Genomic DNA, 144179 nt, shown 5'->3' on the forward strand with positions numbered 1-144179 from the left:
TTCTGAGAAAATGGTGCAGCTTGGATGATTCTCATGCAATGGGTTTGAGTGAAGAGGTCAATAGTTTGGTGCTCTCTGCTGGAGAGAGTACCTTTCTGACTGTGGTAGTTGTGATCATCTGAGTGCTGGCACTAACAGTGCCCACTTTTTATTGGAAGGGGACAGGTAACAAGCTGTCTCTTTGGAAGTAGCTTCCTGCCTTAGTTCACCAGAGCCTACACTGAGTTTACTCCAGGATGAACTACATTCACATGTTCTATAAGGGTTGGGAGAGAGGCCACATGGGTTGAGAAGACTTCTCTTTCTGTGTCTGATGATTAAGGTCAATTGGATGTGTTTTGGCTTTATTGTATGTGATGTACCGAGAGCTTTAACATAGGTGCAGATGGCAAAGTCTAAAATAAGTAGAACACTGGGCAAACTCACAAAAATGATGCAAGTGAAAGAATCTGAAGAAAGCTTTACAAAATGGATCCTTTTATCAAGATTTGAGGAATATTGAAAGGCACATTTCACTACTGTTGAATTACAATGGAATTCCTGGACATACATGCAATATCCACATTCTTAAAAGCAGTTCATAACAATGGCACATTTTGAAATGCATATATTCCATTTCAGTTAATAACAGTGATTATTTGGTTAATACTTTTGGAGAACACACCACACCAACTATAGCCCAGCACCTGCAGAAAACAAGTTGTAAACACAGAATTAATTTAATCAGTGGACGCACTCCGGCTTCTCTGAGCTCATCATTTAGCATGAGAGAACTGCAGAAAGCAGCTGAGTGGTTTTATGCATCCCAGGCTAGAAGACAGCCTTGATTCAGTTTTGCCGAGAGGTGCAGATTCATGTTCATTCAGGGCCTGCATCTGCTCCCCTGGATATCAATGGCTTCCGTGATGTCAGGATCAGGCCTTAAGCACTATTAAATCATTCTGTTTGTACTCTAAATGAACACGCTGAAAAGTCTTTATTTGGCAAACACTCTAAAGTTCCAAGTGCAAGAAGCATTCTTGGAATGTAGCAATAAATGCCGCCTGTACAACAGAGGGACAGGCAGAAGCATCCAATTAATGGCATTTACAAGGCAGTAATTCCAGCCCCACATGTATTTCCCCTGTAAGTAAGAAGGCAGTACAGATTATATGTGAAGGGAAACAGCAAATTAATAGGGAGACAGGAAACTGCCAACATTCTGGAAATAATGTCTTTAGCATCCTAGGTCAGTTGGTTTATAACTTCGCTAATTCACGTCTGTCAATTTTAATAGTAGGCCAAGCAGCATTACATGTGTACGGGACCGAAGGTGACAGATCCATAATGTGTCCACATTATCCATTGCAAATGGACAACTGAGATACAGATCTCCACTGTTAGACAAGTGTGGCCATTTGTTCAATAACATACAGTCAAAACGTTCACCTGCATTCCTTTTTTCTGGCTATATCGAACTAGTGGGGCCGGGATGCTAATTATCTTTATTCATTCAGGTCATGGCTAAGTTCTGTATCTCTAGCTAATAATCAAATATGTTTTTAATTTTTTGTTATTGTAAATCAGTCTTATGCACAGCAGGGATTTTACAGAAAAGCCCTCTAACCTACTCAGCCTCTGCACAGAGATGGATTTAAAACAAAGATATATTAATTTCACTTAAAAAAACCCTCATCAAATGGAAGAAAATATATTATCCAAAGGCATCTTGCCCTTTGCAAAGTTTCTGCTCTGGATTGTCCCCTCCAGATGTTAGGAAATATATGCAATTGATTTTATGCTGTCAATCAAGACAAATTAATGTAGAAGGAAACTAGAAATGCCACTTCTTTCACCACAATTGATCTTTTTGTTGTTGAACTGACCCTGGTTTGAATGGTTTTGGTGTGTTAATGCAGGTGTTCAAAAGAACATCTAAAAGGTCTCTTGCCCTTTCCAGCCTTCCATGTGACTCCTCTCCAAAGATAACCCTTGGACTGGGAAGGGGAAAGCAGCAAGTGTGCAATTTCCCATGGACACTCTTTAGTTTTGAGCTAGCAGCCCCTTTTTGTAGGCAAACAGCCCAACGGCAGCCACTGAAGTGAAGAAAGTGGAAAATCCAACGAGCTTCAGCAGTCCTGGTACAGACGGCAAGTTTCTCTCCCAAAAGGTAGTAGTGATTGGCTGGGCTGGGACATCCTAGAGGAGCAAACATTCAGTATTAGTGTAGGGTCACCTCTGCCATGAGAGGGGAGTACAGAGCTCACAGATGTATTATATACAGCATAGGCTTCTCTTTCTTTCTAACCAAATGGGGGGTCCCAATATACCTTCTGTTGTAATTTGGTCACAATATGGAAAAGGCTGAGAACCACTGATGTAAATCAGACAACAGGCTAGGCAAGAAGGGTGGTCTTGTGGTTAAGGATCTGGACTGGGAGTCAGCAGAATCAGGTTCATTTCCTGGCTATTCCAAGACTCCCAGTAATACCCTGGGCAATTAAATCATTCTCTGTGGGCCTTAGTTATCCATGTGCAAAATAGTGAACAATATTTTCCTCCCTCACAGGGGTATTAGGAAGATGAATTCATTCATAGTGTTAGGTGATCCGAAGCACTCATATGGCTATCAGAACTTAGCTAGGGCTAGCAACCAGAATACTGTGTTTAGCTATTGCTCTACAAATACATAGGCGATAAAGCTTGCCTCGGACTCTGGTTCAGGCATCCAGATTTCATCCTTTGAGATCTTTCCCATCTTGAACAATATCTGGAAGAAAAATGAGACCACATGAACATTCATGTTTTGCTTAATAAGCACAGGCTGGTAACATTAAGTAACATGAAGAAAATGAAAGGTCAGAGAGACTTGTGCAGCTTTCCCACTTGAGAGAGTTGTCATAGGTTTCATCCCACCAGGCACAGGCGAAAAGGTTCCCTGACAATCTATTACCCAGGCTGAGGAATATTAAAGTAAGTTTAATCTTGCGTCACTCAGGAGATTGAAAATCTATTGGCAGTGATGCTGGCTGGATTGCCGATCACAGGGACAGGGTGTAAATTTGTACCTCTGAAGGTTCTCGATTGTGGAGTTATCCCTTGGCTTTTGGGGGAATATAAAAATCAGTGTTTTTAAAACAAACAAAAAAACAAAAGTGCTGTAACAAGGGCAGAGGTTTGCAAGGGCATAAAGTGTCTGCAGCACAAATAGGTAAATGTCTTTGTAGCCACCACTGTTAAGGTGTGTAGCGGGAAAGAGAAGGAGGGGTGATCTGAAACACTTATGATTATTAAAATAATATACTAACACATCAAATGGAAGCCATGGACCCGATTCTCAGTCCCACTACGCCTCCTTTACACTGCTCTGCCAGAGTAAAGGAACAGTGCGGATAAAATATAATCTGTGCCCACTTTCAGGTCCTTTTATCCTGGGTATGTCCACACTGCTGCTGTAAGCCAGCCTTCCAGTCTGGGGAGACAGACTCATGCTAACTCTGCTCTAGCTATCACACTAAAAATAGCAGTGAGGATGTTGCGACAAGGATGGTGGCTTGGGCTCGCTAGCTGAGTCCAGACCCAGGGGGTCAGGCGGACTGGGGACTCGAGTGGCTAGTCCATGCTGCCACCCATGCTGCAGGGTCCACACTGCTATTGTTAGTGTGTTAGCTCAAGCAGAGTTAGTGGGAGTCCGTCTATCTGGGCTGGGAGGCTTGCTCCCAGCTGCCGTGCAGACATACCCGGTCTGACTGAGAAGCAAGCCCTGGATGTGCTATTTGTTTGCTTGGTTTTTTTTTTTTTTTTTTTTAAACAGACTGTTCGTTGCCCAGGATGGATCAACAGAACTTAGCTAAGTGTTCCCTGTCAGAGAGAAGCAGAAGGGAGTGATCACTTGTACTAAAAAAGGTCAGATTTTAAGGGTCTATACCTGGAAATAATAGCTAGTGCAACAAATACATAATGAGCTAAACCAAATAATGGACTCTGCTGGAAGTTGCATGGGTATATCTGAGGGCAGAGTTTGGCTTGAGGTATTTATTTTTAGGCAGAAGATAGATTGCACAGGCTTGGATTTAATACTTCAGTGATGAATTTGGTAACATTCTGATTTGTCTGAGACTTCAACTTGTAATGCCTCAAAGGATTTCATAATATACAGAATATAGTTAAACTTTGGCTCATGGTGTTTTGGAATCTTGCCACTGTTCATTCTAGGAGCTCTCTTTCATTAGTACAGTTACCGTAGGTAACGCTCCCAGGGTATGTCTACACTTTGAGCTGGGCATATGATTCCCAACTCAAGGAGACCCACTTGTGCTAGCTCTCAGTGAGGGAGTAGGCTAAAAACCAAAAGTAGCTGCAGCAGCGTGGGAGGGGCTGCTAGCCCTGAGTACGTACCTAGGGTCTCTGACAGGCATGTACTTGGGGCGGCCCTGTCACTCACGCCAGGACAGTTACACTCTATTTTTAGTGCATTAGGCTCATGATGGCTAGCGTGGATATGTCTCCTCCAGCTGGGAATCTCAGCCCCAGCTCCAAATGCAGACATACTCCAAGTCCGATATTAAGATTGAAACGTCCATGAAACATCTGGCCTCTTTTGGTCTTCAATAGCCACGACCAAGGAAAAGTGGCTATCCGTACCTCTCTTGCTGCTCTCTCTCCCGCCTGCACAGCCCCCTCCATGTACCCGCTCCATTGAGTAGCGGTCTCCGTGCCAGCAAAGTAGATCCTGCCGAGGGGCTGGCGAATGGTCCTTTAAAACAAATGTAAAATGTCAAAGGCCACTAACAGAAGGCTGACAATCATTCTAAAAGCAATTATTGCTCTTGACACTAGAGCTTGTCAAGTTTCTCAAGAATTCCTAAAGGGCTGGTATGGAGAGGGAAAGAAATACATTAGGTTTTCCCTTAGAATAGCATCTTACCTGCTGCTATGTACAACATGTTACCATTAGTCAAGATAGAGCAAATCCAAGACATAAACTGATCTCTCAGAAGATGTCTCCTTTTAGTGCTTGAATAGAGAACAATCCTAAGAGGCTCCAGAAATGCACCGTGGTTAAATGGATTTATTTCCCCTATATGGCTGCTTTGCTTTTATTCTTCCATAACAACTGGGTATGAATGATGCCTTTGCAGGGATGGGTTGCTCTTACATTTTGAGATTCAGCAGAACTTTCCCATTTGTAGGGCTGCATGCTAAAGGGGGAGAGAGCGAGAGAGAGAGATGCCTCTGTATGCAGAAGGGAAAGCTGCATCTCCCCCTTCAGGACCCTGCGCTGCTATAGTTCAGATGCTAGCTGCACAAACTCCATAAGCTTTTTGGGCAACACAGCCACAGGAATTGCACTCCCTTTTCATAGAGAGAGAGTCTCTAGTGGTCACAGAGAAAACACTGGGTTAGACTTTAAACAGCTGCCGGAGACTAGCTCAGACTGTGGGAAACCTCCCCCATCACTCCACGGCATTCAGGCTAATAAAATATAGCACCCACATGCTCAGGGGATCCCCAGCACCCTGAAATATGGACAGGGTATTCCCCAGACGACTGGCAGCCAGTTTGAGAAAAATCTTACAAGGGCCACAGAGTGCCCCTGCCAAGGATGTATGGGTTGGGTTGTTCCCATTATGTGCAGGAAGGAGTATCATGTTCGCAGCAAGTACTTCAGTAATAGAACTAGACTTTTAATCAATAGTAGCTGAAGTGGACCATATGGAACAAAGCAATTTTCCTGTGCTCCTAGTTAGGTGTAAGGACTGTATGTCGTCGTTTGTGGGGTCATATATAAGAATTTTACTTATATCCCTATTTATTTCTTCCCTGTGACTAATTGAATTAGCTCTGCCTGCGCCTGACCTTGCAGATATTGAGTTAATGGCAACTTTCCCATTGATTTCAGTGGTCACAGCATCACTCTTTTAGAAAGAACTGAAGGAACATATTAAACATTTTAAGCAGCAAAAACTGGGCAGTGACCTAGTGAGAAGAGCTCTTGTATTGCTGACATAGGTCCATTAGCCTGTGTGTTCTGTTTCACTGAAGATTGTGGGTGAAATCCTGCTTCCACTGTTGTCAACAGCAAAATTCACGTTGACTTCAGTGGGGCCAGGATTTCACCCATATGCTGTATGTTCAATGTGTTCTGTATGGAAAGAATATTGTAACAATTACAAAGAAGTTACCAAAACAAAAACAAACAAACAAACAAAAAGCACAATGTTATCTGGTTTACCTTCCATATTGAGACATGATGCCTGGTGGGAAGTAGGCTGTATAACATCCCCCTGAATACTGTTCTTCACTCCAGTTCTTTTCTTCATAATGCACTGGCTGTAATAGTTAACAAGACATGAAAGAAAGAACAAGCCCTTGGCTAGGATATTGGAAATAAAATAAATAAATATTTGGCATTTAGGAAACAAAACTAGAATTATTATTTTTTTACAATACTGATACAGGACTGACACCGCATTCTGTTAATACTATCCAACAGCACAAAATGAGCAGGTTTCTACTTCTCTGGAGCATTGCTCTCCCATATAATATAGACAACTTTGACAATTCTTATCCTCTTTTCTGGTATAGAGAAAGAGTTCTTGTCTCTCTCTAGTGTTTGGGGTTCACCAGCAGCTGGGGAAGTGGGTATCATATGGCATAACCTGCATTACTTTTGAGAACTAAAATGTAAATGTTGTCCTTGCTTCACCATTCAGAAGAAACAAGTAGTACTACCACCATGTAAATAAAAGAACAGGCAGTGGTTTCTCACATGTAAAGCCTCTTCTGAGCCCATCACTTTGGCATACAGTTCACAGATTTTTCTCTTCCTAAACACAAATATAAACAGTGATCAGAAAACAAGTGAAAGAACCTCATTCTTTGCTGCTGTTTTTAACATTAAAATCGGTTTCAATACACGTTAAAGTTATTTTTGTATGTGCAACAGATTCCAAGTTCATACTCTTAGGCCAAATTTTCAAACACCGATGCCTAAGTGTTAAATCCTGATATCACATTTGGGAGGCTCATGCTGGACTGCATGCCATTAAATGAATGTTTGTACAGTTATCTGAGGATGCAGAGTCAAATTATACTCAGGTTCACTGGTATAAGTCTGGAATAGCTCCAATGAAGTCAATGGAATCACTCCAGATTTACAACAGGGTAGCTGAGAGCAGATTTTGACCTGTAAAATACTCAATGGTATTTTATTTATTATGAATAACAAAATAGGCTTCAAACTGGACTCTTCTTTCATATATGGTTGTGGAAACAGTACTGTTGTAGACACAGATGTTTATACATGTATGTAAATAATAATAAATGTTAGAATATTTCTGTCTGGCATGTAGGGGAAGGACACCAAAGGTTATGTACCTCAGCACTCCCTTCATTTCACTAATGGACCAGCTATGTGAAAATGGTCAGGATGGAAGGAAGCATTTTGGAATCTTTGCAGTAACCAGCAGTTGTCACAGACAAAAACAGTGCCCCAAGACTATCTATGAAAGATAATGTGCTAGTGATAACATGAAAAAACAGATAGCATGTGGACACTTCAAAATATCCTTAAACTGGATTCACTGGGGGCTGTGCCTGCTTACGCAAGCTGAGTTTGGACCTCGGAGTTTGGGGAATACTATTATCTGTAGTTACTCTATGTGTATATAAAATTACTCGGTGAAGCATCCTAAAGAACAACTCTTTGAAATTTGTAAGTTCTTACCTCTCTTCTTTGCTGACCTTTGCAAGTCTATAGGCCTTTCTTGTAAGGATAAAACTAAAGAAAAAGAGGGCATAAATATTGTGCAGTGTCAATACACAGACTGATTTACAAAGCATGGGCATAAAGTCTTTGCTTAAAAAGACTTTAAAATGAGTGAGACAAACATACTACTGGTAAGTCTAATTCTTTTATCATATAAAAAGCGTAATTATCACAGAATACATTTATCCATATTCAATAGCTTCTTGCATTATATCCGGAAACGATCAGCTTGTACAGAGAGCGCAGGAGTAAAGTGCTCCTTGCAGGAAGCTAACAAAACTGATTACCACGTGCTGTGCTAGCTGAAGCTTCCTAATGAGTTGTAGGTGTAACCCCAGGTACAGCACAGTACAACAACTCAATCTTAAGGTGATGGAGGCATGGACTACTGCCGAGGGAAAGTCTGGGGGAGATCTCAGAAAGGGGCCAAGCCCTTTAAAAGCAACTTCATCTACCCCTGTTAGGAACTGGTATCAAAGAGCGCTCACAGTTCTAGAAGAATCAATAGACACCCCTGTGGTGGAATTTTCACAATTGCTTTGCATTGGCCGAATTCTCCTCCCACTGCAGTGAGCAGGACAATGCCCATTGACTTCAGTGGGAACGGAATTAGGCAACACCCTGATCTTCATCCAGTGTGAGGAGAGAATCAACCAACACAACACGTGCAGCCTCTCTTTCCATATCGAGATCTAAATTGGCTAAGATCGAGACCCGAGTTTCCTTGAACTGGGCTTTAGTTTTCTTGTCCCTCTAAATTCCCAGGTAGCTGCCCCTCACACAAAGCCAATATAATTTATTTTATTAAAAGATCCATGATTAGGTCAGCTACAGGGCAATTGCAGGGGAGTGAGGCTACAGTATACACAACATATATTTTATGACAAGCAGTTTAGAAGGCTACAGTCACATTCCTATCAGTAATTGCTCTAAGATGTTTTCAGCTAGAGTCAAAATTGATTCCTGGAATAATTCCATTGACTTCCATGGAGAGGCTCCTGGAATCCTTTATATAGTTGTGCATACTAGCAAAGAGATGATCCCAACATTGATTTTAGTAGTAAGAAAAAATATTTACATTCCTGTTGTTGCCAGTAACTTGAGAGGAATGTTAGGGAGTTTCATAGTGTCCAGAACAAGGACATTTTAAAACTTTGTGTCCATAATGTTACACAATTCAAGAGGAGTGTTAGGCTCTCCCTGTATGGTACTGTACAAACAATTATTTGGTGTATATATACACAAGTGTTTTTTCAGCTTGTTTGGAAGGTTCGCCTTGGATTTAAAATGGAAACATTTTGTAAAGTTTTTTTTTAATTTATATTCACTTAATTCACTCTTTTCAAAAGCCACTAAATGCTGTTACACATTTTCCAGCTCTCCTTCCAAAATGAAATGCTAAATATTTGGCAGTTTCTCCAGAATTCTAAATCTGTCACTGAACAGCTGTGCTTTGACCGAATTACAAGATGCTGTGAGGAACAATTCTTCATCTCTTCAATGCATTGCAGATTCAAAACAAACAATGGCTTGTCAACTGCATTTTCAGTATTCAGCATGGCCAAAAGAGAAGGCCCAGTATAGCTGGAATAAGATGGTTGGTAAATCTGAGTAAGAGAGGTTTAATTTCTATGGGCCCAATTCTGCAAAACCCTTAAATGTGTGCTTAACTTCAACCATGGGAATAGGCACATTGGACAATGTATCTCCCTTCCCACCAGCCTCCTCGGCACTGGCCTACTTACAGCTGGTGCAAAGCCTTGCTCCAAAGAATGCAGAGGCTTGAAGGGGCTGCCTAACTACTTTATCCCACACAAGAGGATGCCCAAAGACTGCAGCTGGCCCAGAGTGCCTTGCATGCATCCTCATAATGGGTGAATATCACCTATAGTGATTTGCATGCTTCCCGATCCCCTCTGCAAGTCCTTTCACAAGCATCTATAAATCTAGGAACATGGACTAGGGGTGCCTTACCCTATAATGGCAGGCACAGATCCATCCGGTTTAGAATCATCTAAGGTTATTGAAATTGGAGCTTCTTCGTCCTCAATAAGCATGCAGGCACAGTAATCTGCCAGGAGAAAGGAAACGGATATAACAACTGCTGAGTGCTATTTACTAGTAGTAATGAAAAAACTTCAATAAAAAGTAAATGCATAGCTGTTCTTCATTCACTGATAATACCTAGAGATCTGGAACCTTCTTCTAGAATTCTCTCTCTCCCTGTCAGTACAGTTTCCCAAACTGCGTATAGACACACATCCTAATTTGTTTTTAAATGGGGACTTTGTTGCTTTGTATGAATTTATTTGTGACTTACAGAAAGTTATGGAGACTTACTCTTATCAAATAACAGAAACGGCAAAACAAAACAAAAAAAATTCAGACTCTAATAAAAAAGTAGCTTGCCCAAAACAACACCAGAACCCTATTCTTGGCAAGTCTACTCAGTGGAGACTCAATCTTGTACTCCTTGTGGAATTCTCAATGGGGATTACACAGAAGTAGGGTAGAAACAGAAGGGTAGGACATAACATAGGAATTGCCATAGTGGATTGGACCCCTGGTCCACCCCAGTCTAGTATCTTGCCTCTGACAGTGATCAGATGCTTCAGAGGTAGGTGCAAGAAACCCTGTGGTGGACAATGGTGGAATGACTTAGTGGCTAGTTGAAGAGAGATAAATCCTCATAACATTAAAAAAATCCACCTGTTTAATGCAACAGTGGCTGTTCTGATGTTGGAAATGAAGCATCCTCACACACAAAGTTTAGGAAACAATTTTTTTTGCCCATTCTCCAACACTTAAAGATGATAAACCCACGACTTTGAAGTTAGTGTAGCACTAAACTCCCAAGTTCTTCATTTCCCCCCCGTAGTTGATACCCACGTACCCATCTTCTTCCAGAAGGCCTCTTTATAGTACATCATACATTTAATGACAGAACCCATAGGAAGACGATGAATTAACTGGTTTCTCTCTGATGGTAGTTCTGGGTTGAAATGGATCTTTGTAGTCAGGCCTGGGGGGATGGCACTAATCACATAACTGCCCTGAAACATAAGGCACTGATATATAACACACACAACTGCAATCTTAGGTATGAACAGAAATATTATTTTCCTTTATTTAAGATGACCTTTGTGGGTGCTATAATATAAAATAACACAATAAAACAAAGCAGAGAGAAGGTAGACTAATGTCAGGAGCCAATTAACAATATACTAATATGAGACCCAGTCATAAATAGATCAGTAAAGTAGATTCAAAGACTTTCAGGGGAATTGGAGAAGCACAGACACACAAATGTGTGTTGCTGATTACATTTGGCTAAGAGCTGCAGTGGACATCCCCCCCCCCCCACACACACACACACTAAATGCAAACTACTATTATTTTTATTGAATTACCTCATATATCTCATGGTTTAGAGTCTCCACGATGACATTATCACCTGACTGATCAATGCGAACTACAGGACTCTCCAGTTTAACTCTGCCTTCGAGGATGTCCTTTATCCTTTCTGTAATCTGACCGGAACCCCCAACAAACTTCCGCTCCTGGAAACAAAAAACCCCACCAAGGAATCATCATTAGAGTAGAGTCTATAATAAATTCTGTTAACACATGAGAAGATCAGGGTCAGATTTTCAAGTGCACAGAGCCCACAAAAAAGGCCAGATTTTCAAGAGTTGTTTTGAGTTAACTAATCAAGTTATCCAAGTACACTTTTCACTACGCTTATATTTAGTTTGAAGTACACTTGCTTTGTATGCTTGAAAGACGCTCATACATTCAATGAGAAATGACCATGGAAACCAAAATGGCAGATATTACAACAGCAGCAAAAAAAAAGAACTATGTTGAAGAGATGTGGGGAGGGAAGTTAAATAAATTGTCCTGATTTAACTTGAGGCCTAGATTGATTAGATGCCACATTGTACAGAGCTCCCATAGATGATAATTTGACACTTCCAAACACATATTGAACTCTTGCACTGTGTAAACTGATTATTCATCTTTTCATTAACTGCAGAGAATGTGTTAAGTTTGTGCAATGGAAAGGGAACACCACACTTGTTCATTATGGTCTCAAGAAAGGAAACATGTATGACATTCTGTACCTGCCCCCCATTGGTTACGGAAAATATCCTAGTTGTCCCCCCACACAGCTTCAAGTACCACAGGAACCAGAGAGCAGAGACCTCATGTGGCTCAGAGGTAACATTGATGTTCACAAAGAGAGTAGCAAACTCTCTGGCAGTTCTGTATGCAAAATAAAAGCAAAGACAACAGGGTTAGGAAGTAGATATTAGAGCTGGGTAAAAGTTTTTGGATAATTAGTACATTCACCAAAAATGCATTTTTCAGGACCCTGAACCAAATCACAAATTCAGGTTGAACTTAATAGTTTCAGCTGAAAAAAAAAAACGATTTTTTTTTGCAAATGTCAAAATGTTTTGGTTTTGACGTTTTGTTTTGGAACTACACTTTCAAAATGAAATATGATTTCAAAACAATATTTAAAATATTTAATTGCACCTGAACAAAATGTCTGCGTTTTTTTTTGTTTTGGTGAGAAAAACCATAACAATTCGATTTTGGTTCAAAACAGGTTTTGTTGTTGTTGTTAGCCATTGAACTTAAATTCAATTATTCACTAAACTCTAATACATATTACTTTGCTGTTGGCTATTAGTTTTTCATTATTATCTTTAAACAAGGTTATTACCCAAAAGCGCACAGATCATTTTTGCTCAGTTCAATTTTTGGCCTGTAGAAAGGACTATTTGAATACGTTTATATGAACCTCCCTACCATTTACCCATTCTTATTTACCCTGCTTCTTAACTAGTTTCCCAGTTGCCACTATTGCCACAAAACAAATATTTTTCTCAACAGGAGATGCATTTGATAGCCAGTTAGTGGAGGTCTTCTGCCTTTCTCCTCCATGGGGAGCTCATCAAGTACTCCACTCCCATGGTTTGATACGTCCCTGGTAGTTTAAGGAGTACATTTCCAAGGCCACTCCTTACTTTCTCACGTCACTGCAATAAATTTTATTGCCTAGTCAAATTTAAGTTCGGCAACGTACAGCAACGGCAGCAATCATAGTAAATATATAAACACAGGGACAAATTCCCTGCTGGTGTAACACCACTGAACACAACATTCACCTGTATTTCACTTGTGATTTGTTAATTAGTATATACTAAGTTAGATCATTTATGAAAGATAATGAAACTTTATCTGGAAGCACTTTGACTAACAGAGAGAATCTCTATTGATTTGCTGAGGTAACCAACTTAGCAAGCTATCTCTGATGGAATATGTAACTTTTGAACTTTTACAGCCTTTTCTTCCTTTGGTTCTGAGGGTAGATTTATTTTCTTAGGCATGCACTTTACTTGCCTTTACAAGTTATTGGTGTGGATCTGAAAGCACCCAGCATGCAGAAAGATCAGTTTCCTACTTATAATACTACCATTCTGAACAGCAGCTAGGAAACTTTGATTGGTTTGAAGGGAATAAAGCAGAGAAAGTTTTGAGTTTTTGAACATATCTCAGCTCAACATCCCTATTAAGATTACAAGAATCAGCAATAGAATCCGTTTTGTTCACATTGCACAGAAGCACCGTAGCATACAGATTATTATAAATCTAGTACTGCTTATACATCTGTGAGTTATTGACTTAGAAGCAAGTCCATTTGGTGTAGAAAGGGTTGCTCAGAATTACTTGTATAGACTATAACAGTGGTTCTCAACCCATTATGGGCTGCATAAGCAGCTCTCTGTGGGTTATGTGGGCCACATCCACGTGTGTGTGTGTGTGTGTGTATACACACACACACACACACAACCTGTATGGCCCTGGGGATATCACATGAGCCGCAGCTGTGTGCTGATTGGGCTGCAGGTTGAGAACCACTGGACGACATGGATGGGCAGACAAGTGGCTTATAAAATTAACTGTATGGAAAATATCATGCAATAACGATCAGGACAGAAACCAAGTGGCCATATTCTGTAAGACTTAGAGCAGGAGAAGGATTCGGAGAAGCACAATACCTTGAGGGAGAAAGTAGTCTGAAATCCTTGATATAGTACTAAAAAGTAGTAAGAAAGAAAAGGCAAACAGTGCTGAGCTGCCTAAATAAAAGGTACTGTACTAAATATAGAGGAGGAAGCTATTCTAGTACAGTGTAAGGGAATGGCACAACAAGGTGGGATATGTTTAATAAAGTCTACCTGGTTCTGTTTGCTTTATTATAGTGAGGATTCTATGAAATGGGGAAGGAAGAGCAGACCACAACTGGAGGTGTTGACTCCACATCCATGCAGTGGTGTTTTTATTCACATAGCACCTGGAATGTGCATAGCATTTTATAGACAAGGAAAAGACAATGCCCATTCCCACAAAAGCTTACAGTCTAAGATGGTGCTGCCAGGTGCCGAACTCCCAATGGGAGTTGAGGTGCTCAGTTCTCACAGGAGACGCTCAGCTCCTTGCATGTTCAACTCTCTTAACCTGCCCTCAAAGACCATCTGCTGTAAAACCCATATATCATTTTTATTTATGATGTTTGGGCATGTTCTAATTTGTCAATTTTTGTATATACCACACCGCCAAAAACTACCCTAGTTGTGGCCTCACTAATGCTGAACAAAAAGAAACAATCATTTAACTTGTTTTACATGGGGACTTCTGTTGAGACAATCTAGTATCACATTTGCTGCCTTTGTGACAGCACAGCACTGTTAATGCGTTCAATTTATCATCCACTATACCTTTACAACCTTCCCTCTTCCTACTGTCTACCCAATTATCCTCTATTCTTTGCTTGAGCATTCAATTATTTCTTCATAGATTAGCCACCTGGCCTTTGTCCTTACTGAATCTCATTTCAGTGATTTCAGAAACTTCTAATTTGTCAGGCTCATTCTCTATTTTTAACTCTCTCCTCTTAAGTGATTACAATCCATTTTCCCTTTGTGTCATCTGCAAAACTGTAGTCTGACCTGACCCACTTGAAGTCAATAGGAGCATGATCAAGACCTCCGTAAGTGCCCTTTACACCCCATCATAGAATGGGCCAAGGAAGCTAGAGGATTTTAAAGTAAAATGTTATCTACTTGGTCCAGCAAATTTTGTCAGCCAGCTCTTTCATTGTCATTTTGTCCCATTCTGCAGCATGTGGGGCCGTCCAGGGGGCATCAGCAGGGATCTACAAATGAAGGCAAAATATTAAACTTAGTGCATAGTATATTACTACCTAGTCATATTTAGTTTGCAGCCCCAGGCCTGCTAATATAATGGGTCAAATTTGCTCCCACCTACTGGTACACTGGTGTAAACCTGGACTCTCTCTGTTTCTTCAATAGATACACTCTTGCAAACCCAGAGTATACGTGAGGGCAGAATGTGGCCTTTTATGAACACGGTAAAACTGAACAACACATTTAATGATGAACTGCTGCCTACAAGTCTCAACACAGGAATGCACTACTGTTTATTTGAATCTTGTCAAAAGAAAGGTATTAGAGATTTCTGGGAGAAAGCATGCAGTATAGGTACATCATAATGCATGTACCTGATCCTGCAAAACCTTACACGTGAGTAACTTGTCCTTGTGTTAGGAAAGTTATAGATTGGCCCCCCGTTCAGTAGTAGGGTTATGAAACAGTTGACAGATATTTGAAAGTTTGGAATCCTCTGCAGGGATTTTTTTGCACAGTGGATGGTCAAGAATTTTAAAAGTTCCATTTCTGAAGCATTTACAAATTTTGATTTTAAAAATATCACCACTGTGAACTAGCCATCTTATATACATCAATATAATCATAACAGGTATTTCTAGGGAGAGATAGTAAGCCTCCCCGCCCCTTCCTCCCGGCCCCCAACTCCTGGCATGGCCTTCCTGGACCTTCAGTAGGGGTAAGCAAGTGCTAAGCACATCCGCTGCTTTGCCCCATCCTTGAGCACGTGGGCAGAGTCTTGACTTCGCCTCTTTCCCAATACATTGGACAACACATCTGTGCCACCACAGGAGGTAGTACTCCCCTACTGGTCTGGATTAGTAACATATTGCTATTCTCCCCAAGCCAGGCAGGAATCTTACCTCTGTGACGTACAGTGCTTTTCCTGGGGCCCTGCAGCTATACCCTTTATAAAGTGTAGACTGTCTAAACACAGTCTAGTCCTCCATGGTCCAGGGTTTGACATTTTTAAAAGTCCTTTAGTAAAAGAGCACATTTCAGCCTCCAATCTTTAGCCATAAAATCACTTCTACCCTTTCAGTGTATGTGCCCTGATATTGTTCAGTGTTTGTGGTTGTTGTCTGACATGCCATATGGGAATTCTGAAAGGGTTTTTCTGAACCTATTCCCTATGACACCAAGACCGATGGTGTAATCTCATAATAGATATATATGCAGTCCACATTTATATCATACCTCTTTCCCCATTTCATTCATTGTCCTCCACAGATTGTTATAATCCAGGTAAATTATGGGATTCCATACTGGAGGGAATGCACCCCGGAATGGGTAGGACTTCCCCTGAAATGCACAAATAAAGGTAACCAACTGAGATACAACACAGAAAATGGATCAAGGCTTCGCGGCAGCACAAATTAAACAGAAATTGCAATTACCAAAGCAATATTATAATTAACTTTCAACCCAAAAATTCTTTGTAAATGAATCCTGGGCAAATTTCTGCTGTGAGAAATGCTGATCAACAAGTAGGTCAGGTGACAAACAAGAAAACCAAGTTGTCTTAATTGGATCCCAAAATTCAGTTTTTGTAGCATCTGGTTTCAGATAATAGAGCAGATTTCAGCCAGGCCTGAGGGTTTGTCTACACATAAAAATAATCTGGAATAAGGTAGGGTGTGACTTTAAAATAGATTAGCGATTCCTGATTAACTCCATGTATAGATGCTCTTACTCCAGAATAAGAATGTCTTAATGCACAAAATAGCCACACACCGGAAATAGCTATTCTGGAATAACTCCTCAGGAAGACAAGTCCTAAATGTTAAGTATTCCTTGCTGCTAAGCCTGTTACTGATGGTTGAAACTGAGACAATTTGGTGGTTCACACTGAGCAAGCAACCAAAAGTTTGGATAAACTCTAACTAAGCTTCAGAACTATCTGAATATCTTTGACTGCAGTCACCAATCATCAGTCACTAGGCTTAGAAACTTGGCCATATTCCTTTGTGATCTGATGCATCCTGAGACAACACTAGCATCAAACAAATTCTATACTAAAAACAAACCAACACAAAAAAACACCTCTAGATGTTTTTGGCTTCAGAAAATAATTCTTGTTATGAATACATACAAAAATGGATATGCCAGGAAACTGCTGCAGCTATACAGGCTACTTCAGATGACCCCGGGAAATAATTAAAACGAAAGTACATACAAGAAATGACATACATTTGAACAGCTGGTTCTCTTGACAGCTCTTATCTGGAGCTGGATCAACAGCCAACATTTTTTCCTCACCAAATCATTTTGAACCTGCTCCTGCTCCTATTGAAATCAATGGCAAAATTCCCACTGACTTTGTGTTGTATGGGTGTGCCCCCTCCTAACACCAAAACCCTACAAAAGGCCATTTCACCATCCGAGTTGGTGAGACTAGTAAAGAAGCCAAACGTCAAGATTTAGGGTCAAATTATGGCTGTCCTAGTGTAGATGTACTGAGATGGGAGGGTACAGGAGGCAGCTATAGTACTGCACAGGGAGGGTGGGGTGGGCTCTCCTGGCATACCCAGTAGCATTTTATCCCTCAATAAGGTGTAGCCATGATCCTTCTATCTCCACACAATGACTTGAGGCCAAAGGGCTGCTCTGGGATGGGATGGGGAATGTGGGCTATACCTTTGCCCCAATTGTAGCAAGAGCTGGTTAGTGAAGGGGGGGAGAGATAGCTCGGTGGTTTGAGCATTGGCCTGCTAAACCCAGGGTTGTGAGTTCAATCCTTGAGGGAGCCATTTAGGGAACTGGAGTAAAAAAAACATGCTCTCACAGCAAATCTAGGAGGTACAGTGCCAGCTCCTGGCCCAGCTAGGTATAATGCCTGGAGCCACTGTCACCTCCTCCCACTCTCAGTGCTGCTCAGGCTCCAAAAGTCCTTAAGGTTTTGATTTTTTTTCCAAATTATGTTGAGCAATTGAAACAGGGCTCACTCCCTCTGGGTACTGATATGAAACTTGTTTAGCTCAGAGTTCTTTTGTACACATTCTCAACCATCTGGGCCACAATTTCTCTCCCATCTTTTTTAGGAGCGAGTGGGGTGGGAATTGCTGCCCATAATCTCTTCTCCACATCCCTCCAATGTGGCTGCAGTATGTGCACTTGCTGCTACTAGAATAGAATGAATGCTCCCATGAACCAGCTGCAAGGTAGTTATTCGGATCAAGACAAACTGCTTCCTCCTTCTCTTTGGGCAGCAGCTCTAAAGTGGAATTTGGAAGAGAACAAGCTGTGCTGTAGGATGGAGCAGATACAAATGGATGGAAGCTGAATCATGATGTACTGGCTAGTACAGCAGAAGTCCTAGCTTGGTAAACTTATACTATTCATAATGGATAAATGCGATACGAAGTATAACCACAGTTATTTGATTTTTTTAAAATCTTTCTTACTGCTTTGTTTAAAAAAAAAAGTTATCATACTCTGCATTTGTGGAGCTTAACTATCATTAATCAGGACTCTAGATGCCTCTCACACACATACTCTCACCATAAAACAAAGTGATTGTAACTGAAAGGCAAAGGGCAAGGTCTAAGTTCACTATCTCACTACCTTAAAGATTAATTATTACTGAGGCTACAAAGCCAGGTATTGCAACGCAGAGGTCACAGCGAGGGAACGGGCAGAAATAAACTCTCCCTTCAGAATGAATGACAATATGAAAACTTCCCACAGCTCTATCTGCTGCACGAATAGAAGGTGGAACAAACCTTACCCAACTCTTAGCTACAGAAAGCCAAGATAGAGACAAGAAGGAGGTACTCTCTCTTTGAAAGAAGCTCAGTTTCTGTTTACCGTGTAATAAAGACCCCTCTTCACACAACCTGGCAATATGGGTACTGAACTTCCATTGGGAATGGATTAGCAAACATACAACACCTCACATTTTAAGCCTATTTTACTCAATCCCAGAAAGTGTGTGTTTGTTTTTTTAAGTGGTAGAGTCACTTTTGTGAAAGTAGTTTCAAAATAAGTCCCTCCCACCCCTTATTTAAACCAAGGCACTCCTTTATCAGTGTCCACTGCAAGAGCCAGATAATACTAACTCACAGTAACTCTAGTATAGGCCTTTTCCCAAAGCAGCTCTGCCAATGTTAGCTGTTGATTCAATTGAATTAGGCAGCAAAATGCTCAGATACTCCAAAAACCTCTGCTCTGATTCACTGCAGTTAACTCTGAACGTGACAGAGAGAATCTGCACGCTCTCTAGCCATACTGGCTGCGTCTACACTAGTGTTCTCCTGCACATTTCCCACGGCTGCACTAGCCCCAGTTCAGCTCCACTGGTAGGCACACTGGTGCTAGAGCTAGTGCTGACTGGCTGCCAGTATTTTAACCACCATATAATGTAAGCCTGCTCAGAGCAAGTCTAGAAATGTTTAGCGTTATTTCTGACACTCATTTCTTCTTTTATTATCTACTATTATTGGTATTGCAGGATAGTGCCTAGGAGCCGCAGTCTCAGACCAGGACCCCATTGTGCTAGGTGCTGTACAAACACAGAACAAAAGGATAGTAGTCCCTGCCTCACAGAGCTTACGATCCAAACACTGAAATTATTGTGCTTTTATTTATTTTCTGTTGCTAAACTGAGGCAATAGCACTGGCTTGATATTGAACAGCTTTTGGTAACTGATTGGAATTTTAATGGTATTTGGGGGGCCAAATCCTGGGCCCTACAAAGTCAATGACAACATTTCTATTGACATTGGTGGGCTGAGGATTAGACTTTGGGTGAGGTTTTTGATCAGCAGCTCTGAAGACTAACTTCTTCTGCGGACCTACAGCACTGAGAGCCTGAGCAGGGAGGACCAGCTACACCAGCACAACTAACACCTATGGTGTGTGTGACTTGCCTTTGAATCCAGACAGAGCTCTGGCACAGAAGGAATGCTTCCATGCCCTACCCTGGATGTGACAAACTGGCTCTCTAAAGAAAGTAGCAGAAAGGATCACTGGGGTTCTTTATTTACTTCCTTTCACCTGCTAAACTCTAGCGATTCTAATCACAGGGGCTGGATCTTTCCCTCAGAATTACTCCATTGTTCCCCACAAAGAAAGATAGAGGTGTGGCTGGGTAGGTGTGTTGCTGGTGACTTCTACAGCAATAACCTTCCTGGCCGGCCTGGACCCTGTGGAGAGACCTCAGGGAAGTCTGGGATCTGTAGATGGCGAAATGATGTGGTGTGTTCGGGGGGGGGAGGGGGGAAGAGTCAAGCGGGATGCACCTATTACTCCCCTCAAACCAATGAATTAGAACAGTGGACAATTAATACTGTGTGAGGCTGCGTTCTTCTGTGCCAGGGAAAGCAAGTTCAGGAGGAGTTAGATCCTGGAGGAAGCAGCAGCTGGGGAAGTCCTTGACTACATGGCTCCAATGGAGCCACACTGCCAGGGAGATGGTGGGGCTGGGGATTAGAGGTCCCTAAATCTGGCATGTAGACACAGGACTTCCGTGCAGATGGCCTGGGCCTACTGGAGACCTCAGGAGATCTGTGGAGCATGCGTGACCGGGGAGGAGGGAAGCTGCTACTTCAACCCAAAGGACTGATGCTAGGAAATCTCCAAGGGGGAAATCATTGATCTATCTATGCAAATGCTTATCCTGGTGCCCATCACTGTAGTTTCTGAACATCTTCCATCCCCATGCCACCTTCTTGCATGGGTGTTTCCAGGGGAAGGGGGGAATCCAGGCTAAGTGGTTATTGGCCCAAGAGTTTACATAACTGCTTTTAAAATTTGCCACATCCCAAGCAAGGCATCAGTGGAGTCTTTGTTCTTTACAGAAAGGTTCATTGCAGTGAGCAAGGGTTGAAGTTCTCATTTTTATACTAGTTATAATGTTCTGGGTGGATTACCTTGAACTACTGTTTCCTTAACTGAAAAGCAAATAACCTACTGGCTTGGCTCCCGTGCTAACAGTCTGGCTGCCTGACTAACCCACAGAGTTTATTTAATTTTTCTTTCCCTAGGGTGTTGAACACTTCCTACTGACTTTTAATCCTGCTGCCTGCTTGACTTAGTTACCTCACACCAAACAAAAGAAAACAAACAATCTGATGCTCCACAGCTCAATGCTTAACAAAAGCAATTTGGAGAGAAGGTCTCTGTTAGAGCTGCACTGTGCACATACAGGGCTAAACGGTGGCATTTAGCCCTGGGTAGAATGCACTTTGGAGCCATCTCACCCCAAGCAAAGTTCAGGGAAATGCAATCCCATCCTGAGCTTCAAGATGTGCAAGGGAAGTGCATAGCTGCACCCACCTTGAGGATGGCACGGCCTACTCCTCCTGTATGCTGATCTTGGGGGCGTGGAGGGGCGGTGGGCAGAGGTGTGTGTGTGTGTTTTGAAACCTGTCTCCTCCCCCACGCCTCCTTTGGGGCAATGTGCACCCCGGTGGTACCTAGAAGGAGCAGCCCCTATGCTCCCCTGAATGCAGGGACTGAGACTGTCCTTGGGCCTTGCACAATGCACACAGGTGGGGCTGGAGGGGTGGCTCCTTACGCCATCATGCCCTTCTTCCCAAGTGCTCATGCATAAGGGACAAGGACATTCAGATTTAGAATGTCTGTCGTTCCCCTTATTGGATCTGATTCTGCAGTTCACAAATCTCTACACAGACTTGCTCACACCCTCACCGGCTGCACTTTCATCTTTTATTAGGATACATCCACACTGGTAGCATGCTTCCCCGTGTATGGAAACAGACATGCTGGTTCTGCTTGAGCTAGTGCACTAAAAAGTAGCTAGGGGCAGTTTGGGCCGCGATTTGGGCTAGCTACCAAAGGATGTACCCAAAAGGTCTGGGAGGGTTTGTATTCAGGCAGCGAGCCTGAGCTGCCACCCATGCTACCCCCAGCTACACCACTATTTTTAATGTGCTAGCTTGAGCAGAGCTAGTGTGTGTCTGCGTACCCGAGTTGGGAAGCATGCTCCCAGCTGCAGTATAGACGTATCCTTAGTTTGGAGGAAGCAGCTCTATATAAGATACCATGCTTTACATACAATCGATTGCCATTTGCCAGAAGTTCATATGCCTTGAAAATGCTGAGTAAATGCAGCACAACCAAATTAAAAAAACAAAACAAAACAAAAACTGGTTTTGTATATCAGTGTGAATGCTGCAGACAGACACAAATAGGTTGCACATTTTGTAAGAGGAGCTTCAGTTAACACCACAGCAAGGCACCAACTGTTACAATTTCTAGAGGCTCCTGTTCTACTGACATTAAAGTGAAAATAGAGGATAATGGGACTTTCAAGGAAAGTAGCAGATATCAGACCAAAAAAAAAAAAAACCACTGTCAACCAAATCTGTGAAGGATGAAGTCCCCCTATTCCCCTTCATTCCTAAAACACTCTTAATGGCGATGGGAGACAATAAATAAAGAACAGTCTTGCTGGAAAGATAGCTTAGTAGCTAAGCAAAATCTACATACCAAAACCAAATATATTTAGTGTTTCAGGATATGAACTGGCTTTTGACTCATGTTGGTTGACATGGTAACAAGTGGTGTTCTTTCTATAGAAAAAGGGAGAACAAAAAATGGGAAAAGACAGACAGACAGCAGGTTTGGGTTTGGATTTTTCAGGTACACCGTGGCTGCAAAGGAAATCCATCTACCAGTGAAAGCTCATGGTTCTTTAAAAGTGCAATTAGTAGAATACACTTTAAAAATTCCTCCCCCAGAAAGAAGTTCACAGAATGTCTTGGAGTACTTTAAATCCCTTTAGTTGCTTCCTAGCTAAATTCCCTTGCTTCTAAATTAAATGATTCCAAGCGATATTCTAGAGCAAAGCCTCCTGACTCATGTGGGAAATTGCCGAATAAAAAAAAAAATCTCTGAATCTGTGGTGGGGCATGAATGGTTGAAACTGTCACAGCAAAGTCTAAAGCTGGCTTGGGCTTCTTGAACAATCTGTCCATTCCCCTCTCTGATCTCAGCACAGTTGGAATGTGAACTTCAGAGACAAGCACTTGGGAATGGAGCTCCCTGTTTAACCACAACTAAACAAACAGTGTGACAACCCTTAGCTGATAGAGAACCTATATTATAGTTAAAGAGAAATGTTTTCAATCTTTCCTCTGAGTGCTTTCCGTTCAAATGTGGAACTTGGTAGCAAACCCACAACTGACAATTAATTAACCTGGTAATTTACATAGCAAATATTTTCCAGATGAATAAAGGAATTTCATGCCCATAATTCTATGTATCAAATAGTCTGCTGACCAACTCTACATTTTCTGGGATTTAGATTCCGGTAGTACCTACAATGTGCTAGGTGCTGTCCACACCCATGAAGACACAGCCCCTACCCTGAGGAGCTCATAATTTAAGAAGCCAAGAAACATATGAATGGGAGGGAGAGGGAGAAAACATACAAGCAAGTGTGAAAAAACGGGACAGGGCATGGGGGTAGGGGTAATAGGAGCCTATATAAGAAAAAGACCCCCAAATCGGGACTGTCCCTATAAAACCGGGACATCTGGTCACCCTAATATATATTGCCTTGAATGCCCCTCAACCTAGTCAATATTAGGTAGCTATCTTCTTGTACGCATCACAGGAGAAATGGATTTTGAGAATGGATTCAAAGGGAGATAGTGTAGATGTCATCTGAGAATGTGATATAACACAAAATACCAAGGGAATAAAGAAAGAGAGTAATGGATATCCCAGGGGAAAAAAGCAAGCAGTTGAGGGCTGGAATTGCGGGGAGGGAGAGAGAAATAGACCAAGCTGTCAGGTTCTGTCCTAGTGTTTATGTACCTCCCACAAAGACAAGATTGATATGTCTGAGATTGATATGTCTGAGATTGATATGTCTACTCTTGGAGCTTGGGGTATGATTCCCAGCTCGAGGAGACATACTTGCACTAGCAGTCATTGAGCTAGTGCACTAAAAATAGAATGCAACCACCACAGTGCAAGTGGCAGGAGGGGCTAGCCACCCTGATTATGTGCCTGTCAGAGACTCATGGTATGTACTTGGGTAGGGTTACCATATCTCATAAATAAAAAAAGAGGACCCTCCACGGGCCCTGGCCCCGCCCATTTCCCCACCCCTATCCCCGCCCCAACCCCGCCCCTTCCCCACCCTAACTCCGCCCCCTCCTCCCTCCCACTCGCAGCCAGGGGGAAAGGGCTGCCCCAGTGCTACCGGCTTCAGGGTTTGCCAGGCAGCCCCCAGACCCTGCGCCCCCAGCTGGCGCTTCCCCAGCGCAGCTGGAGCCCGGAAGGGGAAGCGCCCAGCCGGGGGCGCAGGGTCTGGAGGCTGCCCGGCAAACCGTGAAGCCGGTAGCGCTCAGGTTTTGGGCAGCCCCTATGCCTCTGGACCCTGCGCCCCCAGCCGGGCACTTCCCCTCCCGGGCTCCGGCGGCGCAGGGTCCGGAGGCACGGGGGCTGCCCGAAGCCGGTAGCGCTCGAGCAGCCCGGCTCTTAAACAGAGCCGAAGAGTCGGGGAGGAGCAGAGACGCCATTTTCCCGGACATGTTCGGCTTTTTGGCAATTCCCCCCGGACGGGGGTTTGACTGCCGAAAAGCCGGACATGTCCTGGAAAAAGAGGACGTATGGTAACCCTATACTTGGGGTAACTAGCCCATCTTGCCACTCTCACAGCCACAGCTACATTCTATTGTTAGCATGCTAGCTCAATGAGAGCTAGCACAAATATGTCTCCTTGAGGTGGGAATTACATTCCCAGCTCCAAGTGTAGATGAACCCAAGGTTACATGAGACAACCAGTTATGGGTGGGATCTTTGTGCTACAGTGCAACGCTGAATGATGATACACTGAAGGAGGACAAGGAGGAAGGGGAACCACTGATAGAGAAAGGAAGCAGCTTCTGATTGTTTTCTCTTTCCAGCCCCTGGAATAGCAATCCTACTGGAGAAAGGGGGGCTTTATTTATTTAGCACCTAAGGCAGTCGGCATGTTAAGAACTTAATCTGCTTTCTGTTGCTCTGTTCTGAGATTTCAGGAGCCTCACATATAGAAGAAAGGTAGCTCAGCAGGATTGCAAGGCCAAATCCAGGACTAGCCCTCAGCATGTAGGGTAGTTGACAAACTTGTAATTCTGCTTCTTATTCAGGAACACACTTCTACAACAAAGAAAGCTTATGGGAGAAGCATGGCCATTAGCTAAAGCACGCTTAATGAAACCTGGGACAAAGAAATCTGGATCTACAGTGTCAAAATGGATTTAAGATATGAATTCATTTATCCTATTAGAGGCTCTTAGCACACAGAGGACAGGCAGAGCCATTTAAGAAGCAAAGGGGCCCATATTTGAGTTTAAATTAAATACAGTAGGCTAGATGGTCAAATAGTGCCATCAGCATAGCTTGATTGAAGTCAGTGGAGCTACACCAATTTACAGAGGCTGAAAATCTGGTCCAATTTGTTTTGTAAGCAGTGTAACAGAAGTGGAGCTGCTATGTAATAACCTAAGAATATTGAGATGTAATAATGCTATAAATACTGTAGGAGCTGATATGTAATAATCTAAGAATATTGAGATGACAATTTTAGGAACACTGTATGTGAGCTGCTCAGTGAGGGGAAGTTATTGTGCAATTGGGTTAAGACTTTCCTGTATGAATGTACTGAGCTAGCTTAAGTGGGGACTGGGGGGGAAAAATAAATAGGAAGAAGACAATGGCCCAGATATGGACACTCCAGCACACACTTGCAAGGCAATGGGCAAAGCTATCTACTTCAAGGACTTTGAATCCTTCTCCAACAAAGTTGCAAGCCTTTTTCTGCCAAGACTAGGAATTAATAGATCAAAGAGCTACAAACAGTTAAAAGATGACTTGGTCTCTGGGACTTGGGGTGATCACAAAGACTAAGCAGCTTTTAAAGGAGACTCTCCATGAAGCAGGGGGAAAGAAATGGATTGAGAGTTAAGGGAACAAATTATGCAAACCCTAGAAGTCTCAGGAGACCTTTAGAAAGCTTAGAAACACCAGCATCCCCTTGTGAAAGATGGTAAATGCCTGGTAGGCTAGACATATACGTAGTATGTTTTATAGTTTTTAAGATCTGTTTTTCTTAAATGCTTTGGTTCTAAATAGGTAATATTTTGCTTTAAGGAAGCTGCCTGGTCATTGTTTACTACTGTCACTGCTCCCAGAGGGACCAGAACTGCAGGGTGTGAGCCTAAGTCAGGCCTTCTGAATTAATCATGGTGGATCACTGGGGACTGCAGCTAAGGCCTGATATGAGAATGAAGGAATCACGTGATTCCACCCCAAGAGAGAGGTGATGGCTAGAGGCTTGAGACCTGAGAGGAGGTGAGCTCAAAGAGATCAGAAGGGGTCAGAAATGCAGTTAGCCTTGTGTCATAACTATAAAGGGAAGGGTAACAGCCCTCCTGTGAACAATACTATAAAATCCCTCCTGGCCAGAGACTCCAAAATCCTTTTACCTGTAAAGGGTTAAGAAGCTCAGGTAACCTGGCTGACACATGACCCAAAGGACCAATAAGGGGACAAGATACTTTCAAATCTTGGTGGGGGGAAGGCTTTTGTTTGTGCTCTTTGTTTTGGGGGGAGTTCGCTCTTGGGACTAAGAGGGACCAGACATCAATCCATGCTCTCCAAATCTTTCTGAACAAGTCTCTCATATTTCAAACTTGTAAGTACAGCCAGGCAAGGTGTGTTAGTTTTATCTTTGTTTTCTCAACTTGTAAATGTACTTTTTGCTAGGGTGTTTATCTCTGTTTGCTGTAACTTTGAACCTAAGGCTAGAGGGGGTTCCTCTGGGCTCTTTAAGTTTGATTACCCTGTAAAGTTATTTTCCATCCTGATTTTACAGAGATGATTTTTACCTTTTTCTTTAATTAAAAGCCTTCTTTTTAAGAACCTGATTGATTTTTCCTTGTTTTTAGATCCAAGGGGGTTTGATCTGGATCCACCAGGAGTTGGTGGGAGAAAGGAGGGGGAATGGTTAATTTCTCCTTGTTTTAAGATCCAAGGGGCTGGATCTGTGTTCACCAGGGAGTTGGTGGAAGAGTCTCTCAAGGCTACCCAGGGAAGGGAGTTAGCCCATTTGGGAGTGGTGGCAGCAGACCAGATCTAAGCTGGTAGTTAAGCTTAGAAGTTTTCATGCAGGCCCCCACATCTGTACCCTAAAGTTCAGAGTGGGGAAGGAGCCTTGACACTTTGTTACTGTGACAAGTATGTTATATCTGGTATTATCCTACATGTTCTTTATAGGATTTTATTTATATAACAATGTTAGGCAAATCATTTACATGTAAGTATTTTCATAAATAGCATATTTTGAGTGCCATTAGAAAAATAAAATGTGTTTTAAAAATAATTTAACACACAAAACTGTTTTTGTGCTTCCATGACTGGGTCTTCCAGGCATTTCATATCAGAAACTCTGTTTCTCAAGGCCCACTTCCAATTTTCAGCTGTTATGTGTTTTTCTTCAGCGAGGAAGAAATAACATTCCATAAAACTGCTGTTTGTTCAATGAAAATGGCCACATGCCCAAGCAGCAGGCAACTTACAGAACGGATCAGCCATTATCTTGGTGTCACTTCATTTAAAGGGAAGAATTTATGCAGAAGTTCAAGGAAATAAAAAAAGTAGGTAGTGTGGCCAAGTAGGCATGGGAACTGTCATTTTGTTTAGATGTGGACATAGCTAAACATGTAAATTGTTGTCAGAGAAGTAGCTCTTTGTTTGGCATTTACTCTTTGTAGGGCTCTTTGGGGCTCAAAACCTATATGAGCATTCCCCCCCCCCTTTACAAGGTTATAGCAGAAGATAAAAAAATTAAAGAGCAAAGAACTTTCACATAATGCTGCTTACAGATGCTATAAATGCTTCTGATTAGATTCACAAGAGTTTCTGAAAGCACGATGCAAAAGATTGGACAGCCATCCAGAAATATTGAAGCTCTATAAAGCATATTTTCAAAAATAATTAAGTACCAAATGTGTCCTGTCTTAAAATTGCAACCGTCTGACTGAATCATGGGTGCTGGAAGGACGTCAAAAGTGGAGAGGCAACATGGGGTAGAAATGCCACTCAAATTTGGCATGGCCATCCCTCTATCATGACAATAGAGGAGGGGTGCCGCCGTTACTACACCCATCTCCAGTCAGGAGCCAAAAGGGGTTGGTGGAGCCCCTGAGCCCTTGCTGAGGTCAGGTTCTCAAAAGTGTGTGTGGGAGGCATGGTTCCCCTTGTTTAAAGGGGGGAGGGTGGCAATGGCCATTTGCTCCCCCCCCAGCACCTGTGGACTGAATATATTTTACACATATTAAGAACATAATTGATCTCTCTCCTGCCATCCAGCTCCACCCTCTGACAAACAGAGACTAGGGACACCATTCCTTACCCATCTTGGCTAATAGCCATTAATGGACTTAACCTCCATGAATTTATCTAGTTCTCTTTTAAACCCTGTTATAGTCCTAGCCTTCACAACCTCCTCAGGCAAGGAGTTCCACATGTTGACTATGCGCTGCGTGAAGAAGAACTTCCTTTTATTTGTTTTAAACCTGCTGCCCATTAATTTCATTTGGTGGCCCCTAGTTCCTATATTATGGGAACAAGTAAATAACTTTTCCTTATTCACTTTCTCCACACCACTCATGTTTTTATATACCTTTATCATATCCCCCCTTAGTCTCCTGTTTTTTAAGCTGAAAAGTCCTAGCCTCTTTAATCTCTCCTCATATGGGACCCATTCCAAACCCGTAATCATTTTAGTTGTCCTTCTCTGAACCTTTTCTAATGCCAGTATAGCTTTTTTGAGATGAGGAGACCACATCTGTATGCAGTATTTAAGATGTGGGCGTACCATGGATTTATATAAGGGCATTAAGATATTCTCCGTCTTATTCTCTATCCCTTTTTTAATGATTCCTAACATCCTGTTTGCTTTTTTGACTGTCGCCGCACACTGCGTGGACATCTTTAGAGAACTATCCACGATGACTTCAAGATCTCTTTCCTGATTAGTTGTAGCTAAATTAGCCCCCATCATATTGTATGTATAGTTGGGGTTATTTTTTCCAATGTGCATTTCTTTACATTTATCCACATTAAATTTAATTTGCCATTTTGTTGCTCAATTACTTAGTTTTGTGAGTTCTTTTTGAAGTTCTTCATAGTCTGCTTTGCTCTTAACTATCTTGAACAGTTTAGTATTGTCTGCAAACTTTGCCACCTCACTGTTTACCCCTTTCTCCAGATCATTTATGAATATGTTGAATAGGATTGGTCCTAGTACTGACCCTTAGGGAAACCACTAGTTACCCCTCTCCATTCTGAAAATTTACCATTTATTCCTACCCTTTGTTCCCTGGCTTTTAACCAGTTCTCAATCCATGAAAGGATCTTCCCTCTTATCCCATGACAACTTAATTTACGTAAAAGCCTTTGGTGAGGGACCTTATTAAAGGCTTTCTGGAAATCTAAGTACACTATGTCCACTGGATCCCCCTTGTTCACATGTTTGTTGACCCCTTCAAAGAACTCTAATAGATTAGTAAGATATGGTTTCCCTTTATAGAAACCATGTTGACTTTTGCCCAACAATTTATTTTCTTCTGTGTGTCTGACAATTTTATTCTATACTATTATTTCAACGAATTTGCCTGGTACTGATGTTAGACTTACCTGTCTGTAATTGCCGGGATCACCTCTAGAGCCCTTTTAAAATATTGGCGTTACATTAGCTATCTTCCAGTCACTGGGTACCGAGGCTGATTTAAAGGACAGGTTACAAACCATAGTTAGTAGTTCCGCAATTTCACATTTGAGTTCTTTCAGAACTCTTGGGTGAATGCCATCTGGTCCCGGTGACTTGTTACTGTTAAGTTTTTCAATTAATTCCAAAACCTCCTCTAGAGACACCTCAATCTGTGACAATTCCTCAGATTTGTCACCTACAAAGGACGGCTCAGGTTTGGGAATCTTCCTAACATCCTCAGCCGTGAAGACTGAAGCAAATAATTCATTTAGATTCTCCACAATGAATTTATCATCTTTAAGTGCTCCTTTTGTATCTCGATCCTCCAGGGGCCCCACTGGGTGCTTAGCAGGCTTCCTGCTTCCGATGTACTTTTGTTATTACCTTCTGAGTTTTTGGCTAGCTGTTCTTCAAACTCCTTTTTAGCTTTTCTTATTACATTTTTACACTTAAAAAAGAAAATCTTTGTTTCAATTGCCAATAAATCAAAATGGAAAAGCAATAACTACCAAAGAGGCACTTTAGACAGGACTTTTTTTTACAAATGCCAGTACTTTTCAAAGTTCAACATTCTCATTAGCTGTGTGCAGAAAAGAAGCTTTAAATCTTACCTTCACATAATGGATAAGACGCTCTGCTACATTGACTTTATACGTCTCTATACCCAGTTCCTTGGCCAATCGGAGGATCCGGTTTTGTGTAGGTCCTATATACGCTCCACCAACGTCTACATAGTTAACTTGCTTGTTCTGTCAAAAGAAAAATGGCAAGAATTAGAAAGGCTAGAGGATAGCCTGCAACAGAAAACTCTTGGAACTGGAAGGTGGTCTTAGATATTGCAAAATCTCCTCAATGACCTCTGTCCTGCACCCACTGTGGTCAATGACAAAACTCCATTGACTCAAACAGGTACAGGATCGAGTCAACAACAGAATTCAAGAGGCCCTATTGTCTCACTGTTCATTTCCTGCCAGAGCAAAAGAAAGTTAGCGCCTGATTCTCCACTGCGGTCTACATTATGTAGTTACTTACACTTGTGCAAAGCTGGTGCAAAGTGAGTGTCAAACACTGCTAAATTAGAATTCTCCACGCCTTACCACAGTCGTGCCCAAATGTCAATGAGTAGACAAGGTGCAAAGCAGTGGAGACCCAAGCATGTAGAAAGAGTGCCCATTTGCCCTAAAACACCACCTTTGGTTCTTCCAAACATACATCTTTCTACAATATGATCCTGGCTGCGTACGGCATCTATAGCAACTCTGTATTTTCTGACATCATAACAATACCCAATGAGAACTAGCTATTATTGTATTGGCCTGGCAACTTCCTTCCACCGGCACATGTATATAAAGTAATAATGATTTGACTCTCCTCTGCAACGGACAGAAGTCTAACTTGTATGTGAAGGCGGAAGGGAATATTTTCAAATTCAGTGTCTGATATATGTTAAGCACATTGGCAACCACTGTACATGCCACGTAATCCAAATGAGATGTAGTGTTTAATAAGCAACCTTTACATTTATACCCATTTTGAAGATCCACATTATTCAGAACCTCTTCCCATCCTTAACCCATTTCTTGGCAATGGCAGAAGTGGCACTATGTGCCCACGAAATCAAGTGTTACTGCTGTCAAAAAGCACTTACCCTAACCGTGAAAGTCCGTCCTCCAACTCTGTTACGGGCCTCTAGAACCAAAACACTAAGCCCAGATTCATCCAGCAGCTTGGCTGCTGACATACCTACAGGAAAAAGAGACATCATCATTTTAAAGTATAAGACCTATACAGAGCAAGAAGAGCTTTTTAAAAATAACAAAACTGTGTGGTCAGAACTTTCCATTCGGTCTCCAGAAGCCTTGAAAAGGCCTGCAAGCTTTAGCACCCTATTAAATGTGAAATGCATTTTTACTATGGAATCATCTGGTTAACATTAACTTTGAGTGCTCTGTGTAAAAAACACTGGGAGAGATAAAATCCCAAAGACTCAAGCTTCATTCTCCAAGGTTTTAAAAACTTAAGATTTTAGACAACAAGATATCAGCTATTCAGTGCAGGTACTGTTTCCTTCTATGTGTTTGTACAGTGCCTAAAGAGATAGGCCCCCAGTGTTGGTTGTAGCCACTAGGTGCTACAAATAATATACAATAATGATATATAGAATGACATCTCAGGAAAACAGCCTTTCCTATTTCTTCTCTCTCCCATCAACTCTCTGTCTCACTTCCGGCCACTACCTCCCATCCATAGTCAGAAGTAAACAGTATATTTGATGTAGGGATTTATTTTAATGCAGCAGGTTTTGGCCCTGACAATCGAATTGGCTGAATGTGGATGCTTTGCAAGATAAATTATTTTCTCTTCCAGGTGATCTAATTATGAGAGCACATGATGGAGATCAGAGACACAGAAAAACCAATAGGACAGCAATCCTCTTTACTTTTATGAATGTGAACCAAGATTGTAAAAAACAATCACAAGTTTGTCAAACTAGATTATCCCATTGTTCCTTAGGCCAATTTGGCATAGAGCTTCTTTTTTTTGGAAATATCGGAAAGACAGTCTTAGCTTTCCAAAAAGATACCCTGCAGAAAGGAACAGTAATTTAATATTCATGCTGATCATACTCCTTAGAGATGTGATTTAAAAAACCACTGCTTTTATATATACACACACACACACACACACACCCCTACCTCAAAAGGCCAGATCTCTCTCTCTCTCTCTCTCTCTCTCTCTCTCTCTCTCCAAAAGGCCAGATCATACATCATTCTAAGGCTGTGGACAGCGTAACTGTGTGTTTGCATTTATTCTGAAGACAAAATGGAATAATCCCTATAGCCCTTGTGCAGATGATCCTTTATTACATAGGTAGGAAAAACATTCATAAGAAAAAAAACATCGATCATTCTCAGAAACTGAGAAAGTTAAAATGCCCTGTTGTTGCATATATGAAATACGGGATTACTACAATTTCTTTCTTTCATAAGAATTGTTGGATTACTAGCAGATCATAGGGTGCAGTTAATTCTTTCATTCTCTTTCTATTCAATACTTAAAGTTTTTGAATGTAAGACGTATGCTAGAGGAACAAACATCTTCCAGACCTACTTCATTTCTCTCAACATTTGATTTTTTTTTTTATAAACCACGTACAGCTTTTCTGCATGTCAGAGATTCCAAAGAACATTTTCATTTTTATTAGGAGCTCCATATTTTAAGTGCCAAAGGCTTTCTTCCTCCCCAACAGAGATACAGAAAACACAGTGTAGTGTTGGAAACAAACTGAATCTTCCTCTGTGTAAATATTTTTTGTATCAAGGGAGAAAGCTGTTCAGTTAAATAGATAATGGCTTCTGGGTTATCAGAAGTGGATTTTTTACATTCATGAAAGAGAAGAGGGAATTAACCTATACACGATGACATTAAAGAATCAAAAAAGTATCAATAATTCTTTTTTGGAGATTTATCCTGTAGTCATAGTTCTGAGAAGAAAAAAATGTGTGCTGTGTTCTTATGTTACTCTATGACATAATAGTACTCAAACACTTGGTATTCGAAGTATTGTGCACCCATCATGTACCTAGAAGTTGTAATAGTTACACATTTATGCCTACAAAGACTTGAAATATTAGGACTTTCTATGTGGTTACATGGTATGTACAGGATAAAAGCAATTGCTAGTTAGGAAGAATTATAGTTAGAGTGGGTTGGCTGCTGTAATTTTGTGGGCTAATTGCGTGACAGGTACAAATCAATGAGTACAAATATTAACCCTCTGTTCAGCAGGGAAGATGGGTAAGTGTGGCTGAGGAACTGTAACTCATTTAATCTTGTTTAATGTTACGCCTTTGCGCGACAGTCTTATATATAAGTTTCACTATTTTTAAAGCATGTGTCTATGTATATTTGAGTCCATTAGATGGTTTCATGAGGCGGTATGGACTGCCCTGCATCCATGTTTCATGGAAACGGTGACATAGATGAGAGCTAACTGGCTGAGACAAAATTCAGATAAAGCCAAGGCAATGCCGATAGGGCATGGGAAGAAGTTGGATAAACAGCAGAGTTTATAGCAGCAGCCAGGGGTTCCCCAAGAGTGGAGGAGGCCCGCGCTTGGCCCTGACCAGAGCTGGGGATTTGGCCTGGCTGCCCCTTCATCATGACAGAGCTGTAGCCAGACGGCGCTACAACCCCATGTACAAGGTCTCATAGACTCATAGACTTCAAGGTCAGAAGGGACCATTATGATCATCTAGTCTGACCCCCCGCATGATGCAGGCCACAAAAGCTGACCCAACCCCTTTCCTTTGACTCTGCTGTTGAAGTCCCCAAATTCTGTGATTTAAAGACTTCAACACCACTCATTCAGATTTGACCTGGCTGCCCCTCCAGCAGGATGGGATAAGGGGAGTAGCTGGGCCAAATTTGGGTGACACTGTGACCCCATGCACCTGCTTCCCTCCTCCCCCCAAAAAATCTTTGCAGTTCTTCCGGAGCCCATGGGTCACTGGGCATCCCCAGTCCCCAGGGACAAGCAGAGCAGGGGACACTGGGAACCCCCAGTCACAGGAGGGTGGGGTGACTAGATATGGGCTTTTGGTGCTTCATGGGGAAGCAGAAATAGGATGGGGTCTGGGGCTCCCAGAACTGCCTGGCTCCTGCTGATTCCTAGATTCAAAGGCCAGAAGGTACCATTTGGATCATCTAGCTTTATCTCCTGTATATCACAGGCCACAGAATGTCACCAAAATAATTCCTAGGGCAGATCTTAGGAATTATTGGATGAAAAACATCCAATCTTGGTGGTGGGGATAGTGCTCTTCAGCCTGACCACCTCTCTGGGTAACAGCTCCGGACTAGTTGTGGAGTAGGGACAGAAAGGAGAGCTCAGACCTGGTGCAGGGGAAGAGCATGGGGTTGGGTGTGGGATGGGGAGATCGTGGGGCTGGGCGCAATGGGGAAAGCTTGGAGCTGGGCGGGTGGCAGTGGGAGTGGGGGGGGGGGAGTGTGTGTGCAGCTGGGTGCAGAGGAGAGTGTGGGTCTGGGTGCAAAGGTAGTGTGAGCGCTCAGGACTGGATATGGGGAGCAGTAGGTGGAGAGCTCAGGGCTGAGTGTGGGGAAAGCAGCGGAGGTAGTGTGAGGCTGGGAGCATGTGGAGAATGCAGGGGAGAGAGCTTGTGGCTGAGTGCAGGACAGAGGATAGAGAGCTTTGGGCCTCCTCCTTAAGAAAATTCGGGTGGCACCCCGGTAGCAGACATGACTGCATGGGTCTATGCCCATCTTCGGTTACTGAGATTCACAAACGAGGGATTTATATTATTGGTGCTGGACTACTAGGTTGCATCCTTTCCTTTTGGGTTTGGGGAGCCCTGCCGTTGTCACCTAGAGGTGAGCGAAACACCTCTAAGGAGTTCCATACTGCTTCCTTTTTCTCTTTTTCAAGTTAGTCAGAGACAATCCCATCCCACCTTCTCCTTCCACTCCCCAGTCCTGCAGCATGCCTCAGTCAGACAGCTGGCAGAAACTGGGCAAGGGTCAGAGACCCTCTTGGTCAGGGCTGACTCACTGGCGATGGGCAGAGAGCCCACCGGTGGAACAGAGACAATGCCAAGAATTTCAAGTTTACAAATATTTAACACCTGATGAGAGAGTGAGCAGAGATGACCGATTTAAGCTCCCTCTTGAAGTTTGGGTGAAGATCCTTCATATCATGTAAACAGGGGTGCAACCCGAGGTTTCCTAAGGAGGGAATTCAGGTTACCTGCCAAGTAGCAGAAGTCACCACAAAAAGGTGTGCAGGAGGTGGACAGTGGCCCAGGGGAGCTGAGTCCCAGAAGAAAGAGAAGGCTGGGGGTGGAGAGAGACATGGGGATGCAGGGGTGAGGGGTAGGGTGCTAGGGTGCAGTGGGGGAAAACTGGGAGACAATAGGGGCAGTGTGAGGCGTCCTAGGGGAGCAGGAGGTGACTCCCCACAGAGGCTGTGCCAGTCTCACCTCCCCACAACTTGTGCCCAGTTCCTGCTACCCATGGGAGGCACCGCTATTCAGAAGTCTCTGCTGTCTAGCTCCCAGCATCACCTGACTCTGGCTCTGCCCTGGCTCCTGGTGGCTCCAAGCCCTGACCTCTCAACTGCACTGATCCACCGTCGAGCACTCCCACCCAGGCCTGGCACTTGCCAACTCAGAGGAAGTCCCTCCCGTTCAGGCCTAGCACTAGTACTGGGCACTGGCACTGGGACCCCCAGACAGCAGCCTATTGGGGAGGAGGTTGCCTTGGCCCCATCCCTTTATAGTCCCATGTTTGCCCCACTCTGGGCTTGTGCCTCAGAAGCTCAGGGAGCAAAGGGGACCCTCAGCTGCAGAGGTCAGGGTGCAAAGTGCACAGGAATACATAGTGTCTATGGCCAAGGGTGGGGGGGTCTGGGCACTCTGCCTTCCCCTCCCCCTTCATTGTGCCTTTGCATATAGCCACAGCATGGGAAATAAAGAGGAATATCCTACAACTTCAAGCAGCAGATTGGTGGATGATTGCCTTCCTGAATAGGTCAAAAATAGACACCCCCCCATTTGCACTTCTTCTCCTCTTCCGCCCATTTCTTTCTCTTCCCCCGTCCCTTGACATATACTATAGGGCTATACGTTCTCAGCTTAGGGCGCCATGTCTGTGCATGGAGGGGAAATGAATTCTCCCTCTGCAGCCTGCCCCTCTCTTCCCACACTCTACTCTATTGCAGCCCCACCACACACAGTACAATTAGAAATCAATTGGGCTTCTCTAGCTTTTTCCCAACATGCAGGGGAAAGCAGCAAAAATGAATACAGCCTCAGTGTTAATTTCAGACAGTTTAAAGAGACATGGTTTCTTTTCACAATATGCAATGGACCTGTAAAGAAAAGAAAAGAAAAACAATCCCCCTTTAAAATATAAGTCAGGGAGAAGACAGCAAAATACTAAACCCAGCTCCTTAGGTCAGCTCCTGGTGCAAATCTGGGGTGCATTAGACAAGAGTGTTATGTAATTCTGCCTTAAATATTCTGCAATATTTGGAAGCGCACTTTTTATTTATTTATGGGTATAATAATCAAAAGGGATTGAAAAATTTCCCACTATCTTTTCTGTAACTTGAATTTCTCATTTTTTTCTAATATCCTGCATTGAAAATTGGAGAGCGCATTTATTTCTATTTTATTACTCTGCATACTGAGAATGAGAGAGAGGTGTCATAAAATGAGATATTTTTCTTCCAGTGTTTCTCACTTTATCTTAAATTGTTCTATTTCTCAAACCATTCACTGAGCGTCTCACCTTCACTCATCTATTTCTCAAGGGCCAGATTCAAGCTAGGGGCTGTGCATAGGTGCATGCCTTAGAAACCACTTGAGGGATGGGGAGCAACTTTTGTGCCTTGCCTCCAACTCCCCACTTAACTGTGTGGTTCACACTCCAGAGAGCCCATTTTAGAGAAAACTCTGAAATTGGCCCTGTGTATTTTTTTTAGCCTTATGTCTCAAATGCTTCCCTGAGCTTGCCGGGGATATAGCTTTGAGTGGTGCAGCATCACACACATTGTGTTAGAGTTGTGCAGCTGTGCTGGTAGAAGACTTGAAATACTATATAGAAAAAAATTGTTAGTGAGAAGCTTGCAAAAGTGTCTAACTGTTTTGGAGGCTCACTTGGGTGTCTCCAGTTTTTCCTTTTATATTCCACTTCTCATTGTCACCACACAGTTTCTCATTACTGCTCATAATTTGGCTCATTTGAGAAAATGATGAGAAATGCTAGCCCATTAAAGAGGATACATTTGAGCAACAACAACATTTATTGCATAAGGAAAGTGGTGATATTTGAGTTAAGGAGGAGAAAGAATATTCCCTTCTGGTGCTTCCAATGTATTGTCTCTAAATATCAGCTGTGAGGTTCATTGACACATGTTGTTCCTCACTCCCCTGGTCAGTGTCAGAATTATGCCGGTTTAGCTCAGTATAACGGGAAAGAAAAAGGGGAGACCCTACATAGGTGGCAGCTGAATAAAAGGTTTCAAAGTGGTAGCCGTGTTAGTCTGTATCAGCAAAAACAACGAGGAGTCCTTGTGACGCCTTAGAGACTAACAAATTTATTTGGGCATAAGCTTTCATGGGCTAGAACCCACTTCATCAGATGCATGGAATGGAAAATATAGGAGCAGGTATAAATACATGAAAAGATGTGAGTTGCCTTACCAAGTGTGAGGTCAGTCTAACGAGACAATTCAATTGACAGCAGGATACCAAGGGAGGAAAAATAACTTTTGTAGTGGTAATGAGAGTGGCCAATTTCAGACAGTTGACAAGAAGGTGTGAGTAACAGTAGGAGGAAATTAGTCCCCAATACTGTTGTTGTTTTAGCTGAATAAAAGGTATCATAGAGCTAAAGTGTGCCTTTAATGCACAGCTCTGCAATGGAGGCAGCACAGAGACACTGACTGCCTCACAGGGAGCACTAAGAAAGGGATCTCAGAGATACAGATGTCTCCTTGATCAGCCTGGAGTATGCCTACTGCTAATACCCCTTAACCTGGCATAGCACACTCTGCACTAGACACCTTTGGGGTGCTGTGCTTGGCCCTGTATGTAAATTGTGTGTAATCTGGCCCATAATGAAAATCCAACAAGACTGGGTGCAGAATAGGGAAATGGAACACACTGTTTCCGAGTCTGATTCTCCAAGCCTTACTCATGCTGAGTAGCACCTTCCTTGCACACAAACAGCCTCATAGACTTCAGTGGAAGCACTCCTGTGACTAAGGTACTAGTCTTGCTTCCTTTTGCGCCCTGTAGTGGCTGGAGGCCAGCACAGGGAGGAGCACATGCTGCACCTTTTCCAGGAGAATAGTAGCTGCTGCATCAGTGTGTTCCCCCACCACCCTTGCAGGGATTCTCTCTACTTCTCTCTGCCACAAACAGAACGCCTCCAGCAGCTGGTGCTGGAGCAGTGCACCACTGCATCCTCTACCCCCACTAAACACAGCTGAGAGTATAAAAGCCACCACAGAGACCATAATTTGGACCATATTTTTCTATATGCCACTTTTTGGGGGGTGCAAAGTTTAGAAATTAGCGGTGCATTAGCTGGTCTAATGAGCCTGCCAAGAATATGCCTTGTTTATTGTCTCAAGCTGTAGAAGTCCACTTGTTATTAAATCAGGATAAACAAGGCAAGACAATTTGTACAGCCTCCACAGGGGTTTCTATGGCAACCTGAAATCAAGCTCCATCCATTTGAAGACACTACAAGACAACTGTATTCCAGTTGATTTTTGTAGTGCTACTGGAGGTCCTAAATGACTCCTGTTATTGCCTTCATTTCAGAAGAAATAGCAATAATATCAGCCAAAGCAGTCATCATATGTAAAACACAAGATGAACAGTGAGTACATTGTGCACTAAACAGTAAAACTAGATAAGAGGAAGAGAAATTAACATCAGACTGCAGAATACAAACCAAGTCTAATTGCCAAAAAACACAGCTGCTTAGAAAGTATACAGCTGTCAAGTAACACTGTATTTGGTTTGCAGATAGAAGTCCAGAAAAAGCTATTTGCAAGCACAATAAAATTAACCAGGCCTTTTAGCTCATAGGAAGAATGATCTAGTAGATAGGGATTAGACTCAGACTCAAGAGATCTGAGTTCAATCCTGGCTTAGTCACAGACTCCCTGTGTGAGTTTGGGCAAATTGCTTAGTGCCCTTTGTGCTTCCGCTCCCTGTCTGTAAAATGGAGATAATACTTTCCTACCTCACAGGACTGTTGTGATGATAAAAATTCATTAATGACTGCAAAGTGCTCAGATGCTATTGTGATGAGGTCCATGTAAGTAGACTATTCAGTGTAGCTCTATACGGAAGTATTCATTTGATCTGAAATTTGTATTAGACTGTCGAAATCAGTATATGTTGTGGACATTCCTTTAATACCTTCAGAGTTGCTGGTGCATCAAAGCATCAAGAGTTAACCAGAAGGAATAATTATTATTTTACATACAGACAGCACTTTTCGCCCCGAGAGACCCAAAGCACATCCCAAATGATATACACAGAGGACCACGAGAATGCAGCCACAGCAAGAACAGACAGCAGCATCCTGGTGGACTATTAGCACACAGCACACTGGAAAAGTTTGAGGAACAGTGGGGGGCAGAGGTAACTATATTTCTAGCTCTGATATCACAGCACCAGGCAAAGAATATATCTGAAACCATACTATCAGATCCAGAATTATTGGAGGAAATCCTGACCCTACTGAAATCAATAGGAGTTTTGCCATTGACATGAATGGGGCCAGAATTTCACCCAGTGTTTTCAAGGTTACTTACATCAGGAACAACTGTAAGCCTGGTGACCAGCTATCTGAAGTTAAAGACCTTTAACTTGAAAGAGCAGGTGTTGCAAGTGCCTTGCCTCATTGCTAATACGCCAGGAGTGGCCAAACTTACTGGCCTTCCGAGCCACATAGGACAATCTTCACAAGTTAGAGAGCTCGGGCACACCTGCCAGGAGCCAGGTCTTGGGGCTTCAGCCCCACTCCTGCTGGAGCCTTGAGCCCCAGCTAGTGAGTCCTGCAGGGCTGAAGCCCCGAGTCTCCCTCCTGCTGGAAAGAAGCCCCTACCCCACTACAAGGTAGAGATCCTGAGCCCTTCCTCACCCAGTCTGGTAGGTCGAGAAGGGTGGGCACTTGGGGGGCTTGCAAACTGCACTTTAATGGTAAAAGAGCCACATGTGGCTCACGAGCCACAGTTTGCCCACCCCTGTAATAGGCTGAGAAGCAAAGTCTTGTCTCAGTCATGAATCTCTTTCTTTCCAATGGCAGTGCAATAGCCTATTGCTGTACGTCCCCATGTCAGACTATTCTCAGCCTAGCTTCTCTGCAACCACTGTGACTGTGAGCTTATGTGACGTTATTGACATAAACTGGGACCGTATAGACCATTGTTGCAACCAAGGTCCTGTAGTGGCACCCAAATCTTGTATAAAGGGGGTCAAATGGGGTGTCTAGGACAAGGCTATGGTTTACTGGTTATGATTATGCTGTCTATATGTGTGTATCAGTTTTGTAGTTGAAGTTATGAATATTGGCTCTATACTGTCTGTATGGCAAACTTATGCTATGCTGCTGGGTGACATCCCAGACAAGCTGAGATTAGCTCTGCCTAGCCTGCTTGATGGCCCATTAAGGACCATCAGCTATACAATGGACCCATTGAGAGAAGGCAGATACGCCTTGTAACTCAGCAAAGTATGCAGGGACTGGCCCATGTGACTCCAGACTCCATTTTGCTGTAATTTTCCACAGTAAGAACAAAGAGGTGTTCTTACACCCGGAAAAGACTATATAAGGCTGATGCCTCATCTCCATCTTGTCTTCAATCCTGCTTCTTACCTCTGGAGGAACTTTGCTACAAGCTGAAGCTTTGAACAAAGGACTGAGGACCCATCCCAGCGGGGGATGTATTCCAGAGACTAGCTCAGTGGTTTGAGCATTGGTCTGCTAAACCCAGGGTTATGAGTTCAATCCTTGAGGGGGCCGCTTAGGGATCTGCAGCAAATCAGATTTGAACCTGCAGTTTATTCCATCGCTGCTGCAAGCCTGAACCAAGATCTTTGCCATTACTGTATGTAATTGATTCCATTTAACCAATTCTAACTCTCATCTCTATCTTTTTCCTCTTATGAATAAACCTTTAGATTTTAGATTCTGAAGGATTGGCAACAGCGTGATTTGTGGGTAGATCTGATTTGTATATTGACCTGGGTCTGGGGCTTGGTCCTTTGGGATCAGGAGAACCTTTTTCTTTTACTGGGATATTGGTTTTCATAACCATTTGTCCCCATAACGAGTGGCACTGGTGGTAATACTGGGAAACTGGAGTGTCTAAGGAGATTGCTTGTGAGACTTGCGGTTAGCCAGTGGGGTGAGACCGAAGTCCTCTTAGTCTGGCTGGTTTGGTTTGCCTTAGAGGTGGAAAAAACCCCAGCCTTGGGCTGTAACTGCCCTATTTGAGCAATTTGTCCTGAGTTGGCACTCTCAGTTGGGTTCCGCCAGAACCGCATTGTCACAGCTTACATCATTGGAAATCTTTTTTTAAATGTTAAGGCAAGGCAAGAAATTAAACTACTGTATTTGGGTGGGAAGGGGCATATGGTTATGGATGTAAATTTTCAAAGAGTACTAATGATTTTAGGTGCCAAACTTGAGGAACTTTAAACAAGTGAGGTTTTCAGAAAATGCTGAGCACCCACCCTCCCAAATCAGGCCCCTTTAAGGTTTTCCAAACTGGGCACCTAAAAATTAAGACACCCAAAATCAATAGTCACTTTTGAAAATTAAGGCTATGTTTTTGTTTTTTAAATACACCAAGATAAATTCTTTCACCTGTCAACCTCTGTCTGTTCATTTGTTTACTATAGGCAACAAAGAGACCAGCTAAAAACAAACACTGCAGGATAGTACTTCTTAAAATACTATCGCAATTCACATATTCTACTTAAAATTAGCTACTAACCCATTATAGCAGTAGCCTGGCTGAATCTGAATGAATAATAAAAGAAAAAAACAAATTCTTTAGGGGGCTGTCTCTGCAATTTTTCCTGACCTTAAGGTGTGCATATTTTTCTTTTTTTTATTCTTCTAAGACACATCAGTTAGTAGTAAAGTAAGGCAATTATCAATAAATCTTTATTACATTAAAGTTCTACTATAACAATATGCTATTGCTGTGATTACTTTTACTGCTTCAATGATGGGAAATCTAATTATTTCCACACACAATTGAGAAATTAAATCTGGCAATGGTCACCTTAAACTCAGCTCTCATTAGTCTAACAGGAATCTTTGCCAAGTAAACGTGGATGTGCCAATATGAGCTGAAACACATTTTCCACCATATCCTCAGGGAGAAACTCTTTCTTCCACTCTCCCCACCCCCATTTCCCTTTTAATGGAAATTTGTTAGGTATCACAAATATAAGTTTAAGCAGAGGCGGATTTACGGTAAAACACAGGGTGCCCTGGCACGGGGCGCCCCAACAATACGGGGCCCCAGGGCCGGGCAGCTGTGGGGGCAGAAGCTTGGTCCTGAGGGCTCCTGGGGCTCCTGCTGCAGACTCCGCCCCTACCGGCAGCCAAGATCCCTCCTCCCCCGTCTCCTCCTCAGAGCGAGTGGCGTTCCCGCCCTTCCTCCCCCCGCCCCAAGCTTGCCCCGCCGCAGCACGCTCAGGGGAGGAGGCGGAGAAGAGGTGGGGGCAGGGCCTTGGGGAAGGGGATGGAATCGGGGCACAGGGCGGAGCAAAGGCGGGGCCCTTGCACTCCCCTTACACATACCCCTCCCCAACCCCCTGCCATGAGCTGCTCAGGGCAGGGGGCTGGGAGCACCCCGATGACCCCAGTCCTGACTCCTGCACCCCCTCACACTCCCTCCAACCCCCTGCCCTCCCTGATTCCTGCACCCCCCCACATACCCACCTGCACCCCTCACAGCAAATGGGAGCCATCCCAAGTAAACGCTCCACAGTCCAACCTCCTGCCCCAACCCTGAGCCTTCTCCCGCATCCTAACTCCTGGCCAGACCCTGCACCCCAACCCCCAGCCAGCTCCTGCACCCTAACTCCCTCCCAGACCCTGTACACCCTGAGCCCTTACTCCTGCACCCCCCTCAAACGCCCCCAGCCCTCCCTGACTCCTTCACCCTCTCACACATGCCCAACCCCCGCCCTCCCTGACTCCTGCACCCCTCCACATCCCCACCCCCACCCTGAGCACCAAATGGGAGCTCCTGCACCCCTCCCCACATCCCCACCTGTACCCCTCGCACCAAACAGGAGCTGCCCCAGGTAAGCGCTCCACACCCCAACCCCCTGCCCCAGCCTTGAACCCCCTCCTGCACCCTAACTCCTGGCCAGACCCTGCACCCCCAACCCCCTCCTGCACCCAAACTCCTTCCCAGACCCTGTACCCCCAGCCCTGACTCCTGCACCCCTCTCACACACCCCTAGTCCCCTGCCTTCCCTGACTCCTGCACCCCCTCACACACTCCCAGCCATGACTCCTGCACCCCCTCACACACACCCATCCCCCTGCCCTTCCTGCCTCCTGCACCCCCCACACATACCCAGCCCCCCCCAACCATGCCCTGACTCCTGCACCCCTCCACAACCCCCAGCCTGCTCCTGCACCCTAATTTCCTCCCAGACCATGTGCCCACAGCCTTGATCCCCCTCCCGCACCCTGAGTCTTGGCCAGACCCCACACCCCAATGTTTTTTTACTTTTTTTTTTTTTTTTAAATAAAGCACTCTTATCCAAAGCACTTTACAACAGTTAGCTAACGGTACAAACAATATTTGGAAAGATCATTAAGTGGCCTGCCAAGACCCTCAGTGATTTTCAAGTGGTCTGTCGAAAAATAAGTTAGACTACAAAAACAATCAAGGTACCTCACTTTATTTTCATTTACTTCCTATTACTTATAGAAGGAGGATGAAGAAAAAAAGAATGAAAAACAGGGGTGTGTGTGTGGGGGGGGGATAAGAGAGAATGTTCTTTTTCTTGGCTGCGTCCCAAGGAGGGGCCCCAAAAATGAAGCTGAGCACAGGGCCCCACTAACTCTAAATCTGCCACTGAGTTTAAGTGTGTTGGGCCTGATGCTCTTCTCAATTACACTGCTGTAATTTGAGAGCTACTTCACACCAGTCAGGTTACATACAGGGCCGGCTCCAGGCACCAGCTTACCAAGCAGGTGCTTGGGGCGGCCACTTCGGAGAGGGGCGGCACATCCAGCTGTTCAGCAGCAATTCGGCGGATGGTCCCTCACTCCCACTCGGAGTGAAGGACCTCCCGCTGAATTGCTGCCGCAGAACGCGATCGCGGCTGCTTTTTTTGTTTGTCTGCTTGGGGCGGCCAAAACCCTGGAGCCGGCCCTGGTTACAGAGGGTATAAAAGATTGCAAATGAGAGGAGAATCAGGCCCATTTTTCTTTTCAGACTGTAAAAGGATCCATTTGAGGTCACTGGAGAAAAATAACTGAAACAAGAATGAAATGAATAAATACATTCATTTCAATCACTAACCTTTTTCACAAGACAGCAAAGAAATTTAGTAGCAAAAGAAAATAATGCTAACTACCATAACTAGGCTAAATTCATTGCCTCTTTTCAATCTCCCTTCACACAGAATGCTACTAGCTTTCTATTTGTCTAAAACTTTACTTGTTCTTCCTTAGATGCAGTGACAGTCTTTAATATTAAGGACGAGGGTTCATTCAGTTATTTTGTAATTTTAAGATCACTGGTTTCTATGTTTGCCAGTGTTAGTTTTCTTGATCAACTCATTTCTCTCAATTAAAAAACCCCACTCTCTAATTGGTTCAAGGCATACTTTTCAGAACAATGCAGAATAAGTGATCTCCATTTCAGGATGCACTTTAACTGGAGGCACTCTACTCCAATAAGTTTCAATAGCACTACTGTCTAAACCATTTAAATAGAGGAAGACCCTACTTCGAGTTGGGCAAAGACAGTTTCCCTATGGGCATCATTAGAAAAATCTCAATAGATAAAGGAAAAGGAGAATTCTATTCCTACAATGCCTTCTTTCTCACATGGTCATCCACTGACGTTTAAAGTCCAAATCACCCTACACTAAATATAGTATGTTCCCCTCAGCACAAAAACAAACAGAAATGAATAAACTGATATGAAACTTAGTATGGCAACATGGAGTTAAAATAAAAGTGTTATCAGCCAAAAAAGATATTGGATCTAACACAATGTGGCTTGTGGGATTTTCCAGGGTATTTTGTGGATTTTCTACAGACACTTGCTAAATGTCTTACTGAACATACAGAGTCAATCCTGCATATTAAATGATATCCTTCAGATGAGTATTTATCCAAAAAACTTCTATTGCAACATTAATGATTGAGATCTTAGTTGCAAAAAAATCACGTAAGTCAGAATCCAAACACCCAAAATAATGTGCCTCTGACTGTATGGATTATTCCAGGGGTCGGCAACCTTTCAGAAGTGGTGTGCCGAGCCTTCATTTATTCACTCTAATTTAAGATTTTGCATGCCAGTAATACATTTTAACGTTTTTAGAAGGTCTCTTTCTAGAAGTCTATAATATATAACTAAACTATTGTTGTATGTAAAGTAAATAAGGTTTTTAAAATGTTCAAGAAGCTTCATTTAAAATTAAATTAAAATGCAGAGTCCCCCGGACCAGTGGCCAGGACCCAGGCAGTGTGAGTGCCACTGAAAATCAGCTTGCATGCTGCCTTCAGCACACGTGCCACAGGTTGCCTACCCCTGGATTATTCTATGGTATTTGGGGAATATTTCATAAACACTGGATACTTAATGTACTGGCTGGGATAAATAATACACAGAGGATTCTTCAGATAGTTAACAGGAATATATATTCCTATGCGGAAATTTAAATAACTTTCAGCTAATACAAAGGTACAGTCCAAAATCCAGAACTCAGGGACATAACATAGGTTTGTGAAATTCTGTTAGGGACTTTGAGTCCATTAACTAATAAATCCAGCTCACCCATATGCATAACTTTCATCAATCATATGACAGATTTAATGGGTGCAATAATCTTCATTTATAAGTAATCCAAGATATTTCAAGTTACGAATGCAGGTCAGATGTATTCTCCCTTTTATGTAATTATTTTAGAACAGTGGTTCTCAACCTTTCAGGAGGCTGATTTGTCTTGAGTACCCCCAAGTTTCACCTCACTTAAAAACTACTTGCTTACAAAATCAGACATAAAAATACAAGTGTCACAGCACACTATTACTGAAAAATTGCTTACTTTCATATTTTTACCATATCATTATAAAATAAATTGATTGGAATATAAATATTGTACTTACATTTCAGTATGCTACTTGAACTTGTTTTTCACTTGTCTGAAGCCCGAGCCCCAGGTGGTGGGGCTGAAGCATTTAACTTAGCTTCGTGAGGCCACCTGTTTATGGCCCCAAGCAATTGTCCTGTTTCCACCCCCAAATGCTGGCCCTGCACTTGCGACCCCCCTCAAGCCATCCCATGACCACCCTGGAGGCTACAACCCCCAAGTTGTGAAACACTGATCTAGATGAGTTGAGTACCACGTGGAAGACCTCTGCATACCCCATGGATATACATACCCCTAGTTGAGAACCACTGTTTTAGAACACCACATGTTAGAGAACGCAATTGCATGAAAACTGCTGTATGAAGAACATTTGGAACATTTCTTTGTCTCTTGTAGGGAAAACCATATCAATGACATTTTCACCAAGGAGTGTATTTTTCTTAACTGAGAAGCATGCCACATGTCACAAAATGCTATAACCAATTTACACTAATTAAATATTATTACTGGGCTTTGCGTAATTTGTGACTACAGCAGTTCTGAATAAGATATGAAAAATGGAATCAAATATTATTAGCGCTTCTGCCCATACTGAACATGTGCAATATGTTGGATAGAGCCATTTGATTCTGCAGTTTCTGCACTGTTTTTATTTTTTCCATAATGATAATCATATTGCTAACTGAACACCATCAGAACTAATTTAGAGTGATTATCACCTCTGAACTATGGTCACTTATTTGGGTATCTAAACACAGATTTAAGTGCCTAACTTTAGGTACCTAAATTTGAAAATTTTCACCAATAACTATAAGGATCTATATTATGTTTAGTAAAGAATGATCTAGGAGCATGAGCTGAATTGAATAGCTACAGCAAAGCACATGTTAGATGGAAAAAAACCCACAGAAGTTGCATGCATCCGGTAATATGAGTTAAATATTATGGGCTAAATTCTGTGTAAATCCAGAAGTAACTCCAAAGAAGTCAGTGAAGTTAATCCACATCTGCGCAGGTGTAACCAAGAGAAGAATTTCAACCAGTAACTGTGCATTTGACATTAGCATTGACCTAAAATTCCCACCCACAGGCAGGTCTGCATACAAAGATCTGTTAAAACAGACAGACACATATACAGCATTAGTTGTGCTGCCATGATAGCATGCAGGGATACACATACAATTCCCAACTATTCAATATTTCACGCAGAGATCAAAGTTCTTGAATATGTGGTTCCATTGGAAAGTCTGGTGATCATATATATTGGAGTGGAAGCACAGTTAAGTTTCTTCTTTTCTGTAGCACATTGTGTTGAATATTAACCTAAAATATCCTTGCATGTGGGTTCATCTCTTTGATTTTTCATATTCCTTCTACAACTTCTGTCTGTATTTGTCCATCTCTGATCCATGTCCTCTGTGCAGCATGAAAATCAGCCTTTTCATAATTCTGCATACGTTCTTGTGATAGACTGGGATTCATATGTTAGATATATTTGAATTTCTGGAGAAATATGAAATTACTGAAGTGTGATACTTTTAAAGTAATGATCAAGAGAGAAACTAACTTATGGTCTAACCCTTAAGCAAGGGAAAGCATAGACTCCTAGAGAAAAGGATCATAACTATGCAAACTATCTTTAGTCTGATGTAGGTAGGCTAGCAAAGGCTGTGAATGATTAGAGGGCACCTTCACAAGTTCAAAGACCCTTTTGAAATAATAGGAGGCAGGGTTAAGTCTGTTTGTCCAGGACATCAGATACTTACTCTATGTTCGAAATTTATTGAAAATAGTATTATTCCACAATAAGAGGGCCACAATAATCTTATGGATGGTGTCAGCAATGAGTCTGTCAGAGTTGCTTACCTGCTTGGCATACAAACAAGCACAGTATTACCTTTACTTCAAAAGACTCTCAAGAATATAAAGGCTGTCACCTTGTGACCAAATGCACCTGTATATTCACACCCTACTCACCACTATAATAATCTTTGTACAAAATATGCCTTGTGAGGTATCATTTGAAAACCAGTAACTTGCTGATTGCTAATATCATGGTGAAATGTACATAGCAACACTATATGTAAAGGTATGACATAAGCTGAAATTTTGACTGAAGCGTGTAGTTAAATAAGCTTGTTTTGTTCTTTAATCATAACGAATCCAGCCTGGTGTTTAAACTGAATTGTTTGGTAACTCCAATTAAAGTATGCATCCGAAGAAGTGGGCTGTAGTCCACGAAAGCTTATGCTCTAATAAATTTGTTAGTCTCTAAGGTGCCACAAGTACTCCTGTTCTTCTTTCAATTAAAGTAGCAAACTTTTGTATATTGATCCCTTACAGGGGCAACGGGCCTCTAGTATCTGAATTGTCCAGGAGGCACTTTTGTGAAAATCCGGGACTGGGAGAGTGTTGGAGTCACCTTGCAAGAGGTAGCCAAGGCTGGTGGAAGCCAGAGTGTTGACTGGAGTGTTGCTGGCAGGCTGCAGCTGTACACAGACACTCAGGGTGTGACCTGCCTGTGGTCTGTGAAGGGCCCAGGTTGGGGCCAGACAAACAGGCAGTCAAGGCTTGCATCAGATTCATAGTGAAATCCTAACCCTATTGAAGTCGGTGGGAGTTTTGCCACTGAAATCCTGACCCCACTGAAGTCACTAAGAGGCTCGAAAGACACAATGGATCATTACGATCATCTAGTCTGACCTCCTGCATAACACAGGGTATAGAACCAATAATGGAGCACAGGGGGTGAAGAGAGGGTGGTCAAGCAAAAAACCTCAAGAGCTGATAAGAAAGGTGGAGCAAGCTGTGAATGGTCTTGCAATTAATGTACAGTTTCAATGAATGGGACATTATTAGCTCTTCTAACACCACTTTCTTATTTTGATGTTGGTTCAAAATGAAAGTAATAAGAAAGTCAATGAGAAAGTAAACACCAATTCTTATGAAATTGGCACTGCCTGAAGAACAGTTTTCATGGTCAATGAAAGTGTTCTTGTACCCACAGAGTGTCATAGTCTTATGTTTATTCATCATTTTTTTTCATTTCACTGATATGTTTTCAGAGACTATTAACATCTTGATGTTTCCTGATTAGTTCTGTTAGGCTTTAATCCTATGAATAAGCATCTTGAAGCAATTTATGATTGCTTGTTGTAGTTAAAATGACAAGGAATAATTAAAAACATTCACCACACATTTCAAAACATCTTTATAAATGGAGAAATCAGAACAGCCATGTACAAGTTGAGACCCATTTCCTATAGGGAACTAGTGCTTAGAACTATATCAACTTTATAAAGAATGTCATACCTCCAACTATACATAATAAGGTTTTTAGTTCCATCAAAGAATTCTGGAGATGAGCTAAACCTTGAGAATGATACTTGAATGGCCCATGTTACCAGAACAACAATCAGGCAGGTCAGCCCTTGTTTTTTTGAAATCTTTAGTATTTTTGTTTAAGAAATACACAAACACTTTTTTCCTCTTGGAGGACACTGTATGTAATTTCATATAACAACAACTGAATATTCCTGTGTCTGTGTAGTAACACACCATATCTGGGGTACTTGAAGGAAGCAGGATTATTTTACTACAAACAAAAATTTAATTTTCATGAACGTTTCTCAATTCTGGTTGAAATTGTTACTGTATTTGTACGAATACTGCTGTCACTCCTTCACATAATTTCCAGAATTCTCAAATATTTTCATAACAGATATCTGAAAACTCAAGGTACTTTATTCGGCATATAAGTCAGGCTTAAACGATTTATACAAAGCAAACCCAAACATTCTAAAACAGTGTTTAATTATGATCCTGTGCAGCTCTCACTAAAGTAAATGGGAGTCATGCACAGGTACATGGAGCAAGAATTTGCTTTATCGTATAAAAATATGTGTTCAGAATATTGTAGCAGGTGAAATGTGAAAAGCCCAGAATTCTGAGGAACCCAGGCTTCTAGCAAGGACATCTTTTCTCAAAGAAAAAACCCCTGTTTTAACTGTCACACTGTAATTTGGAAAAAGAACAGGAGTACTTGTGGCACCTTAGAGACTAAGTATCAGGGGGTAAGTGAGGTTTTTACTCATGAAAGCTTATGCCCAAATAAATCTGTTAGTCTTTAAGGTGCCACCAGACTCCTTGTTGTTCTTAGAGACTAACAAATTTATTAGAGCATAAGCTTTCGTGGACTACAGCCCACTTCTTCGGAAAGATCAATGTTAATCAAGAAAATATAAACTACCTCTGTGCCACAACCATTTAAAAATAGTGTTTGTGTCATGGTTGAATGACAGATTGAATTGAACCCCATCCTAAACCTTGGCCTACACATGTGAAAACAATAACATTAAACAAGAGCCATCTAGTTCACACATACACCGTTTTCTTACGGAGTAACAAAGTGCAAGAGTGAGATATGCATTAAGAAACACCTGAAATGACAATAAGGGCATCTTCTACTTCTCTTCTAACTTCTCAGATGTAAAAGACAAACTCTCCCCATGCCTACGATTCTAGTCTGTTTCAAAAACAAGAAAACCAAGCCAAAACTTTTATCTCCTGGCCCCATTCAGTTTCACTATACAATGGGATTTACACTCCATTTTATTACATTGTACCTAACTAGGGTGCTACATTGTTTACTAATATTGACACTGCTGTAACTTTACAGTTCTATGAAAAAGATTCCCAACTTAAAATCAACCGATGGCTGTGGTCAGCCTGTTGGGACATTTGATCATTGGCTCACTGAGTTGCTGCACTGAAAATGACCTCTTTCCTCAAACCAGTACCAAAGATTTCCACACGCACTGTGGCAATCTTCCAAACAGCAGCGTGATAGTGCCAATAGAGACTGTTCCGCTTCCGATGATAGGGGACAACAGGATTATTACTGGTGAGAAGGAAATGGTTGAGACTGTAAAGAAGGAAATAGGAGCCCCAAATGAGAAGTGGAGAGAAAACGTAGAAAGCATCCTGCTCAGACAATCTATTATCTGAGATACTTATTCAAAATAGGTCCCAAGGGTGCTTTACCCAACGCTCCTTATAAGATCAGTTAAGTAAAGAGAAACCTAATCTGGGCTGATTATTGCAAGAACAGACACCGATGCTATAGATCAGTATCAACACAGTTCGGTCAGGAAAACATAACTCCGGACATTGCAACCGTAATAGCTAAAGCGAGACAGCGTGCAAGTTGCAGCATGATAGAGGCAGTTACCTTGCTACCCGACCCACCGGACTGCAATGGGGCAAGGCTTTCACCCACTGCCTTGGGGGACATCACATTTCAGTTTGCACACAAAACTCAAGCCCACCCACAGTGCAGCTGCACCTTTGCTCCTCCGCTGGGCCAGGTCTGAATCAGGGTCAAGGGGCCTATGAGTCTGCGTCGGGCTTGCACTTTCTCGGGTGCTAGACAAGGGCACCCATTAGGTACACAACCCGTTACCCGCCCCGCCCTCCCAGGGCATGGAACACAGAGGCGGCGGGAGGGGTGTGTGTGTAAATACCAGCTCCAGCCTCTGTAAACGAAGAGTTACAAAGGCAGCGAGCCCCCAGCCATGACACGCCAGGGGCTGCACTGACCTGAGATGCCGCCCCCAACCACGATCACGTCGCATTTCTGGCTCATGGCGCTGCCTCGGCTCCCGCTCCCGGGCTCTGCGCGGCTGGGGCTCCCGGAGCAGCTGCCGCTCGCGTCTCCCTCGCTGCCCGCCGGAGTCTGACAGCGGCGCTCCCGGCTCCGCCCGCCGCCCCGCCAATCACGGCTCCGGGGAGCCGGGCGCCGCGGAGTTCCGCCCGCTGGAGGGGGAGCCAGCCGGAGGGGTGCGGGGAAGGAGCGCGCAGCTCTGCGTGTCAATCAGGTCCTGGGAAAAGCGGGGCGAGCCTCCCCCGCCCTCTGAAGCGCCACCCCGGCGACCAGTCTCGCTTCCTCTTCCTCCCTGCGGGTTTCTCTGCTTGCGGGGCGCGGCTCGGGTCTCCTGGGGATGAAAAGTTCCTTGCTGCATGTGCCAGGGGAGCGCGCGCCCAGGAGAGCCAGGCCAATGCCCTCCGAGCAGCAGTGCCGGTGAACGGAGCAGATCCTCGGGTGATCCCCAGACACTGCACAGCTTAAGGACTAGACGGGGTGGCCAAACTTACTGACCCTCCCCACCACATGTGACAATCTTCAGAAGTTCCAGAGCCGGGAAGCACCTGCCAGGGCTCACGTGCCCCCGCCCCAGATTTTTGCCAGGGTTTGCTGGCCCTGCTTGGTTACCCGGTGTCCCCGAGCCCCCTCCCCGCACGGCAGCTACTGGAGCGGGCAAGCTGGGAGCTGCGGCCATGGGGAGGGGCAGTGGCAAACAGCTGGGAGCTGCAGGGAGAGCCCCTGCTTTTGTTGCTGCCTCTCTGTATGCATCCGAAGAAGTGGGCTGCAGTCCACGAAAGCTTATGCTCTAATAAATTTGTTAGTCTCTAAGGTGCCACAAGTACTCCTGTTCTTTCTCCCTAGGGAGCTAATGCAGCAGCTCCTCCCTGCCTCTCCATGCAGTGCTAACACCTGGGAGCTGGAGGGAGGGGCTGCTGAGGGTAAAGGGGACCTGCCTAGGGGGTGTGATGGAAGTTGTTGGGGGGGCAGCAAACCTTTACATTTTGCACCCCCCCACATAGCAGATACCAGTTGTATCTGGCAGAAGCCCCAAGCTTCCGCTCTATCCCCCAATTTGCTAAGGGGAGGTGTTCTGCGAGCTGCACTTTAACTGTACAAGAGCCATGTGTGGCTCTGTCAAGGGTTCCTTCCCCACTCTGAACTTTAGGGTACAGATGTGGGGACTCGCATGAAGTTTATTTCTACCAGCTTAGGTTAAATTTTAATACTCTGCCACCACCAAGTGCTTTAACAAGAAACAGGGAAAGGACCACTTGGAGTTCCTCTTCTCCCAAGCGCTTACACCCCTTTTCCTGGGTAGGCTTGAGAAATATCTCCCCAAGGCCCTATACCACTTTCCCTGGGAAGGCTTGGTAATCCCCTCACCAATTAGTCCTGGTAAACACAGATCCAAACCCTTGGATCTTAAACCAATGAAAAATCAATCAGGTTCTTAAAAGAAGAATTTTATTAAAAGAAAAGGTAAACTTCATCTCTGTAAAATCAGGATGGAAAATAACTTTACAGGGTAATCAGATTCAAAGAGCCCAGAGGAACCCCCTCTAGCCTTAGGTTCAAAGTTACAGCAAACAGAGGTATACCCCCTAGCAAAAGGAACATTTACAAGTTGAGAAAACAAGGATAAAACTAACATGCCTTGCCTGGCTGTTACTTACAAGTTTGAAATATGAGAGACTTGTGCAGAAAGATTTGAAGAACATGGATTGATGTCCGGTCCTTCTTAGGCCTGATCTACACTAACCCCCCAATTCGAACTAAGGTACGCAACTTCAGCTACATGAATAACGTAGCTGAAGTCAACGTACCTTAGTTCGAACTTACCGTGGTCCAGACGCGGCAGTCAGGCTCCACCGTCGACTCCACGTACTCCTTGCGCCGAGCAGGATTACCGGAGTCGACGGGGAGCACTTCTGGGTTCGATTTATCGCGTCCAGACAAGACGCGATAAATCGAACCCAGAAGTTCGATTGCCTGCCGCCGAACCAGCGCGTAAGTATAGACAAGCCCTTAGTCCCAAGAGCGAACAACACCAAAACAATGAGCACAAACAAAAGTCCTCTCTCCGCCCCAAGATTTGAAAGTATCTTGTCCCCTTATTGGTCCTTTGGGTCAGGTGTCAGCCAAGTTACCTGAGCTTCTTAACCCTTGACAGGTAAAAGGATTTTGGTGCCTCTGGCCAGGAGGGATTTTATAGTATTGTATACAGGAGGGTTGTTACCCTTCCCTTTATAGTTATGACAGGTTCACATGCTACAGTTTGGCCTCCCTGACCTAGACTAAGAGAGACAGATACTTTGATGTCTTTTCCCGGATAGGTGGGGGTGGCAGGTTTGTAGAAATTTTGGTGGTGCCCAGAACACACAGAGCCCACCCCCCCTCAAACTCCGCCCCCCCGCCTAAGGCTCTGGGAGGGAGTTTGGGTTGGGGAGGAGGTATGGGGTGCAGGCCCCTGGGCTGGGGCAAGGCATTTGGGTGCAGGACGGGTGAGAGGTTGGGCTCTGGGAGGGAATTGGGGTGGGGGAGGGGGTCTGGGGTGCTGGCTCTGGGATGGAGTTTGGGCGCTGGGTGTAGGCTCTGGGCTGGGGCAGGGGGTAAGGGTGCAGGAGGGGATGAGGGGTGCAGGCTCTGGGAGGGAGTTTGGGCCGGGGGGGCTCTGTGTGCTGCTACCCCCAGGCACTGCCCCTGCAGCTTCCCATTGTTCGCAGGAGCACTTGGGGCGGGACACAGACCCACCCCACCCAGGGGCCACAGGGAGGGGCTGGCAGCTATGTGGAGTGAGCAAGCAGGAAGCCGCTCAGCTCCGCTGCACTGCCGGTGATGAGTGGGGGCCCCGGGCTGTTTTAAATGGCCCGGGGGATACGGGGGTGCCTGGGGCGGAAGGCAGGGCTGAGGGAGAGACCAGTTCTGGAGCCGGGCCCATGGTGCCTGGGCACCAGGAATATTCCTGGTGCCCAAGCACCACAGGAGCATAGAACTCGCTGCCCATGCTGATAGGTAACTGGGATCCTGCTGTAATAATCTACAGTTTGGGGGTAAAGATGGCTCTACCTGGATCCTGCTCACTCTTTCCTTCCCACGCCTTCCCCTCTCCCTCCCCCAACTCTAAAAAAATCTTTGTGATTTGAATGGCCTATCAAAATAGTCCAGTTTAAAAAAAAATTAGTCCCTGACATGTCCTCACAGAAATCTGGATCCAGTACTGGGAACCTACCCATATCCAGATTTTGGCTCTGATCCTCCAAATTCCACTGTCTAAAGGGAAAACCAATATGGCTACTCTGAATTTCACAATAGAAACAGGTTTCAGAGTAGCAGCCGTATTAGTCTGTATCCGCAAAAAGAAGAACAGGAGTACTTGTGGCACCTTAGAGACTAACAAATTTATTAGTCCACGAAAGCTTATGCTCTAATAAATTTGTTAATCTCTAAGGTGCCACAAGTACTCCTGTTCTTCTTTTTACAATAGAAACAAAAAATCAAGATTCCAGTTCAAAAGCACCAGAAAAACCTGGATTATCTCCAGGGCCGGCTCTGGCTTTTTTGCCACCCTAGGCAAAAAAGCCTCCCGCCGCCCCCCTCCCCCTCCCAGCGCGGCAGGGGAGGGGGCTGAGCCCGGCCGTGGGCTGCTCTCCCCAACCAGCCAGAGCGCAGGGGGGAGGGCGGCGAGCCCGCCGCGGCTCTGCTCGCCCCGGCGGCCAGAGCGCCAGGAGGAGGGCGGAGAGCCCGGCCGGGGCTCTGCTCGCCCCGGCGGCCAGAGCGCCAGGAGGAGGGCGGAGAGCCCGGCCGGGGCTCCGCTCTCCCCGGCGGCCAGAGCGCCGCGGGGAGGGCGGCGAGCCCGGTCGCGGCCCCGCTCTCCCCAGCAGCGAGCCCACTGCGGCTCTGCTCTCCCCGGCGGCGGGAGCCGGAGTGCCGCACCGCGCCGCCCCACTCCAGGTGCCGCCCCAAGCACAAGCTTGGTGGGCTGGTGCCTGGAGCCGGCCCTGATTATCTCATGGTATAAGAGAGAAAGTCCTCTCATAGATTGGTTACTGGTTAAAAAATAGGAAACAAAGTGTAGGAATAAATGGTCAGTTTTCAGAATGGAGAGAGGTAAATAGTGGTTTCCCCTAGGGCTCTGTACTAGGACCAGTCCTAATCAGCATATTCATAAATGATCTGGAAAAATGGGTAAACAGCAAAGTGGCAAAATCTGCAGATGATACAAAACTACTCAAGATAGTTAAGTCCCAGGCAGACTGCAAACAGCTACAAAAGGATCTCACAAAACGGAGTGACTGGGCAACAAAATGGCAGATGAAATTCAGTGTTGATAAATGCAATTAATGGACATTGGAAAACATAATCCCAACTATACCTATAAAATGATGGGTTCTAAATTAGCTGTTACCACTCAAGAAAGAGATCGTGGAGTCATTGTGGATAGTTCTCTGAAAAAGTCCACTCAATGTGCAGCAGCAGTCAAAAAAGCAAACTGAATGTTGGGCATCATTAAAAAAGGGATAGATAATAAGACAGAAAATATATTGCCTCTCTATAAATCCATGGTACACCCACATCTTGAATAGTGCATGCACATGTGGTTGCCCCCTATCAAAAAAGATATATTGGAATTGGAAAAGGTTCAGAAAAGGACAACAAAATGATTAAGGGTATGGAACGGCTTCCGTCTGAGAAGAGATTAGTAAGACTGGGACTTTTCAGCTTAGAAAAGAGACTAAGGCGGGATATGATAGAGGTCTATAAAATCATGACTGGTGTGGAGAAAGTAAATAAGGAAGTGTTATTTACTCCTTCTCATAACACACGAACTAGGGGTCATCAAATGAAATTAATAGGCAGCGGGTTTAAAACAAACAATAGGAAGTATTTTTTCACACAACGCACAGTCAACCTGTGGAACTCCTTGCCAGAGAATGTTGTGAAGGCCAAGACTACAACAGGGCTCAAAAAGGAATTAGGTAAGTTCATGGAGGATAGGTCCATCAGTGGCTATTAGCCAGGATGGGCAGGGATGGTGTCCCTAGCCTCTGTTTGCCAGAAGCTGGGAGTGAGCGACAGGGGCTGGATCACTTGATGATTACCTGTTCTGTTCACTCCCTCTGTGGCACCTGGCACTGGCCACTGTCGGAAGACGGGATACTGGGCTTGATGGACCTTTGGTTTTATTTTCTTATGATTCAGCATCTGTTTTTGTTAAAAATAACTGGTTGTTTGTTTTTGTTAGTTTGTTTTTGAAATACACTGTAATGCAGATGCAGGGCAGAAAAAGGATTTATGCCTTAATTTGAAAAAAAAAAAGTTAATTGTGTTGACGTTTGCACTGTTGCATAGTAACTTTCTGCATCATGGTCTCCGTGATAGTAAAATTACAGACCAAGTTTTATTAGTCTTTTTATTTAGCTAACTTTTGTTTTCTGTAACATTTTATATAAACCAGTTGGTTAGCCTGACCTTTCTAGTGATGTAAGTGCATAGGAAAAGGACTTAACTGGGACTTTTCTATTGCTATTGATTTTACAAAGAATGTAGGCCATACTTACAGGTTTGTGGGAGGATGGACTCTATCCTGGGAAGCAGTGACTCTGAAAAAGATTTGGGGTTGGGGATGGATAACCCGCTGAACACAAACTCCCAGTGGAACACTATGGCCTAAAGAGCTAATGTGATCCTGGGATGCATAATCAGGGGAGTCTCAAGCTGGAACTAGAGTGACCAGACAGCAAGTGTGAAAAATCGGGACACAGGCTGGGGACTAATAGGCGACTATATAAGATAAAGTCCCAAATATCGGGACTGTCCCTATAAAATCGGGACATCTGGTCACCCTAGCTGGAACAGAGAGTTTATTTTACCTCTATGTTGGTGCGACTGCTGTGGGAATACTGTCAGGGCTGGCTTTAGAGGTGGGCCACCTGGGTGGCCGCTCAGGGTACCCTGTAGTCCAGGGGGTACTATGTGGCAGTGCAGAAGTGCGCGCTGCCCATGTAGTGTCAGAAACTGCTCCCTAGGGAGCACTGTATGGGCAGGTGCCCAGATTTCTCCTTGCTTCCTCCCGGCAGAGGAACATGGGGGTGGTGGTGAACCAGTGACATACAGATACTGCTCACATCCCCATCAATGTTTCTCCACACCCACCTAGGGAGCTGCGAGTGTGAGGGAGAGCGAGGAGCAACATGAAGTGCTCCATGCAGCCAGGTCATTTCCCCCACCTGTGCTGTGGTGTGGGGGAGCACCAGGAGCTGCTACTCTCCGCCCTCCCCTTACACAGCCCAGGTGGGGAAAGTGACGTGGATGCAGGGAGCCCTGAGGTTGCTCTTTGCTCTCTCCCTCACAGCCTCCCGGGGAGGGGGGCAGCAATGCCAATGTGCATCCAGGTCAGTTTCCCCATATGGGCACAGGAGGGGAGTTAGGGGTAGGGGGTGCAGGGGTTAGGGGCAAAGGGGGCACAGTGCAAGTTTGGGGTGCAGGAAGGGAGCAGGGGTGGGGCACAGGAGGGGGCAGGTGTTGGGGTGAAGAAAGCACAGTGCACGGTTAGGGGTGCAGGAAGGAGGTGCAGGGATTGGGGTGCAGATCAAGATAATTACGGTAAATTCAATCCACAGCATCAGGGAACAGAGGGTAAGGCCTGGAACATTGCTGTAAAATGTGAAATTCTGTTTGTCTCTCTTTGGTGCTGTTTAACCTATAGCCACAGTGCCATGCCCAGAACTAAACACAATGTACAGCAGGAAGAGGCAGTTTTCTTGAGCCTTTTGAGCACAAAGGAATGTAGTCTGGCCTTGTGCCCTTTCAGTGTGGCTATGTGGTCCGGCATTGGCTTTTTCAGTGGGGCTATGCCAGCTTTGGCATTTCTGCACGACCAAAGCATGCAGTTGGTGTGCAACAATGCCCTTCTGCCTTGGAAATGAGAAGCATAGCAGCACAGGGTTTTGCAGGTTAACTTGTACCTGTTTGTCCCTAAAAGAGAGCATTGTACACAGTTTCTTCTGCTTTATGCAGCATGCAAGAAATGGGACAATCTCAGTTTGTATACTGTGATTTTGAAATTATTCTTAAAAATTATTTCAGCACTCACACTCTGTATTATGACATCAAACCCGTAATGACCCTAATGAAATCCCATGCATATGTAAGGAGGATTAGAAGAAAACTACCATGGCAACGCAAATTCACTTTTGCTTGCAACTGCAAACAAAAAGTCATAAATCTAGCCTTTGGGTCAGCAATAGGACTGGTTTGACTGGCTATAGCAGCTGGTTGTAGTTTGGGAGGAAAGGGCTATGTATATTGTTTCTTACAGGTAAAATTCTCTGCTCATAAAACTAAATGAAAAACCGTTACTGTGAGAGCCAGTATGGATAGGACGCTGTACTGGGTGTCTAAAACTCTGGGCTCTATTTCTTGCTCTCCCACTTGGACAATCACTTCATTTCTCTGTGCCTTTTCCCTCTTTACCCTGCCTCTAACCACGAGTTGATAGAGTGCTTAGTACAATGGTATCCTAATCTCAGCTGGGGCCTTTAGGTGTTACAAATCATCATGTTGATTATACTTTTTTACTCTTATTGTCTAAAATACCTTATTAAAGTAGAGTGTATAGCATGGATATAAACAGGAGTTTGTCACAATAAATAACCGTGTGTGTGGTTTAATATGTACGTTCTGTTCTCAGAACCCTGGGAACCCCCATGAATGTGAGCGATTACACTTAACTAGGACTCTTTTACCAAAAAAACTAGTTCTTGTGCTCGTAGAGGTTACAAGACAGGCAGCATTAAATCATCCGTTCTGTTCTAAAAGGAGAATTTTCTCTAAAATACAAAGGAACAGGTGTGCAAAGGTCTGTATGAAGTTAGTCTCCAGTTATAAAATGATTCCTGGGAATACATTTCTCTGATGGAGGCAGCTGTCTGTCTTGCAGAAGAGAGTAAATAAGTCGGATTACATGAAAGCACTAAAGATAAAGGCAGATACAGTACTTCTAACTTGCTTTTATGGTTAATACCTTTGTTTTTGAGTACTCACAGTCAGAGCTATGGGCTTTTCCATGTACCCTTCTCAGAATATTTAGTCATCACTATCCCACCTTGCCTGAATGTTTTTATGCCAACTGCAATGTTGTTATGGAAGCAAGTTTGTATTCACCTTAGTAAACATTCTTCTCTAGCTCATGTTTGTGTCTCCAGAGACCTTTTGTCTCTCTGGGGTTTGTAGTTCATATTCTGATCCCTTAGTGAGTAATCTGATTAGAAATAATCCCATCTACGGTATATCCTTCCAGCAAAACTATCCTAGCAATACCCTTTCCCCTCTCTCCCATCCACCTTCCTAAGGAATAATTTTTTAAAACAAAAATTTCAATGTTCTGTAGTTCAATTAATTATTGTGGTGAATTGGGGAGCTTATGTACAATTTATGAATTCTGGTTGTTATTAAGGAGCTGTTACTATGAAAATTGCTTTATTTTGAATACCTCTCTCTATATATATTCACCATGAGCTGGGCAGGGCTGTGTCCTGTCTCTGCCAGACTAGGGACAAGGGTTGGTCCTTAGAACTCAATTACCTCTGTTTCAAGGTAAAGGCCAGGAGCTAATGGGTTTGCTTGAGCTGAGAGAAGATACTTCTCCTCCTGGCTGAAGGGAGGGGGGAAGTGGAGAGAGGTAGAAAGTTACCAAGCAAGATAAAGTGACAGGTGTCCAGAGTAAAAAGTTATAAAAGGACTCACATTGGAAGATGCATAGAGATACACACAAGGAGTTTTGGAAGGAGAGATTCCACATTCATGTTTCAGAGAGAAGTTATGCAGCTGTGTGGGAAGTAGTCTGGATCCCACAGAGCACGCTGATGCAAGCCCAAAGAATGCTGTGGAGTGGTGAAGAAACTGAGGCAGGGAAATGCTTGTTAGTTAGTTAGTTAGCTTAGTTAGTACCCATTATGCCTCTGGCATTTAGGGCAGCGACGAACCTCTTCCACTCCTGTTTGTTTCTGGCAAGTCTTTCAGCGGTTCCCCAGTTGTGCCCTGATTTATCAGCTCAGTTTCCACAGCTCCTCGCCATGTTGTTTTCAGGCGGCTTCATTTTCACTTGCCTTCAGGTGTCCATCTTATTGCCGCTCTGGTGATGGAATCAGTTTCTGTCCAAACCACATGGCCAATCCATCTCCAACGCCTCCTGGAAATGATGCTCATATTTTCTTGGCTGCACTGTGCAAATAAGTCTCGGTTTGAGATTGTTCTGGGATTTTTCTGAGGCAGGTTGAATGCAATAGACAGTTTGGACATGTCATACTTTGTCATTCCCCAGCATTCTGCACTCTAAAGTAGTGTTGAAAGTATGCAGCTTTGATAAATCTTGAGTTTGGTTTTGGTGTTGTATTTTAGTGATTTCCAGACTGTATTTAAGCTCCTGAAGGTGGTCCTGGCTTTATTGATTCTGTTCCGGATGTCCTGGCTTGTTCCACCATCCCGGCTGATGGTGCTGCCCAACTATGTGAATGTTTTTACATTGGTGAGAACACGATCCTCTATCCATACTGGTGATGGTGAGGCAATATTAAAAGTCATAACATCTGTCTTATTGTGGCTGTTTTTCTGGCTGAATGTGTTGAGTCAGGTAATTTTTTTCTTGCATATGGTGTTGGGCACGTGATAGGAGAGCGACATTATCTGCGAAGTCCAGGTCTTCAAGGGATGAGAAGAGTGTCCATCTAATGCCTCTTGGCATGTGTTCGGTTGAACGCTGCATTACCCAGTCGATGGCAATGTTGAAGAGGATTGCAGATATGACACACTCCTGACATACTCCTGTTTTGATTTCAAAACTGAGCTGTCTGGGCTCAACACTGCATGTAAAGTTGGAATAGAAGCTTTTGATGTTGATTATGCAGAGAGGGACTCCATATGCCCACAAAATGCTCCATAGGCTGGTCCTGTGAATGCTGTCAAAAGCCTTCTCAAAGTCTATGAAGTTTATGTAGAGTTGCCGTTGCCATTCTAAATATTGTTCTATTATGTTTGGTAGAGTGAAGATCTGGTCTGTGCATTCACGCCCTTTCCGAAAACCAGCTTGCTCTTTTCTGAGAATGCCATCTACATGTAGGGAAATGCATGTAGGGTTTATTATTTTGCATAGATCTGTATATTTCTCATGTGATTAAGTAAAGGGCAATAATGTGTTTGCAAGAAATTCTAAGTGTCTCTCTGTTATATCCTACATGTACTACATGGCCCCTTAAATTGGTAAACCAGATGACCTATGGGTAGAATTCTACGAAAGGATGTGTTTAAGCCGGGGGGGCTCTGTGGAGTCAGCACTGGTTCCAGAGTCTGGGCAAAGGAGCAGCATGGTCTAAGCTCTCAGGACAAGGTTGCTAGATAGAGTGTCAGCACCTTGAGAGTGTGTGTGCTTAGAGATCCCCAGACTGGGTCAGTGCCTGGGCTTTGTTCAGACTCTGGAGGCTTAAAACACATGTGCTCTTCCCTGATGTGAAGGTAATTTCATATATACACTGAGTTTAAATGTACATACTGTGTGTGTTTCTCCCTCTACCTACACACTCACATATATTATAAACTAGATAATCTTTCCAGACACAAAGTGCATGTCTATCCTAACAGTTGAAATCAGTGGTCACTGCACATACGTAGATGACAGAATAATCAAACCCCAGAATGTACAGTAATGAGGATTGAGTGGCTGTGGCTTTGAGGAACATTTTAGTGCACTGCAGTAGTCCAAAATACAAATGATATATGAATTAGGTATCCTACTTCTTAAAAAGAAGCATCTTGTCTCCAAAACTGTTGTACAAATCCATAATACACTGAGAAATGGTAATAAATGTATACATGTACACACAAGTATTTAGTTTGCCTTATATTTTTGTTCTATCATTCACTGGATCTGCATGATATAATATAAGAGAGAGGTGCTCAAACTAATGTTTATAGTTCCAGGGAGAAAAGGCAATTGACAACAAAGTCTCTGGGCTAGATTCTGATCTCAGTTACATTGCTGTAAATCTGGAATAACTCCAATGACAAAAGGCATTAAGGATACACTGCAGTAAATCTGTAGTAACTGAGATGAGAATCTAGTTTCCTGTGTCACTAGCACCTCCCTGTGGACTTCATCCCATTTTAGTGCTAGATTATGCCTTGTTTACTCACCTTGTTTACTCTGCAAGTAATCCTATTGACCCTCTAACTCAAGAATAGCATATTACTTCTAATGAAGTTGGGGAAAATGCAATTGTCCAGTAGCCAAGGACAACCAAAATATGCTCCGGACAAGTAAAATGAAGATACTGACTCACAGATAAACTGCTGACCTCAGGGTGTGTTAACTGACTAGTCAATCTGACATCAGTACAAAAATGAAAACAGGCCTCCTGCCATCACTACAGTTAAGGGGGGTCATATAATCACAGCTACGGATTAAACAGATGGAGTTCCAAGAACAATAGATCCTATATACAAACAGATGCTGTTCGTTTATAAGTAGGACATCCACAATCCAAGCCAAATAAATGTGTATTGTAGTTTATTGTCCTGTTCTAACTAGAGGAGGGTGACTTCATTTGTATAAAGTAAGAATCTGCTGGAGCCTTAGTTGAAAACTCAGACCAAACCAAAACTAAATGTATCAGGCTAGAGCCCCACCAGCTGCTGAGGGTCGTCTGATGCAGATGAAGAGGGGATAGGTGGGTAAGCAAAGCTGTCCTTTGATCTTCCTTGATGCTGGGGCTGCTTTGCATTGGGCTGGGCTAATGAAGGTCAGAGCAGCCTGAGGAGCTGTTACAGTAGCTGGGAATCCTTAGGGAAGAGGAGAGCCCTGGCCACTCCTTCTTCATCCAGTCACATCCTCATATCAGCAGTGTGGAGGGGTATGGCATGGGAGATGCTAGGGTGGCTTTATGCCAGCTGATGATCTCCTACCCAGGGGTGATCTTTGGGGGATAGATCTGCCAGGTTTAGGGCGACTTTTGGCAGGTGGGGTGGTAAAATGCAGCCAGTTATGATGATCCAGCATTAGACCCTTTGTTCTTATTTTTTATTTTTTGTGTACTTCTGTGCTTCCTAGTTATGGTTGAAATTAGAAGGGGAAATGTACTGTGCTGGATGGCAAAAGTGCACCATTTCAAAGAAAGATTTTCAGCCTCAATTTAATGATCAGATTTGCCCCTACCTACTTCTCAGGCTCCAAGTGATTAAGCTATTTGTGTTTGCTTTGGAAATTGGAAATGATTAGGAAAGACACATTTTTTGTTACTTGCTTGCATTTACAATAAGTGTTTTAATGAATCAGGCACATATTCATGGAAATGAGGAAGAATTTCAGGTATGGGAACATTTCTTCTGAAGTCTCTGTCACAGCTAACTGCTGCAAGTTTCTGTATTAAGAGGTGCCATATATGTTAATAAACATTCAGAATTCAGTGACTTTTGAAAAATAAAATCACCTTTTAATGGAATGCTGAGCAGTTGCTCAAGTATTTCTATGTCTTGTACTTTTTATTTTTTTAACACCACCATTGCTGCAATCTCAGACAAGAGAAAAAAATCTTTATATATATATATTACAGGTACCTCAAGGATTCTGCTGCTTTATACTATATATCTCCGCTAGATACCCAGAAAATACACTTGTTAATTGGGTGAATATTTTCCTCTTGATGCACTAGTTTATTTTTAATAGATTTTCTCCTCCTTTCCCATTAGAATGTATCCACTGGGAAAGGCATCCAAGGTTCAGGTTTGGGGCATGGCAAATGAATTCTTGGCATGTGGATTTTGGTTAAATAGATTCTATGGAATCTGAACAGTTTTTTTTTTTAAATGTGGGGTTGAAAACTTGTGTGTGTAGGTACATGTGTGTGTAGCCCACTGCAAGGCATTTTATGTGCATGTAGCAGCCTGGGAAGTAACAAGATTGCTCTGAAGAGGTTTAGGAGCAGACATCACTGTTAAGAGTCTTATAGGACTGATACCTTATCTGAAAGGCAGCTGTGCTGAGGCAGGTATACATCCTGTGATGAGTGACAGTGTAAAAGTGAAGGTCAGGTATGTATCCAAAAGACTGGATGGTTATCTGAACCATCCAAATCCCTCAGGTCTGCAAAACTAGACTCTGATCCTGTAGTCCTTTCTCGGGCAAAACTAGTATTGGGTTCAATGGAAATGTTTCCTGAGTAAGGACAGTAAGATCAGGAAATTTTGCTGAAATATCACAAAAACAGACTTTCTCCTCATGGTATCTTGACATTTTCTCATGCAACTTACAATACTCAGTGCACATTATGGGGTTCTATTTACAGTATAAACATAGACCAAGGCCCCGATCCTGAAGTGGGGTCTTCTAGTTCCTTATGCCACATTGTAGCTGTATGGAGTTATAAGGATCCGTGCTAACAGATACTATGCTGGAGTTAGGAATTTAAGTAATAAGCTTGGGTGAAACAGTTCTGATAAAATAGGAATCACTTTGAATGTTCACCCAGTCAAACTGCCCACGCCACTTCTGTTTAAGACAGGACATAAAGTCCTGGAATACCACAAGAAAGGCTATTCTCACAGTACGCTGTCCCTACCTCCGCAGGCTTAGATGCTTCATGGAACCACAGACCCATGCTGCTGGGGTAGCCACTGAGAAGACCACAGAGTGGGATTCTGTATCTCTTTTTGTGGTAGCAAGGATGGGGTATAGAGAGTGGGTTTGAGGTGGGGAAGCAGAACTGCCGTAAATCTGACTATGCAGACACCCCTTGCCATGGAATGTGTGCACAGGGGCTCCAGCCTCTGCTAAACTCAGGGACCAACAGAAATAGCCTCCAAATGCTATGCACTGACCTTCGATCCTATCCATTAGGGCGAGGGCAAGGATTCTCTCCCCTGAAAACCCTTATAAGATCCCTACCACAAAGACCATTTACTTGTAAATCACAATTTACTTGAGCTTTGTATAGGGGAGGGAGTGAAGGTACATGGACAATATTTGTCCCAAAATCAGGAAGTACAGGAGTTCTCATGAGAGAGGTTTATTTTTATGAGGTCTATAGTATTCCAAACACAAATATTCAAAAATCATGACTCAGGCTCCCCCCAAAATCCTGAAATTGGCTTAAAAATCAATATTTATTTATGATGAAGAATTTGGGGTATTTTTATTTATCTTCCTGGTTTTTGAGCCTTTAGAATGTGACATTTTCAACCTTTTCTCTGCAATCACGAGGACTAGAAACTTACTTTTAAAAATGATAGCTGAGATTTTTCACATAATCATAATGTATCTGGGATCTAGAGCTTTAAAATGCCCCTGACTATCACACGACTCATGATAAAATCATGAGAGTTGGCAATACTGGCTTTCTAGCTCAGCTTTATGCCGCTCTGGAGATTCAGATAAATAGTTCCAATAACTTTCAAAAAAGCACTCAAACATTTGCATGCTTATTGGACAGGAACCTCTGAACTTTCTGAGGCTTCTCTCATTGCTACTTAATGACTCTGATTTTCACTGTGGTTGGAATATAAACTGAGCCAGAATGTGCAGAAATTCCATTTCTTTGTTGCTGCAATAATGGTTCCCTCACATACAGCCCCATGAATAATTGTTTAAATAAAAATGCACAGCCCCTCAAGGAACAGTTTTCATAAGACATAACATTTTAGAATGATTTTCAAAATGGATCTTCATCAGCACAAGTATACAGAGCTCAGGGTCATAATAGTCATCCCTAATAAATGCTTTCATTCTTTTTTTCTTTCCAAACAGCAAACACAGAGTTACACACAAAACATTTGCAAATACATTTTATAAGACCCATATTATGTAATGTTCTGTACTGACATTATGAGCAGGGTACTATAACATATGCTTTGTCTCCAAGAGAAAGACACATCCAAATTGCTGAAATAAACAGACAAAATACTGTGGTCAAAGTAAGGGCCAAGTCCTCATGCCAGTGACTGGTGTGAGTAGTAGGGCTGGGCACCTGTATGACAATGAATCCTGGCCCTCCGTTCTCCTGTCCTGCCCCTTGCACAGTGCTAGGAAGATAGACCATGTGTGTGGTTCCCCAAAATCTTGCGCACCATAGCACCTTAGAGCATAGCCCCCTGGAATCAGATCTTTTCCACTACCAGTAGCCCTTTCTCCACAGCTGTGGATGCTGAGGCAGGATTTGTCCCTATGGGAATAGTGGTCTCTGGGGCCAAGATTTAGGGATACCCTAAACGTTACAATGTAATGTCTGATGTGAACTACTATGTTCAAACAATATTACAAGGGGTTGCAGCAGCCCCTCGCTCTCAGGGTCCCTGTGCCATAGCCTCATCAGTCCTGCTTAGAACTCAGGGACAGACTCTCACAGCAGTGGGGTTCCCTTTATCATTGTGCTCTTGTGTTTTGGAGGTGGGCCAGGGGAGGGGAAACAGGAGAAATGCCTTTGGGAAAGAAGGCCAAGAGATGGGATGCTTGAAGTTGCCACGATGCCCTGGATCATGAAGGTGGAACCTGAGCAACACAATTTCTGAGCTTTTGGAATTCGTTCTTTTGTCAGTGGCAGAGTACCACCGCTTACTGCAGCTACTAGGCCATTCCTATGACTCCTTAATCAGAATGACATTCTTAATCTACTCCTGCTCAATGGTGTATAATTGAAACTTTTTGAAAACGGGGATGAACAAGAATATGGCACACTGGGTACTCAAATATGCTGGAACGGGATTGTCATTACGGAGATTTAAAGAAGACACAGTCGTTGCTCTGAAGAACTGACAGCCTAAATGACACAAACACAGAACATAAAGAGAGACAAAGGAACATGTGTTTATGTATCAGTGACAGCTGGGAGCCGTAACAACTTATATCTTCTGTGGATTGGCACAGTGGGGGGACATGTAGCACACTCCCATCAGTGGGTTATACTTATTTTTAACAAACTAATAAAAATACCGTTTTCATGATAGACTAAGTAATTATTTGTTACTTTCTATGCCCCTAGGAAATAGTGAAAACCTCAATAATAGTCAGTATCTAAAAGCAGGTAAAGGGATAGCTGAGGCAAAATTGAATATGTACAAACCAACAGGTCCTGGCAATAATGCATTCAACAGATTTTAAGGGAATTTTTTAATAAACCTACTGAACCTACCAGTAAAATCATTTTTTTTTTAATTCAAGGAGACACAGGGGAGTCCTCAAGGACAAAAAGAAAAAAGTAGGCCAAACATTTTTACAAAGGGGAGCATCTGCATCCTGGTAGAAGCATGTCCATCTGTTGTTCCCTTTATACAAATACAGATATATAATATCCTCAAAGACGTCTTAAGTTTGCTCCTTGTGGCTGATACATTGGGGCCAGACTGTGCCTCCCCTACTTAGGCTGAATAGTAGTTTACTCTGCAAGTAGCCCCTTTGAATTCAATGGGATTATTAGAGGAGTAAGGTACCACTCATGTGAGCAAAGATGGCACAGTCTGTTCCTTAAAGAGGAAGGCAGCTTCCATGATGTTCTGTAGGTTCTGACTACATGTAGAATGGAGTGGCCTTTTTGCAGAAAAAGTAAAGATTCAGCATTTTAACTAGCTTCTATAGAGCAGAATGCTACTAAGCTCAGTTCTACTATTGACTAGCGCTACTAGCCAAGGGGAAGAATGGAGATGTTTGCTTTCCAGATGATTCACTTCTCAGCTGTAAAAGGTTCGTTCTGGCATTAGAGCACACAGCACCTTGGTTGATGGATAAAGAAAAAGTCTTCATAGTAAGACATTTAAGGAGCCTGTCGCTCATGGTTGCCAGCACACTCTTAGCTACATAGTCTTTTACCTCAAGTTTCCAGGAGATAAACTATGATCCACCAAAAGCTTCTGATGTGGTTCATAAGAGTGTTATCGTGTCTTTTTGTGGTTGAATGACGGCCAGAAAAGCAGGACTTTACAACTGTTCAGTATCTTTAATGATAGTGATGATCTTGATTCTCTGTGTGATATTTATATCATTAGCAAACATAAAATAAAAGCAATTCTTTTAATTTCTTCCTTGGGTCATTTTTTAAATGATATCCTCTGTTAATTCACTGAAACATCTTCACTGCCTACAGAGGTTCTCCCATCCACCACACCAGAGACACAAAGAGAAACACAAAAGATCAACAGATCTTTGGAAAACAACACTAACATCCAAAGACTGAAATACTTCCTCATGGCACAAGTCTCCAGGAACCTGCAGTGTGTAGCACCTAGATAATATAGTGCCACTTCAAGATAGTCAAGACTGCAAAAGACATTAGCTACTAGCATGGGGTAGTATAGTTTCCTACTTGGATTGTGGCTTAACCTGCAGCATCACTAGTAATAATTTGGCTGCAAAGAATCAACTTCTGTAGTCCCTTAATGCACTGACTCAACTCTACTTCATACTAATCAAAAATTATTTTCAGTAGAAGAAATGTTTTTGTACACTGGACATTATTTTGGATGTGTGCATAGTGTTATTTTGATGTGTATTAAGAATATACAGTCAGAGCATGTTTAACACTGGTCTGAAAATTGTCCTCTGTGTCTATGCACTCAGAATATACACTCCAATCAAACTGCATTGTTTTTCCAAGAGCTGCTGGTGTAGCAGAGGAGACTCAATAACAGGCAATTAGTTGGCTTTACCATTGTTTCCAGATACCTGTCTGCACCTGGGTATTGTGGGATATTAATGGCTACTCCAGGAGGGAGGACAGAAATATTTTTTCCAGGTTCCTATATTTAGGGAGGCGGTATGGCCTTGTATTCAGTGAAGATTAGATTTAATGAAAAGGGTTTTAAGGGAATAGGAGCCTCCTGTTTTAATTTATAGGAAGCACTGGAAATGCTTGCTCTTCCAATCTTGCAAGTTCTTATTTCACATAACTGTGAAGCAGCTGAATGAAACAGAAGTGTGACTATCTCTGTGGGTACTCCTGACCCTGCCATCTTTGCATTACATGGTGATCAGCAGGGCATGCCAGGTTATTGTTCTTCAGTACAATTGGTAATGGAGGAGAAGTAAAGTTCGATGCTAGGGCTTTGATTGAGAGAGGTACCAAAGCATGTGTGTAGCGACCTGCTTGGAGGGAGAAGCACAGGTTGCAGAAGGAAGTGTTTGCTGAAGGCGCGGAAATTAGTCTGTGTACACATAGCTGGAATGCTAGGGGCAGTTGGAGCAGCTCTATAAAATAGTTCTTTTAATAAAGAACCAGTTTAAATAAGAACGGAGTTCTCATGTTATTACCCAGCAAGCGGTGCATAAAACAATGTGTCTAACTGTAAGTGTGTGTACAGTCCCTTGGGGAAGGGGAGTGTAGTGCACTCAGTCCTTTGCAGTGAGCAGCAATACAGTAAGTCTCTGATTTTTTTTACTTAGAAGTCCACGGTGTAGAGAAGGCGGAGTATGAGCATGTCTAAGAAGACCTGGATTAAATACAATCTGCATCAAGGAGTACCATGACACTGGCTGAGTAATGTTCTTATTAATGCAGGATCAGGTTCGTCTTGCACTTTTTGCCCTCCTCAGCACTTTTACTTAGTGCTTATATATGAAACCCACCACACCTGTGCTGCAGAATAAAACCCTGACAGAATTCATTTTACCACCTCCACAAGAAGTTAACTGATTTCTTTAATGAAGAATACCTAATGTACCTTGTGCTGTATCCTAACTGTGGCTAACGAACTGCAGAACTAAAAAAGGTTTAAGTCCACAAATTGGCTCAATGGAACTATTAATTCATCAGTGGACATTGTTGATGATCGGAAGCTTGATTAGGCATGAAATTGCACTGCTAACCCTTATTTCTCATGAATGTCTTTGACTGCACAAAAAGGGAGTAGTGAAGAGTGGGCACCATCTCTCAGCAAAAAGCTCAAGAATCCTTGTGATAAATTAATGCAGAGATCAATGAGGTTTCCAAACCCAGATAATAGTTTTTACCTTAATGGTCCTTATTTAAGTTTGCCTTCATGACCTGAATTGAAGGAGTATAGATACTCAGCAGGGATTGAAGAACACCTTACATCCCACTCCCACACAACCCTGTCTCAATTAACTCTTTTGTTTTAAAATAATGTATTGGCTTTTCGTATGGATCAAAAAAGAGCAGGAATGAGGGGTAGCTGTCATAGTAGAGCCACTGGGGTAGATCCTCAACTGGTGTAAAGTTGCATAGCTTCATTGGCTTCAATGGCTCTATGCTGATTGACACCAGCTGAGAATCAGGCCCTGAATTTGCCAGCCCTTGCCTTCTGAAGTAGGAAGTCCTTATTTCATTTCCCGTGGGTGGAGGTTTTTAATTATTCATCAGAATTTTATTTATTTGCTTCTGATAGTGTTTGTGGCAGATGTGACCATGTCCTGCAATATCCTGGGCAAACTTTATGGAATTAAGTTAAACCTTATTGAATTACATTTAATACCTTTGGGGTCCATTGTATTGAAAATGCAAATGTTTGTGTGCGATTGTGGGGTTGTATGGAACTTCTTGAGCAGGAAGACAGGATTAATGAAATTTCTGGGAGATATTAGGAACTTCAGAGGAATTTTGGGGACAATACGTGTGAAATGGATTTCCTAGGGAATACTGTAGGGTGGGGGGATATGAGGGGAATGCAAATGACCCACTTCGAATCCATCCTCTTGAAGCTACACCTTGGGGAGAGGAAACCGAGTGTTTACTGATTACACCTCTACCCCGATATAACGTGACCCGATATAACAAGAATTCGGATATAACGTGGTAAAGCAGTGCTCCGGGGGGGCGGGGCTGCGCACTCCAGCAGATCAAAGCAAGTTCGATATAACGCGGTTTCACCTATAATGTGGTAAGATTTTTTGGCTCCTGAGGAGAGCGTTATATCGGGGTAGAGGTGTGTATGTTCATTGTATGTTAAATAGAGTTAAGTTGTAGGACTGAAGAAGTATAAGATTGCTCTGTATGTAGAGGGAATAATCATGAATTAGGTAACTAAGTAAGTAGGGTTGAAATGCAAGGCCTACAGACTGAGGCCTGCAAGATTTGCCCTAATCCAGTGCCCTAAGATTACAGGAAAAGATGTACCAATGAGCAATATTGTGAAAGATTAAGAGTAAAAGAAATTTTTGGCTTACAAGATACCTGGTAATCACATTTTTCTAACACATGCCCTAACCACAGGGTGCACGATGTGCAGAAATGCTGAGGTATAGTCAGAATCACCTTATAAAAGAGGGTGCCTAGATTAGGAAAATTGAGCTCCCTATGGGAAATTCCAGCAGGAACCACCCCTATATTCATGATCAATACATGGGAGACCCATCAAACTCTAATATTATTGTTAAGGATGTAAGTATAACTATATCTGTTACTTATGCTTGGGTGTGACAAGGTTGATCACTTGCCACCCAGCGCCTCCTGCTGGTTGTCTCCGGGAATTAGCTCAGTCCAGTGGAGCGCCCTCTCCTGGTGGTGTCCCACCCGTTGCCTCACCCTTGGTTGGTGTCTGAGCCTGCGTCGCTCACCAGCTTGAGGCATCCTCTGTGCCCTCAGTCCATCCACACCCCCTTCCGGGAAACGGGGGGTTGATCAGCAGTCTCTCTATGCCCCAGCCACCATGTCCAACCACACACCCCAAAGTCTAATCCCTCTTGTCAGGGATCTAGCGTAGTCTATGATGGCCGCTCCCTACGGCCGATGGCTGGGTGTACTGCAAAGGGGGGAAGGGAGGAACCCAGGCCCACCCTTTACTCTGGGTCCTGGCCCAAGTACCCTCTGGCGGCAGCCTCGCTGTCCTCCTTCTCTCCCCTCGTCTGTCCGCTTCCCTGGGCCGCTTCCCCTACGGCCCCTTGCACCCGCTAGGCCCTTCCCTTCAGGGCCTGCAGCCTGGCAGGCTACAGGCTAGAGCTCCCTTTTGCTCCCCGAGCCTGGCCAGCACTGCGCTGTCCGCAGTTCTAGTCTCCCACCTCTGGAGACTGACCTGGGACAGATTGCCTGCCTCACTGAGCAGCCTTTTTATACGGCTGAGCACGGCCCCGATTCGTTGTCTCCAATCTGGGCCCTGATTGGCTCCCAATAAGCCCTTTTCCTACTGGCTGGCTGGCTGCACAGGCCCACTGGCCTGCTGCAGCTTAAATTCTCAGGGAGTGGGGCAGCCACCCCACTACATTGGGTAATCATAACTTTAATTGTAACTTTAATAAAATGTGTAAAATAGACTAGACCTTGTCCGTGTGAATGTATGCGTGGTCACTACCCTGGGTCTTTATGTGTTCCTAGAGACTCTAAATCTGAAGCAAGTAGCAGAGGTGACTTTCACTCAGTTAAGCCTGAAATTGTAGCAACCAGAGCCAAACCCACGGTGATGTAATACCACATTACAAAATTCACTTTCAATAAAATAAAAAGCTACAGAACCTCTCTATTCCTACTTGTGATTCCCCTGTTTATGCATCCCAAGATCACATTAGCTCTTTTGGACCCAGCACCACAGTGGGAGCTCATGTTCAACGGATTATCCACCATGTCCCCCGAGTCTTTTTCAGAGAAACTGCTTCCCAGGATACAGTCCCCATCCTCTATGCATGGCCTAAATTCTTTGGTCCTAGATTAATACATTTACATTTAGCTGATTTTACCAACAGTTAGTTTAGGAAATATAAATATCAGTTTAACTCATGCAAGTTTCACTGAGCAGCACTGGATGAATGCCTACCTTAGAGATGTGTAGGTATTCATAGCAACATTTCAAAGGATGGCAGACAGAACTTGGGAGACCTTACCTGACCCAATAATGGTCTCTATGGAAGATCTTTGCTGCTTCCATGAGCTCCAATGTAAGTTGCAAAAGGTGGGTTAAAACGGAAAAACAAAGCCTTTACCTGTTTATCAAAGGACTTCACTAGGATATGTCTGCTCCTTAAATATTTTGTCAGGACAGCAATGGAATATTAAGAAGTCCATTCTTCACTTGACACAGTGTTTTTATCTACTTCAAAGAGGGTAGATTACGCTCAGAAGGACAGGGACTGGGCCATGTTTTGTGCTTGTACAGTGCCTAGCCCATTGTGAGCACCGTCACAGCTCAGGGCAGTTGCACTTGTATTTCCCCTTAGTGATTCAGCCAGGACACCCACTCTCAGGCATCTGCCCCCCCAGCTATTGCCTTTCTTGGGCGCAGAGCCACATCTCTCTCCCTCACGACCGCGATATTTCCAGGCTGTACTGTTCCCTGCCTTCACTGTTATTCCCAGCAAAAGGCAGTCTGCCCAAACAGGCCTGCTTGCTTTCTCTTCAGAGACTAATGACAGTGTGATTGCCAACAGCTATAAGTTACCATACAGCACATCCTATGCAAGCCTATTTTATTCTTAAAATAAAAAGCCCTACAGAAAAAACATATTATAATAATAAAAGAACCTACACCAATGATAATAAGCTTACCAGAGATCTCCTCCCCCCTCACCCCCCAACTGTCTCTAACATGGGCTTTGGCAGGTAAGTCCTCAAAGGAGTCTCTTTTGTGGTCACAAATTCACAAAAGCCTCAGTTCAGAATTAGCACACTCATGTAAAGTTTAGTCTCTCCTTTATGCAGTTTGGGGGGTTTTGAACTGGAGTTTTCAGAAACAAGTACACCTCTACCCCAATATAACACTGTCCTCGGGAGTCAAAAAAATCTTACCACGTTATAGGTGAAACCGCGTATCTTGTAAGCCAAAAATTTCTTTTACTCTTAATCTTTCACAATATTGCTCATTGGTACATCTTTTCCTGTAATCTTAGGGCACTGGATTAGGGCAAATCTTGCAGGCCTCAGCCTGTAGGCCTTGCATTTCAACCCTACTTACTTAGTTACCTAATTCATGATTATTCCCTCTACATACAGAGCAATCTTATACTTCTTCAGTCCTACAACTTAACTCTATTTAACATACAATGAACATACACACCTCTACCCCGATATAACGCTCTCCTCAGGAGCCAAAAAATCTTACCACATTATAGGTGAAACCGCGTTATAGCGAACTTGCTTTGATCCACCGGAGTGCGCAGACCCGCCCCCCTGGAGCACTGCTTCACCGCATTATATTCGAATTCTTGTTATATCGGGTCACGTTATATCGGGGTAGAGGTGTAATCAGTAAACACTCGGTTTCCTCTCCCCAAGGTGTAGCTTCAAGAGGATGGATTCGAAGTGGGTCACGTTATATCGGGGTAGAGGTGTATATATATATGATATAATATATTAGTTAATGGTAACATCACACAATAAATGAAAAATGAACTAAAATCGTTGGCTACAGCTCTTTTACTTCTGTCTTTGGCACTGCTGTGACTGCTGATGGAATACTGTGTTCAGTTCTGGTGCCCACAATTCAAGAAGGATGTTGATAAATTTAGAGAGAGTGCAGAGAAGAGCCACAAGAATGATTAAAGGATTAGAGAACATGCCTTAGTGTGTCTTATAGTGATAGACTTAGAGGGCTCAGTTTATTTATCTTAACAAAGAGAAGCTTAAGGGGTGACTTGATTACAGCCTATAAGTATCTATACAGGGAACAAATATTTAATAATAGGCAGAGAAAAGTATAATGAGATCCAATGGCTGGAATTTGAAGCTAGACAAATTCAGAATGGAAATAAGGCATACATTTTTTTAACAGTGAGAATAATTAACCATTAGAACAGTTTACCAAGGGTTGTGGTAGATTTTCCACCACTGACAATTTTTTAATCAAGATTGGATGTTTTTCTAAAAGATGTGCTCTAGGAATTATTTTGGGAAAGTTCTATGGGCTCTGTTATGCAGGAGGTCAGACTAGATAATCCCAGTGGTCCCTTCTGGCCTTGGAATCTCTGTCTTAGACCAATTCACCATAAAACTGGATAAATGAGTGAAATATATATATATGGGTTTATACCCTGAGATGGTTCTAGTAAGGACCTGGTAATTTCCCCTACCTAAAGTACACATGTTAGATATAAATTCTTTTGTGGAAATGAAGGTTGTGACTGCCATTTAATTGTTCATCCAGGAACAAAATCTAAGATCAAAGTCACATTACTTAATATGAGGCATCTGTCACATGTTTAGTCCTCCATCCAAGGACAGACTGGCCAGGGATCATTAAAATCCTGCACAAGGATTATCAGATCTAATAGCTGACAAGCGTTGATTTATACCATAGCTTAATAAAACCAATTGGTTGGAATGATATTAGTGGTGTTGATGATTTGCATAGCAACAGTGTCTATGGTCAAATATTATTTATTGATTGTATTGCAGTAGAACCTAACATGGTCCTACTGTACTATCGTAGGTGCTGTACAAACAAATAATACATTTAAAAAGTCAGTCCCTGCCACCAAAGAGCTCATGACTGAAGGAATTTCATCACCTTGAATCTGTTCTACTATCCTCTGAGCTAAAATCTTTGCAAGGTCCTTTCACTCAGTGTTAATCAAAGATGCCTTCTTTTGGGTTCAGCTAGATCAAAGGGCCAGTTCAAGAGTGAGAAGGAGGGTCAAGGGCCCCACTAGACATTTGCAATAGAAATGTGGGCAGGTATTCAGAGCAAAATCGGTAGAATTTAGTTAGGAAACAGTCATTCTCTGGGAACTTCTTTATCTTCATCATATCTTCCATTAGCCTCTGGAATATCTTCTTGATGATGTTGAAGTCAACTGAACTACTGATGTGCTTAAAGTTACACTGTGTTAAAGTGATTTGCTGAACTGGGGCCAGCAAGAGTGTTTAGTGCTTATTCAGTATTTCGAGCAACAGCAGAAAGGGAAAGAAAGCACATATCAGAAGGGGCTGACACAGAGCAAGCAGAATATAAGGATTCAAATAAGAAATTGTTAGTTAGTAGCCTGCTGCTTCCTCAGTCATCCAGAAAATAAAAAAGCTGTGAATAATTATTAGATCCTGCTTTTCATCCCCCACGTATATCAAAGTGCTTGACAAACTAGCATACACAGGAATCATTTCCCCCATTACAAATTGTGGCTGCCTGTGGGGTGAAATGCGGGAATTGTGTAAATACACACAGCAATGAAGCTACAGGGGAAATGTAGAATAGGTTTGCAGACTTACCCACATTGAACATTGCTTAGGACACTAGAGCTAATATGCCTACACTTGTAAAAATAAAAAGGCCATGGGTTATTTAATGGCCACAAACATCTAGAAGATTGGTTTTAGATCTCTTCCAAAATGTGTCCTCTTCAGCTTGGTTCAGACCCTCTTTCAAAAAATGGATATTGCTCTTAAGCAGAACAAACATCACTAAGGGAGCAATCCACAAAGCAATTTAGGCACCTAAACTCCAGAGTTAGGTGTCTAAGTCCTCATCCTCAGCACATCTGTGATCTTCAAAACCCCTGCTTGGCTGCCACCTAACCTGGTCATTGCCTAAACTCACTCAGCACCTAACTTTCTGTTGTAAAGTTTCCCTGGACACCTAAGTTTTAGACCTTGGGGCTGAGCCAGTGCTAGGCATAAGCAGACTAAGCAATTGCTTAAGGACCCAAGCAGCTTAAGGGGGCCTATTCACTTTTTATTATGTGTTGTATGTGGAGGCCCCCCAAAAGGCTAGCACGGCCTTAGGGGCATGTGCACTGCTGCCCCACTCTAGGGATCCAGATGCCTGTCTCCCACATAAGCCTCAGAGCAATTCACAAACTGGGTGAAGGTAGGCGTTCGACCTCCTAAATTGTGGGAGGGGCCTGGCGTAGTAAGTAACCCCTGAGCACGCCTACCAGACTGGGTCCCATTCAAAATGTAGCCAGAGGAGGTTGTGGTACCCACCTTATGTGCCTACCATGCTTGCTTTTGTGGATCACATTCTGAGGTGCCCATCTCTGCCCATTCATTGTACAGGAAGCCTGGGGCCTAAGTCAGCTTTGTGGATCTCAGTATAATTCCTATGATTTTCTAGGCACTCAAAAGTTAGGCAGTGTGATGCTCAGCATTGCAAAACCTTAGTACCTTTGTGGATCCCACCCTATGTGTTTTTAGTTCCCTGTGGCATTTGTTGAACTGAGCAAAATAAAGGTATAAAGATTCATAAAGATGAAAAAGTGAAATTACTGATGTTGTCAAGGATCTTAGAATTTGAGAAGCAACATTTCTAGGCCCTGGCAGAGCTGTCGGGGAAGCCACATGAAAACACTGCTAAACTTCAACACTGTAAATGATCTATTTATGGAAATGCACAGTGTATAGCAGTATGATGATTCATTCTTCAGTGGGGGCTGGTTATATAAAGACTAGAAAAAGCATTAAGCTTCAGCCTCCCTGTCAAACATTGATATTTGTAGGGAGTTTTCAGCACTAGCAAGTGAGCTTGTTTGTACTGGAGTTGCTACAGCTGCCTTTTCTTAGCCTTTTGCCTGTGCCAAATTAACTCAAAGGGGAAAAAACAGCACAGTGCAACTTGAGCACAAAAAACAACACCCGTGCAGTTCCTTGGCTCTTTACTCAAGTCCCTTCCTCTCTTTCCTGAGAACCCCAGTCTATTGCTCCAAGTCATCATCTTCTTTCTCCCATGGTACCCAAAGAGCCCCTCCTATTAAGAAGAGCCCACACTTCTTTCTGTAGCTTTGAAAAACTACACCATTGATTGGCTAAACGCTGACCTTTGTGCAGAGCTCAGGCAAGCCATGCAGGCAGATTGGGGATCAGACAGGAAACCGGGTGCCATTGTTCCGGGGAGTTTTGAGCATACAATAGTGGAAAGGTGAATGATGGAGGAAATAAACGGGATTTGTCATGGGGATCTCAAGATGGAACATGAGCATCTGTAGTTCCTACACTCCTCCGCCACAAAGGTTTTGGATTCAGGTAGAGGCAGAACTGTTGCCGACTCCTCTGCTTGGCAGTAGTGAGTGAGCCACTGCAAACCTGTGCTCCATGGTGTAATGGGAGAACCCTTCTCACGGCTGAGCCACTCTACTAGCACTGTCTTTGGAGACTACTGCAGACTACAGAATGTAGCTTTAAATGCATCGTGGCAAAAATTCACAAATTTAATTTACAGAGAAATGTTGCAATTTTATTCTGTCCGGGCCCAGATACTAAAAGCATGCTGGCCTCTCCAGTGGAGGATCTGTATAGAGAAGTAGCTGCAGTAGGGAGGAAGCTGGCTGAGGGTGTGAAGATATGCTGGGGTGAACCTGCTGGTAGAGTGACCAGATGCCCCATTTTTATAGGGACAGTCCTGATTTTTGGGTCTTTTTCTTATATAGGCTCCTATTACCCCCCACCCCATCCCGATTTTTCACACTTGCTGTCTGGTCAACCTAGATGCTGGCCAAGAATGCCCTGAGCAATCATAGGATCAGCCCTACAAAGAAGAAAAGAGTAGAACCGTTAGAAAGTTGTGATGGGGAGCAAACCCCAGACTGGTGCTGACAGGAACCGGAGAGCTCAGTTAACCCACCTGGTGGCATCTGGAGGGGTATTAGGTAGGTCAGTTAGCAGGTCCACCTGGAAAGGAGTCAGGTTTCCTTACAAGGACTGAGAAAGCTTAGAGGCCCAGGAGAGAGGAGACTGGGAGCTTTTGCTCTCTGAGAATGGTCTGATAGAAATCTGAAGAGAGAGTTGGGAAAAACCACAGAAGGGGAGTTAGCTCCTGTAATGGGTCTTGAAACAGGACAAGACTCCAGAGAGGCAGCCCTGCATGGTCAATATTCAGCTGAGGAACAAATATTGGGGTGCACTTATGAAGCACTAAAGTTCAAGCCTCAAAAGGGTAGAAGGGGTTTAAATTTGTACTTTTGGTTTGGGATTTGTTGGAGAACTGCAGGGGTAATTCTGCAAGCCATGATGACTCTGAAGGAATACAGGTCCTGGAGACCCTGAGAGGAATACAGGTACACACTGAACTCAGAAATGGGCTGTATGAAAGACCCGTGGACAGGCTGAGGTAGCAGGGAGCCCCGAATAGACAGACTTGGTCTGCTTACTACATAGTTCTGTGCTGGAATCCAGAGAAGAAGGAGGGCCTGGGTTCCTCTGCCAGCCACTGGAAAAAATGGTGCAAAGATCCTGGAGAGCAGGGGTGGAAGGACTAGTGAGTCAGGATTGGATCAAAGTCTTGGCTTGAGGCCATAGGACGATTGTTTGTTGGCCTTCTGGTTACCCTGGAAGGAGTTTGACTTTAAAGTGACCTAGCCAGAGGGCTGAGTCATGAGCGAAACAGACCACCACAAGGCTGGTTTGGTGGTTGGTAGAGGGCTCTACACGAGGAGAGCTTTCTATGCCATGCACAGCCATGAAAGCCAGTGGCGAGTCTATTCCTCTATCAATGTATAATTAAATCTCTTTACCGTAATAGTATAGATGTGGCTGGCCATGCCATGGTATGAGACTTTATTAAATGTGACCTGTATGCTGGAGGGAGCCTATGTGGCTTTTAAGAAGCTCAAACTTCCTCACAATGGGTCCGATTCTCTACTTATTTAAACGAGTTTGACATCAGTGTTGCTCTGTTGACTCCAATGGACTTACTCCTGCGTTATACCAGGGTGAGTAGAAAATCAGGTGCTTGTGTTTTCTTGGAGTCCAAGACTTACACAATGTGCCTCTTGGGCAAGTCTAAAAGATGATATTCATAGGGATGGGTTGGGGAGCAGCAAGAAATAACTTTTACAAGCTGGTAGTTTTGGGATCATTGGCTCAGCCTATATGATTGTGCACACTTTCCTTAGATGTGACCACAGGATGGGACTGAAATGGCTATTAAGAGAGAGAGCAATATTGCTGCCCAAGGTGTTTCACAAACATGGAGCTGATTCTATATGTTCATGTATTTCTTGTCAATGCTCATATTGCTTTCCTAGTGTCTATCAGCTGAGGATATAAATGGAAGTGAAGTGGCTGAGAAAGGGGGTAAGTTGGAAGCACAGGAAGGATAGGGCAGAAGCTGGGTTTGCTGTAAGATTTTTGTGGGGGGGAATTTATGTCCATCCCATGCCAAAATAGTAAGCGGTCCAGGATATTATACTCAGTCTGCAATCCCAGACAGTGATAATGGTTCTTGTGTCACAGTCCGTTTAAGGCTGACCAGGAAAATGTAAACACCCCCCCACACACACACACTCTGAGGTAGACCTGGCCACAGTGATCTATGCCTTTTGATGCAAACTGACAGAGTGGATGCATGGAGTTTTACAGGGATCCCCTGGGTCAGGTATATTCAGGATAATTCACCAAAGGGTGGCAAGGTGAGATCTCTACAAGAACCAGTAGCCCACTGGTCATCATAATCATTGTGAAGTGTATATAAAAGTAATATTTAAGGAATTATATATCTATACTGAAATTGTTCTTAAAGCCTTGCAGTTAAAGGCAGGTCACCAGGAGGTGACATGCTTTGGACAGGTTTTGTCCAGGCAGAGGGTATCAGACATTTCTCGCCTTCTGTCTGGTCATGTGTGTATTGTATGTATCACAGTGGAGGCCTGTTTGCGTTACTGAGCCTGATGCTAATTGAGAGATTGCAAAAATCACAGGAAAGGAGCGCTGCAGGAAAAAACAAACAGCGGGGAGGGAGAGGATCCTGTTTACAAGTAAAGACGCAGATTTTGGGGGTATTACTGGGGGACTGAAGTACACCCTGGATCCTTCACCAAGGAGCTGAACTGTTAGCTTGTTCTGCCTTATGAAACAAGGGTCACAGACAACCTGTCTGGAAAATGCTGCAAAAACGTTGGGTGATCTAAACTTCATTAGATAAGAAAATATCTTGTTAGTTAAGTCTAGGGTCTAGTATGTGTGCTATGATTTTATTTTACATGTAACCATTTGTTTCCAATGCTATTACTTAAGAATGGCCATACTGGGTCAGGCCAGTGGTCTGTCTAGCCCAGTATCCTGTCTTCCGACAGTGGCTGGCGCCAGATGCTTCCGAGAGAATGAACAGAACAGGGCAATTAGCAAGTGATCCATCCCCTGTCATCCAGCCCCAGCTTCTAGCAGTCACAGGCTTATGCACACCTACGGCATGGGGTTGCATTCCTGACTATCTTGGCTAATAGCCATTGATGGACCTATCCTCCAGGAACTTATCTAATTCTTTTTTGAACCCAGCTACACTTTTGGCCTTCACAACATCCCCCGGCAACAAGTTCCACAGGTTAACTACACATTATGTGAAGAAGTACTTGCTTGTTTTAGTTTTAAACCAGCTGCCTGTTAATTTCATTGCATGATCCCATTTTCTTGTGCTATATGAAGGGGTAAATAACACTTCCCTGTCCACTTTCTCCACACCATTCATGATTTTATAGACCTCTCTCGTATCCCCGCTTAGTCTTCTCTTTTCTAAGCTGAACAGTCCCAGTGTTTTTAATCTCTCCTCAAATGGAAGCTGTTTCATACCCCCAGTCACTTTTGTTGCTCTTCTCTGTACTTTTTCTAATTCAAATATATCTGTTTTGAGATGGGCTGACCAGAACTGCACTCAGTATTCAAGGTGTAGTCATACCATGAATTTAATATAGTGGCATCAAGATATTTCCTGTCTTATCTATCCCTTTCCTAATGGTTCCTAACATTCTGTTTCCTTTTTTTGACTGCCCCTGCACATTGAAATATTTTCAGAGAACTATCCCCAGTGACTTCACAATCTCTTTCAAGAGTGCTGTCATGGGGTAAGTACACTCCATCACAGGGTGTCAAGATGACATCAAGGTGGCTACCCTCTGATACAGGGCAACATTGTCTAGTGTCCAGAGCCAAGAGGGTGGCCATTCGGTGCCCGGGCCATGAAGCCTGGTGGCCAGAGCCAATAGGATGGGGCAGGAAGCACTCATTGTCTAGGGTCCCTCAGCTTCCTGGATGAGTCAGCAATAAGCTTGGGCCTTGTGTCCAGAGGGGATCAGGCTGCCACCCAGTGGTGGGGCCTTCCTTATTTCACTGGGTCCCAGCCCAAAGCCCTATCAGTGGCACGCTGACTCTGTTTTCAGTACCACAACCGGATCAATGTCTGGTTTCCCACGGCTACTTCCTACCCTGTCTCCCCGTTCTGTAGTCTGCAGGTCCTCCATCTCCTTGGGTTGCCCGTCAGGCAAGGTTTCCAGGGACTCCTTCCCCATGTGGGCCTCACTGGACATCCAGGTAACCACCAGGGTCTTGGCATGGCAGGTCTCTGTGGCCTGGTGCTCTGGCAGCTTCTGGACAGGCGCCTGCAACTCACATCCACTCTCCTCCAGAGTCAGACCAGAGTGAGCTGGGCTACCCTCTTTTTTATAATCTGCCTCCATTTGGAGTATTCCCAGCAAGGACAAGGGGCGTGGCCTCTTTGGTCCACGGGATGTTAACCCATGCAGGGCCAGTGTGGGGTAAGTACAGCCTATCACAAGTGTTAAGAGCTAATTTAGACCCCATAATTTTGTATATGTTGTTGGGATCATGTTTTCCAATGTGCATTACTTTGCATTTATCAACATCAAATTTTATCTGCTATTTTGTTGTCCAGTCACGCAGTTTTATGAGATCCCTTTGTAACTCTTTGCCATCTCACTGTTCATTCCCTTTTCCAGATGACTTATGAATATGTTGAACAGCATAAGTCCCACTATAGATCCTTGGGGGACCCTGTTGTTTACCTCTTTCCCCTGTGAAAGCTGACCTTTTGTTCCTACCATTTGTTTCTTGTCTTTTAACCAGTTACGGAAACATGAGAAGATATTCCCTCTTATCCCATGACTGCTTACTTTGCTTAAGAGCCTTTGGTGTGGGACCTTGTCAAAGGCCTTCTGAGAGTCAAAATTTATTATATTAACTGGATCACACTTGAAGAATTCCTGTAGATTGCTGAGGCATGATTTCCCATAACAAAAGTTTTGTTCATCTATCTGTGTGATAATTCTATTTTTTACTATAGTTTCAACCAATTTGCCTGACACCGACGGTAGGCTTACCTGGCCTCTAATTGCCAGGATCACCTCTGGAGCCTTTTTAAAAAATCGTCATTACATTAGCTACCCTCAGTCATCTGGTACAGAGGCTAATTTAAGCAGTCTTTGCTACTTCTTGATTCTGTTACCTTAGTTAGGGTTTTACTTATTTTTACTGTAAAATATCTAAGTTCTGTTTAAACACAGCTGTGATCTAAGGTATAACTAGTAAGCTGGGGGGTACTGTTCCTTCAGGAGCAGCGAATCTGAGAATTCTAAGTGTCCAATGGACCAGGGACTGGACACTCCAGGGGGATGTTCAAGGGTTGGAGCATGCCTTTTGCTAAGCTGCAGAGGGACAGCAGAGCCTGTGTAGGCTAGGAGGGGGGAATGCTTGTGTTGCCTGTGGCTGGTGGAGTCAGGGAGCTCATACACTACAGGCAAAGACAAGGCTTCCTCATGCTAAGGCAGATGGCAATGAGATGCTTCATAACCCTGGGTGCTCCTGGGAAGTCACATAGTCAAATCAAAGTTGTAGTATTGAAAGGGGCCGTGAAGAAGACCCTTAAGTTACAGCTAGTGCTGAAAGCAGTGAATTACTGCTCCCAGATGGGATGAATAATTGTGAGTACCATCACGGCTCTCCACAGGCTATGTATTTGTTTCTGGATTCAATTGAAAGTGCTGTATGTGGCCTTTAAAGATCTATCTGTCGTTAACATCTATATAGCCCCCATTACATGGTATCTGAATACCTCACAATCTTTAACATAATGCAATGTCCCTGGGAGGTAGGGAAGTGCTGCTATTCCCATTTTACAGATGGGCAACTGAGGAATGCACAAATAAATTGACTTGCTCAGGGTCATATAAAAAGTCTGTGGCAGAGCAAAGAATGCATCCAGGTCTTCCAAGTTCCAGACAAGTCCCCTTACCATTGGACTGTCCTTCCTCTAGGGCTGAGCCACCTGAGAGATCACCTCAGTCTATCATGACAGCTAAAATTTGTTGGGTTGCTCTTGCTGATGCTTCTTGAAGTAGCAAAGCCTTCTCATTGGAATGCTCCCATATGTGGACCTCCCTCTCACTCAGTTTCACGCAGCCTGTGCCTGATAACCATTTGGTGACAATGGAAAAGTTGTTTGTTCATGCAGGCCTTTAATTAAACTTTATGGCAAACTAAATGAAAAAAAAACAAAAAACAAAACAAAACACCTGTACACTGCTTGTGTCTGACAGACTTTTTAATCTGCTGTAATAGTGGTTCTGACATTCCAGGTCAGGGGAGGTGCATACAAATATGCTTGTAAATATATGAATAAGTGCATAAAAAGGAAGGGAGCAAGATTACACCAAATCTTCAAGCACTAGCCCTTAATATTTTGTTCAGTAAGTGTAGTGTATGTTAGGCTGTTGCTCTTTGGTAAAGATAGACAACAGTACAATGTAAATATAAGCTTGTCTACAGCAACCTATTTATACATTGTGAAATTAATTATTAATGCATGCTTTTCAGATGTGCATACGGTAAATTCCACCAGAGGGCAGTAAAGGTTTATAAAAGATTGACTGCAGCTTCTCACACAATGAAAGTTCAAGGGGGGAAAAAAGATTGAGTTAGCATTTTTAAACTAGCTATAATGGAGATCTACAGAATCTCTAATTCCACATGGCACATGCCCAATGATCAGACTGACAGGTTTTTTTTAAATCTGTCACTAGCATACATGAATAAACAATTATGTAAAAAGCAAATATTTGTATAAGGAATGTATTAAAATGACAAATGAGCCATATTGATCTAATTTACACAGAACACTGAAGGTTTCTGTAGAAAGAAATAATTTCAGGACTAAAGGGTCTAATCTCCTCGCGACATGCATGCAGAACTCCTATTAATGTCTATAAGAGTTCCACACTTTTGTGGAGAGAAGGTCATACTGTTAAGTGCAACATTAGAGTTGAGAGACTGTAAACCTACCCAAGCCAGGGCATCAGGCTTCCATGGCAACCTTGATTTTCTTATTGAGATATACTGTAAAGTCTCTTATTGCATAATCACAATGTGTAAAGCAATATGATATATGCTTTTATGCAAATACCCATTTTCTGGTTTGTAACAGGCTGCAGCTGAGAGCTGGCCCGACCCAGCAGGCCCTCTAAAGCATCTTCACGCAGCTGCATCTCAGGCTAGTGGTGAAATCTAATAGAAACAAAACTTGCGCTAAAACTGAATAAACTCAAATGTTGCTGGAACCCCTTCCCCTGCTGGGTGGGTGTATTTTGACTCTCCTTTGTGGCAGGGAGGTAGCATCCAAAGAAGTCCAATCTCATTCTCTCTTTCCCTGGAAGAGGAAAAACAGCCAGTCCTCTTCCTACAATCATCTCGCCCTTTATGGCTTGTCTTCACTAGGAAAAAAAGTGTGCTCTTCACTTGAATTCCCTAATAACTTGAGTTCCAATCCTAGAAGACAAGGCAGTTTGTAGTTTTCATGAGCTATCGGTGTGAGTTAAAGCCCACGGGGGAGCCCAGTCTGCAACCCAAACTGCCTTGTCTTTATTACGATTGTAACTCAAGTTAGTTAACGCTAGTAAAGATCACACTCCACGCCCCCCCCCTCTCCTCCACCCCGAGCTGAAGTCAAGACCAATGGGGAAAGAGGCAGATTATTAGCTGCCCTTCTTCTCCGCACCACCACTAGCTGGCTGACAGAGAGGGGAACCCTGCCCCAATTTACACTACAAGGCTCCTGATCTTGAGCTCTATAGAGAACAATAGGCTGGAGTTTTTCCAGACACCAGCTGCTACCCTTTGACCACTTCATCTCTGTCATTCTTTGGGCCCCAAACTCCTGGAAAGAGGTAGCCTGGCTTCTGACACCTTCTCCTCTGACAAATAAGAGTCAATGCTGAGGTACTCCTTAAAGTCTGTAAAGTATATAAAGCCCTGTTTTTTCCCTTCCATTCTTCTTTTGGCCCAAACCATGTCCCAGCCAAATATGAAAATAACTGACTTCCAGTGTCAGACAAAAAACATGGGTGATCCTGCTGCAAGATATTGCTGTCTCCTTTAGATACCTGATATTGTGTTCTGTGCATCATGAGCTTGGAGGCAAGCATTGCAGGTGATCCAAGCACTGGGTTCTGTAGGCTTTCCAGGTTGTTGTTAGGACTTGTTACATTAGGCATTGACTTGGAGATATGTGTATTGTAGAAGAATTTGGATGGCTCCACCATAGCTAAAGTGTCAACATTAAAAAGTGTCACATGTGGGAAGATTCATAGATTCCAAGGCCAGAAGGGACCATTGGGACCATCTAGTCTGTATAACACAGGCCATAGGACTTCCCCAAAATAAAAATAAAACATGTCTTTTTAAAAAAAAAATCCAATTTCGCTTTAAAAATTGCCAGCAACGTAGTTATACTGATATAGTCTGTAGTGTAGACTTGGCCTGACTGTGGTGTTGGAATCAGATCCCTCAGTGGAATAAGTGAGTTCATGTGAAGCGTGCTGGATTGTCCTTTGAAGGAAGATCAAAAAGCAGGACAAAAATTATGTTCACCCTTTTTAGCTGCAGCATTGCATTGGAAACTCAATTGTTTATCTGCCATGATCCCTAATTCTTTTTTTTTTTAGAGTCACTGCTTTCCGTAATATAACCAGCCATCTTATAAGTGTGACATTCTTTATCTCTACATGTATGACCTTGCATTTGGTTTTATTAAAACACATGTTCAAATTAGCCCAGTTTATCAAGTGATTCAAATGAGTCTATATAAAGTCTAGTGATGGCTTTATATTTAATTCTTGACCATTGAAAAGGATATTTAATAACGTTTGGCCGCATTGGAGGATGAGTCCCCATTTACAATTACTTTTTCCAATCTACCGGTTAACCAGATTTTAATCCATATAATTTGAGCTACATTGATTTTTCTATAATGTAATTACTAACGTTTTTTTATCAGAATGTCATGCAAACTAGGTCAAATGCCTGACAACCAAACCTGAGTTAGCACAAAAAAAAATTATTTGACCAGACCTATTGTCTGTAAACCATGTTGATTGGCATTAATTATGCCACTATCTTTTTAATCTTTACTGATTGCATCACCATATCAGCTTTTTCCATTATCTTGCTCAGGATTGATGTCAGGCCAACTAGCTTATATCTTCCCAGGGCATCCCATAGATGCACTCTTTAAATACGGGCACAACATTAGCACAGTAGCTTTTTTTGTAGTCCTAAACTTCCCCAGTGTTTCAACATTTATTACAAATCAACATGAATGGTTCAGAATGCTCCTTGGCCACTTCTTTTAATACTCTTGACTGCAAGTTATCTGCTCCTGCAGGCTTAAAAATGTTTAGCTTCCTCTCTAGCTACTGATGAAATAGAAAGTATTTCATTATAACTGTGAGATATGAATACATCTTGTTGCTTTCAAAATGCAGAACAAATATATCTATTGAATATATTTCTGCATCATGATTGATAACTTCACCATTCTTGTGGGGGGCATGGATCAGTGTTCATGTCACACTCCCCATCAATACCTGGCCCAAGCTAGAGAAGCTAATGATCCAACCAGTGGACCAAATTCGGTGATGAATCCTGGTCACATGCCGCCTGAGGCATGTTGCACATATGCTAAGAAGAACCATTCTTGTCTAGTATCAGACCAATAACATGGCCATTAAAAGAAGATTTCTAACAACCTCCTAATAGGAGTTGTGGGGGCAAACAATGTAATTAGTTTTAAGAGAGAGCTGAACAAACTTATGAGTGCAGTTGTATGACAGGGTTGCTTGTGATGGTGGGGGGCAGGACTCAACAAACACTTATGGTTTGTCTTGTGTTCCTAAAACTCAAGCTTCAGGGTTTCAGCTGCCCACCTGCAGGGGTCAAGAAGGGATGTTTTTTTCTTCCTAGTGTATTCTGGGATGTTTATTTTTTTAATTTCTGTCCTCTGAAGCAGTGATTCTCAAAGCCAGTCCGCTGCTTGTCCAGGGAAAGCCCCTGGCGGGCCGGGCCAGTTTGTTTACCTGCTGCGTCCTCAGGTTCGGCCGATTGCGGCTCCCAGTTCATCGCTCCAGGCCAATGGGGGCTGCGGGAAGTGGGGCGGGCTGAGGGATGTGCTGGCTGCCCTTCCTGCAGCACGGATGGCCACGTCTGGAAATGGGTGGCTTAGGCCAGAGATCTGAGGTGGCATTGAACTTTCTCTCTCTCTCTCTCAGGTGCTTAGCTGGCTGGTTCTTGCTCACATGCTCAGGGTCTAACTGATCAACCAATGACACCCCCCCCCCCCGGGCAGATTGGCAGTGACCATGGAGTTTTTTCACCTTCCTCTTTAGCATTGGCTCTGGGTCGCTTGCCAGGGTTATCTGGGCATATCCCATTTAACTTCCCTGCCATAACAGGGGCCTCAAGCAATGGTACAACTTGGTCCCTCCTAGTCTGTGCCTGTGACATACAATAGTCTAGTCTCCTGTGGGCTGTAATACTTTGGCCTAATTTTGGTTGCTGCTTTTAGTGTGCAGGTGCTGGGTGGTGCGGTTGGCCTGTGGCATACAGGTCAGACTAGATGATCTAGAGTGGTCCCTTCTGGCCTTAACCTCTGAGTCTAATCTTCCAATAGTTCTACACTTGATATATCATGTATGATACATAAGCAGCATCTGCCTGAGTAAGAGGACCTATCCTTTTTACAGACCAATGGTGTTTGCTAGTGTGCTAGTACGCAGATCACATAATTTTGTACTGTCTGAATTATCAAGTGACATTTCATCAGCAAAGTTTTGTCTGCTCCTGGGTGCCGCTGCAAGGCATAGGCATCCATCTTCTCCGCTGGCTCCGGCACAACTGAGCTGCAGAGCCTTCCTTTTATACTTTGGGCGGGCGGGTTTGGCTCCACCCACCAAGGGGAGTGTAGTGCTCCCTCACTCTCCAGTCCAGAGGGAGGCCACTCTGCCTCACTACAGACTGCTTTAAAGTTCTATTTCATCTGAACATTTTCAAGTATAAAAGCAACTAAAGCCCTGATCTTGCTCCCATGGTAGCTAATGGTAAATATTCTCATTGACTTTAATCGTTTAGGATTGGGCCCCAACACAGCCCTTTGAATGATTTAGTTTCTCTTATCTCCAAACTGTATCTCACAGATGATAATGAGGATGAAGTGCAGTTGCACCAAAACATTGCCACGCTGAAATGCCTGCAATGAAATGTACTGAAATTACATAGATAATTGCTAGTACTGATATTGATCTTAATTGAACTAATACTGCAGTGCAATGAAAGTTGTAGTGTAAACCGTCTATCCAAATCTTTTGGGATACCTCCAAAGAGAGATCATTAAACTCTTGTATTTTTGAGGTCATCTGAATTCCTACATTGTTTCTGTAATTTTTTTAGTGAAGATTATCACATTTAGTTATGCTAAAGAAAAAATATAAAGCCAACACCAGCCAGAACTGGCATACAGTGCCAAACTCTGGTGTTGGTTATGCTAGTGTAACCCAGTGTAATGCCTCAGGAATCAATAAAATTAATTCAGACTTGTGCTAGTGTAACTGAGAGCAGTGTATAACTAGCAGTGAATACATGCAGGTAAGATTAACAAATCTCTGACATTTTTAAATGATGTTATATTGCTACATATCCCATATTTGGTGGTGGTATCCATGTAATAAACTGCAGGGGCATCATGAGAATTTACAATGCACCTTTAACTCCCTCACACGCTTGCTACCTTCCAATTCATTCTTGTGGAGACAACTTCTAAGCAGCTTCTCAGAGACATTTAAACAACCTGACAGAAAAAAATGTTCTCTTCTTTCTCCTCAAAGCTTGGCTATTCTCCACTAAACTTGCACTGACTGCTTCAAGGCTCAGGATTGGCAATATTTAGTCCAGTGCAAATGACAAGTTTAAACTGTGATATCTCAGGACCCACTGAAAGCTCTCTAGCATTAGAAAGCCAGGAGTTCCCCTCTTCTTTAGCATTTTTTACTAACCAAAATAGATCATGAGATATCAGATGTTTAAAATATGATATTGTGTATGGAAAAGCCATTTTATGTCACCTTTCAGACATATTTAAATGCAATAGTTGTTTTTCTTCTCCCTCTGAGTCCTGTGCAGCTGGATTCATAATGCTAAAATAGGCTGGCATTACTGATGAAGAGATAGAAAGAAAAATGATGCATGTCACTAAAGATACATTTTTTGCACTCTCATCTAGATTTTTTCCACCAAACTGCAGAGCAGTGAGTGACGAGCACGACGAGCGATTTCACCAGGACATTGCAACAATGGAGAAACGCTATCAGGGCAAATGGAACCCATCAATGCTTGCAGACTATTGCTGGACAGTGACAAGAGATGCTCCATTTAATGAATATAAGAGGCAAGCCAAGAAGTGCCGAATAGACACTGAATAGGACTAAACTATGTACATAATAGGTTTTTGCCTTTTGTTTCATAATAAATTTTATTTATATAACCCTTTTGCTGATTTTTAAAGTGTTACATAAACAGGACAGGTGAAATATCATGTAAAGCAACCATAAACACATGAAAAGACCTAGCTTTGCAATTTATGATTAAAACTCTACTATCTACACAATATACATAGACATAAAATGTAAAAACTTAAATATCTTAGAAACAGTAGCCAATCAGTTGTTTTAATTGTCATATTTGAATTCAGCACATCAAAATACATAATAAATAGCACATTTTATCTCTGAAGCAGACGACTTCTCAAAAATTGTAGACCAGTGTAATTGGTGGGGGGAGGTGAATCTTGAGGCCCTCCTGTGGCAGAATTGGTTCCCAGCTGGTTAAGCCCTAGTTACCTGTTTATATGAGTTTATATTGGTTTATATTTCAAGGTTATTTTTGCAATGTAAAGGGCTAGAAAATTAGGACTGGATGCTGCCATCTGTGCTCACACTGAGTAGTACCTGATGCCTTGAGTAGTTCCATCCCTCTCGGTGACACTACACATGGAGTAAGATACTACACAATGTGAATGAAGGAGACAGAGGGCTTGTCTTCACTACCGGGGAGATTGACGCTGCTGCAATCAATGCAGCGGGTGTCGATTTAGCGGGTCTAATGAAGACCCGCTAAATCGACAGCAGAGTGCTCTCCAGTCGACTCCAGTACTCCAGCTCCCCAAGAAGAGTAAGGTAAGTCAACAGGAGAGGATCTCCCATTTACACAGTGCAGTGAAGACACTGGAGTAAGTCGACCTAGCCTATGTTGACTCAAGCTACGTGAATAACATAGTTGGAGTTGACGTAGTGTAGGTTGACTTACCCCAGTAGTGAAGACAAGCCCAGAGTCTGGCCCTTTTATGTGTTAAACAGGGAAAGTGAGACTGCGCTTCAAGTGTGTAGTTCCCCCAAATGAGGAAGGCTCATGGAACCCCTGGCTTCATCGGGCTCAAAGACTGATTCTATGAGGGCTGTTTTCTAGGACTGGGAGCACAGTCCATTCTGTTTTTCCACCTCAAGAAAAATTACTTGGATCAACTTATTAATGGTGAAGAATGCTTTTTTCATCCTAGCTTGTAAGCTTTCTTCTCTCAGCTCTGCTGTCCTAATATATAAAACAGAGAGATGGAAGTTCAAATGCCAATGTTAACAGTGAATAGCAATGATGTGTACAGCAGATTCGGATTTCATTACCTTGACCTTATCAGACGGAGGAGAGCAAGTGAGTATGTATGTGCCTCTGAACTTTAGGAAAATAGGAGATACACAGATAAGTAACACCAGCATGTTACTTTCACACACTTTTTTCTTTAAGATTTTATAAAAGAAATGTATCTAAATGAACAAAAAGTCAGATTTTCAAACAGATGCCTCACCTGGGAAATAGGTTTCAGAGTAGCAGCCGTGTTAGTCTGTATCCGCAAAAAGAACAGGAGTACTTGTGGCACCTTAGAGACTAACAAATTTATTAGAGCATAAGCTCTAATTCTTCGGATGCATTCTTCGGATGCTTCCGAAGAAGTGGGCTGTAGTCCACGAAAGCTTAGCTCTAATAAATTTGTTAGTCTCTAAGGTGCCACAAGTACTCCTGTTCTTTTCACCTGGGAAATGGACAATTTTGTGAATGCAAGTACCTGCATACTTTTCAAGAATTCTGTCACTTCTACAGGAGAGTTGATTTTCATATGCAAAACCAATTTGGATAAATAAGGTTGGCCTCTGACTGTTAGCTGTACACAGGGCTGTTAGTGGTCAAAAAGTGCACATACAAATATGGAGGGCGGAGACCTCTGCCACATTCAGACTTTTAATGCCCATGTCAGAGTATTCATTCACAACTGACACCCATTTCAACTCCACAATCTGAGAACCATTTAGACTAAAGCAACATTGTTTCCAAAATGAACTACTGTCTCCCCTGCCCTATTCACTTCTTGAAAATGTTACTGGCATGTCTAAGAGTTGGATTATTAACTGGAACACTGGTGCTTCATAAGAGCTGCTTTATCGAAAGTTCCCATTTCTCTTCAGTGCACAAGGAATGTAAGTTATTTGCATGGGGGAAAGATGATGTGGTGAATCATAGAATATCAGGGTTGGAAGGGACCCTCAGGAGGTCATCTAGTCCAGCCCCCTGCTCAAAGCAGGACCAATCCCCAGACAGATTTTTGGTCCAGTTCTCTATATGGCCCCCTGAAGGATTGAACTCACAACTCTGGGTTTAAGAGGCCAATGCTCAAACCACTGAGCTATCCCTCCTCCCCTGTATGAAGAAACATGACTGGAGACCTAGGTTCTATTCCTGGTTCTGCCACATCTAATATGTGCTAATACCTTAGCCAAGTCATTTACAGTGATTGTTCTGCCTTAGTTTCCCTGTCTGTAAACTGGAGAGGAGTATTATCTCCCTACTGAAGCAAAGACATGAATGTTTATGTTGCATATTCAGATCCCGAGATGAAAGATGCTATATGAATTAGAATGTATTACATTTTTTTGAGCTAATGCATTTCAAATGAATCCGCACATAATTCAGCAAAACTTACTCATGCTGGACACTGTGGAACTACAGTGGGCAGGACATTACAGTCTGAGGAAGGATTGCAGAATTTGTCCTAAATTTTAAAAAATAAAATAAAAAATTGCCATCAGCCAGGGCTAGGGAACCTCAGCCCAGATGGCAGACTTCTGAACGCAAGGGCTTGTGGAGTCAGAGCATGATTCTAAAGCATTTTTTGCACGTCAATGATTTAGTTTATTCTTATATTTCATGTTTTTAAAATATTTGTAGGATTTTTCATGTATAGTAATTCTAATCATAGAAAGACAGGGCTGCAAGGGACCTCAAGAGGTCACCTAGTCTGTCCCTCGTGTAATGTCAGGGTTAGAGTGGATATAATCTTGCAGAAAATAAAAGCTATTAGATCTTTCCAACAAAAATACCTTATGTCATATACTATCTTTTTATATTGTAGTACTCTAAAATATACCCTCTATTTAGACTTCCGTATATGAAATGGTCCTTCACACTGATGAGACTACACAGGCACTGAAAGCAGGGATGAATTTAGGCATGTGTCTAATGTTACTTCTGCGCTTAAGTGCTTTGCTGAAATGGGGCCTAAGGGAAGAGGCCTACTCTGGGCTAAGCTTGGACCAGGTGGAACACTGTACAACTCCTTTGACTTAAACGGTATGTTATGCTTTTATGCCAGGTCTAAGATTGGCCTCCAGTGTTCATTTTAATTTCAAATACTTTAGGCTGTAATTGGATGGCAAACCCTAGCTGGTGAGCATTTCAGCAAATAATGCTAATTCCCTGAAAACCTGTCAAATATGTGGTTTTGAGTTAAGTGGCTTTTGTCGGTGTGTGTGTATATAATCTGGGCGAGAGCTGGTGAGGTGCCGAGCGCCCCTCGCACTCTACAAGCAATGAGAGCTGCACGTGCTCAGCACCAGGTGGGGGTACCTAGTGCCTCATTGGACTGGGCCTCTTGTTTACTATTTTCTAAGCTAAGCTATTTCACATAGAATTATCAGATAGTAAAATATCCCTCCCACAGCATTTCTATAGTTTAGTTTCGGTGGGGGCAAGGATGCACAGATCTGTTTATATTTGAACTAATGCTCTAACCCAGTATATGGCTGAGGTTGGTGGTCCTTGTGGTGATACTGCTTTTGTAATTTGTAGCATTTGAACGTTTTCTCTCGCCCCACTAGAACAAATACACAATAACAGTCCAACTTGCCAATAAAGGTCTTATAGCTCCTACTAGGCTCATTGTATCTGACACCTCTTTGCTAAACAGTGTTCCACATAAATACTGTTTGTTTGGGGTTTTTTTGTTCTTTTGTTTTTAATTTGGGGAATTGGGAGACTGTTTTGTTGCAAAATCCTTCCTGTAACCATCTGCCTACAAATCTACAAAAATGAAATGAGTGTTAGCTGTTGAGCAGCTGGGTCTAGGGTAGTGTTTTAATCATTCACAACTCATCGACTGAACTGGTCACATAGAATATTGCCACCCGGGAAAGCTCTGAAAGCCATTTTTTTTATGATGATGCAGTGAAACAGTCCTTCCAGTCTACTGACGCCACAGCTGGTTTGCAGGTGACGCTTCTGAGCCTTCCAGGTCATGGGAACATTCAGTTGCAATGAATGACTCAACTCTTTCTTCCTTCTGTGTTGGCACAGTATTTTGGTTTACCAGTTGGGAAAGGAATGGAACAAATTTACTGCTAAGGCATTGAGCATCAGTGTCCAGACCCTCAGCTGGTGTAAATAAGCAAAGTTCTAGTGACTTCAATGGAGAGCCATCAATTTATATCAGTTCAGAATCTGGCCAAGGAATTCATATTTACTATATTTCAGGTGTAGGGGTCGCCTCAACAATAATAGGCACTGCCATGGAGGTCTTTCAAGCAGTAACCTTATTGACCAAGAGCTGAGTAATAGAAAATTAAATCCAAAAGAAAATATTATGTAATCTGTCAACAATCAATGCTTTAATGAATAGCAGTTGAGCTTCATTCTGTCTTCAGTAAAGGGGGAGAAAAGGCTGTCTTTTTTTTTTTTAACTGATCCCTATTGTTCGAATCTTCTCTACTCTTTCAGCATAGGTAGGGTACAACCCGAGTATATAAAGAAGTCTTGTTCATGAAACAGGCTGCACCCTTTATGTTTTCCCTTTCTCCAGCTCCTAGGCTTGCTGTCTCAATTTTACCCATCATTTAGTAAACTGCGACTTATCACCAAGTTTTCCTTGAGTTCTTAGATTTCTTTAGTTTGTTCTATTTTCTAATGATATTAAAATTAAAACAGTCGCTGGAATAATTCTCCTTTGTTAGCCCATATCTCTGTTTTCTCTTTGCCTTTCCTATATAGTCCTGAACTGTATATTCTTGTTTAATGGCTCTTAGGACTTTGGTCAACTGTAACAGGTTAGCCAGACTAGAGCCCAAATCCAGCAATGTACTTAAGGATATGCGCAGTGTAACCATAGGTAGACCCTTTGAAGTCATGGGATTACTCAGGGGTTTAAAGCAACACATGTGCTTACGTGCTTTTCTGGACCTGAGGTCACATAACAGGATCTGCAACAAAGTCTCCTAAAAAGGAGAGTGAGAGGACTTGGCTGAATGGCATAGTAGAAATCGAAGGTGCTTAATAACGTTCCACAAACACTGTCACATTGAAAGCCAGGTTGCTCCTGGCCTTACATGACAGTATATATAGGGGAGATTACAGGTACTGTTTCCCTACTGTGTATGGCCTGCATAAATGCCAGCCACAATTGCAGTTTTTGGGCTTAGGAAAGGGAAGCAATTGCTTCCTCCTAGCTCTCGCTGGGATACAAAAAACCCCAAAAGGGTGGGGACCATGGTCTGCTCTGCTACACTGCCACATTGTCCCACAGAATGAGACCAGTGCACAGTGGGGGATATTCTGTACCCCACAAAAGGGTGTAGTAGCGTGTGACGCTCTGTACCTCAAAGCAGCACCCTGGAACCCCCATATTCACCACTACCATATAATTAAGGTATGTTTTGTACAAAGTATGCCTTGTGAAGTATCATTTTAAAAGTCTTGATATGCTGAACGCTAATATCCTGTTGGATTGTATGTGTTATCATGGTATGGAAAGTTATGAAAAGTTTTTCTATGTGTTACTGAAATATGTTGTGAGGTTGAGAACCCACACAACCAACCTTTCAGTTACAACAAAGGAATATCCATCAATAGCCAGATGTCATTAATGGCTCATCAACGCCCAATCCACTGTCCCAGAGACTTCTCGGAGAAGGCACATACATCATGGGGGCAAACTAACCCATGTCACAGCAAAGATCTTTCCAGCAAACTGGAAGTAAGTATAAAAGAGAGACTGACATCACCATTTGGCCTCTCCCCCATGCTCCCCTCCCCATCTCAATACCTGGAAGAAGGTGTGGAAGACAAAGACTTTGAAATGGGGAACTTAGTCCCAGGCTGGAAAAGGTCCAGTCTATGTATTGAGGAACTGTATCCTGCTTGTAACATCTGTCATGGGGAGAAAAGATAACTAGCTCTGACCTTTATGTTTACCACTTATAATCACTTTAAAATCTATCTTTCTGTAATTAATATAGCTGTTTTATATTTTACCTAAAATGGTATGTTTTGGCGGAAATGCTTGGGAAATCTCAGTTTAAATTACAAAGGTTGGTGCGTGTCCACTTTCCTATGAAGAAATGGCAAACTAGGTAATGAGCTTACACTGGTACAGTTCTGGGATGCAAGACTGGGGAGCTGTGGGGAATTGGCTGGAGCCTCCCTACTGAGGGTTCATGAGTGGCTGGGAAATCATTCATGTAACTCAGTTAGGTGTGTCGCTGCCTGAGGATGGCTGTGTGAGTGCAGTGCCTGTCAGAGGCTTGGAGTGTGACATCAGCATCACGATGTGAGAGGCAGATCAGGTTAGGGAGGGATAGCTCAGTGGTTTGAGCATTAGCTTGCTAAACCCACGGTTGTGAGCTCAATCCTTGAGGGGGCCATTTAGGGATCTGAGGCAAAAATCTGTCAGGGATGGTACTTGGTCCTGCTGTGAAGACAGGGGACTGGACTCGATGACCTTTCAAGGTCCCTTCCAATTCTATGAGATAGGTATATTTCCAGGGCTCAGTGGTCCCACAGTCCATGTTACATCCTGGGGACCCCGTCACATAGGCTACTGGAGCTCCACCCAAGGCAGTGTAGCTTTGCATCACACCTAATGTAGGGGCTGTTCCTCAACTGTTGAACTGATCCCTAAATCTCAGGGTTCAATGTCATTTAAATAAAGACTCAGTGGGAATTGGGCTTTGACCCACTGCTCTAGCAGGGTCATGGGTCCTGAGGGCTTGCTGACCTAAGTCAGACTGATTTGTGTGTGGATAATGGAGGGCTTGGGCTAAAACCTGAGTCAGATCCTGGGCTCAGTATATAGTGTAGACATATCCTGTGAGGGAGAACAAGGAGGTGGGAGTGGGGGGAATGGTACAAACAGCTGGGAAGAAAGCATGTGGTCATCTGTTCTGACCTGCTATACAATACAGGCAACAGAAGTTCCTTTTGGGTCAGGACCTTTGTTTTCCCCAGTAAGCATGCCACAGATACAGGTAAAAGTATTTGCAATTGATCGTGCTCTAATGGAGAGACTCAAGTACGGCTAACCAAAAGAGATCCAAAAGCTGCAATGGCAGGTGCTCTGGATGTTAAGAATCAGAGGTTTGCTGAGTACTGAGCTAGCTGCTGAGAGAGAATCTGAGATCTGACCAGGGGCGGCTCTAGCTTTTTTGCCACCCCAAGCACGGCAGGCAGGCTTCCTTCGGCTTCGGCGTACCCGCCGTCGAATTGCCACCAAATCCGCAGGACCGGGGACCTCCCACAGGCATGCCACCAAAGGCTGCCTGACTGCTGCCCTCACAGGGACCGGCACGCTGCCCCCCACGGCTTGCTGCCCCAGGCATGCGCTTGGAGTGCTGGTGCGTGGAGCTGCCGCTGGATCTGACATACCAGAGCAGAGCAAGTCACAATGGGAAGATTGATACTGGGCAGATGAAGGAAGAAAGAGCCTGGAATCCTGTTTTGAAAATGATGTACATGCAGAACTTGTGGGGCTAACTTTCTTACCCCAGTTCAGGCTCTAAAATCTTTTAATCAGCTCTTTGATCTATACTACCAATAAATTAATTTCAAACTACGTCTTGCCAAATCATATCCAGCCACTAGACAAAAGATGGTCTCTCTCTTTCACTCATTCACATATGGGCTGTCAAACAGAAAGGTTGTTAGGTCAGCCAAGAAGTATTTTTGTGGTCAGTTTTTGTGTGAAAAATTTACTGTCAAACACATCAGACTAATTATAGAGGTGCCCATTACTACCAAGATAATTAACAGTTTATTTCTATTTTTTTCAACTGTAAAAACTCACTTTGATGTAAAACTTGGTAAGAAAGATCTAGGACTAGGAGTGAGACTTTTAAAACAGTTTTTTAAAAGCTGGTTTGGATATTTGTACACTAAAAGAGCTAGTTATTCCATGTATGGGATCCAACAGTAATTAGATGTGGACATAAAAAGAAAATCCTTCAGTGCAAGCATCTAGGTGTCGGACCCATATTCAAAAGCAGCTCAGATCTGCTCAGACAGACTCGCACGACTGAATCAAATTCAATAAAATACTAAGTAGAAAGCAGACAGACTTCAGCTATGTTGTGACTCCTATTGTTCCCATCTTAATGTAGGTTGGAAGCTATTAACTGTGTGTTTATATAGCACTCAGCACAATGGGGGGCTCTGACCCTGCAGCACTACAAGTAAATAATAATAGAAAAAAGTGGACCTTGAATTGGCAGGGTTTTTGCTTTTTTTCCTAGAAAGAAGCATGGAATTTTTCTGCCAATTGAGCAATCTGCCTGCCTTGACATTCTTACATACTAACATGGCATGACAATAAAAGGCCACTCGGGGTATCCAGGCTCACCCCTACATTTTGGAGCATTATGATTTGCCAATATATATATATATATATTTTAAAACAGTCTAAATTTAAGCACTCTTTTCCCCCTTTTCATCTTCTGGTCAAGCTTTTCAATACAAAAATGTAAGTGCTCTCACCCCTCAGCCAGGCATACAGTAACAACAGGTTCAGGGCAATTGCCTTCCAATTTACAAGCAAACAGAGAGACTTCCATTGTTGACCAGAAGGCCATTTACAAGTCAGAACCAATCCTTCAGAGCCATTTACAAGAAGATAAACTCAGATATTTTGCTCCCTGCCTGGAGAACTGAATAAGTTAAAGAGCATGAGTTTCATTTGTATTAATCATCCCCTGCTATCAAGTTTGGCAGCGTAACCTGCTTTTATATAATTGAACTAATAACTATGGTTTATTAACATCATTAAATCAATGTTGTCTTGTAAACTCTCCTTTTATCTCAGCACATAATCTTGCCTGCCCTGAAGGGGAAAAAGTTGTTCCCTGGAAGTGGGGAAGAATGCATGCACAAATCAGGCTATGTGCATTGACACAATCCCATTCGTGACCAAATACTGATGTTCTTAATGGTGATTGAGAAACACAGATCATTGCTGTAACTTTACCATAATAATAATAATAATTGCTTGCAGCTGTTGCTAACCATACAGAAAGAAGCGTAGGAGCATGGCGATCTCCCACTTGGACAGAAATCTCAAGTCACAGTAATGCTTATTAATCTTGCAGAGAGGAGACAACAGTGATAACTGAAGAACAGAGCAGCTTGATCTACCTTGCCATAGGGTGTCTCATAGAAATGAAGATTTTCTATTTACTGACTTGTTTGTAGGTAAAGGATTACAAGGGGAATATACCTAGTTGTATTCTGCACCTGCCACTCTGATGGATCTGCAGTTTGTGAGGCTGCAGTTTGTTCAGATTGGGTTATTAAGGGAAATGCTACCTTGGGAAAGAATGCTGTATGTAAGTGGAAGCAACACAAGACAAGCAAGAGGTAAACAAGCAAAGAAAAAAGCAAAGAAAACATAACCTAAACTGTGCTTTTCCAATTCCATTTCTTTTGGTTTTGATGGGTTCCCCCCCCCGCCCGTCCGCCCTTAATCTCTGTAATCGCCTTGTGACGGGCTGGACCCCCCTTCTGGGATGCCATCTGATGTGCTGAGGTCCCACTCAGCCCTCCGACCCAGCCAGCCTGGGTTTCCATTATACTGGGTTTCTGTGCCAGGCTCTCAAGCCTCTTTCCAGCATGCAACCAGGCAAGACCACACCCAGCTGCAGACACAGACTGCAGTCAGATCTGTGTGAGAGGATTCACCCAGCACTCAGGTGCACACCCACTGTGGAGGGATAAACTCCAGATAATATTGTCTTGTGCTGTATAGAAAGACCTGCACAGTACAAGCTCATAAAAAATCACCCTCTCCCTCAATGTGAAGAGAGATATGCACAGCTTCTTGACCCTCCAGTTATAAATTGAACAATCTGGGTTATGCTCTAAACAAGAAATAAATTTATTAAGTATAAAGATAAATTTTAAGTGATCATAAGGGATAGTAAATAAAACAAAGCAGATCACTAAGCAAATGAAACAAAACGCGCATACTAAGCTTGATTCACTAAAGAAACAGGTTACAAAATGTAATTTCTCACCCTAAATGTTATTTTTAGGCAAGTTGCAGAGTTTCTGTGGCTTAGAGTTCCAGTTATATCTGTTTACAGACTAGACACCTCTGTCTTAGTTGGGACTCAGCCCTTGCCTTTCCCACAGCTCAGTTCCTTTGTCTCTTCAGGTACATTCAGCAGTCTTTCTTTTTGGGCAGGAAGACAATGGAGAAGAGTGCTGTTTGCCTTACTCTCCAGCCTTAAATAGAATTTACATAAGGTGGGAACCCTTTGTTTCCAGTGGAAAAGTACCAGCAGTGTCCAAGATGGCACTTTGCATCAGGTGATATTATCATCTGACCTTGCAGTGTTGATGCAACCATGAAACCAGTTTTATTTGCAATGTCCACAGAAAGGAACTCCAGGAAGATGGGAGATCCACATCTTCAAAGACTCATCGTCTTTTTCTAATGACCCATCAAGGCTGATTGCTTATTGTCTGGTGGGTGTCCCCAAGTGTAACCACAATTGTAATTGTTCCATAGTCAATATTCCTAACTTCAGATACAGATATGATACATGCATACAAATTGGACAATCACATTCAGTAAATCATAACCTTTCCAATGATACCTTACAAGACCCATCTTGCATAAAATATATGTTAGTTAGGCCATATTCAGATCATAACCATATTTCTATGAAGAATATGGGGTGTAATGTCACACACCTCTATTTATTTCCAAAGCAGCAGTAGATAGAGAGAATTCTCCAGTACCAACTTGATACACATTCCTCCACTGCTACCTGCACTGCTCATCCAAGGAGACTGTGGTGCCTAGATATTCTCTTCCATACACACCATGGCTAACATGAGTTCCACTTCCAAAGGGTCCCTTCTAACTAACTGGAAGCAGCAATATCCATGTGGAATTCCTAGGGAGGGGATGGAAGCTGAAAAGGTTGTTGTACTGACAAATTAGAGAACCTGACAATGAATAAAATGGTTACACAAACCATAAAACTTGGATAGGAAAATGAGGAAATACATTTCCTGACTTGAAAGTCTTGAGGTCCAAATTAAAATGAGGCCCAAAGGCTGGGAGCTAAATTCTCATCTGCTCAGACATAGTTGGTGGGTTTTTGTGAGTGGGGGGAGGCTCTAGAGAGGGATACATTAGGGAGAAACTAGTTGTGTCCTCCTGATTCTGCACCACCCAACGCCAGTGTAAGATAGAGCTGCTGATTACCCTCAGCAGCCCCTCCCTGCAGCTCCCAGCTGTTTGCTGCTGCCTCTCCCCACAGCCACATCCGGCTCCAGCAGTTGCTGTGCAGGGAAGGGCGCCTGGCCACACCATGTGACTGAGCGGAGCCAGCAAACCCTGTCAAACATTTGGAGGGCACATGACACCCCCCACCCCCGAGCCCCGGCAGGCACGCCCTGCGCAACTGAAGCCCCGAGCCCCAGCAGGAGCACCCCGGCTCTCGAATTTCTGAAGATTGTCATATGCGGCTCGGAGGGTCGGTAAATTTGGCCACCCCTGGCCTATTGAGGGCTGGAAGTGAACGGTGATCATCACTGGAATGCTTACACTTACAGCTGCCAAACGAGATGAACCTCTCTGCTTCTGCCCCTAATGATTCCCAAAGCATCAGGACATAAATCACTCCTTAGGACAACTCATGTTTAAAGCCCTGATTCAGGAAGGTATTCAATTTCTAAATTTACACCGCACTTTATATTTGTGTCAGTGCCAGGATTTCACAGATTATAAGGCCAGAAGGGACTATTGTGATTTTGATCTCGTGTGTAACAAAAGGCCACAGAACTGGGCCTACTAGGCATTACACACTTGATGCTTACACCAATTAGCTATTCCCTTCTACTGACTCATCTTGGTTTCATAGGGATAGATATCATAACCCTTCATTCTCTCAATCCAGGAATATTTCCTTGAAATATTTGATTTACACCCACAGAAGACTGAAAAATATAAACAAAATGTCCTCACCTACCAAATTAGATGTGTAAATACCCCAAATCATCAACTATTATATTCATCTCACCATCATGTATGTTTTCTTCTTTAATAACTTTTGCACCGATTTTTATTGATTGTTTTTCTGTACTATGGAAGCAGATTCTCTTTTCCCATTTGTTTTTCTATTCCTTTTCCAATTTGATATGAATGTATCAATTCTGGCAAAAGCTTTGTGTGCATGTGTCTAGACAGTTGCGTGTTGTTACGTAAGTGTGTTTTATTAATAAAGCTGTGGTGAATAGGTAACCAATTTAGGAAAGTGTCTTTATTAGCCTGGAAGTCCCAGCCCCAAGGTTTTTGTTTGTTTTTTTGTACTCCTTTGTCATTGTGCTCTTAATGTGCCAGCAGCAGAATGAATGTGATTGATCTCTATTTATTATTTGTATTACCCTAGCACCAAGAAGGCCTAGTCATGGACCAGAACGCATCTCTAACACACCAGCACTATCATAGGCCTTGTCTAAACACACAAGTTGCACAGGTTTCACTTCTTTAAAAGCCTGTTAGTTAAACCAGTGTACACTACTCTCTCATTTCAGCTCAAGTCAATTTCTAATCAACTTAAAGTAAACAGAAAGAAGCCACTCTTAAGCTGAAATAAGAGTGGAGACACAAGGGTTTGCAATGGTTTAACTAAATCGATTTAAAATAACACCTTTAGTTGAACTAGTGTAGTTTTCCTATGTAGACAAGCCTAACTCTTGTCAGTAGGGCCCAGATCCTCAAAAGGTATTTAGGTGCCTAAATACCTTTTGACAATCTGGGCTTTACAGTTATCGAATCATTTTCTCTCGGCTGTTATAAATATTCTAAGGGAGCAGAGTCCCAGGGTAGTCCCAGACTTTAATCTTGTCTATACTAGGTGTTGCACTGATTTAAATTATGATATAATTTTAAACTGATTTAGTCAAACCAATTTACTTCCATTATTTTGGCTTAACCCAAACTTATTTCAGTTTCACTTAAGTCAATTAGGAAAAGTTTTAAGAAAAATGAAATAATTATGCTTAATCCACTGGAATAAACCATGGAAACAAGAGTGTCTATGCAATCACTTGTACCAGTTTAAAAAAAGTGGTTTAATTAATCCAGAGCTATTTGTCTAGACAAGGTCTTAGAGCTGAATGTATTCTGTGTTCGATTCATTTTTTTTTCTGTATCAGAATCAATTGGAGTGGAAGTGCAGGCCCTCAGTTTCAAATTAGGCTCCAGATTGAATGAATCCCATAGTCAGATATCATTGCAAAATTTAGGCAAGATTCAGGTTCACACACTACGTATTTGCAAGGCTTTGTTGGTTTGTCAGCAAGGGACATGAGTTGAGTAGCCATATGGGAAAATTACTATGGGCTAGAGCCACAAAGGGACTTAGCAACAGTAAGTCTAACATTAGCTTCCAATAAGCATGATGCAGGAGGGCAGCAGAGAAACAGAGTGATTTAATTGCCAAGTCGACACAGGAAAGTAGGATGTGGGAGGAGAAGGACGTGTCCCTGGATACTTTGGTGATTGTGGGGGAATTGGGAGCTCTCCTCCTTATTTTAAACTACAATGCCACCATGATCACAATAGCATGGGGGACAAAGGTGAATGAGTCAAGGGAATTTTCAATATGATGTACATTGAGGGACATGACCCTGTTTTCAGTAATAGAGAGCTTCAGATAATGAACATTCAACTTTATTTGACTGTCAGAACAGAAAGTCTTGTTTGCGAATGCACTTGTTGCCATCTATCTGGTGTATGAAAAACTCATTGTGGTAGCTGTAGTCATTGCAGACTAGAGAGAGATGTTATCTATTGAGTGGGCAATAGGCATCCACATTTTGACAGTGCATATTCTTTAATTGTGTCATAAGTGGTCCCTTTTTAGCCCCTTATTGCTAAAGGCATTAGCAAGTCAATTTGCTACAGTGAGCTGCTGCATGGGCAACACATTCTTTAATGCTGTCAGACAGAGAAGGTATTGCAAAACAAAGGTGAACTTCAGTCTAATTTGTTCTAACAATTTTACCGTCATGTAACAAAAGTCAAGCCAAAAGTTAACTCTGAATGCTTAAGTGTTTACAATTATCTCCTCAGGGATGTGTAAACTATGAATATATGTTTCCTTTCCAGGTTACATATTTAACTATAATTGGTCTGCCTGCAAATAGATCTGCCTGTTAAGGAAGCAAAGACATGTGTGAACCCTAAATGGATAATCAAGGGACTCAGACTGCTGGAAATAACAACACCTGACAGTTCTAGGCTAGGGCATCACTTAAAGTAGGCAAAGTCCGTCAGACTTGCTTAAACAGCATAATATGCCTTGACTGTCCGAGCATTTGACGTACTTTTCATTGTTCCACCAACCCCTTCAAGGATCTCTGTTAGAAAAGTACTTTTCCATGGCTTTCATTTCTCTTGAGCTCTTGCGGTGGTGTCATATCTCTGATGCTTCAGAATTGTCCTTTTTCTAGTGTCATCACTATGAATTACATAAGTACTCTAGCATGACGGGGTTTAAGGTAGCCCCCATGATGAGTACTTGAACTGAAGTCCAGTGGCATAACAAGTCACCAGAGAGCCCTGGTGCAAGAATAAGCTAAGGGCCCCTGTCCCACTTCAGAGAAACCTAAATTTTGCTTAGCTTTATCCTCTTGGAAAATCAGACCATATCCATCTTATCCATAAATACACCAACACGATATACAGGCTACCTACACACAGAAAAGCTATGTACACATTTATACAAAATTTCACTTTTCTTGCTCCTTTATTTTCTACTGAGAGAACCGTTAGCGCTAGCTGTTCTTGTTTCCTTGTAGAATGAATAAAGTTTTAAATCAATTTTAGCTTTAAAAACAGAAAAGATCATTCACTAGTGGCGAGAATAACAGGAATGGTTAGGAACAGCAGGCATGCAGTGCAAGCATCAGGAAAACTGGATAAGAGTGTTTTTGGTTGGTTTGTTTTTGTGATTCTCAGCATTGGTGTTGGCTCTTTCACTGCTGGCAATTTCTTTCTTTCTTTTTTTTTTATTTCAAGGACAATCTAAGTGCTAACCTGATCTGTGAAATGTGGAGGCAGTTCTGCAGGCCCTCTCAAAGCCAAAGCCACTTCAGCTGCATGGACATCATCTTCAGAAGATTTGAAACAAGAAACTGGGGCTGACTAGAGGGAAAGACATGCACAATTAATTTCAGGCTTTGGAACGAATGGTTGAGCTGTGCTATTACTATGTCTATACTTTAGTAAAAAAAAAAACATTTACTTTGAACTGACTTTCTGGATCTGTTAATCTCCAGTTAGCTGATAGTTCATCAAAATGATGCTTAGCTTTTGGTGCTTGCTTAGATTTGAACTTACTTTGTACTCCCTGTGTATGTGCAAGTTTGATGGCTGATTGTCTGATATAAGAAAAACTATTTCTGAGACCTTCCATTACATTATATGCATTTTATAGCATTTCTGCAGCTTTGCCCAGTTCCTGAGTTTCCAACTGCAACATCTTGCACACAACATTTATTACTTCCAGGACTTCAGTCTGAAAAACAGTGATAAGTGTCTTAACAATAACTTGAGATACGGGGACTTTAAGTATATCTCTGTATCAATATCACAAAGAAACCAAAAATCATAATGAGAAGACCAACGTGTAGGCCAAATTCTGTTCAGAGTTAGGTCAGATTTGCTTACAAAAGAAGAGAGCAAAGCCCCTTGGTTAAAACTAGAGTCAAAAATGTATCTAATGGCACAACTAAATCATAAAAGTTTGAAGTTCTGTGATTGTCCATACTGGATTGTTTAACACCAGATTCAAATTGTGTGCAGCACAGTGCACATACCATGCATTTGGTTCTTTTGCAGCAATTCTTATGCACCAGAATAATTCCACTCATATTTGCAGCACCATCATATCCCTGTCCTTGTAGCTTTGATAGATCTAGACTTGTTGTCTTCAATATGCTTGATGATATCACTTTCAAGATTAGCACCTGATTGACCACTTACTTCATGTATCAGGGCGTAGCCGTGTTAGTCTGTATCTACAAAAACAACAAGGAGTCTGGTGGCACCTTAAAGGCTAACAGATTTATTTGGGCATAAGCTTTCGTGGTTAAAAACCTCACTTCCTAGAAAACTGTCATTCATATTTATTTTGGCAGGATTGCATTTTCATATTTTCTATAGTAACATACTGAAAAACTGACTTAGCTGCTCAATTTTAGATAAGTCCTGGGTTCTGTCTATTATCCCTGAGTAAAACAGAACATTCATGGGTGTCACTAACAATATAATTTGGTCTGACAGTAACTATATGACCTAATTTTGAATTTCCTGGCTGAGATACATTGGCGAGCCTTTGGCTTCCTTTTGAGTTCTTCAAGAACGGGATTGTGTTTGGCCAATAGTTCTACAATAGACAAGAAGCTGCTACTGTTTCCTTCACCAATAATCTCTCTATAACCTGCAAATGGAAGATTAGACATAGCTAAAGTAAGGCTGATATTAACGATATGATCAAGGACCTGCCGTCAGTAAATGGCCTGTTTCCCTATTTTTAATTTGAGATCTTTGTCAATGCTACTATGCAAGTACAACTAATCAAGTACTAAGCAAGCACTGACATGACAATCAGATGTTTTGTTTATTGCTCTATTTTGAGATAAATGCTGCCAGTATCTCGTTCCACTTATCCATGCTGAGTCATATGAATTTTTTTTTCCAACCCCCCCCCAAAAAGCCAATAGCATTGGCGGTTACTTTTGTCTAGCACGGGAGAATAGCATAACCAGGTTAGTTGAAGTTTGATTTCAGCCTTTGACATAGTTTCATAAAAAGATGCTGAAAAGCATCAATTTGTCTTAGAGTGACAAGGGAATGCTCCTTAGCCTGACATGGGCCGTGTTTTACAATAAAACATTTCTGTTCTGAACTTAAAGTTTTTGCACTAAATTTTGACTTGTCAGTGGAATTTTCTCTAAATAACTCAGTTTGAACTTCACTGGAATCAGTCATTAATATATCACTGGTTGCTATGGGGTTATTAATATTTTCATGCTGAACATTAATATTTTCATGCATCACTCTTTGAGCACTATCGAGTTTGAATGTCTTGGGGCTATCAGGATTAAAATAATTTTCAACACAGACACTGCCAAAATATTTGGTGATTTTGTCATTGGTGACTGACAGTGTTGTGGGCACATCAATGTTGTGACAGGTGGTTTTTTTTAATCAATTTTTGGCAACTTGGCAATTTTCTCACTAGTCTCCTTTTGTTTCCATGTTTAGCAGCTCTGGCATCAATGTTTTAAAACAGTACATACATTTCTACCAATACAAACAAATACATTTCTCAATAGCAATAATGTAGTGCTTAATTTTATAGTGCAAGAGCCCTGCAGAAATTATATCAAGTGCTAATTCTGTCACAAGTTGTTAATTCTGATAGTCTAAAAAAAAAAAACAATCTTGTGTGTGATATCACCATAAGACAGAGCACCCATACTCAAAATCAACTAACAATTTACCAGTAAATTTTTTCTAACTGAAAATCTGTGCAACAACATTTACAAGACTTCACACAGAAGTAATAAATACACCTATCATATCGACCTGAAACACACACAACGTGGCTTTTATATGCGTAACTTTAAACTTAACAGCAAGGCACATCCAAAGCACACATGTAGTTAGTCAAAAAGCCCAAGGGTTACTCCAGTTTCAAGTTGGCATAACTCTACTGGAACTAAATGAATGGAGTTGCACTGCTGTAAAAGGGTGTAATGTAATGGGTAATGCAAAGCCCCAAATCTTTACAGCTGAACCCACAATTTTGCCCATGGGAACACCTTGCAATTTGAGCACAAATAGCATTTGTTTTGCATTCAACAATCAAACTGCATGCACCAAATGCAAACAAGTGTTGACAAAATTATACAGAGCATTCTTGAAAATGTGGTCGCTGTCAAAAAAATCCATACTGCTATGCAATAGAAACAAGTAAACAAACCTTTTAAAGCAACTACATTCTCAGCACTTTTCAAAGATCACAATACTTCGTCTATTTTACATTACTAAGTCAGGTATGTCTGCTTCCATATCAGAGAATTTTTGCCTGATCTAGATTGTCATAAATATACACAGGGCAGCTGCACTGAATTGCCTTATCTGTAAGGGGTTAATCAGTTCAATTAACCTAGTTGGCACCTGACCAGAAGGACCAATGGGGAAAGAAGATACTTTCAAATCTGGGGAGGTGGGGAGGTTTTGTTTGTGCTCTCTTTGTTTGTTCCCTCTCTGGACGGAGAGAGAGACCAAGCAGTTAAAACATCTTCTAAAAACATACCTGAAATGATACATCTAAAATTACAGAAATTGTAAGTAAAGACAAGGAAATGCATTAAATTATCTTTTGTTTTAGCTTGTGAATTTTCCCTATGCTAAGAGGTAGTTTATTCCTGTTTTTAAAACTGTGAAGCTAAATCCAGAGGGGAGCCCTCTGTGTTTTAAATCTTTTTATCACCCTGTAAAGTTACCTTCCTTCCTGATTTTACAGAGGTGCTTCTTTTACTTTTTTCTTTATTATAAAGTTCTTCTTTTAAGAACCTGATTGATTTTAATGCCCTAAAGGGTCTGGTCTGTACTTATACCAACCAATTGCCTTTAATATATTATTCTCAAGCCTCCCCAGGAAAGGGGGTGAAGCGGCTTGGGGGGATATTTTGGGGAAATAGGGACTCCAAGTGATCCTTTTCCTGAATTTTTGTTTAATCACTTGGTGGTGGCAGCAATACCATCCAGGGACAAGGAAAGGATTTGTGCCTTGGGGAAGTTTTTAACCTAAGCTGGTTGAAATAAGCTTAGGGGTCTTTCATGCAGGTCCCCACATCTGTACCCCAGAGTTCAGAGTGGGGAGGGAACCCTGACATAGATAAAGGGCCAGGCCTCACCTTCATCTGTAATATCTTCTAAGTACCTCTAAAATACACAAACTATTTGGATAGGTTTTGATGCTACCCCATATGGGGTAAGACTGACTGGTATGCTCCAGCTACTTCTTAGCCACTTCATAAATCCAGTTTAACTGGCTGATAAGCGCTGGTTGACAATGACTTTCCATTGTCAAAACATAGCATAGGAGCCAGAGTGTGCCAGTACATCTAGCCTAGTTAGGGGAAACACAGTTTAACAGAGTAAAGAGATTCATTCTCACCAGGGGCTAATGAGCCAAATGTCCTCACCCCATACATATCCCTCTCCACACCTACCCCATCCCACAAACAGACCCCTAAATGGCCCTTGCACCCCACATATACCCCAACAACCATCCACCAGCTGCCACTTCTGTTGACAGCCCCCACTGGTATCCTGTTCATGGCAGCCTCTAATGCCTCAAGCCCACCTACCACAGCCCCCAACATCCTCTTCTCGCCCTTAACATCCTCGTCCCCAACCTACCCCACTGGCTCCCAACTTCCTCCATTCCTTTCACAGCCCCACAACTCACCCCCAACATTTCCCTCTTACTCACAACTCCTCACCCCACAGGCTCCCAACACTCTCTGTGACATTGCAACCCATATTCTTCATAGTTGTTGTGATGGGTTCAGTCCCAGAGACCCCCTTGGGACTGTCACCTGATGTGCCAAGACTACCTCTGAGCCCATTTTCCCTGACAATTGGGACTTCAGAACCCTGTCTTGTTGAGCCAGACATGCTAGCCTGCTGCAAACACAGACCCAGGTCTGAACCACATCCCCCCAAAACTGCAAACTAACTGAAAACAGCTTAGAAAGTGCTCCTGTCTCTAGCACCCAGATACCCAGTTCCCAATGGGATCCAAACCCCAAATAAATCTGTTTTACTCTATATAAAGCTTATACAGGGTAAACACATAAATTGTCCACCCTTTATAACACTGATAGAGAGAGATGCACAGCTGTTTGCTCCCCCAGGTATTAATTACTTACTCTGGGTTAATTAATAAGCAAAAGTGATTTTATTAAATATAAAAAGTAGGATTTAAGTGATTCCAAGTGATAACAGACAGAACAAAGTAAGTTACCAAGCAAAATCAAACAAAACAAAAGTCTAAGCCTAATACATTAAGAAATTGATTACAGATAAAATCTCACCCTCAGAGATGTTACAATAAGCTTCTTTCACAGACTGGACTCCTTCCTAGTTTGGGCCCAATCCTTTCCCCTGGCCCTTGTTAGCTCCAGCTCAGGTGGTAACTAGGGGATTTCTCATGACTGTAACCTCCTTTGTTTTCTTCCACCCCCTTATATAGCTTTGGCACAAGGCGGAAATCCTTTGTCTCTCAGGGTTCCCACCCCTCCTTCTAAATGGAAAAGCACCAGTTTTAAGATGGATTCCAGTACCAGGTGACATTGTCACATGTCCTGTGAGACCCAACCCTTCATTATTCCTGGGGGAAGGCTTGCAAGTAAACAGAGCTATTTTACAACCATTTGTCCTAGCTGGGAGCCATCAAGATTCCAAACCACTATTAATGGCCCATACTTTGCATAATTACAATAGGACCTCAGAGTTATATTTCATATTTCTAGTTTCAGATACAAGAATGATCCATTTATACAAGTAGAATGACCCACTCAGTAGATTACAAGCTTTGTAATAATACCTTACAAGAAACCTTTTGCTTGAAGCATAATCCAATTACATTATATTCACACTCATTAGAATATTTTCATAAAATCATATGGAGTGCAACATCACAGCTGTATGATTATAATATAATTAGGACATAATTATGATGAATTTTGTACAAGATGGGGCATGTAAGGTGTCATTGGAAAAGTTATGATTTGCTGAATATGATTATCGTATTTTTATGCATGTATCATTTTTGTATCTTAAGTTATAAATATTGACTAGGGATCTGTATTTCAAATGGGCTTACTCGGGAAAACACCCACAGCCAGCCATTCAGGAAGAACAATGAAGAAGCCAGATTGGCCTGATGGTCCATAAGCAAAGACAATACATTGTGGAATAGCTTAACCTTCTTGTGGGATCTGTTTGCTATCACTTAAAATTTATCTTTTGTAGTTAATAAACTTGTTTTTTCTTTATCTAAACCAGCAAGTTGGAGTGAAGTTCATGGAACATTGAAGCTCAAAGATCAAAGGCTGTTGCGTAGTCCTCTCCACATTGACGGGAGGGCGAACTCTATGAGCGTACGCTGTACAGTTCCCTGTGCAGCACAAGATGGTATCATTTTAGATTTATGCTCCAGAGCATGCCTGGGGAGCTGATAGTTACCTTGGCTTTAGCCTTTCTACTGTTGGTTCGTGCAGTGGCTAGTCATAGAGCCTGCATGTAACCGCAGCTGGGTGTGTCCCTACCTGTGTGAATGCTGGTGAAGGTGTAGGACTGGGAGCGTGTCTGCAGCTTGATACAGCAGCACAGTGAGAGAGGGAGCCCAGGCTGGTAGGTCAGAGAGCTCAGTGGTACCTTAATACAGATGTGCAAAAATGTCACAATGTCACAATGAAACCCTATCCCAGGAAAAATTTGCCTGTTTTCAGGTCCGGGTACAAACTGGAAAATGGCGTAAAGGTTGCCAAGGTTTGTGAACCTTCAGTTTGAGCAAAGCTGTGATGATGTATTGGCTTTAATTAGTCCTGCAACCATACTAAACTGAACTGAAGGGTACAATGAAACTGGAGAAAGAGAGTTCATATGAAACACCTGAAAAACTTGGCATCTGTGCCATGAGAGACACAAACACACTGAGCTCAATCTTCCCTGTGTTGGGTGCAGCATCATTGAGAACAAAGTGCCCACTGCCTGACACCAGAATTCTTAGAATTTAAAGTTGCAGTATGCACAGTGAAGGTATCCCAGCTGCGTACGTTATGGGAGGTTATGGAAATAGATCTGGCTCTGAACTTCTTGGCTTGGTTTCGTCTCAGGGTTGATTCAGTGTGACAAAAACGGTGACCGAGGTTGTTCTTTTTTAATTCAAAATGAAAAGGTTAAAAGAAGTAAAATGTGCAATTTGGAAAGAGGTAAATGAAAGAAGGATGGAAAGAGAACAATTATACATACTGGATCCATTCTGCAGCACTCACTAATAAATCCCTAGTGCACTGCTCTGAGCTGCACTGCAGCATGAATTCACCCGCTTAGTTCTCCGCCCCTTCACTGAGAACTGCAGGTTCCAAAGTATTAAGGTACCACTTATCTCTTGAGGCCATACAACGTGGGTAGGTGCTGAATTGGTAGGTACCTGATTTATACATTTAAAAAAAAACCAAAAAAACCAATCCCTCCATTACCTGCTAGAAATTATGCATGCTTCCAGACAGGCTTTGTAAAGCCATGATCCCACCAGGGAGCTGCAGGTAGAACAGCCTCGGAAGTGTTGCTGACCTGATTGCAAAGTATTACATTAACAAAACAAGACTTTTTTTCCCCCCCTGTGCTCAGCTCATCAGCAGGGTTTCTAAAACTGCTTGTATATGTGTGGGAGAAAGATTCAGCCACTGCTGAATCACACACTGGCCTGATTAAAGAGATCACTAAGCATTTTGATGTGTCCATCAACAAAATTCTGTCCAAAAACCAAGGGAAAAATTAAACAGAAAGCCATTTCTTCCTCTGATACACACATATATATATAATCAATCAATATTACCAGCCAGATTCTGATATTATAGCAGTTACTCTACATTTACGGCAGTGTAAAGAGGTCAGAATTGGGCCCTGTGCATCATAGGGGAAAATGGATTTTAGTTTACTGATACATAATTTTTCCTTGGGTTTTCAGGAAGAATTCTTTGATGGACACATCAACCCTGCTAGGAGATTGTTAACTTGACAGTAACACACATACCAAACCTAATGAGGCTTGAAGGTATTATTTCAGGCTTTATTCTTTTTCTCCCTCCTTCATTTAGATAAAAAATTATTGTTGTGTTTATTCATGGCCTGTTTTATTAACTTATAATCCTTGATGCCTGAGCTTTAAAAACTGTCAGCTCACATATACACAGTTATCTTTAATACAAAACAAGCATTATGTGCTCTAAATGGATGCTTGTTTTATTGCTTTTAATCGGTTTGAATTAAGCAATAACACATGACAGCCAGTGCATTTCTCAGCGATTATAACATGCCTGGGGCAGAAGGATTTTTAACCACGTGAGAAGCACAGTCGTCACCTTCAAGTGCACTCAGTGTCATATTTTATCGATACTACACAATGAAATTCAGAAAACTAAGAAATGCTCAACAATGGGCACCATTATGGACTTTGGGAATGACATCACTGGCAGTTTCAGTTGTATCCAGACTCAGAATTCAGAAGCCCTTTGATAACACTGTCTATTAAGGGGTAAGGAGCCACCTGAATTGGTAACAAAAGAACACGAGACTCACAGGTCAGGACCGGTCAGAACTCATTAGTGGCCATATAGCAAGCTGCCCAGATCAATGCCAAACTAATTAATAAGATCTGGAGCCATGAGGATCAGGCCTAGCTATAAGTCTCCTGCCTTTAAAGTATCCATGGCTGAGGGTGAAGCAGCTCTTGGCAGAGAGAACCGTAGTTTAAAAGAGACGTTCCAAAACTGTGTGGTCTGGAAAGCCCTTCCTGGTGAGCTGAGGAGAGCGGGGCAGCCACATGCTGCTACTGGCTTTTCTCCCTTGTGTGCAGCTCTAGTCAGGATGCTTGAAAATGCTTAGTTGCTTTCTTCACCTCCCCTGAACCCAGAACTGCCAGACAGAGTATCCTGGATACAGGGGAACCACCATGCAGGGAGGGAACAAGAACCACTGAGGAACCTGATCCCACTGGAAGAGGGTTTTTTTTCTGGACCTGCTCCCACTGTGGAGAGCCACCCAGGAACCACTATCAAGTGAGTGTGGGATTACCTAGTCTGTCCCTTTAAGGGGAGTGATGCCTAGCGGTCGGTCCACTCTCATCATGTGGCCTGGTCCTTTAAGATTTTGGGAGGTTTGATATATACAATAATGTGGTAGAGAGGAAGCAGTCCTGGGAATAAATAGTGTTTGGGAAGAAATCCTGTCACCCTCTGTTTAAGGACCAGGAGTGGGTGGGGAAAGCTCCCCTCTCTCCCAGCCAATTGGGATGAGCTTTAGGAGGGACACCAGCCTATATGCTGCCTCATCCCTCACAGCAGTGGCAATAGCAGTAAGGGGAGGTTCATAGAATATCAGGGTTGGAAAGGACCTCAGGAGGTCATCTAGTCCAACCCCCTGCTCAAAGCAGGACCAATTCCCAACTAAATCATCCCAGCCTGGGCTTTGTCAAGCCTGACCTTAAAAACCTCTAAGGAAGGAGATTCCACCACCTCCCTAGGTAACCCATTCCAGTGCTTCACCACCCTCCTAGTGACAAAGTTTTTCCTAATATCCAACCTAAACCTCCCCCACTGCAACTTGAGACCATTACTCCTTGTTCTGTCATCAGGTATCACTGAGAACAGTCTAGATCCATCCTCTTTGGAACCCCCTTTCAGGTAGTTGAAAGCAGCTATCAAATCCCCCCTCATTCTTCTCTTCTGCAGACTAAACAATCCCAGTTCCCTCAGCCTCTCCTCATAAGTCATGTGCTCCAGCCCCCTAATCATTTTTGTTGCCCTCCGCTGGACTCTTTCCAATTTTTCCACATCCTTCTTGTAGTGTGGTGCCCAAAACTGGACACAGTACTCCAGATAAGGCCTCACCAATGTCGAATAGAGGGGAATGATCATGTCCCTCAATCTGCTGGCAATGCCCCTACTTATACATCCCCAAATGCCGTTAGCCTTCTTGGCAACAAGGGCACACTGTTGACTCATATCCAGCTTTTCGTCCACTGTAACCCCTAGGTTCTTTTCTACAGAACTGATAGGTTTGTGTGGTGAACCTCAGAACTAATTGGAGGAAAGGCTTCAGCTGAAGCTGGCTAAGGCCCTCCAGCTGGCAGGAGTTGCAAATCCAGCTCCAAGGAGGAAGGGTGTGGGGACTTCTGCCTTCAGGAGTGAGAGTGTCTGTGTGAAGCATACCCTCGCTTCTATCAATGAGTCTGGGACCACCCTTGAAGGAGCTCCTTAGCAGTGGGCTGGAAAGAAGCTGCATGAGGAGACAGAACTTCAGAGCGGGAGTAGTGGAGGCTGTTGTCCTGTGAGAGATGTGCAGAAACAGGAAAAAGATAGAACATCAGTATGGGACTGTAAGGAGCAGTCCTTAGCTGCCTAACACACCGTCCTTGGGCTGAAAACCAGAGGAAAGGGTAGGCCTAGGTTCCCCTACCACTCCCGCAGCAAGAGGGGAGGTATAAGCCTTGGAACTGAAAGAGGCAAAGACAGATGAGTACCAAATGGGGGCTGATGGCCTGGCATAAAGGCCATTAGACTTTGGGTTTTCTGTTTGGACTCTTGTTACCTCTGGAAAGGGACTAGGGTGACCAGACAGCAAATGAACTGAAAGATGATCTAGCCAGAGGGCTAGGCCACAGAATCTGCAGAACCAGAATGACATACAAGGAGGCCCTAGAGTAGAGGAACCCCTACAAAGCTGTGTTCCGCCATGAGGAGTTGTTTCGTCAGTGAGTTTGCCTTGTAACAGGGTGCCGCCGCCACTACCTGTGGAGCCAGCACTGAAGAACCAGAAGGAGTCAATGAGGAATCTGCTGCCCAGAGAACCATGTGAAGATCCATGCCAAGGAGATGCTGCCAGAGAAGCCAAGCCAGGGCAGGAAGGAGCCAGGGTGATAGAGTGGAAGGGGAAGGCTACAGCAAGGCTGCTGGATCAGGCAACAGAGACCCCTCATTAAGAGGGTGAGGAAGGAGGAGAACAGAGCAGGGCAGTGGATGGGGTAGAGGAAGATGAAGGCAAAATTGTGGACCCTGCATGGGAAAAGGGGAGGAGGATGCAAGAGATTGGAGTTAGGACTTTAGATAGGGCAGTGAGATGAAGAGGAAGTTGGAGCTGGGACCCTGAAGAGGATGGGATGAAGAAAGCAGCAAGTCTAAGAAAGCCAGAGCCCTGGAATGAGCTGCTGATAGGAGGTTGTCAAGGAATCTGAAGGGGCAACAAACTTGTCAAAGAGAAGTGTGAGCGTCAGGGATGGAGGAAATCTATTTTGATTGGGGGGAGTAGTCCCTGGGAGCCTGAGGGCTGGAACTGATTTTGACTTGTGGCAGGGGACAGATTAATTTGATTTGTCTATGGGTGAGGGGAACTGATCAGTAGAGAATTGATTATGATGGGAAGTTGTTTTGAATTTAGGGGAGAGGGAAAGTGACTTTCACTATTGGGAAAACTAGGAATGTTGGGGGGGGGCAATTGATTTGGGGGAGGACTGATTTGATTGCGTGGTGCAGGGTGAGTTTTGACTTTTGAGGGAATTCATTGGGAGGACATGGCTTTGCAGTCGGGAGTGTATTTGAAAGGCTCTTCCTTGGAAGCAGCTCCAGTAGTTGCCATGGTTGATGTTTATGATTGCCAATCTGAGTATGATTGGGAGGTTGAGAGGGAAGCAGACCTTGAAATGGCCTCAGTGGTGTGCCGCATTACTGAACATGTTTGTGAATCCCTGCTTTCAAAAATGCTTCAAATGTATCTCTATTTGGGGGCAGTGGTTGCTTGTCTGTATGTAAGGCAAGGACCCTACCCTTGTGTTTGTTTAGAATGCACCTAATATACTGTGAATGCTACAATAAACTAATAATAACTAACACGGGCCTGACCCAGTTTTAACCCATTCCTTATTACTGAGGCAAAACTCCCAAGACCAAGATGTTGCCTGGTGAGAAAGGAGCGAGTGAAAATTGGATAAGGATCTGGACCATTATTGATTACTTACACCAAAGGTTCTCAAACAGTGGTCTGCGAGCTCCATTCAGGTGATCCACGGATAGTTCCCTCTGGGCGGCCGCACACAAGAGAATGAAGGGCCACTCACCTAATTAGTGGAGCCATGCAGGCGTGGCTCCATTAATTAGGTGCCTGGACCCTGAAGAAGGTGCACGTATAAGGTGAGGTGTGGCCTTGGGGGGAAAAGGAGATCGGTGGGAGGGAGCAGTGGGGTGAGAAGAAGGGGTTGGGGGAATTTGGGATCTGCAGGGCTGCGGTGGCCAGAGAAAGAGCTGACTTTCCCCAGCTCCAGGGCTGCGGCTGCCAGGGAGAGATGGCCCTCCTTTCCAGCCCCAGCTCAGGGGCTACTCTGGTAGGGAAGAGAGGGAGAGACCCCCACTCCTTCCCAGCCCCAGCTTGGGGGTTGCTGCAGCAGGGGGGAGAGAGAGACCCCCCTCCTTCCCAGCCCCTGCTTGGGGGCTGCTGCGGTGGGGGAGAGAGGGCACATCCATTGGATTAGAAAGGTAAAACTACTGAGATTAAAATATGAGTTGTGTGCTTTTATTTGTAGAACAAAAAAAAAGTTAATTATTATTAAGTTTTTTTTATATAGTGCTTTTATCCAAAGCTCTTTACAACAGTTAGCTAATGGTACAAACAACATTTGGAAAAAATCATTAAGTGGTCCACTGAGATCCTCAGCAATTTTCAAGTGGTCCGCAAAAAAAAAAAAAGTTTGAGAACCACTGACTTATACTATGCCACTGATCTGCATGGTGCTATATAACACCAGAAGTGAGGCCTAATCTGAGATTACCCAGAGCAGTGAGGTTTGAGGATCTGGATCTAAATGTCACTGGAGTTCAAAGGATGTTGGATTGGGTGTTCCAGTTCTACATCTTATTAAAAAAATTTTTAAATCACCTAGTGTCACTTTGAGCTCTCATTTGTACTTCAGAACAGTAAATGCCAAGGAGAAGACTGTGGCATATTTTTCCTTTTAGGAAGGAACCCCTCAGAATAGAAATGCTGGCATTTTTATTAACAAATGGACTGTTAAGTTTTGGGGGTTTTAGTAGTCCAAGAGATCTGCTGGTGTAGAAGGGATAGGAAGGCGAAACCTGCATCATCCCTCTCAGACAATCAGAAGTCAATCTGCCAAAAAGTGAATGTAGCCAAAAGCTACTATTCCTCTGTGCTCTTTGAATGGGCTCCAGGACAGCAGTGGGCAGCCATTCAATTGAGTCACACTGTTAGGGTGTCCAGGAGAGGAGTGGGTAGAAGTCTTCTCTGTTATAGAGTTCCTGGTCCTCCAGAGTTACCAGAGAGAACCAGGATGCATTGCACCAGGGAGCTTAATGTAGAAACGTCCCGCTTAGGGAGTTCTCTAGCTGCTGCTTAAAGCATGGTTCCTTGTGTTTGTCCTCACACTACATGGTATCAGAGGTGAGTGAATTTCTTTGTCTAAAGAAGGAGTAAAGCAAAGAGACCTCTTCCCTCCTCTCTCCCCCGACCCTCCCGACGGCCAGTGTGGTGAATGAGTGGGAAAAGTTGGACATCAGGGAGGAGGCGGAACCCTGTCTCAATGCAACAATGGAGCCCATAGAACAGAAGTCTCTGTTAGAGAAGTTTGATTTTTGGCAACTCAGGCAACTGGCTTTGCTGGATCAGCAGACTTGAGCAATTCTGGATGCCTTCTGGTTTAAATGAGAAAGCACAAGAATACTGGGTAAATGCACTGTTATTTGCCATCGGTGGTGTTGCTGATGACATCCTATATGCCCTACCCTTCTCTGATGAGGAAGAGAGAGAATACTCCAAAGTGAAAAGAAACTTCTGAAGCCCATTTCATAAGCAGACAGAATATTATATGTGTCATGGCCAAATTCAGAGGTGCCAGGAACAAGGGAAGACTTATTACTGCAGTTCATAGTCTTACTGAACATTGCAAATACCCAATGTTAAACAAAGAGCTAAGAGTAGTTGGTATAAGAGACACCTTTTTATCAACACGGCTTCAGTTAGATGTAGATCACTCACTAACAAAAATGAGAATGACCGAAACAGTAAGAGCTTACATCAGAAAATATTGACACAGGAAAAAGAAAAGATGTAAATGTGAAAGGAGCAGTCAGACCAAGTTTACAACATAAGAACAGTGCACAACTAGACAGTGGGAGACCAAAGAACCTTAAGAGGAGGAAAGCTTGGAAAAACTGTGGAAGATGTGGCAAGATACCAAGCCAGAGCTGGCAACAATATCCAGCAAAAGAGGCAGAATGTACAAGGTGCCACAGAAGAGACACTTTGCAAGAGTAGGCAGGTCCCCAAGAGTAGTGCAAACAATCGAAGTAGGAGTGTTGTCAGATGATAATGAGTCCATACTTCTGGGAGTAATTCTCAAGAGCACAGACAACAGCTTGGTATATAAGTATGAATCTAAAAGGTCACTGCAATTTAATATATATATATATATATAAATTGATCTCAGGATGTAGACCTACAAAGACCTGCTTAGGAAAGTCAAAAGAGAATGAAAGAAAATGGAAGATTGGTGTGTGGGAATGACTGTGGTACCAAAGCCGAGTGGCAAAATCCAGATTTATGTGCACAGAGAAAGACATTTGCTTCCCACAGATGACCAGATGTTAGCTCAGTTATCAGAAGGCAAAGTCTTCTTGAAATTAGATGATACAGCAGGTGTCTGGCAAATGCCCATTGCTAAATAATCTATATAATTAAGTATGTTCATTACACTCTTTGGAAAGTACTGTTTCAGTCACCTTTCATTTGTCATATCTTCAGTACCAGAACATTTTCAAAAGAATCTCTCAGACTGTGTCAGGTTTTCCTGGCATTCTTTGCCATGCAGATGATGTGTTGGTATATGGCAGAGATTAAAATGAACATGATGAGCAACTACATGCAGTTTTGAGACAATTCCAACAAGGCATTACTTGCCTCACCTGAACCCAAACATGTTTCTGCTGTCAGAAGATTCCTGGCATGACAAGCTGTATGGGGAAATTCTTATCAGATTAGCTCATTGAACAAAACCCTTAAGAGACTCCTTAATGAACACAATATGTGGATTTGGGACAGTCCACAACAAAATGCATTTAATAAAATAAAAACTACTGACATCTCCACAATATTTGGTAAACTATCCAATAACTGTAGCAGCGAACACATCTTCATACGGTTTAGAAGCAGTGCTCACACAAAGGAGGAGACCAGAGACCTGTTGCATTCATATAAAAAAAGTCTCTCAGAAACTGAGCAGCAATACATTCAAGTGGAAAATGAGGTTCTAGCAGTCACTTGAGCCTGTGAATAGCTCAGTGTAGATCTGTTTGGCTTGAATTTTAACAGATCACAAGCCCATAATGGTATTATTGGGCTCAAAACCACTGGATGACCTTCCACCATGAATTAAAATATTTTGACTATGACTAATGTGATATTTTTTCCCTTCAACACTGCACACATACCAGGGAACGCAGTCTCATAGCAGCAGACACTCTATCTAGCGCCCCAGTTGAGCAGTCACCAACGGAAGAAGAAAAGGCTTTAGAGAAAGATGTCAAAGTCCACATTGACTTTGTTCTGGCAGCAATTCCAGCATCTGCCAGTCAACTTCAGCAAATTAGAGATGAACAACAAAAGGATGAGACTGCCAGAAATTCACTCAACTTTGCCAAAGAGGGTGGGGTTGAAGGAGTCAATTTCTAACAGACCTGCTGCCATATTGGCAGGACCTAAATGACCTTCATGTGGCTGATGGCCTGCTTCTGAACAGACAGTGATGCTTATTCCTATCATACTTCAGAAAGAGATGCTCCCCGGAATCCATAAGGGACACCAGGGTATAAATGAGTGTTGTGCTAGTGCCCCAAAATATGTATGGTGGCCCAGTCTGAGATGGCAAATTATGACCTTAGTAGAGGGCTGTGAGATATGTAACAAGGGAAAGAAAATATGGTTCTGGTGATTGTTACTCTCTAAAAAGCTACCTGACAGACACTGGCAGTGGATAGCCACAGATTCCTTTTACTGCAAAGGACACACGTACATAAATACATTATTGCAGTCAACTATTTCTCCAGATATATTGACTTGGCTATACTTACACAGACTTAAAGTCACAGAAACTAGTTAATATTTGCAAGATATGGAGTTATTGAAATCCTCATACCTGATAATACCTCTGAAACATTCTTAGCATTTGCAGAGGGCTTTGATTTTGAACATCATGTTAGTAGTCCATGTTACTCCCTTCTCCCCCGAGCAATGGGGAGATAGATAGAAAGCAGGGCAGACTTTAAAAAGACTTCTGCAAAAATCAGTGGACCCATATAAGTCACTTGTGGCATATCAGTTAACACTGCTTGCATCTGGATTATCTTCAGCAGAATTTCTGATGGGAAGATGACTAAGGACACCTTTACCGTGGCCGTGATACAGCTTGAACCTAAGTGGCCTAACTTGAAGGAATTTCAAAAACAGAAATAAAAACTTCCTTCAATGTTTGGCACAGAACAAAAGCACTGCCTGAACTGAGACCAGGGAACAACGTTTGGATCAGAAGCTTTTAGCACTGTTTGGAACTTGGCAGAAATTCCTAGACCCTAACTAGTGGCGATTCCAAAAGACCTTCTCCGGAGGTATTGAGGTCATCTTAAATATTTCCCAATGCAATGAAGAGAGGATTTAGACCTACAGGTATGCTGTCAGGAAGTGAGCCCCTTCCACAGGGCGCTCCATGCACAAACTCAACAGACGTGAGAACATGGTCTGGAAGACTGATCAGACCCCCTCAATGACTTGATGTTTAGAATATGGCCCAGCACTATTTAAAAATGCAATTGATAATGTAAATAGTTTTTAAGGAATCTGACATTTATTTCAAACTGCGTGTGTATTGATTTATAACCTAAGTTTTAATTTCTTATTTTAAAGAAAGGGAGAGCTGGAGTGGTTAGAGTTCCTGGTCCTCCATATTTACCAGAGAGGACAAGGATGTGTTGCAACGGGGGGCTTAAGTAATGTAGGAACTTTCCTGGTTAGGGAGTTCTCTCATTGCTGCTTAAAGCATATCTTTTATGTCCTCATGCTGTCTTCCACACTACCATCCCTGTAATAGTAGGGGATTACATATAACCAGTTAGGGATAAAAAAAAAAAAAAAAAAAAGTGAAGATTTTAGACTCAGTCACAGAGCTGTTTATAGGTTAAATTCTGCTGTTGAAAAGCAGAACAAAGGGGGAGGGGAGCGAGACCTAAAACAAAAACCAGCAAATAGGAATATACACAGCCAGACATGGCAATAAAATAAACAGCTTCATACTTTGGTGATTAAAATGAACACTTGAGCAATGGAAACAATTGGGAGTGTAGGGGGGAGGTATTCTGCTCTGTTTTACATGATCTGTTTTTGTTCCATACTACCACATCTGACCCTAAGTATGTGACACGGTCAGCCATAAAAGAAAGGATAACCATAGAACTAGAGCACAGTAAAGAAAACAGAAGTTAGAATTTAAAATGTGGAGATTATGAAATAGCTGCTTCATCAGCTTCTTCTAAGATCTGTCTTTTTTTTGTAATTACATAAGGAGTTAATGAGGCCTATTAATGTAAAACCAAAAATCAACATTCGTTGGTCAGGTTGTATTAAACCTGCAATATTTTATATACAAATCATGGCTGCAGATTTTATGCATAATTAGGTTTTGAAGCGTTCCAATTACTGGCCATCTTGGCGGTTAACCACATCATAGAGCAACCAGTGTTTTAGAGGGAATCCCTTAGAGCCCAGTTCATATATAGCCAAGGATTCTGGGGGTGCCTTGTGGACATATTTACTCACAGGCATCTTAATTTTGCTATCTTGGCAGAAGACTAATAGAATAATGCCCAGCTCTTATGTGCTCTTTTCAGCAGTAGATCTCAAGGTGCTTTACAAAGGAGGTGAGTGTCATAGCCCTCATTTTACAGATGGGGAAACTGAGGCACGGAGAGGGGACACGACTTGCCCAGGGTTATCCAGGAGGCCAGTAGCAGAGCTAGGAATGGAATCCAAGTCTCCTGAGTTCAGGTCCAGTGATTTGTCCACTAGGCAACACTGCCTCAAGGCAATGGGCCTACACATATTAGTAAAGTTTTCTCACATAAGTTCAGACCGCAGGATCTGGCCCTAGTGGAATAGTATTCTGATGTTGGTGATCAGCTCTGGAGGGCTGATAAATAATAAATAATAAAGGGTCTGGTTCAAAGTCCACTGAAGTCAACAGAAATCTTTCCATTGACTTCAGTGGGCTTTGGGCCAGGTTAAAACAGCAATTTGGTGTATGTGCTTTGATAAGTCTCTGTACATCTTTGTACTTTTATTTGATGCTTCTTACATTTTTCAGGAAATTATTTTAAAATGGATATTTGTCACCCTCTCTGGTTAGTTCTCTCTCTCTCTCACCCTCTCCTTAGCAGAGAGGAACAGTTCCAGGGCCAGCTCGGGCTCATGCTGAAGTCAGTGAGAGTTTAACTTTGATGAGAGCAGAGATGGGCCCACAGTTCTATGGCTGGTTTCAGAGCAGAGCCAGAAAGTGACTAGAAGGGCACAAGCAGGCTGTCTGTACTCAGAATCATTCATCGCTACTTTGAAATAAAGCTCCGGGGGAGGGGAAGAGAAAAGAGATTCCTAAGCAATTTTGTTCTGTTGCTAAAGGAAAATAACTACATAATGAATAATTAATAATCTGTAATACCATCCTGTAAAAACAGCAGCTGACGTCTGAGCTTCCTCATAGCATTGTTCTGCAGTGTCATAAGCTTTTCATTTAGTCCCAGATTCTCAAAAGTTATTTAGGTGCCTAATTCCCCTTGCGTGCCTAAATACCATTTGGGGATCTGGGCCTTACTCACTGAATTGTGAAATTCACTTTTCTCAATGCAATGCTCATAACTGTTTCTTCAGTTCTAATCAGAATCCTCCCAATGGAATAATTAACACTAGGGGATTAGTGTTAAAAAAGGAGCCGGGAATATTATGAATGCTGGACTTTTGCTGTTTCCTTAGGTTTCTACATCTGCAGCCTCAGTTAATAAAGCTAGAGGTGAAATTGCCTCTTTCGATGAGGAAGACGGTAGCAATGTTACTTCTACAGGAGAAGACTTTTTTTTTTCCTGAATGAAATTTTACAAAGCTGTTAAGTATGTCAAAGCAATTTCATATACATATCCTCATCAGTGCCACTAACAATGTTTTCCAGAATCAGGCTCTCTTTCTTTGAGATATCCCAGCAATGACAGTGCCAGTGCCAATATCCTTCCAAGAAGGTTGAATGTTACATTACACTTACCTATGGCAGAAAGGTGTTGTAGGGATAGTTTCATAACACTTATGTACCCCAAAGGAGGGTTGTGGGGTTTAATTTTGTAACGTTTGTAAAGTAATCGACCTTCCCCGTTTGAAAGATTCCGCCAGAGTACAAAGTGTGAGGTGCCTCCTGCTGCCCTTCCCTGTTGAGTAATACAGAAAATAAAGTTCTAAATTTATTACATCCAATTTCTATGTTTTATCTGTCACCAAAAGTGTGTATTTAATCCCTTCTGGAAAAAAGGGTTTGTTGACTTGAAGATAGCTGTGAGAAACAGAGCATTTACTGTTCTCTATGTTGATGTTTCATGCCTGGGTAGGGAAGTGATGATAAAACTGCCACAGGGTTACATTTTACATACGGTATAAAAAACAGTGGAAAGGTTTCATTATTACTGTTCTTTAGAAGCTCACTCTAGTGCCGCTTCAGTGTGTATCAAATCATCTAAAAATAAGAGTTGTGTTATTTAACAGATGGGATAGGGCTACAGACCAGGAAATTATTAAAATAAGAGACTACACAAACACCTCTTTATTGGAGAGGGATACTCCGTCCAATAGTTAAACTACCACAAACAAACTGGTAGTGTTACAGAAGTTGGGGCCTGTTTGCATCGACTAGATCTGCACAGAGGGGACTCAGCAATTGGACCTTCCCTTTCTTGAGCTGAAGGAGGTCTGGGCTATTTGTACAGCACCGTCCATGGAACTACAGAGACTTGTACATGGGGTGAGAGCAGGTCAGGATTAAAGATGGACCTGAGATCACATCCCCCTCCAACTAAAGTGAACATTCGGGCCATGTCTACACTTACCAAGTTCGATGCTGCTGCGATCGATGCAGCGGGAGTCAATTTAGCGAGTCTAGTGAAGACCCGCTAAATCGACCACAGAGCGCTCTCCGGTTGACTCCGGTACTCCATCAGAACGAAAACATTAAGGTAAGTCAATGGGAGAGTGTCTCCCATCGATGCAATGTGGTTTAGACACCACAGTAAGTCTACCTAAGCTACGTTATTCACGTAGCTGGAGTAGCGTAACTTAGGTCGACTTACCCCGGTAATGTACACAAGGCCTCAGACATGCAGCCAAGACATATTGTCAACCCTTTGCTGAGCAGCAGTAGATTTCAGTGCCTGGCAGGTTGATTTACTCGAGTTAGAGAGAAGGCAGAGAGTAAACTCTACCGCTGCTTGCAACAGCTCCCTCTAAAGGCCAGTGCATCAGAAGACAAAGAACAACGCAGCATTTCTTCAAAGATTAAATTGTGCTTGCACCCTAAGAAAAAGAACTTATGAGGCTAGATCTACACGGGGGGCGGGGGGGATAGATTTAAGATACGCAAATTCAGCTACGCAAATAGCGTAGCTGAATTCAACGTATCCTTTTCGACTTACCCCGCTGTGAGGACGGCGGCAAATCGACCGCCACGGCTCCCCTGTCGATGGTGCTTACTCCTCCTGACGAGGTGGGACTACATGCATCGATTTGGGGATTGATTTATCCGTCTAGATGAGACGCGATAAATCGATCCCCCAGAGATCGATTTCTACCCGCCAATCCGGGCGAGTAGTGTAGACTAGTCCTGAGACGGTAACAGCACCAGCTGTTGCCCCCTTGCCATAACAATATATTAACTTTTCTGGAGAAAGTTACTCACTGCCATAGGGCCTCTCTCCCCACTTACCTTACGATTCCAGAGGGAGCTGAAGGTTGTGGAGTGCTGACAGCATGGCTATGATGGAGCCAATCTTTCAAAAAGATGGGGTGAGCAGTAGGGAGCCTGAGGACCAATATAGGAGCACCGGATCTCTTATGTGGACAGATTTGTGCCTTCAGCAGATCTTGAGGAATCCATGGAGTTTGTGGATGAATCAGGGGAATTAGCCCCAGAGGTTCCTCCCTATCCCCAGTTATAATCCACAGAAGACTTTTAACTTTTACATTTTCCTCTCCTTCAGGATCCCACCTCTCATGAGCGTCTACGGTCTGACTCTTTACAATTATTATTTCTGGAGCAGTGAGTTATCTAACCTAGCTGTCAGTACTACATTACTGGCACTGAAGCTCTATAGATCCGAGTTTAAAAAGGGACACAGCTTATTGCTACATTATAAGCAAGATCAAGTGAGGGAGTTCAGTAGTTTTTCACACCTGTGATTGAGGCTGCCCTGACCCTGGTCAGAGCCCTGGGTAGCTCAAGATAATATAACATGGAAGCCGTTAAACCCTCTTATGTTCGTATCAGGGCCGGCTCTAGCATTTTTGCCGCCCCAAGCAGCGCAAAAAAAAAAAAGCTGCGATCGCGGCGGCAGCTCTACTGCCGCTTCATTCTACGGCGGCAATTCGGCGGCAGGTCCTTTGCTCCCAGAGGGAGCGACGGCCCCGCCGCCGAATTGCCGCGGAAAGGGCCAGACGTTCCGCCCCCCTCTTCATTGGCCGCCCCAGGCACCTGCTTGCTAGGCTGGTGCCTGGAGCCTCCCTGGTTCTTATGTTATGCACTTTAAAAAAAAAAAAAACAACACAACACCTCCCCCCAGATTTGCTATTTTTGCTACCATGTTTAGAATCAAGGGGGCAATTGGATGCATTGAAAGAAAAGCCTCAAGCTAATGCAGAGCAACAGTTAGGCAAATCAGAGCACAGGCAATTTTAGAAAGATATTTGATTTGATTAAATGGGTTGATGGTACTCTTGTTTGGAATGAATTCTGTGCTGTATAATGCTATGTATTTCTATAGAATTACAAAAGAGGGTGCATGCAGTCCAGAACACAGTGTATTACTGATGCACAATAAATGAAGCAAAGCCAAATAAATATTTTGCTGTTTTGGTGGATGACTCCGAAGACATTTCTTGTCTGGAATGAATGAATTTGTGTTGAATGCATCTTGTTGCATGTTTGAATTTAATAACAATAACAACGCGAGATTGTCAAAATGACAGGCTCAGATGGAATTATTTAATTAAAGATTATCAATCAAAGACAAATACAGCACTATTCAGAATACAGAAAGAAAGCATACTATACTACTCTGTGTAATGCAGAGCTGGCCCCCACGTCCTCTCTCAGTAACTGGTGGAATGTTGGCAGGGTTCATTCCCAATGACAAAAATTCCTTTTTGGAAGGAAAAATTCCTTTCCCAGGATGTGTACTGTTTGTAATATCTAATTTTATTTATGGATTTTCTTTTAAGGTTATTTCAGTTTACTTGAGTGATAAAATAACAGGATTTCTAATCCAGTTTTTATTATTGCCATCTGTGATAACAGGCAGTTGCTAATGAGTTAAAAACATCTTTCAATGGGTCACTATTTCATTCATTACAGAAAACATGTGCAAGAACAGATACCTCTTATCAATCACTGAACATAATTGGAACATAAGCACCTCTTATCAATTACCCAATCTTGTTTATTATAACATACTTCTATTGGCCTCTTTCGTTAGTTTCAAGGGGTCTTTTTCCTGGACGTGAACTCCCGCAGACTGAGAGGGGCTGAGGATAATTACGTACAGCTCCAAACTTAAATATATACATTCTTGAACACTGGATCCACACTAGGTTCAGGCTAAGAACAAATACTCTGAGGCCTTAGAATTCAGACACACTTTTTGCAAATATTGCAAGGATTCTGGGAGAAGAGCTAATATGCAAAGAATTATGAGAGTTTAACATTAAAATATTAATAATTACTAACAATTTGTTTTTTAAAAAATGCACAGCAGGAGAAAAAGGTGTTTCTGTGCGTCAATAGTTTTCACCTGGAGGCCAAGGGTATATGTGTTTCCCAGTGTCAAATTTATAAGTATGACATTTATAACCCACAGGTGGCTTATGTTGCCTAAGCATACACCAGAGACAGAACACTGAGTAGCCATTTCTAAAACTTTTTCAGACATATGTTTCTTCCCTTCCCCCATTAGCAATGAATCCTCATTGCAGTGCATGTAAGTTAAATCTTCTGCTTTCAGACTATTGCCAGTGCATTTTCAAAGTAGGATTTATTGGTGCTTTTGTGGAGAGTGTATGTGCATTCAATGTTGATATTACCTGGTAAAAGACTGAATGCAATAACGAAAAGAGAAAGCTATAGAAAACATACAAAATCACAACCTTGAGAGAGACTAGATGGAAATGTGAGAAGAGAGCTCTGGAGCCACAGAAACATCTACCTGCTTGTCTATCTGTCACCACAGAAATGCACCTAGAGTTCAGAATCTATAAAAATTGCTCATCTTCACTCAGCAGTGGATTTTTCTGTGTGACTTGTTTCTGGTATTCACTAATGGCCTCCCCAATACTTCTCAGCTATCTCTCATTAGGAGGGAGCGACAAAGAGTCCTGTGGCACCTTATAGACTTATTGGAGCCTAAGCTTTCATGGGTGAATACCCACGTTGTCAGATGCATGTAATGGAAATTTCCATTACATGTGTCTGACGAAGTGGGTATTCACCCACAAAAGCTTAGGCTCCAATACGTTTGTTAGTCTATAAGGTGCCACAGGACTCTTTGTCGCTTTTTACAGATCCAGACTAACACGGCTACCCCTCTGATACTTCTCATTAGGAGGAGTGTCCTTCAATGTAGACCCTAATTCATCTTAATCTTACCAAACCTGGTGTTATCACATTTTTATTTCAGTAATATACTGAACAGTCAAAGTGCCAAATCATAAAAACTTAGCTGTAGGAAAATTTTATCTAGAGTAATCTAGCATCATTTAAGATTTCTACACCTCTCCCACCCACATATTCAATCTTGTACCAGGGCACGTGGGGGCTTCAGAGTGATCTCTCATCTCAATGCAACCAGTAGCCCATGATCCCCACTGCCATGCTGGAGCCAACATTTATTTATTGACAAATAACATTTGCAGAATTTTAAAATATTGTGTGCAGAATTTGTAATGTTTTGGCACAGAATTTCCTCAGGAGTAACCTAGAGGATAATATGGTTGTATGTAATAGCCAACATAGATTTGTCCAGAACAAAATCAGGCAAAACCATCCTACTTTCCTTCTTTGACAGGGTTACTGTCCTAGTGGATGGGAGGCTACTGTAGACGGGGGGATAGCTCAGTGGTTTGAGCATTGGCCTCCTAAACCCAGGGGTGTGAGCTCAATCCTTGAGGGAGCCACTTAGAGATCTGGGGCAAAATCAGTACTTGGTCCTGCTAGTGAAGGCAGGGGGCTGGACTCCACGGTTCTTCAGGATCCCTTCCAGTTCTATGAAATAGGTATATCTCCATATAACTTCATTTTAGTACAGCTTTTGAAACAGTATCACATAACATTCTCATATGCAAATTAGGGAAATTCCTATAAAGTGGGTGCAAATTGGTTGAAAGACAGTACTAAAATAGTTGTTAACATTGGTTCACTGTCAAACAGGGAGGATGAATCTAGTGGAGTCCCCAGAGGTTTGTTCTGGGTACATCACTATTCAATATTTTCATTAATGACTTGAATAATGGAATGGGGAATATATTTATAAAATGTATGGATGACACCCAGCTTGGAGGGGTGGCTAGCACTTTGGAGGTCAGGATTAAGATTCAAAATGACCTTGACAAATTGGAGCATTGATCTGAGAAAAAAATCAAACACATAACTACAAAACAGGGACTAACCGGCTAGGTGGTAGTACTGCTGAACAGGATCTGAGAGTTCTAGTGGATCACAGATTCAATACAAGTCAACAATGTGATGCAGTTGTGAAAAAAAGCTAATATTCTGAGTTGTAACAGGAGTGTTCATGTAAGATATAGGATGCAACTGTCACACTCTAGTTGGCAGTGGTGAGGCTTCAGCTGAGGTACTGTGTCCAGTTCTGGGCACCACACTTTAAGAAAGATATTGGCATGCTGGAGAACATCCAGAGGAGAGCAACAAAAATGATAAAAGTTTTAGAAAACTTGACCTATGAGGAAAGGTTAAAAAAAACTGGGCAAGTTTATTCTTGGGACAGAAGACCGAGGGGAGAACTAAGTAAGGCTAGAATTTGGTCATGGAGGTCGCGGAAGTCACAGAATCCATGACTTCCGCAAACCTCCATGACTTCACCCCTCAGTGGCTGGGAACTGTAGGATACCCCCACTGCCCACGGTGGCCGGGAGCTGTGGGGTGCCCCTGCTGCCTAGAGAGGTGGGGGCCCCAGAGCTCCCCAGTCCCCGTGGGTGCAGGGGAGAATCTCCTGAAGTTCCCCAGCCGCAGCACCCCAGTCCCCACGGGTGGAGGAAATCCCCTGGAACTCCCCAGTCCCTGCAGGAAGGGAGGGGGAATCCCCCGAAGCTCCCAGCCACTGGGTAGGGGCCATAGCTCCCAGCCACAGCAGGGAAGGGTGCTGGACCCTCCTCCCTCCCCATTTGTCATGGACATTTTTAGTAAAAGTTTTGAACGGGTCACTGTTTCTGTGAATTTTTGTTTATTGCCCGTGATCGGTCCATGACTTTTACTAAAAATGCGCTTAATCTTCAGCAAGGAAGACTTAGTTAGATATTAGGAAAAACTTTCCAACTATAAGAATAGTTAAGCCCTGGAATATGCTTCTAAGGGAGATTGTGGAATCCCTATCACTGGAGTTTTAAAGGTTGGACAGATACCCGTGAGAGATGGCCTAGGTTTATTTGGTCCTGCAACAGTGCTGGGTGCTAGACTAGATGACCTCTCTAGGTCCCTTCCAGCCCTATATTTCTATGAGTCTATAAACAGAACTCCTTGTTTGTATTTGTAAATTGTTTGAGAATAGTCATAATTACTTGAGTCTATTCCATGAAAAGAAGTAAAAAGAGTATTGTGACAAAACAGAAAAACTACCACCTGGCACCGCAGGGGTTAAAGAAAACCTTTGGGTTCCACCGGCCCCATCCCACTATACCTGCAGCAAATGCCAGGCCTGGACGGGGGAGAAAAGAAGGGAGCTTGGCTCAGTTGGGGGCTGACTGTCAAGGACACAGGAGCACCCTCTCTGCCTGAAGGGACAGATCAGTGATCGGCCAGCCAGCGCAGCCACTTGAGGCAAGGAAGGGGACCCCTTCCAAGGGGAGGCTGCAAATAAACCCCAGCTCTTGGGCAACTGCACTAGCAGGGCCACACCCCAAAGTGAAGAGAAGTGTAGGAAGTAGCCCAGGGAAGTGGGCCTTACCTCCCCATTGGGAGGGAGACCCCATCTCCTTTTTTTAGGGGTTGATCTACACAGGGCCCTGGGCTGGGACCTGTTAGACAGGGAGGGCCCTGTGGCCTTACAGACTGATCTAGCCACTAGGTTGCCCACCCATGAAAGACCCTATCAGAAGGGTAGAGAAGCTGAAAGACTTGAGTCAAGGGTGAGCCACCTACAGGGGCCAGGAGATAGATTTAAGGCCCTCCCTGTTGTGAGGGCATTGAACTTTATATTTTTCTTTGGACTCTATTTTCCCAGAAGAGGGTGAACTAAATTTGTGACCTGACCCGTGGGCCAAGTCACTGCCTACCAAGAGGAGGGCTATCACAGCATTGGAGTTGCCGGTGAGAGGCACGGAAGATAGGGGAAGTGGAGACCCAGCAACCAAACCACTGGGCATCACCACCAGTAAACCCAGCCCCCACCACAGAAAACTTTATTCATCAGAGTATTCACAAATACTTCCCCCCCTCCCTGTATTTACCCAGCTTTAGCAGAGGATGAGTGTGTAATAAGCAATGCAGCCATCTAGAGTTGAAATTGTAACTTAACATTTTTACAAGCTGAACACCAACTAAACATTTGAATACACCACCGTAAATAATTTCGAAGTTCCATTTTAAGGACAAATAGCCCTGGCTGTAGTTGTAGATCCTGCAAATAGCCACAGGAAAGTAGGGTCTGGCTCCTTTTAAGTTTTATTGTTGCCTTTATGAAGCCCAGAGGAAGGTGGACAAATTAGAGGATCCTTTCAGATCTGATGAAAGCTCCTTGAGTTTTAATAGTATTCTGCTTGAAACTTCAAGTCTCATCTCTTCTCCCATTTCATTTCTTCTCTGGCTGAGGCTGTAAAATTCATTCTCTGGTTTTAGTTTGGCAATGTAGCATCAAGAGGATGCTTTTGACTCAAGTAAAATCAGTCTCTCTCTTGTAAAAATCCAGATCTCCACCTCCTAAAATTACAGTTCTCTATCCTGTACTAGCAACGGATTCAAATAATTCAATGTCTGATCCTGAGTGGAAGCACTTGTTCTTCTATAGATTATAGTTCAGCTGGTGGTTCTTGTATTACACAGAAGAGTCCTTATGTCTTCCATGAAAAGTCTTAACTCTAGATTTTTTTTGCTCTGTTTTTATGTATTATCCAGACCCTGAGCTGGTCTATAAAAACTGTATACTGCTAACGTGTGTGTGTGTGCGCTTACACGTGTGTGTGTTTAAAATTCAATCTATTTATATGACTCTCACCCTCTTCAGATTAGTGGAATTAATTGATTTAAGAAGTTAGGATTCTCATCCCACCTACTGTTTAAAGAAGAAATATACTTCAAAGGGGTTTCTAAAATGGACCCTTTCTCTACCTGGTGTCCATTGGTGCATCCCTCGAGCTCCTAGGTGCTACAGCCATACAAACAATACATAACATAATAATATAAGACACTCCTCTGAAAGGCTTCCCCACAGAGCGCCTCCTATTGGGACCAACCTAGCATAAAACAACCACCATCTGTCTTCCTAAATGGACATTTATTTCAAAAGAAGTTTGTTGCTGATCTTGCTAAAGCCATGCTCAGTGCTGCCTTGCACCACTTTCTCCTTTCTTCTATTTCTCCCTTCTGATGTTGCCATTGAAGGGAATAGAACTGGAGGGCATACCACCTGTCTGATAGTGCTGGGTACCACACTGCTTTTAGCAGTCGGGGGCAAACCAGATAGCACAGTGCCACTGTGATGGAGCAAGACTCACCGCCTCCTGCTGGCTGTTCTGGAATTAGCTCATGTCCTACTTCAGGGCACCCTCCTCCAGTGGTGTCTCGCTCACCGTTACTCCCGCTTTGCTGTCTCCACCACTCTGTGACCTGGCTTGCTCTCCGGACTGTGGTATCCTCCTCTGGGCCCCATTCTGCTGTCTCCCCCACTTTCAGGGGAACTGGCAGTCTATAGTCCAGCCACTTGCCTCGGTGGCCTGCTGCAGTCACTAGTCTAGTCCCCTGCCCCAGGGGCAAACTTCAGTCTGTGCTGGCCACCTCTCTTGGGGCCAGTGGGGGCATCCCTAGCACCTTATCTACCCTTCCTCCAGGGCCTCAGTGGTCAGCCAGAAACTCCTTCTGCTTTGCTACCTTGCCCAGCACTGCTCCAGCCATGGTGCTTCTAAGCAGCTAGTCCTTCTCCCTAGCAGGCCAGGAGAGACTGCCCTCTGCTCTGTTGAGCAGCCCTTTATATATGGCCCCTGCTAGCCTTGATTGGCTGCTGCAGCAAGCCATCTCCTGATTGGCTCACTTCTAATTGGAGGGTTCTGCGCAGGCTGACTCTGGCCTGCTTTAACCCTTCCTCTTCCTGGAGTGGGGCAACTGTCCCACTACAGCCACCACAACTCCATGCCTGTGCTGGTGGTACGTGCAGGACACATTACTGCGGCTGAGATTCATATGAGAAGCTCATGGTACAAAGGTAGCAGTTCTGCTAGGTGAGTCGCAAGGCAGCGTTTGCAGACCAGGTGATTCGGAATGGTGTTAAGCTTGTCTCAGCTAACAGTTGGTCTCGGGGGCAATATGGGATGTGTCAGTTGCTCAAATTGGGTAGCGTGTAATTCTTCAGGAAGTGACCCCTTAGGGCCAAGTTCTACTCTGGGCTGAGCATGCTCACACCACTCACTGAAAATAACTGAATATCCTACATATCTGAAGGCACAATTTCACCTATCATATAACTTACACATCCATCAGTGATGCCATAGGGCACTTGCTCTTGTTTGTTTTCCTCTCTTCTCCTGCCCCATTTTATTAACATTTTGCAAAGGTTTAAGATTTCCCCCTAGGAACGCTTGCATGAGAGGAGTAAAGGCTGGTGTTGCCACTTTTCATCTGTTTATTTTGGCTCTTTGCTTTTGCCTTTTTTTCCCCCTCTTTCTTTTTGGAGTTATTGTGATGAGTAAACAAGCTATGATCTGTCACCCTGGAGGGAGGAAGAGAGAGACAAAGTGCAAGGAATCTGTTCTCTGCTTTTTCTCGCTGTAATTTCTATAACAACATCACTTCAAATGATTGGGCTTTTCCAGAAATAGTGCTGTGTATTTTTCTTTTAATCATTCAAGGTCTGATGTGCTTATGTCCTCACACTGAACTGGAAAACAGTTCTTAATATTTATTTTAAATCCTTCAAGATCCATACCATACCATACCCCTTTAAAACAACCAATTAAGTTGTAAGCTCACTGTGTCTTTCAGATACAAGGCAATCACTGTCTCTTGCAGAGCTGATAAGGACTACAGCAACAAAAGTTCACGCTCACAGTAGTAATTTAAAGAGAGAGAAAGCAGGTGAAAGTAAAAGATTTTTTTCCCTTGAAAACTGAACAATTACAAACCTACAGCTGCTGTTACCTGCTGTGACAACTATTGATTTAAAAACATAGATGGGAGATATCCTTAATCTTTGGGGTTTTATTTTTTTTAGTTTTAGGGTAAATGGTTTTTAGGGTTTTTGTTTTTGTTGTGCTCACTGACATTAAGGGAGGAAGAATAACAGCAGGGACAGAAGATCTACACACAGTAGATGCTTTCCTGCTTTCTGCCCTGTCGATTATCTTAGCACTGACCTCTAAGAACTCTCCTCTCTAGGGAAGGATGCAATTCAGACTATATTAACTTATCCTTGAGCTTCTCCATAGCAGAGGCTCCGCTATCAGGCTTCTAACACATGTGGTTAAGCAGAGTGTGTGGTGTATGATGGCTTCATGACTCATATTGCTATCAGTGAGAAGCTAAGCTGAAAATTATTTATTTCACAGAGGATGGGGAACTGGGCAGGGATAGAGATGAAGTTAATCATTAGAGGTAATTCAATAAATTCAAGTGCGAGCAACTCCATTAACTTTAACAGAGTTGCATCTGATTATAACAAAGGCTAAATTTGGACCTAACTTCCCATACCAAGTGGAAAGACCACTCTCTGTGGGTGTAAGATCAGTGCTGTATTCGCTAACCTCCTCTTTTCTTGGGTGATTTAATTAATTAGATTGGGCCAAATTCTGCCCTCAGTTACACCAGTGTACATTTTTTCTTTTCAGTAGTGTAACTCCAGATTACTCCACATCTGCCACTGAGCGCATAGAGATACACACAAGGAGAACTTCTGGAAGACTTTAAGACAGGGATCGTCAACCTTTGGCACGTGGCCCGCCAGGGTAAGCACCCTGGTGGGCCGTGCTGGTTTGTTTACCTTCTGCATCCGTTCCAGGCCAATGGGGGAGGTGGGAAGCGGCAGCCAGCACATTCTTCGGCCCGCACCTCTTCCCGCAGCCCCCAATGGCCTGGACCGTGAACCGCAGCCAGTGGGAGCTGCGATCGGCCGAGTCTGCGGATGCGGCAGGTAAACAAACCGGCCTGGCCCGCTAGGGGGCTTACCCTGGCAGGCCGTGGGCCAAAGGTTGCCAATCCCTGCTTTAAGAGATCAGTCTTTATTCCTCTATCAATGATTAATAATGCTAGAGAATGTGAACAACACCAACCCATAAGCCAGATAAGCCACACACTTAAAGTTTTGTTGAATACATCAACATCTTGAGACAAGAATGAGCAGAAGTCAGTTTGGTTTCTACCCAGGAATATGCCCAAGGGAAGCAAGGTTTTCCCCGATGATGTTAGGCGAGTGTGAGATAGAAATACAAAGAAAAATTTAAATGCGTTCTATGGATTATGAGAAGGGATTTATCCAACAGGACAAAATGGTACATATTCTTGAAAACTATTGACTCTCAAGATATGCTATTAATTAAAAGCCTGTATTGGGGACAGAAAGCAGCAATCTGAGTATTACATCATCAAAAAGGTGTGTACATCAAGTTTGCATTCTATCTCCACAGCTATCCAATACATATCTAGAAGGTATGATAAGGCAAAGTTTAGAAGACACCAACCAGGGCATACAGGTCAAGGGCATATACATCAATAACATAAGATACATCAATGACCTAGTTTGCATCACTTCAACCAGGAAAGAACTTCAGAATGTTTTTATTGCTGTGAACAATGTGCGTAAGAAATATGGAAAGACAATCAACATTAAGAAGATAAAAAGTATTAGTAAGCACAGTGACAAACAAGGTAAGCAACACCAATACCTTGATGGTTGAATGGTGGAACAAGTGAATGGGTTCCCCTATTTAGGGAGGCTAATAACATGAGTTGGAAGATGTGATGAAGAAATCAAGAGAAGAATACGCTTGCAAAAAATGTATTCAACAGCTTCCAAAGACTTCCAACAACTTGTCAAAAGTTAAAACTGCATATCCATGCTAGACTGCTGAACTGCTACACATCATGGACTCTCCTGTATAGATGTGAAAGCTGGACTCTGAGAGCAGGCTCAGAGCATTTGAGTTTTGATGTTACAGACGAATGTTGAAAATTAGCTGGATCACAAAACCTACAAATAAAGAGGTGATGAGAAGAATGAATTTAAAAAGTGCACAATTACTTGAGACCCTAGATAAAAGAATAACATATTCTTATGGAGACATAGCTCAACGATCGCGGAGTGACTTGCTTCCAGCACTCTTACTATCAGGCAAGATTGCTGGCAAACCAGAAAGAGAGACAGTTACATCAGAAATATCATCAGGGGGACTGGTATCCAAAAGAGAGTGGAAGTTTTACAACTTTGTCACGATTGTGAAAGATGGAAGTTGGCTGTTGACAACCTCCGCATCAGAGGCATCACTTGCAGAAAAAGAAACTCCAAAGCTGGGGTTACAACACTGAAAAGAATAAATTTACACTGGTGCACCGGAAAGTAGAAGTTGGCCCGTTATAGTGCTCAAGTGTATATTTTATATAAATATTTTAGAGAGAGAGCACTACATAGGTCACTGAGCTGCAAGGCTATAAACATGCTTCTGGGGGTACTTCCGACATCCTGGTAAACTGAAAAACATAAGCTCGGGTAGTTTGTGATCTCTTAAAGGAACGCTATCAACTTCAACACTAGTCAGTTTTTTAAAATAAGTTAAAAGTTTTAGGTACTATACCTGCCCCTGAATCCCCTCAGAAGAAGTGTGTGGTTTTACTATCACATTTTTCAGTTTCAAAATGTTCTTCTTTCCTTTGTTGTTGTGTGAAAGACCCAAATAAACAGGGCCAATGGTCTAATAAATGGACCATAGGGAAGCACTGAAACTGACTATATATAATGGGCCTGTTAAATGCACAAAGTAAACTAACTGAGAAAAATAGAGAAAAAGGATCTTCCCTCTCTAATCTTATCCAGTTCTAGCAGATTGTAGTTGTAGTTTGTAATAGGATGAAAAACATTTTCGGACACAAGCATGATTTAAATTGATAGTGTCACTTTAATATGTGGATTGTGGATAACATTGTTCACAGTTTGTGTTTTATACACTAGAAGAATGGCACAAGCTCAGGGAGGAGAGGGGAGAACCCAAACTCCCCATTTTTTATCCTATATAAAAATATTACGCTGACCTCCTATGTGTTCTTTTTGGAAAGGAAAAACAAAACAAAACTGAGATTTGCATCCCAGGACAGGCTTTAGTTACATGGCAAGATCCTGTTTCCAAGTAAGTAAAGGTCTTTGATCCTGCAAAGATTTACCCATATGTTTTACCCATATGAGTAGCTCCATTGAAGTCAATGGGACTATTTTCATTTCAGCATAAGTCATTGAAGGATCTGGGCCTTGTTGGAATAGCACCTTATTCCAAAAATAATCCCTCTCACTTCAGTGCAATTACTCACACAGTAAGGCACTACTCGGTTTGAGTAAAGCTGACAGAATCCATCCCAATGTGAATAAATGATGAATAATGCTCTTATGGCTTGCAAATATAATGAGAGGGTTATGTAATGTTAAATCCATGATGAAATATCAACTAGCAACAGTTTCAGTAGGAGGCCTTCTTCAGGATCATCTGTAAAGGGGAAGAAAGGCAGGCTTATGTATTACATAAAGCATTACCCAAAGGGAAGTTACCGGGTTTGTTTCAGAAAATAAGGTATAATAACTGATACAGGGCCAGGTTCTATTATCCTTATTCAGGAGAACTATCTGTGAAATGTACATGGCCCTCCTCACTGTAGTATCTGAGTACTTCACAATCATTAATTGATTTTTATCCTTACAACACCTGAGGTAGGAAGTATAACTATCCTTGTTTGGGGGATGGGCACTTCAGTAACTTGCCCCAGGTCACACAAGATGTCTGTGTGAGAGCCAGACTTGAATCCAGGTCCCCAGAAGCCCAGTTCACAACATTAACCACAAGAGCTTCCTTCTTTCCAAGTTGGTGGTGTCATAGGTTTCACCCCCACTCTGAACTTTAGAGTACAGATATGGGGACCTGCATGTGAACCGCTAAGCTCAATTAACAGCTTAGATCTGGTCTGACTGCCACCACTCCCAATTACTAATTCCCTTTCCTGGGTAGCCTTGAGAGACTTCTTCACCAATTCCCTGGTGAATACAGATCCAAACCCCATGGATCTTAAAACAAGGAAAATCAATCAGGTTATTTTAAAAAAAGGCTTTTAATTAAAGAAAAGAAAGGTGAAAGACAAACCTCTGGGAGAGATTAGCATACCAGCTACTCTCACAGACAACAGATTCAAAACACAGAGAATGTTCCCCTGGGCAAAAACTTAGTTACACAAAAAATACCCGATTTGATTATTCCCCTAATGCACAAGGCAAGTTACAAAGAAATAAACATGAACCTATTTATTTCCTTCACTAATACTCACTACTTGATAAGAGGCTGAATTCTGGAGCTTTCCCACTCTGGTCAAAAGTGAAACTGACTCAGACAAAGGGAACTTCCCTCCTTCCTTTTGAACTATCTTGTCCTCCAATTGGTTCCTCTGGTCAGGTGTCAGCTAGGCTAGGTGAACTTCTTAACCCTTTACAGGTAAAAGAGGCATTAACCCTTAACTATCTGTTTATGACAGGTGGTATCTAGGCTGAGTTGTATTTTTCGTCTGAAGTCGTCTCATTGGCTCCACTAAGTAAAGTACTACTCAACCTGAGGAAGGGTGACAGAATCAGTCCCTTAAGGCTGAGGAGAACAAAAAATGGGGAGCAATATAAGTAAAATATTAGAGGTACTAACAGGGCCAGCTCTAGGTATTTTGCCATCCCATGCAAAAAAATTAGTGGCTGCCCCCCACCCCAGCCCTGGGCTCCCCCCCAAACCTGACTTCCTCATTCACCACAGCAATCCCCATTTACACTTGCAGTGGGGATCAAACCGTTTCTCCTATTTTTATTTCACTTTAGTATAAATCTCCCCCCCCCCGTCACCCCAACTTTAGTGCTCCAAATGCACATGGAAGGCATAGGGACTAACTCTCAAACCTTGTACCCGGAAAGAGATGAGGATCTAGTAAAGAGGGTTCAGGCAGAGGAGTGGGTGTGGGGGTGCTTGGGGGCTCGATACTGGCAGAGAAGTGGGGTGTGATGTACTCGCGGAGGAGGGTGGAGGAGGAGAGGGGGTATCAGGAGGGTTGCGGGAGAAGAGATGTAGGGGAAGGAGGAGGTGCGGGAGGAGAGGGCTGGAGGAGGGTACAAGGGGAGAGGTGCGGGTGAAGGGAGAGTACAAGGGGAATGGGTGTGGCGAAGGAATAATGGGGGGAGGTACAAGTGAAGAGGCTGCGAATGGCAGACGCTGACAGCTGCTTTCCCAGCCCCGTGCAGGCAGAGCCGAGAGGACGGACACTGACCCCCAGGTGCCCGAGCTGCGGGGGTCCCCTGGCGGGGCAGTATCCCCCGCTGCCCTGCTCGGAGCCGGGCTCTGCCTCTCCCCGCCCCTGGTGCTGTGGGGGTCTGAGGCAAGCAGCGCAGGGCTGAGGCGAGGGAGGTCCGTGGCGGGCTGGGTCCGGGGGCAGGAGGGGGCAGCTCGGGCTGCCCAGCCACTCGCCCCATCAGCGCGCAAGCCGGTATCCGCACCCCCTGCCCAGCCCAGCGGCACCCTGCACAGCCCATTCGGACGGGGAAACGCCACGCCGCCCTGGGGAGACTCAGAGCAGCAGCGGCAGCAGGATCCCTCCTCCCTCCCTGCATTCCAGGCCCCACTTCCCTCCCTCCCCGGCTCCTCACACACTCCGGGACCCCGTCTCGCCGCCGCAGCCCGGGCTCGGCTCGAGGGGATGATGCTCTGGCTCCTCAGCGGCAGGGCTCTGGCCAGGGCCGGCTCCCAGCTTTTTGCCATCCCAAGCACACACACACACAAAATGGAGGGGGCGGAGCGCCACTCCTTGGAAAGTGCCGCCCCAAGCACATGCTTGGAGTGCTGGTGCCTAGAGCCGGCCCTGGGTACTAAGCAATTTTATACTGTCTGTGTCTGGTGAAAGTTTCCCTGCTTGTGCAGAATGTATGAAGGAAGAACTGAAAAAACATTTATTTAGTTGGTGTAATTGGAGATTACCTCCTCTCCCCCCTCAGAATTCAACTCTGGCTCAGCTCTAAACACATTAAAACCTAACATGGATTATTTACCCTGCTGTGTGTTTGCCTGTGAAGTGTATTGGTGCAGATATAGATCAGAGACAGTTTTTGAGTGTCCATCTGTAGACAGGTCGGGCCTGAGCTTCCCAAGTGCTGAGCACCAGCAGTTTCCAGTGACCCCCCAACTGGAGATCTGGGTGTTCATCGGCTCTATACATTCAGACCTGAAGGCTAGCAGGTTGCGCACCCAAAAAGGGGGCACCAACAATGAGTGGACGCTTAAAAAAGTGGGCCATATTTTGTCCTAAGGAATACTCACACAACCCCAGGGAAATCAGTGGGATAGTAAAAGAGTAACTCAAGGCAGAACTTGACCATTTTATACAAATGAATGGGAGATCTTGGATCAGAATCTGATGTCTGGTGGTTGTTCTAAACGATTAATACGAATTGGGCCCAGTGCCAGATTAAGCAATCACTTGTCCCTAGACAAACATACACTTCTGGGCTTCCCTACTGGCCAGGTAACTAGATGCTCCCATGGTATGGATGTATTTATATTGATCCTGTCCTGGCCAGCATAAGTGCACTAGTGATTTACTCACCCAAGCAGATCTGGCTCCTGCTGCATGGATGTTGCTTAGTTAACCCTCTCCTATCCAGCTCAGTCAGTGACTGGTTCCTGCTGAACTAATAGCCCTCTCATGTCCGCTCTCAGCTGGGCTCTCCACCATCCCTCTTCTGGCCGATTTCTCCAGGCAGGCACTCACTGCAGTGCCACATATTTGTAGCTGGTCTTGAGGCTGTCACTGAGTGAGTCCTGAAGGCAGAGCAGAGCAGACATGGGCTGCTGGAAGTGGGGCGAGGCCAGCCAGGCCCCTACAGGGCTGAGGAGTGCTGGTAAAGGAGCTGGTCCCACAGCAGTGGTGAGGAGGAGCTGTGTCGGCTGCTGCATTTCCCACTCGCTTTTGGCCTGGCTGCCCCTCCATCATGATGGAGGAGGTGGCCAGGCCAAATCTGAGTGAGTGACGTGACCAGGCACCAGGGCCGACTCCAGGCACCAGCGCAGGAAGCAGGTGCTTGGGGTGGCCAATGGAAAGGGGTGGCACATCCGGCTTTTCGGCAGCAATTCGGCGGCGTGTCCCTCAGTCCCTCTCAGAGGGAAGGACTCGCCACCGAATTGCCGCCGAAGAATAAAGCGGCGGCGGTAGAGCTGCCGCCGAAGTGCCGCCGATCGTGGCTTTTTTTTTGTTTTGTTGCCGCTTGGGGCAGCAAAAACGCTGGAGCCGGCCCTGCCTGGCACATGGGATTGCTGTGCCAATCAGGTTGGTCCCCACACTAATTTGGGACCTAGGTATGTGCCTAGTTTGCCTGTGCATTAATCCGACCCTGGGTTGGGTCTTCTACAAGACATTATAGCTTGGAATTTAACACAAATAGACCACACACTGTTTCTGCCCTCCCATCCCATG

At 43.2% G+C, this 144179-nt stretch overlaps 1 protein-coding gene across 1 annotated transcript; it reads right to left on the minus strand.

Moving 5' to 3' along the window:
• Positions 1-455: 455 nt before the first annotated feature.
• On the minus strand, positions 456-52474 carry LOC101932805 (amine oxidase [flavin-containing] A). The gene is made up of 15 exons (XM_005301773.5): positions 52243-52474; positions 31389-31483; positions 30352-30489; positions 16207-16311; positions 14887-14978; positions 11875-12016; positions 11161-11310; positions 10644-10803; positions 9725-9821; positions 7709-7762; positions 6752-6809; positions 6215-6312; positions 4624-4735; positions 2687-2749; positions 456-2178 (listed from the first exon to the last, which is right to left on the minus strand). Exons 1-15 carry the CDS (start codon positions 52286-52288, stop codon positions 2023-2025), a joined length of 1566 nt encoding a protein of 521 aa, XP_005301830.1. The 5' UTR covers positions 52289-52474; the 3' UTR covers positions 456-2022.
• Positions 52475-144179: the final 91705 nt, after the last annotated feature.

This window comes from Chrysemys picta, chromosome 1 (assembly GCF_011386835.1).
Source record: "Chrysemys picta bellii isolate R12L10 chromosome 1, ASM1138683v2, whole genome shotgun sequence".
NCBI lineage: Eukaryota > Metazoa > Chordata > Testudines > Emydidae > Chrysemys > Chrysemys picta.

Coding starts and splice junctions, on each gene's coding strand:
- LOC101932805 (XM_005301773.5), bottom strand. CDS start 52,288: ATGAGCCAGAAATGCGACGTGATCGTGGTTGGGGGCGGCATCTCAG. Junction 11,311..11,874: donor CCGTAACCAATGGGGGGCAG/GTACAGAATGTC, acceptor TTTTGTTTCCAG/GAGCGGAAGTTTGTTGGGGG. Junction 9,822..10,643: donor GGCCTTCTGGAAGAAGATGG/GTACGTGGGTAT, acceptor TTCTCCTGGCAG/ATTACTGTGCCTGCATGCTT.